General features: G+C 40.0%; 4 protein-coding genes across 10 annotated transcripts in view; 3 read left to right on the forward strand and 1 right to left on the reverse strand.

Annotated features, from left to right (window-relative positions):
- Positions 1-562: 562 nt before the first annotated feature.
- Positions 563-61,357, reverse strand: slc16a2 (solute carrier family 16 member 2). Of its 2 annotated transcripts, none has more exons than XM_062044167.1 (7): positions 60,434-61,357; positions 36,301-36,445; positions 30,273-30,759; positions 22,210-22,353; positions 6,258-6,486; positions 1,006-1,225; positions 563-934 (listed from the first exon to the last, which is right to left on the reverse strand). In XM_062044167.1, coding segments are annotated over exons 1-7 (1,650 nt in total). In that variant the 5' UTR covers positions 60,858-61,357; the 3' UTR covers positions 563-933. The 2 variants fall into 2 exon arrangements, with proteins under 2 accessions (XP_061900151.1, XP_061900152.1); XM_062044168.1 differs by having other exon boundaries at positions 60,438-60,775.
- A 39-nt stretch (positions 61,358-61,396) lies between these two features.
- On the forward strand, positions 61,397-93,696 carry si:ch1073-303k11.2 (LRRN4 C-terminal-like protein). 2 transcript variants are annotated; one of them, XM_062044171.1, is made up of 3 exons: positions 61,397-61,566; positions 61,719-61,858; positions 90,648-93,696. In XM_062044171.1, the coding sequence occupies exon 3, from the start codon at positions 90,650-90,652 to the stop codon at positions 91,406-91,408; it is 759 nt and encodes a 252-aa protein (XP_061900155.1). In that variant the 5' UTR covers positions 61,397-61,566; positions 61,719-61,858; positions 90,648-90,649; the 3' UTR covers positions 91,409-93,696. The 2 variants fall into 2 exon arrangements, with proteins under 2 accessions (XP_061900155.1, XP_061900153.1); XM_062044169.1 differs by lacking the exons at positions 61,397-61,566; positions 61,719-61,858 and adding an exon at positions 85,776-86,205.
- Positions 93,697-94,273: 577 nt separating this feature from the next.
- Positions 94,274-104,454, forward strand: tstd1 (thiosulfate sulfurtransferase like domain containing 1). Of its 2 annotated transcripts, XM_062043416.1 has the most exons (5): positions 94,366-94,393; positions 96,437-96,526; positions 101,379-101,507; positions 101,607-101,769; positions 104,037-104,454. In XM_062043416.1, the coding sequence occupies exons 1-5, from the start codon at positions 94,381-94,383 to the stop codon at positions 104,089-104,091; spliced, it is 450 nt and encodes a 149-aa protein (XP_061899400.1). In that variant the 5' UTR covers positions 94,366-94,380; the 3' UTR covers positions 104,092-104,454. The 2 variants fall into 2 exon arrangements, with proteins under 2 accessions (XP_061899401.1, XP_061899400.1); XM_062043417.1 differs by lacking the exon at positions 96,437-96,526 and having other exon boundaries at positions 94,274-94,393.
- Positions 104,455-110,179: 5,725 nt separating this feature from the next.
- The window catches only part of zgc:195212 (DUF4554 domain-containing protein), a 41,147-nt gene continuing 7,147 nt past the window's right edge, over positions 110,180-144,179 (forward strand). Inside the window, exons 1-9 of one of the 4 annotated variants that reach the window (XM_062044172.1) lie at positions 110,180-110,253; positions 116,005-116,101; positions 119,184-119,237; positions 120,207-120,319; positions 124,620-124,703; positions 124,772-124,827; positions 131,162-131,233; positions 134,901-135,093; positions 135,158-135,272. In XM_062044172.1, coding sequence (XP_061900156.1) covers positions 110,233-110,253; positions 116,005-116,101; positions 119,184-119,237; positions 120,207-120,319; positions 124,620-124,703; positions 124,772-124,827; positions 131,162-131,233; positions 134,901-135,093; positions 135,158-135,272 — 805 coding nt within the window. In that variant the 5' untranslated portion in view covers positions 110,180-110,232. The remainder of the gene's footprint in view (positions 110,254-116,004; positions 116,102-119,183; positions 119,238-120,206; positions 120,320-124,619; positions 124,704-124,771; positions 124,828-131,161; positions 131,234-134,900; positions 135,094-135,157; positions 135,273-144,179) is intronic. The other 3 variants (XM_062044173.1, XM_062044174.1, XM_062044175.1) reach the window with 3 other exon arrangements.

Raw genomic sequence — 144,179 nt, forward strand, 5'->3', positions numbered from 1 at the left:
GTGCTATAATTCAGTGGTCCCCAACCACCGGGCCGCGGACCGGTACCGGGCCGCGGACCGATTGGTACCGGGCCGCGCAAGAAATTAAAAAAAAAAAAATAAAATAATAAAAAAAAAATTAAAATAAAAATAAAATAATTTTTTTTTTTTTTTTTTTTTTTAAATTAAATCAACATTAACAACACAATATATACATATTGTGTATGTGTATGTCAATATAGATCAATACAGTCTGCAGGTATACAGTCCGTAAGCACACATGATTGTATTTCTTCATGAAAAAAAAAAAAAAAAAATCCTCTATTTCAGTGACACTCACACTCATGAGTGGATGCTAAAAATAAGATAGTAAGAAGTGCTATAATTCAGTGGTCCCCAACCACCGGGCCGCGGCCCGGTACCGGTCCGCGGACCGATTGGTACCGGGCCGCGCAAGAAATAAAAAAAAAAAAAAAAAAAAAAAAAAATTTAAATTAAAAAAAAAAATTTTTTTTTTTTTTTTTTTTAAATTAAATCAACATTAACAACACAATATATACATATTGTGTATGTGTATGTCAATATAGATCAATACAGTCTGCAGGTATACAGTCCGTAAGCACACATGATTGTATTTCTTTATGAAAAAAAAGAAATACAATCATGTGTGCCCCGTTCCGTGGGACAAATTATCAAGCGTTGACCGGTCCGCAGCTACAAAAAGGTTGGGGACCACTGCTATAATTGATATCTACAATGTTAAATGTGGATTTCCCAAACATGTCTAGGTTGTGAGATCTAAACTAGCAATGTAGTCTCTTCCTCTTGGAGGTCTTCCTGTGAGCTCTCTGGGGCTAGCATCATGTCTGACCTTCTCATGGTTATCAACCAGTGTCAAGGAGGTCAAAGGTCACGCAAAGTGATGGTCCCTCCAGTGTTTCCACACAGCTCCAGTCTGGAGAGGAGCAATGTGAAGATGAGAAAAGGCAGAAGGACGACAGAGAGTAGAGAAATAGTAGATAATACCAAATATGTGTTTCTAGGTCAGTGTAGCCAGGCAGCAGGTCTCCGTTGGAGCAGCTCTTGGGGGCGTCGGCCAACATGGGGGCGTCGGCCTCCCTTTCTGCCGTCTGCAGTGGGCGGTGTATGAGGGGCACAAAGAACAGCACCACCCCTCCCACCATGGGGGGCACGCCGGCCAGGGAGAAGGCCACCAAGTAGTTGCCAAAATAATCATGGAGGAGACCTGGAAGTGGAAATAGGAACAGTCAACAATGTTGCACAAGACAACGTCCTTTAAAACGGACTTTGAACCAAGCTTGCAGAATACTTGTATTTGTAAGTTGATGTCTAACGTTGGATCCACCTTGTTGGTTGGGAAATGACCACATTTCAATGTTAAATCAACGTCACAACCGGACGTTGATTAAACGTGGTCAAAAAGCATGTTGATTCAACGTTGTATTTGTGTTGTCATTACGTTTGAGGTGTAGAATATTGGTTGGAAAATGACCAAAATTCAATGGTCAACTTAATGTCTGGACCCAACATTGATTAAAGGTTGTCAAAAAGTATATTGTTCCAACGTTGTATTTGTGTCAGAACCCAACATTGATTAAACGTTGTCAAAAAGTATGTTGTTCCAACGTCGTATTTGTGTCAGAACCCAACATTGATTAAACGTTGGAACCAAAATAAGAGCGCTGACAGGAAATAAAACACAAACAGAGGAAAAACTCAAACATAACTAAACTGTCAGTGAGAATCCTGACACTCTTAATATTCAAGTGTTTATCGTTTATACTTCATATTGTCTGATGTGGGTGTTTGTTCAAGTGGAAGTAGTTGTTGAAGTGTTACTTTGTTACAGCACAAGTGATTGTTGTTACGTCACGACACTTTGCTACGAGTGACTGTCGTTACGTCACGACACTTTGCTACGAGTGCTTGTCGTTACGTCACGACACTTTGCTACGAGTGATTGTCGTTACGTCACGACACTTTGCTACGAGTGATTGTCGTTACGTCACGACACTTTGCTACGAGTGATTGTCGTTACGTCACGACACTTTGCTACGAGTGATTGTCGTTACGTCACGACACTTTGCTACGAGTGATTGTCGTTACGTCACGACACTTTGCTACGAGTGATTGTCGTTACGTCACGACACTTTGCTACGAGTGATTGTCATTACGTCACGACACTTTGCTACGAGTGATTGTCGTTACGTCACGACACTTTGCTACGAGTGATTGTCGTTACGTCACGACACTTTGCTACGAGTGATTGTTGTTACGTCACGACACTTTGCTACGAGTGATTGTCGTTACGTCACGACACTTTGCTACGAGTGATTGTCGTTACGTCACGACACTTTGCTACGAGTGATTGTCGTTACGTCACGACACTTTGCTACGAGTGATTGTCGTTACGTCACGACACTTTGCTACGAGTGCTTGTCGTTACGTCACGACACTTTGCTACGAGTGATTGTCGTTACGTCACGACACTTTGCTACGAGTGATTGTCGTTACGTCACGACACTTTGCTACGAGTGATTGTCGTTACGTCACGACACTTTGCTACGAGTGATTGTCGTTACGTCACGACACTTTGCTACGAGTGATTGTCGTTACGTCACGACACTTTGCTACGAGTGATTGTCGTTACGTCACGACACTTTGCTACGAGTGATTGTCGTTACGTCACGACACTTTGCTACGAGTGATTGTTGTTACGTCACGACACTTTGCTACGAGTGATTGTCGTTACGTCACGACACTTTGCTACGAGTGATTGTCGTTACATCACGACACTTTGCTACGAGTGATTGTCGTTACGTCACGACACTTTGCTACGAGTGATTGTTGTTACGTCACGACACTTTGCTACGAGTGATTGTCGTTACGTCACGACACTTTGCTACGAGTGATTGTCGTTACGTCACGACACTTTGCTACGAGTGATTGTTGTTACGTCACGACACTTTGCTACGAGTGATTGTCGTTACGTCACGACACTTTGCTACGAGTGATTGTCGTTACGTCACGACACTTTGCTACGAGTGATTGTCGTTACGTCACGACACTTTGCTACGAGTGATTGTCGTTACGTCACGACACTTTGCTACGAGTGATTGTCGTTACGTCACGACACTTTGCTACGAGTGATTGTTGTTACGTCACGACACTTTGCTACGAGTGATTGTCGTTACGTCACGACACTTTGCTACGAGTGATTGTTGTTACGTCACGACACTTTGCTACGAGTGATTGTTGTTACGTCACGACACTTTGCTACGAGTGATTGTTGTTACGTCACAACACTTTGCTACGAGTGATTGTCGTTACGTCACGACACTTTGCTACAAGTGATTGTTGTTACGTCACGACACTTTGCTAAGAGTGACTGTTGTTACGTCACAACACTTTGCTACGAGTGATTGTTGTTACGTCACGACACTTTACTACGAGTGCTTGTTGTTACGTCACGACACTTTGCTACGAGTGATTGTTGTTACGTCACAACACTTTGCTACGAGTGATTGTTGTTACGTCACGACACTTTACTACGAGTGCTTGTTGTTACGTCACGACACTTTGCTAAGAGTGACTGTTGTTACGTCACAACACTTTGCTACGAGTGATTGTTGTTACGTCACGACACTTTACTACGAGTGCTTGTTGTTACGTCACGACACTTTGCTACGAGTGATTGTTGTTACGTCACAACACTTTGCTACGAGTGATTGTTGTTACGTCACGACACTTTACTACGAGTGCTTGTTGTTACGTCACAACACTTTGCTACGAGTGACTGTTGTTACGTCACAACACTTTGCTACGAGTGCTTGTTGTTACGTCACAACACTTTGCTACGAGTGACTGTCGTTACGTCACAACACTTTGCTACTAGTGCTTGTTGTTACGTCACAAGACTTTGCTACGAGTGACTGTTGTTACGTCACGACACTTTGCCACGAGTGATTGTCGTTACGTCACGACACTTTGCTACGAGTGATTGTCGTTACGTCACGACACTTTGCTACGAGTGATTGTCGTTACGTCACGACACTTTGCTACGAGTGATTGTCGTTACGTCACGACACTTTGCTACGAGTGATTGTCGTTACGTCACGACACTTTGCTACGAGTGATTGTCGTTACGTCACGACACTTTGCTACGAGTGATTGTCGTTACGTCACGACACTTTGCTACGAGTGATTGTCGTTACGTCACGACACTTTGCTACGAGTGATTGTCGTTACGTCACGACACTTTGCTACGAGTGATTGTCGTTACGTCACGACACTTTGCTACGAGTGATTGTCGTTACGTCACGACACTTTGCTACGAGTGATTGTCGTTACGTCACGACACTTTGCTACGAGTGATTGTCGTTACATCACGACACTTTGCTACGAGTGATTGTCGTTACGTCACGACACTTTGCTACGAGTGATTGTTGTTACGTCACGACACTTTGCTACGAGTGATTGTCGTTACGTCACGACACTTTGCTACGAGTGATTGTCGTTACGTCACGACACTTTGCTACGAGTGATTGTTGTTACGTCACGACACTTTGCTACGAGTGATTGTCGTTACGTCACGACACTTTGCTACGAGTGATTGTCGTTACGTCACGACACTTTGCTACGAGTGATTGTCGTTACGTCACGACACTTTGCTACGAGTGATTGTCGTTACGTCACGACACTTTGCTACGAGTGATTGTCGTTACGTCACGACACTTTGCTACGAGTGATTGTTGTTACGTCACGACACTTTGCTACGAGTGATTGTCGTTACGTCACGACACTTTGCTACGAGTGATTGTTGTTACGTCACGACACTTTGCTACGAGTGATTGTTGTTACGTCACGACACTTTGCTACGAGTGATTGTTGTTACGTCACAACACTTTGCTACGAGTGATTGTCGTTACGTCACGACACTTTGCTACAAGTGATTGTTGTTACGTCACGACACTTTGCTAAGAGTGACTGTTGTTACGTCACAACACTTTGCTACGAGTGATTGTTGTTACGTCACGACACTTTACTACGAGTGCTTGTTGTTACGTCACGACACTTTGCTACGAGTGATTGTTGTTACGTCACAACACTTTGCTACGAGTGATTGTTGTTACGTCACGACACTTTACTACGAGTGCTTGTTGTTACGTCACGACACTTTGCTAAGAGTGACTGTTGTTACGTCACAACACTTTGCTACGAGTGATTGTTGTTACGTCACGACACTTTACTACGAGTGCTTGTTGTTACGTCACGACACTTTGCTACGAGTGATTGTTGTTACGTCACAACACTTTGCTACGAGTGATTGTTGTTACGTCACGACACTTTACTACGAGTGCTTGTTGTTACGTCACAACACTTTGCTACGAGTGACTGTTGTTACGTCACAACACTTTGCTACGAGTGCTTGTTGTTACGTCACAACACTTTGCTACGAGTGACTGTCGTTACGTCACAACACTTTGCTACTAGTGCTTGTTGTTACGTCACAAGACTTTGCTACGAGTGACTGTTGTTACGTCACGACACTTTGCCACGAGTGATTGTCGTTACGTCACGACACTTTGCTACGAGTGATTGTCGTTACGTCACGACACTTTGCTACGAGTGATTGTCGTTACGTCACGACACTTTGCTACGAGTGATTGTCGTTACGTCACGACACTTTGCTACGAGTGATTGTCGTTACGTCACGACACTTTGCTACGAGTGATTGTCGTTACGTCACGACACTTTGCTACGAGTGATTGTCGTTACGTCACGACACTTTGCTACGAGTGATTGTCGTTACGTCACGACACTTTGCTACGAGTGATTGTCGTTACGTCACGACACTTTGCTACGAGTGATTGTCGTTACGTCACGACACTTTGCTACGAGTGATTGTCGTTACGTCACGACACTTTGCTACGAGTGATTGTCGTTACGTCACGACACTTTGCTACGAGTGATTGTCGTTGCGTCACGACACTTTGCTACGAGTGACTGTTGTTACGCTACAGACATTGTTTGGAAACAATTAAGGTATGTAAATAAACATTGACAGAATCTTACGTGGCTTGTAGTCCCCTGCAGCTAATATATGAGAAAAGTCAGTTTTCCTTCTAAAAAGTAGTGGGTGTGGCTTATGTGAAGGTGTGCTCTACAGTCCAAAAAAGATGGTAATTAATTGGAAGTGACCATGTTTGGCTACTCTGCTAGGACCATGTTGCGCATAAGGTTGAGGTGTATCTCACCAGCGATGGGCGGCCCTGCGGTCATTGGCAGAGACATGAGGCCCAGCAGGTAACCTATGGCCTGCGAGGCCTGCATGGGCCCCACCAGCTCAAACGCTATGGGGGCCATCATGGTGAGGAAGCACCCGTCACACAGGCCCAGGAAAATGCACACCACCACCAGCCCCTCGAAGACGGCACATTGAGGGATCATCATAGACATCAGACCCAGGGCCATGAAGGACACCACCTGTGAAGGACAAGACATGGATTCACCTTATGTGTGCTATCATTAGTGCAGGTGTATAAAGACTAGGGTTGTTCGATAAGGAAAGAACCGATTCCATGGACTCGAATCCCATTTTGAGAACCGGTTCCCGTTATCGAGGCCACTATAGTAAAGAAAAAGAGTTGGTTCTTTATATTTGAATCCCTGGGAACGAATCCCGTCCCACAGGAAATGCCCTGTGGGACGTCACAGGGAATGACGTAGCTCAGTCATTAGGCGGCAGATACAGAAAGCAGCAAAAATAATGGACCGGAAAAAACTCCTCAAGGCATGGCTTCATTTTACAAAAAAATACGACGAGGAAACGGCAATATGCAATTATTGCCAGGCTTCGCTCTCATGTACAACAAGCATGTTGAAACACGTTCAGGCCGTACGTAACCTGAACGTTCGAGAACCGTGGCGTGTCTTTGACACGTGGAGAAGCAGCGACAGAGATGACAAAGCAAGCCCTACGGTGATTGTGGCGGTGAGTAACTAACGTTAACTGTTGCCGGTTAATTTCCATATTTGCTCACTTGTAGCCTTTAGGCTAAAATAAGGTTAGCTCTTATGTCAACCAGGACTGCAGTAATGTTAGCTAGACTAACGTTACCTAAGCATAGTCAGTGGCTAACGGTAACGTTAACGTTAGCCTTTTTGTACGTGTCTGATAACGTTAACGGTATCTTGTATACACCACTCCAGAGTTTGCAGGTCTGTCTAATAAACTAGTGCTTTCTTTCTTTCTTTAGTTTATTTCGTACATGAACACACTTACAGTGCAACACATCACAGTTTCATATCATTTCACTTTACATCATGTCCGAAAAGGAGTAGGAAGAAGTAAAGCTTATTTAGTCCTACCCCTTTCCCACTTCAGAGCGTTTACAAATATATACATCATTTACTGACCTTTTTATAATAAAATAACATCTGTGAATTAGTATACACAACAGTTTTGTAATATGTAATTAATTAATTCAGTCATTATTGATATACTGAGATGAAGAATATTTTATTTTCAATAAGGTTGAAAGTATTTCTCATAATTCTTCTTTGTAGTTTGTAAGCACTATTAATTTGAACAACCTCTTAAAGTGGATCATATCAGTACAATGTTTAACTTCTTTACTTAATCCATTCCATCATTTAATTCCACATACTTATATGCTAAAGACTTAATAACAGACACTCTAGTCTTCACATTCAGCTAACTTTCCCCCTAATTCTATGCTGTGTCTGTCCCTCATTTTCCCTCCAGGACAAGGACTGTAGTCATTCCTGGAGGAGGCCACACTGATGGACCCCAGAAGGATGTTCCAATAGCAGCAGAAGTGCACTTTTTGGAGAGCTGTATTATTTTCAGTTTTGTGCCCAAGGGACTGATTTTATTTACCACTATAGTATTATTTATACACCTATAGTGATCACAGAGACAGGTTGTTTTTGTGTTACTGTATATATTTGTTTTTCTGAAAAATCCCACTTAATATACTTTGGGTAACAACAGTCAATATTTATTTATTTATTTATTTATTTTTTAGGGGGGTAACAACAGTCAATATTTATTTATTTATTTATTTAATTTTATTTTTTTCTTATAAAATAAAAGTGAGCTTTTGTTAAACCAAATATTGTGGTTTTTTTTCCATATACAACAACCTATCTGGATTCGATAAGAGAATCGATAAGGAATCGGTTCGAAAAGAGGATTCGATAATGGGCTTGAACTCGATAATTTCTTATCAACCATCATCCCTAATAAAGACATTATCATTAGTGCAGGTGTATAACAGACATTATCATTAGTGCAGGTGTATAACAGACATTATCATTAGTGCAGGTGTTCATGGGTTCACTTAATGAATAAGTGACTTGTTCAAACATCCAAATGAAAAGGTTATATCAGACACTGCAATGACCAAAGGTGACGTCAGCAGGGAAGGTTCTATTCCTGGGCCATCTAAGCGCTACTCAAGTTTTCAAGACTTTTGTGTGTTCAAGCGTAAACATTGTTAATTTATGTTAAATAAGGAAATCTGTTTTTGTATAGAACATTTAAGACTGTGCTGTGTATAACTGTTGTTATATCTTCTTTACTTACAGTTAGGACTTTCATTTGTGCATGCAGGTGCAATTCCAAGACGTTAGATGGCAGGAAGTAGTCTTTGCCATTAAGCTGAATGTGTCACCTTATCTTATGATTTGAAACCTACAAAGTGTTTGTACTGTTAAGGCCTGATCCACTAAATGATAGCACACTAAACTTATACGCAGAGGATTGTATTTCTTAAAGGCCTACTGAAATTATTTTTTTGTATTCAAACGGGGATAGCAGATCCATTCTATGTGTCATACTTGATCATTTCGCGATATTGCCATATTTTTGCTGAAAGGATTTAGTATAGAACATCGACGATAAAGTTCGCAACTTTTGGTCTCTGATAAAAAAAAGCCTTGCCCCTACCGGAAGTAGCGTGACGTAGTCAGTTGATCGCCTCCTCATATTTTCCTATTGTTTTCAACGCAGTAGAGCGATTCGGACCGAGAAAGCAACGATTACCCCCTTAATTTGAGCGAGGATGAAAGATTTGTGGATGAGGAACGTTAGAGTGACGGACTAGAATGCAGTGCAAGACATATCTTTTTTCGCTCTGACCGTAACTTAGTTAAGAGCTGGCTCATTGGATTCCACACTCTCTCCTTTTTCTATTGTGGATCACAGATTTGTATTTTAAACCACCTCGGATACTATATCCTCTTGAAAATGAGAGTCGAGAACGCGAAATGGACATTCACAGTGACTTTTATCTCCACGACAACACATTGGCGAAGCTCTTTAGCTACTGAGCTAACGTGATAGCATCTGGCTCAAATGCAGATAGAAACAAAGTACATAAACCCCTGACTGGAAGGATAGACAGAAGATCAACAATACTATTAAACCATGTACATGTAACTACACAGTTAATAATTCTCAGCCTGGCAAAGCTTAACAATGCTGTTCGTAACGACGCCATTGAAGCTAACTTAGCAACCGGACCTCACAGAGCTATGATAAAAACATTAGCGCTCCACCTACGCCAGCCAGCCCTCATCTGCTCATCAACACCCGTGCTCACCTGCGTTCCAGCAATATAAAAGTATATTCAGCAATATCATTTTTGTTTATCATATAACTGCTGGATGACTTCACTGACTGATTAAAACAAACTCAACTGATGCCTTTTGGTGTCTGCTCCTGTTTTTTTTTGGACTGGCCTTTGTTTTTTCATTTAAGAAATGTATTATATTATATCTCCTTTATGAAACAATGTCTTGCAATATGCAATTTCTTGCATTTGGATGATTGTAGACGCATAAATGCACTCTTGTGTTGTCATGGTCTATATATGTGTGTATATACATATATATGTGTGTATATATATAGTATATACACCTGTATAAATACATGTGTGTGTATAAATGTGTGCGTGCGTACATATTGTATTAATAGGATGGATATATCCATCCATCCATCCATTTTCAAATTGGACATTAAGAGTATTTGAAAGTTTGACTCCTAGCTTATTTACTTCCATGAATACCTTCTTAAAGTTTTGTAATCAATCAAAAATATCAAGCAGTTAAAATGCTCCAAACATTGACAAGAGTGGAGAGAGTGTTTTGCATTTTTCCCATCATGCACGCTAATGGACTTAAAATGGGTGTATTTTGGAAATGTTTTATGGTGTTTGGACGTTTTTTTTTATAACATCCACAATGTTCAGTGAGCAGGTTGTGTTGACCTTTATGTTAGTTGCATTTTTTTTATATTTTATTTTTGCACCATGACTAGGGAAGGTTGTTTGGATTGTGTCATTTAAGTAAGTGCTGTGTTGTCATTTTAAAAGTATTTGTAAGGGTCATTCATCTAATTTACTCACATTGTCCACAACAGGGGTCACCAACTTTTTTGAAACCAAGAGCTACTTCTTGGGTGCTGATTAATGCGAAGGGCTACCTGTTTGATACTTAAATAAATTGTCAGAAATAGCCAATTTGCTCAATTTACCTTTAACTCTATGTTATTATTAATAATTAATGATATTTATCTTTGTGGAAACACTGATCATCTTAATGATTTCTCACATTAAATATATATAGAAACAGATAAATATCAATATGCGACACTTTATTTTCATATTTTCTCTAAGTGCACATTTTTCAAATTGAACATTTTCAAATGATCACTTCTAAGACAGTCTTGTGAAATCACAATATCCCATTTTAACTAGCTAGCCACTAACATTTTTTTTTAACAAAACATGAATTACTTCGCACCATGTTTGTACAAATAATAACTCATGTAAAATAAAATAAAAACAATTTAAAAATTTATGGAACATCATTAGTAATTTTTCCTGATTAAGATTAATTTTAGAATTTTTAAATTTTTAAAATCCAATCTGCACTTTGTTAGAATATATAAAAAATTGGACCAAGCTATATTTCTAACAAAGACAAATCATTATTTCTTCTAGATTTTCCAGAACAAAAATTTTAAAAGAAATTCAAAAGACTTTGAAATAAGATTTAAATTTGATCCGACAGATTTTCTAGATTTGCCAGAATATTTATTTTGAATTTTAATCATAATAAGTTTGAAGAAATATTTCACAAATACTCTTCGTCGAAAAAACAAAAGCTAAAATGAAGAATTCAATTAAAATGTATTTATTATTATTTACAATTAAAAAAAAGAAATTTACTTGAACATTGATTTAAATTGTCAGGAAAGAAGAGGAAGGAATTTAAAAGGTAAAAAGGTATATGTGTTTAAAAATCCTAAAATCATTTTTAAGGTTGTATTTTTTCTCTAAAATTGTCTTACTGAAAGTTATAAGAAGCAAAGTAAAAAAATTAATGAATTTATTTAAACAAGTGAAGACCAAGTCTTTAAAATATTTTCTTACATTTTCAAATTCTATTTGAGTTTTGTCTCTCTTAGAATTAAAAATGTCGAGCAAAGCGAGACCAGCTTGTTAGTAAATAAATACAATTTTAAAAATAGAGGCAGCTCACTAGTAAGTGCTGCTATTTGAGCTATTTTTAGAACAGGCCAGCGGGCTACTCATCTGGTCCTTACGGGCTACCTGGTGCCCGCGGGCACCGCGTTGGTGACCCCTGGTTTAGCGTGTGGTTTTTGGATCTTAGCTCAGGCCCTGAGTATTGTACTTATTATACACCAGCTGTTGGATTGTAACGTGCATTTAGATAGATAGATAGATAGATGGATAGATAGTACTTTATTGATTAGTCATAGTTTTGATTATATATATATATATATATATATTTGGGGGGGCGTTAAAATCGCCATGTAATATCGCTGATGCTAATCAGTAGGATGTATTTTGCACATCCAATGTCAATGAAATAATAGGCCGAGCAAAGCATTTTAGTTTGTCGTGATTGAATACAGTATCTCCACAATTTGCTTTAAAGTACTGTAATTATGTTAGATAGGAACTAATAGTCTAAATACCCAGTTACAGTCAAAACTGTTAGCTATCTAAGAACTTACACAAATAAACTGCTCAGTGTTTAGCATTCTTCATAGTGAACTAGTTTTCACTAATATGGCCTCATTTTGTTCTAAGGAATTTTCAAGATTTCTTTATGCAAGTTTTTCTGAAAAGTCACATGGTTCAAATGATTAGTCCCCATGAACTTTAAAAACACACCTGATCATTCAATTAAGTTTGAACCAGACCTGAATAGTCAGGGTTAGTATCACTTGATCAAAAGGGTCTTGGCCCAGAGTTGCTCCTCTATCTTAGTAGTATGTTTGAACCAGATCTGAATAGTCAGGGTTAGTATCACTTGATCAAAAGGGTCTTGGCCCAGAGTTGCTCCTCTATCTTAGTAGTAAGTTTGAACCAGACCTGAATAGTCAGGGTTAGTATCACTTGATCAAAAGGGTCTTGGCCCAGAGTTGCTCCTCTATCTTAGTAGTAAGTTTGAACCAGACCTGAATAAGCAGGGTTAGTATCACTTGATCAAAAGGGTCTTGGCCCAGAGTTGCTCCTCTATCTTAGTAGTAAGTTTGAACCAGACCTGAATAGTCAGGGTTAGTATCACTTGATCAAAAGGGTCTTGGCCCAGAGTTGCTCCTCTATCTTAGTAGTAAGTTTAAACCAGACCTGAATAGTCAGGGTTAGTATCACTTGATCAAAAGGGTCTTGGCCTAGAGTTGCTCCTCTATCTTAGTAGTAAGCAAATCAGACCCCACTCGTAGTACCCCACAAAGGCTCTAATCCAGAGTCCATTTTATGCAGACCGTCTTCAGACAACCAAACAAGTAGCATTAACCAACATCTGGGGAGACGAATGATGGCAAAGAAATGGCACACAGGCTCTTGAATGGCTGGACAGAAGAAAACTTTGTTGGTGGCCACGACCTTGGCAGGACTATCTGGAAGTCCCTAATAGACTGGAACTAGCTGTGGATAAGAGCCGACACCAGCCACGTGTACATGGGCAACATGTATTTCATCTGATTATAATTCAGATTAGAATGATCTTGTCTACATGGAACAAAATGATCTGAATATGAGGTTAATTTTAATGCATCACACCTTAAATTGGAATACCTTACTTTGACATGCGCAGCATCATACCATAAACAGAAATACGTGTTATTGCGTGTGCTATGGCGCCATCTTTTGGAAGAGTTTGCTCACTGCAGGTGCTGAAAAATCAGTGACTTCTGATGTAAACAAACATGGCGTTGTGCATTGATTGATTGATTGATTGATTGAAACTTTTATTAGTAGATTGCACAGTACAGTACATATTCCGTACAATTGACCACTAAATGGTAACGCCCCAATAAGTTTTTCAACTTGTTCAAGTCGGGGTCCACGTTAATCAATTCATGGTAAATTGTATGATATTGTCACGGTCAATTTTCCTTCTGTTCACTACTTTTGTTTTTGCTAGTCTCGTTTTCATAGAAACAAAGTCAACAGAATATAACACGACTTGAACGGAGAAAGACAATCGCTTCATCCCGAGAATATTTCATTTAGTTCCTGCTCTACCACCAAAGTGTAGACATGCGCACTAAGGATCATTTCAACCCACAAGATAATTTTCATGCGCTACAATCCCAATGGCATAAACCACACGTCTCGATCGGAATTACATTTTAATCCCAACCTGTGTGATCTGTTTACAATATTCCCAATGGTGTGTTTACATGAAGCATTTTTATTACGGTTAGGCTTTTAACCCGATGAAACGTGTCCATGTGCACATAGCTACTGTCACACCTACTGCCAGGGTGAAGACCTGGTAGAACTGTCACACCTACTGGAGACCTGGTAAAACCTGCCTCCTCAGCTGTAGCCTGTGCCCGATGACCACATTTCAGATTGCTACGGACTCAAAGAAGATTAGATTGAAGACTGGAGATTGTTATTTTAAGAGAATATAATGCCATTTCTCAAAGTCTCAAGAACAGCTCTGTTGCATCTTTGCAAAGCACAAAAAACCTGGACATGTTTAAAAAAATACAACATTTCCAAAACTTGTTGGAAATATGAAGAAGAAAAGAGGATTTCTTATGATCTTGACTCATGTTTGATGTCATATTGTTGTGAAGGCTCCTTCTTTATGGTGGTGAACTTCATGGCCACAAAAAGCCCATTGACCATCAAAGTTTGCCGGAGAGCATTGGAAACACGAGGTTGACTTTTGGCGGTCAGTTCTTTAAAGAAGGAAGCTGTTTGAGCGTACAGATGATGCACAAAGGAAGGCCTTCAACCCAAAAAGTACTGTGCTTACATGGCAGGAGCCCTAGGGGCTGTTTTGCTGCTTTAGGCACCGGAAACATTGTCCCAGTGAGAGCATGAGAGCAAAACAACATACAGTGGGGCAAAAAAGTATTTAGTCAGCCACCCATTGATTGTCAATGGGTGGCTGACTAAATACTTTTTTGCCCCACTGTATATGTTGGTATTTGAAAGAAGAACATGCTATCAGTCTGGGTTTGGGTCATTGTTGGAACTTCAGCTTATATCAAAGTTGGTCCAGAATGTGTGGTGGCCCACTGTCTGAATCCTAGTGAGAAACCTTGGTGCAGGTTCAACTCAATGCTCAGACCCACTCTCTGAATTCTAGTGAGAAACCTTGGTGCAGCTAGGTCTCAATGCTCAGACCCACTCTCTTAAACCTAGTGAGAAACCTTGGTGCAGGTTCAACTCAATGCTCAGACCCACTCTCTGAATCCTAGTGAGAAACCTTGGTGCAGGTTCATCTCAATGCTCAGACCCACTCTCTGAATCCTAGTGAGAAACCTTGGTACAGGTTGGTTTCAATGCTCAGACCCACTCTCTTAATCCTAGTGAGAAACCTTGGTGCAGGTTCATCTCAATGCTCAAACCCACTGTCTGAATCCTAGTGAGAAACCTTGGTGCAGGTTCATCTCATTGCTCAGACCCACTGTCTGAATCCTAGTGACAAACCTTGGTACAGGTTAGTCTCAATGCTCAGACCCACTGTCTGAATCCTAGTGACAAACCTTGGTACAGGTTAGTCTCAATGCTCAGACCCACTGTCTGAATCCTAGTGACAAACCTTGGTACAGGTTAATCTCAATGCTCAAACCCACTCTCTGAATCCTAGTGAGAAACTTTGGTGCAGGTTCATCTCAATGCTCAAACCCACTGTCTGAATCCTAGTGAGAAACCTTGGTGCAGGTTCATCTCATTGCTCAGACCCACTGTCTGAATCCTAGTGAGAAACCTTGGTGCAGGTTAGTCTCAATGCTCAGACCCACTGTATGAATCCTAGTGAAAAACCTTGGTACAGGTTAGTCTCAATGCTCAGACCCACTGTCTGAATCCTAGTGACAAACCTTGGTACAGGTTAATCTCAATGCTCAAACCCACTCTCTGAATCCTAGTGAGAAACTTTGGTGCAGGTTCATCTCAATGCTCAAACCCACTGTCTGATTCCTAGTGAGAAACCTTGGTGCAGGTTCATCTCAATGCTCAAACCCACTGTCTGAATCCTAGTGAGAAACCTTGGTACAGGTTGGTCTCAATGCTCAGACCCACTCTCTGAATCCTAGTGAGAAACCTTGGTGCAGGTAGGTCTCAATGCTCAGACCCACTCTCTTAAACCTAGTGAGAAACCTTGGTGCAGGTTCAACTCAATGCTCAGACCCACTCTCTGAATCCTAGTGAGAAACCTTGGTGCAGGTTCATCTCAATGCTCAGACCCACTCTCTGAATCCTAGTGAGAAACCTTGGTACAGGTTGGTTTCAATGCTCAGACCCACTCTCTTAATCCTAGTGAGAAACCTTGGTGCAGGTTCATCTCAATGCTCAAACCCACTGTCTGAATCCTAGTGAGAAACCTTGGTGCAGGTTCATCTCAATGCTCAGACCCACTCTCTGAATCCTAGTGAGAAACCTTGGTACAGGTTGGTTTCAATGCTCAGACCCACTCTCTTAATCCTAGTGAGAAACCTTGGTGCAGGTTCATCTCAATGCTCAAACCCACTGTCTGAATCCTAGTGAGAAACCTTGGTACAGGTTGGTCTCAATGCTCAGACCCACTCTCTTAATCCTAGTGACAAACCTTGGTACAAGTTAGTCTCAATGCTCAGACCCACTGTCTGAATCCTAGTGACAAACCTTGGTACAGGTTAGTCTCAATGCTCAGACCCACTGTCTGAATCCTAGTGACAAACCTTGGCACAGGTTAGTCTCAATGCTCAGACCCACTGTCTGAATCCTAGTGACAAACCTTGGCACAGGTTAGTCTCAATGCTCAGACCCACTGTCTGAATCCTAGTGACAAACCTTGGTACAGGTTAGTCTCAATGCTCAGACCCACTGTCTGAATCCTAGTGACAAACCTTGGCACAGGTTAGTCTCAATGCTCAAACCCACTGTCTGAATCCTAGTGAGAAACCTTGGTGCAGGTTAGTCTCAGCAGACAAGCAATTTGGATGATGTGCCATGGATGAATGCGTTAACGTCCCTCCACAGTGCCACCTGAATTAGAAACTGCGTGTGTTTGTCTTCATTTTAAAATCAAGTTGCCTGCAGATGGAGATAATCCCTTTGCATATTTACATGACAAATGAACATTAATGTGTTTTTCCTTTGAAGTCAACTAAATCTCTCAAATCTCAAACATTACTTTCTGTCTGATTTCAAGAAGAGGGCTCCTCATTTTCTATCAAAGAAAATGTGTTTTGTGTAGCAGGCCATACGGACTAGGATAAGAGGGACACGTCATTTGGAACTAAATGACTTTCTAAGGACCGAATCTCTTTTCTATTACCTAAGGACCTGTGCCAACATCCAGCAGGGTCATTCACTCGCCAACACAAAGGCTTATTTTCATTATTTTATTCTCTGTGGGTGCAAATCAGGACTTGAGGCATATTCATTTGGCGCCAACAATCCTGACTTTTGGTTCTGTGTTCCGAATATGTCCGTGGCCCTGGGGTGGGTTTACAAAACTGAAAGTGTAGATGTCACACAAAGTTAATAGTTAGTTCCAAGTCATCTATTAAATGCTAAGGATTGGACAATGTACTGTATATCTTCAAATAAATGCTTCCATTTAGGGACATCGTTGTGCCATCTTGCTACAAGAGTGACAAATAGAGAGAACAGTAAACGTGTGTAGTTGTAGAAGACCACAATGTCATGCAGTTTTAAGGTTTTGGATAATGTTTTATTGTACTGTAAGTCCACTAAATGATTACAAGCTCAAACATTAACATTGTGCACATATTTACTACACACTGCTACCATCTTCTTCTTGTAGGCCTGACATTCATTTCAATTCCATCAGCTGTGAGCCTTTTGACCTCAATCAAAGATGGCAGTAGGCAACAGTAGGCAAGCAACAACGCTTGGTATTGTCCTGCATCTATGGAGGTTCTTTTGTGTCTTTTTTTTTACAAAAGCTTGTCACTGAATGACACTGAATGTATGTAACTGATTTTTTTTTGCATTTGAATTTTGTGACCTAAACAAAAATTATGCTGACAATTTCATTGAAAAAAAATGCAGTGTTTTAAATTTCAGTCTATAAAAATTCAGTGGATAAAAATGCAGTGTAAAAGAAATCGCTGCCTCAAAAAGCAAGACTGACTTGTGGTAAATTAAGAGTGACGCAATCGATGCTGTCCAAGAAGCAGCCAATGAGGTGTCAAGTTTGAAGTCCCGTGACACGGGTCTTGCAAAACAGCATAAAAAAAACAGGTAACTGGGCTACACGGGCACAATGTAACATAATAAACATTTCAATGCGGCCCGCTGCATATTTTCAAAGTATAAAAAATGACTCCAATGGTTAAAATCTGCACTCATGCAGACAGCTTGTATACAGAGCAGCGAGTTAGAGTTCTACAGCAAAGTTCTACAGAACAGTGATCTCATATCCAATAGGTGGGTGTTTTTTTACCCTTGGCATTTAAGTTTTGCCCTGTTTGTTGCTCTGGCTCAATTATAAATGTCGATCAAGGAGGTGGTCTGCAGTAGAGGAGCAACGTTGACATATTGTCAATATTCAGGGATTTATTGTTCATATTGTAAACCCCACATTCTGTATTTTCATGTACAAACCCCGTTTCCAAATGAGTTGGGAAATTGTGTTAGATGTAAATATAAACGGAATAAAATGATTTGCAAATCCTTTTCAACCCATATTCAGTTGAATATGCTACAAAGACAACATATTTGATGTTCAAACTCATAAACTTTATTTTTATTGTGCAAATAATAATTAACTTAGAATTTCATGGCTGCAACACGTGCCAAAGTAGTTGGGAAAGGGCATGTTCACCACTGTGTTACATGGCCTTTCCTTTTAACAACACTCAGTAAACGTTTGGGAACTGAGGAGACACATTTTTGAAGCTTCTCAGGTGGAATTCTTTCCCATTCTTGCTTGATGTACAGCTTAAGTTGTTCAACAGTCCGGGGGTCTCCCTTGTGCTATTTTAGGCTTCATAATGCGCCACATATTTTCAATGGGAGACAGGTCTGGACTACAGGCAGGCCAGTCTAGTACCCGCACTCTTTTACTATGAAGCCACGTTGATGTAACACGTGGCTTGCTGAAATAAGCAGGGGCGTCCATGGTAACGTTTCTTGGATGGCAACATATGTTGCTCCAAAACTTGTATGTACCTTTCAGCATTAATGGTGCCTTCACAGATGTGTAAGTTACCCATGTCTTGGGCACTAATACACCCCCATACCATCACACATGCTGGCTTTTACACTTTGCGCCTATAACAATCCGGATGGTTCTTTTCCTCTTTGGTCCGGAGGACACGACGTCCACAGTTTCCAAAAACAATTTGAAATGTGGACTCGTCAGACCACAGAACACTTTTCCACTTTGTATGAGTCCATCTTAGATGAGCTCAGGCCCAGCGAAGCCGACGGCGTTCCTGGGTGTTTTCGCCTTGCATAGGAGATTTTTAACTTGCACTTACAGATGTAGCGACCAACTGTAGTTACTGACAGTGGGTTTCTGAAGTGTTCCTGAGCCCATGTGGTGATATCCTTTACACACTGATGTCGCTTGTTGATGCAGTACAGCCTGAGGGATGGAAGGTCACGGGCTTAGCTGCTTACGTGCAGTGATTTCTCCAGATTCTCTGAACCCTTTGATGATATTACGGAGCGTAGATGGTGAAATCCCTAAATTCCTTGCAATAGCTGGTTGAGAAAGTTTTTTCTTAAACTGTTCAACAATTTGCTCACGCATTTGTTGACAAAGTGGTGACCCTCGCCCCATCCTTGTTTGTGAATGACTGAGCATTTCATGGAATCTACTTTTATACCCAATCATGGCACCCACCTGTTCCCAATTTGCCTGTTCACCTGTAGGATGTTCCAAATAAGTGTTTGATGAGCATTCCTCAACTTTATCAGTATTTATTGCCACCTTTCCCAACTTCTTTGTCACATGTTGCTGGCATCAAATTCTAAAGTTAATGATTATTTGCACAAAAAAAAAATGTTTATCAGTTTGAACATCAAATATGTTGTCTTTGTAGCATATTCAACTGAATATGGGTTGAAAAGGATTTGCAAATCATTGTATTCCGTTCATATTTACATCTAACACAATTTCCCAACTCATATGGAAACGGGGTTTGTACATCCAGAGTGTATTTTCACACAAAAAACTGAAAAGACCATCTCAAAAACGGAATGAACTTTAGTTTTTTACTGAATTAAAAAATTATCTGTAATGTAGGATTTCCAATGATAACTATGAACAGTAAAACACTGAATATTGAAAATATATGAACGTTGTTCCTTTACTTCCCAGACCAGCTCCCTGATTGACACGTTTTTATAATGGAGCAAGAGCAACAAAGATGCAACAAACAGGGTGAAAAATAAAGGCAAAAGGGTAAAAAAACATCCACTTATGGACAACAAAGTTCTGCAGAACAGTGATATTACATAGCGGTCTCAGGCTTGCCACTGCCCCGCCCACTCTGCCCCGTCCTTCGTCTGCATGAAGCAGCGCTTCCAAGGGTTAACAGAGTGTTTGGGTAATCTGTTAACGACCAAACTTTGTCTTGTGAACCACAAGCTTACGCTCAAACATTTATTCCTCCCTCCATCCATGCATCCAAACATCTATATATATATATATATATATACTGTATATATATATCCATGAATCCATCCATCTTCCTCCGCTTATCCGAGGTCGGGTCGCGGGGGCAGCAGCCTAAGCAGGGAAACCCAGACTTCCCTCTCCCCAGCCACTTCGTCCAGCTCTTCCCGGGGGATCCTGAGAAGTTCCCAGGCCAGCCGGGAGACATAGTCTTCCCAACGTGTCCTGGGTCTTCCCCGTGGCCTCCTACCGGTTGGACGTGCCCTAAACACCTCCCTGGGGAGGCGTTCGGGTGGCATCCTGACCAGATGCCCGAACCACCTCATCTGGCTCCTCTCCATGTGGAGGAGCAGCGGCTTTACTTTGAGCTCCCCCCGGATGACAGAGCTTCTCACCCTATCTCTAAGGGAGAGACCCGCCACCCGGCGGAGGAAACTCATTTCGGCCGCTTGTACCCGTGATCTTGTCCTTTCGGTCATAACCCAAAGCTCATGACCATAGGTGAGGATGGGAACGTAGATCGACCGGTAAATTGAGAGCTTTGCCTTCCGGCTCAGCTCCTTCTTCACCACAACGGATCGATACAGCGTCTGCATTACTGAAGACGTCGCACCGATCCGCCTGTCGATCTCACGATCCACTCTTCCCTCACTCGTGAACAAGACTCCGAGGTACTTGAACTCCTCCACTTGGGGCAGGGTCTCCTCTCCAACCCGGAGATGGCACTCCACCCTTTTCCGGGCGAGAACCATGGACTCAGACTTGGAGGTGCTGATTCTCATCCCAGTCGCTTCAAATAATAAATAATAATAATAAAATCACTGATGTATACAAGTCATTAAAGAATACAAATATTAAATAATAATAAATAAATCACTGATGTTTATAAGTCATTAAAGAATACAAATAATAAATAAATCACTGATGTTTATAAGTCATTAAAGAATACAAATAATAATTTATTTGAAAGTATTGTTTAGTAAATGTTAACTTGAAATAAAAGTCTTATAGTATTCGGTACACCAAAGATACTTTGTTTGCTGCAGAATGTTTGTGATGACAACAAAAAAAACGTATTGTGTATACCCAACAAAGTGTACATAAACAGAAGTAAAACCAGGTGTGTGCCGTAGTGTGGGTCACCTGTACCTCTCCACCTCTAGTAAACAACAGTTAACATGTATTACCTCCATCAAACATGTACCTCTCCACCTCTAGTAAACAACAGTTAACATATATTACCTCCATCAAACATGTACCTCTCCACCTCTAGTAAACAATAGTTAACATATATTACCTCCATCAAACATGTACTTCTCCACCTCTAGTAAACAACAACACTTAACATATATTACCTCCATCAAACATGTACTTCTCCACCTCTAGTAAACAACAGTTAACATATATTACCTCCATCAAACATGTACCTCTCCACTAGGGATGATGTTCGAAACCGGTTCTCCCGGTTGTTCGATAAGAAAAGAACCGAATCCATGGACTCAAATTCCTTTTTGAGAATCGGTTCCCGTTATCGAGGCCACTATAGTAAAGAAAAAGAGTTGGTTCTTTATTCAAATCCCTGGGAACCAATCCCGTCCCACAGGGCATTTCCTGCGGGACCTCTAGTAAACAACAGTTAACATGTATTACCTCCATCAAACATGTACCTCTCCACCTCTAGTAAACAATAGTTAACATATATTACCTCCATCAAACATGGTGGACATGTTTATTACAACATACCACGGTAATAAATAGTAGAAATGCAACTCTAGTCTCTATAATCCTGCTGGGGACAATCCACTTTTAATTAAAAACAAAAATCATAATCATAATTGAGATTGGATGATATGCAAAAGGTAATGGTGATCATTATATCCCCCAGCCCTCCTATTGGGTCTTTCAGTTACACATCTTGTGTTGTTGCAAAGTACTAGACACAAATATAACCTCCATGTATCTTCACTTACTGTGTTGGTCTACATTCCAACAGATGATTCAGACCATGGACAAAGTCCACTCAATGGGCTAAGTCATTCATTTCCTGACCTGCATGTAGATCTTCTTCAGGCCAGGAATAAGGTCTCCGATCTTGCCAAAAGCGAGCCGTCCCACCCCTGAAGAAGCTCCGATGCACACCAGGAGCAGCCATTCTTTCTCCGTGCCCTTGAACTGCTCCTGTACAAAGTTCATCTGACACACAAAGACAAAGACAGACTTGGTTAGAAAGGGAACACATGTACAAGGCACATGCATTCAGGCCAGCCACACAACAGGAAGAGCCAGTGCATAAAGGTCAGTGATCAGTGCACATACCGCTGACCCTCATGACACCACCCTCTGAAGTCCTTCCTGAACCTGCTTTGAAGGGTTTGCTATGCATGAATGGCCATGGGGTGGTCATGTCTACAGGGGCCATACAGGTGAGGCTTCCTGCAGGGGTCAAGCCATTACAAAGACCGGGGCTGTGTTTACAGGACATCTGGGCCCAAGGCCTAGAACAACAACATATTTGGCAGAAGGAGCTGGAACATCTGACATCTGGACATAGGAAGGACTATTTCACAGCTCTGCACTTGAACTTTGTACTGCATCCTCATATTTGACTCAAATCAACACTTGGCAGCTTATTCTTCACTAAATAAGTTGCCACTTCTACTCCTGAACCTATGCATGCAGAATTGTGACCCTAAGGTGCACCAAGTCTGCACGGACCCATCTATTTACCACATGGCGGCACTCTTATTTAACCCCACCACTTACCTTTTATCACTTAAGATTCAAATGTTCCAAAAACTATAGCAAGGCTATTAATCTGGCGGCCTGGGAGCCAAATCCCTGGAGTGACCCCATACTGGCCCCCGAGTTCAGTTCAAAACTTGGGAAATTCCTAAAAGCACGAGTGTTCCTGTTGGGGAGGGTCTTGGACGTTGGCAGACTGACATTTTAACCCTGCAAGGCAAACATAGTACACTAGGCTCCAAACTTGTGATTTACAAGTGAGGCGTTCCTCAAGGCTCTCCTTTGTTTCCTCAAGGCTCCCCTTTGTTTCCTCAAGACTCCCCTTTGTTTCCTCAAGGCTCCCCTTTGTTTCCTCAAGGCTCCCCTTTGTTTCCTCAAGACTCCCCTTTGTTTCCTCAAGGCTCCCCTTTGAGTCCTCTCCTTCATGGCAGTTCCACATATTTTTCACAATGGGATTTATGTAACTAAGGTGTTGCTCTCACTTGTTTACTTCAAATGTAGTCAACTTCTTTAATACTAGTAGTGTTTCTCAAGGTTCCATCTTTCTTTTTATTGTTTCTGGTGGCCCGCGAGTTCAGTTTGTACATTCTTCTAGAAGATTCTTAAAAGACTAGAGTGCTGTCATAGAGATCTTTTTGCAGAAGGTTCTTAAAAACATCACACAAATAAACAGAGCATAATGAAATCTCTTCTTTGGAGGACTCTGCTTCTCTGGAATATACAAAATAACAATAATAGTGGAGGTACAAGTCCAGCCTTTTGTTCTTTGGCTTTCTGGAACACTAAACCGTTTAGTTCAGGGGTCGGCAACCCGCGGCTCCGGAGCCGCATGCGGCTCCTTGACCACTCTGATGCGGCTCAGCTACATACATGCCGACCCCCCCGATTTTCCCAGGAGATTTATGGATCTCAGTGTCTCTCATAGATTACTCCCAGGGAAAAAATAATCCTATTTACACTCTAATTACTAAATAAAGGGCGTGCCCTAATTGCACTGCAGTAATTGTCCTCTATAGCATTTACATACAGTGTGCCAGTCCAGCCACATGTTGCATGTTGTTATTACTTGCACACACAGGAGACAGCAAAGCATACTTACTCATCAGCCACACAGCTTACACTGACGGTAGCCGTATCAAACAACTTTAACATTGTTACGTTACAAATATGCGCCACACTGTGAACCCACACCAAAAAAGAATGAAAAACACATTTCTGGAGAACATCCCACCGTAACACAACATAAACACAACACAACCATTACCCAGAATCCCATGCAGCCCTAACTCTTCCGGTCTACATTATACACCCCCGCTACCACCAAATCCCCCCACACATCACCCCCCCCCCCCCCCCCTCTCTCCGTGCGTTGGTTGAGCGGAAGAGTTAGGGCTGCATGGGGTTCTGGGTATTGGTACCGTCAGTGTAAGATGTGTGGCTGCTGAGTTAGTACGCCTTGCTGTCACTTACGTGAGCAAGCTGAAATTGCATTCTACGTGTGGTCGAGCAGGTACACCGTTAGGGCAGACTGTAGAGGGCGCCAAATGCAGTGTCATCACGCTCTGATATTCGGGAGTCTCCCGGGAAAAATGAGAGGGTTGGCAAGCGTGACGCTATCAAGCGCCATTCATTCAAAACTCGCGGGCTGCACTAACATCAAATTTCCACATTAAAGTGCGTGCCGGTGCGTGTGTCGGAGACCCCTGGTTAACATAGCACAAAGCATTTAAGCTTTGTATGCAGTGTTTTTCATTTTAAATTTTTTTTTGTGGCTCCCATTACTTTCTTTAATTTGTTAAACTTGCCAAAATGGCTCTTTGAGTGGTAAAGGTTGCCGACCCCTGGTTTAGTTTCACCTGAGGGGTTTGGTGCAAACTGTTGTCTTCGCTTTTCACTTTGTATTCGGTAAGTACCTATTTTGAGTCTTAATTAAGCATTTCTACGTGCAAACTGTTACGCACAGGACTGTGAGAAAGGAGCGCTGCAAAGAGAATCCTAAGTCTGACGTGTCAACATATTTGGACTAGCACAAATTAAAATGATGGTCTATCCAGAAATATCATTTTATCATTTATGGATGATTAAAACTGTGTCTGGTGGCTTTTATGTTTATTTCGAAAATCCTCGAAACAATCTAACAATCTCTGTGAACCCTTTCAATCCGGTTTCAGGGCAGATCACTCTACGGAGACAGCCCTCGCAAAAATGACTAATGATCTATTGCTAACGATGGATCGTCATCTATGTTGCTGCTTCTTGATCTTAGCGCCGCTTTCGATACCGTCGATCATAATATTTTATTAGAGCGTATCAAAACACGTGTTGGTATGTCAGACTTAGCCTTGTCTTGGTTTAACTCTTATCTTACTGACAGGATGCAGTGTGTCTCCCATAACAATGTGACATCGGACTATATCAAGGTAACGTGCGGAGTTCCCCAGGGTTCGATTCTTGGCCCTGCACTCTTTAGTATCTACATGCTGCCGCTAGGCGACATCATACGTGTTAGCTTTCACTGTTATGCTGATGACACCCAACTCTACATGCCCCTAAACATGACCAACATGCCAGATTGTAGTCAGCTGGAGGCGTGTCTTAATGAAATTAAACAATGGATGTCCGCTAACTTTTTGCAACTCAACGCCAAGAAAATGGAAATGCTGATTATCTGTCCTGCTAGACACTGACACCTATTTGATAATACCACCTTAACATTTGACAACCAAACAATTACACAAGGCGACTCGGTAAAGAATCTGGGTATTATTTTCGACCCAACTCTCTCGTTTGAGTCACACATTAAGAGTGTTACTAAAACGGCCTTCTTTCATCTCCGTAATATCACTAAAATTCGTTCCATTTTGTCCACTAGCGATGCTGAGATCATTATTCATGCGTTCGTTACGTCTCGTCTCGATTACTGTAACGTATTATTTTCGGGTCTCCCTATGTCTAGCATTAAAAGATTACAGTTGGTACAAAATGCGGCTGCTAGACTTTTGACAAGAACAAGAAAGTTTGATCATATTATGCCTATATTGTATATACCTTTATATACATATATGCCTATATATATAAACCTATACTGGCTCACCTGCACTGGCTTTCTGTGCACTTAAGATGTGACTTTAAGGTTTTACTACTTAGGTATAAAATACTACACGGTCTAGCTCCATCCTATCTTGCCGATTGTATTGTACCATATGTCCCGGCAAGAAATCTGCGTTCAAAGAACTCCGGCTTATTAGTGATTCCCAGAGCCCAAAAAAAGTCTGCGGGCTATAGAGCGTTTTCTATTGGGGCTCCCGTACTCTGGAATGCCCTCCCGGTAAAAGTTAGAGATGCTACCTCAGTAGAAGCATTTAAGTCCCATCTTAACACTCATTTGTATACTCTAGCCTTTAAATAGACCCCCTTTTTAGACCAGTTGATCTGCCGTTTCTTTTCTTTTCTCTTCTGCCCCCTTCTCCCTTGTGGAGGGGGGCACAGGTTCGGTGGCCATGGATGAAGTGCTGGCTGTCCAGAGTCGGGACCCGCGGGGGGGACCGCTCGCCTGTGCATCGGTTGGGGACATCTCTGCGCTGCTGACCCGTCTCTTCTCGGGATGGTCTCCTGCTGGCCCCACTATGGACTGAACTCTCACTATTATGTTAGATCCACTATGGACTGGACTTTCACAATATTATGCTAGACCCACTCGACGTCCATTGCATCTGGTCTCCCCTAGAGGGGTGGGGGGTCACCCACATCTGTGGTCCTCTCCAAGGTTTTCTCATAGTCATTCACATTGACATCCCACTGGGTTGTGAGTTTTTCCTTGCCCTTATGTGGGCTCTGAACCGAGGATGTCGTTGTGGCTTGTGCAGCCCTTTGAGACACTTGTGATTCGGGGCTATATAAATAAACATTGATTGATTGATTGATTGAGCTTCTGTGCATTCAAAACGTGGACGTTGTGTCGTGTGTTTGACTGGCACAAGGCACTGTGGTGTGTGGTGTTGAAGGCCAATGTTCAATTATCAAACTTCTTGATGTTTCCCCATTCCTGGCAGGTGGCACAGCCCCATGTTGCATAACAAGGCTTTTTTTTTTTTACACGTCAAAAAACTAACAAGGAATCGCCGCAAACACCTAGCATTGACTCCAAGTTGGTAGCAGTCATGGCGCCCTGAGTGCCTTTTGACCAATCATTGAGGAGATGGCCTGAAACTGGGTTGTCTCTATACACCTCTCACTACAAAGGCATATTTACTTGGACTTCCAATGTGTGTCAAAAATAGCCTCTGGGTGTATTTGCCACAAATGACATGGACAAGAATGGTAGCAAACACTTCTCAGATTTTCTACAATAGTTGAATGTAGTTTTTCTTACTATGCTTTGCTTCGTAACGTCTAAGTTAAGGGATGTTAGGCCATAGACTTAATATAAAACTCCTGACCATGTCTGATCTTCATTGCTTGTTTGCATTCATTTCCCAAAGCCCTACAGAAAATGAAAATTATCCTTAAAACCAGGACATCAATGCTCCCATTGTCCATGTTTCCCAAGTTAGCTGTGAACATGGTGCAGTTTATTTTTCTTCTGTGATAAAGAGAAAGAAATTCCTTGACTTACGCACGGACATTCCACACTGCCGGATGTTAGGCTATGTATTGCTCCCCAGATTATGTTTAAAGGCCTACTGAAAGACACTACTACCGACCAAGCAGTCTGATAGTTTATACATCAATGATGAAATCTTAACATTGCAACACATGCCAATACGGCCGGGTTAACTTATAAAGTGCAATTTTAAATTTCCAGGGAAATATCCGTCTGAAAACGTCTCGGTATGATGACGTTTGCGCGTGACGTCACGGATTGTAGCGGACGTTTTGGAACAGCACGGTGGCCAGCTTAAGTTGTCTGTTTTCATCGCAAAATTCCACAGTATTCTGGACATCTGTGTTGGTGAATCTTTTGCAATTTGTTTAATAAACAATGGAGACTGCAAAGAAGAAAGTTGTAGGTGCGATCGGTGTATTAGCGGCTGGTTACAGCAACACAACCATGAGGACTTTGAGTTGGATAGCAGACGCGCTACCGTGAGTACAGCTTTGGCTTCCAAACATTTGATCGCTTGCCCGTACGTGCGTGCCGCTATGTGCATGTCACGTACGTAACTTTGGGGAAATATATGTGCTGTATGAACTTTACGAAAGCCACAACGCTGTCCGCCGCCGCGCCGCTGTCCTCACCGGTGTCTGGGTTGACTTCCTCCGTCTCCGGGCCGCCGACCGCACCGATGATTGTGGTGAAGTCCTCCGTCGCGCCGTCGATCGCTGGAACGCAGGTGAGCACGGGTGGTGATGAGCAGATGAAGGCTGGCGTAGGTGGAGAGCTAATGTTTTTAGCATAGCTCTGTCGAGGTCCCGTAGCTAAGTTAGCTTCAATGGCGTCGTTAGCAACAGCATTGCTAGGCTTTGCCAGGCGGGACAGCATTAACCGTGTGGTTACAGGTCCAGGGTTTGGTTCGGTGTCTCCTGATAGTAGAAGTAATAGTAGTATTGTTGATCTTCTGTCTATCCTTCCAGTCAAGGGCTTATTTCTTCTGTTTCTATCTGCAGTTAAGCACGATGCTATCACGTTAGCTCCGTAGCTAAAGTGTTTCGCCGATGTATTGTCGTGGAGATAAAAGTCACTGTGAATGTCCATTTCGCGTTCTCGACTCTCATTTTCAAGAGGATATAGTATCCGAGGTGGTTTAAAATACAAATCCATGATCCACAATAGAAAAAGGAGAAAGTGTGGAATCCAATGAGCCCTTGTACCTAAGTTACGGTCAGAGCGAAAAAAGATACATCCTGGCGTCCTGCACTGCACTCTAATCCTTCACTCTCACTTTTCTCATCCACAAATCTTTCATCCTCGCTCAAGTTAATGGGGTAATTGTCGCTTTCTCGGTCCGAATCGCTCTCGCTGCTGGTGGGAATGATTGTAAACAATGTGCAGATGTGAGGCGCTCCACAACCTGTGACGTCACGCTACTTCCGGTACAGGCAAGGCTTTTTTATCAGCGACCAAAAGTTTCGAACTTTATCGTCGATGTTACCTACCAGGGCCGGCCCGTGGCATAGGCCGTATAGGCAAATGCTAAGGGCGCCGTCCATCAGGGGACGCCACGCCAGTGCCACAAATGTTGGAGAAAAAAAAAGAAAAAAAAAGTTGGTACTATTATTTCTAAATACAAAAAATAATCCCACGTTAATTAAAATGCAAAGTAAAGCCTATTTAATAGAAATATTATTTGTTACAACATTACGCCCCCCCTCCCCCCGCACGGTGCGCCCCCTCCCTTCCAGTATCATGACTCTTTTTGGACCACCAAAAAATCAACACAAAATGTCAAAACGGCCAAAACTGTCAGGTGCCCAGGGAAGAAAAAAGAGAAAAGAAGAGGAGAAACGAGAAAAAGACAGAGGTAGCAGGTAGGTAACGTTAGCCTACATGAAATTATTTGTCTGTTACAGAATGTGATAGTAACCTGGCTTTTTAGCATTAAGCTACTGTTACATGATTCGGCAATTGCTATTCAATAAATAGCTAGTTCTGCTTTAACGTCGGGTTAATATTGTGGAGGGGGCTAAATTGTTATGGAAAATAATAATGTAACGTTAGGTAATTACAGTACTCCCACCTTACATTCCTCAGGGACATTTGTATTAGATCTTTTAAGCAGGTGTTTTTTGTTTACATTGTTATTACCTTCTGGTTAGCTAATGTTTGCCCTGCAGGTAATAGTCACTTTGCCACCCCTTTATATATTAGTTGTAAGCCTATTTGTTAAAGTGCACATCATTAATGTTAATTAAACAATATCACATGAGAGGGAATGCTGTTTTTTAATTTGAGCACTGCTGTGATTCGGTTAAAGATAATCATAACATAACATTCTCATATAATATGTTAATTTGCTTTCTTTAAGTAAAAAAAAGGTCAAAGACAAAGCTATTCGGTTTCTTGTGAGTATATACACTTCACTGCCGATGTGGGGGGGCGCCACCTAAAATCTTGCCTTGGGCGCCAGATTGGTTAGGGCCAGGCCTGTTCTCTACTAAATCCTTTCAGCAAAAATATGGCAATATCGCGAAATGATCAAGTATGACACATAGAATGGACCTGCTATCCCCGTTTAAATAAGAACATTTCATTTCAGTAGGCCTTTAAGTAGTACTAAAACAGAAGAAGAGTTGTGTCCTAATCATAAACACAATTGGAGTTGATTGACCCTTGCATATGACAGAGTGACCCCCCATGAATTTTAAAATTGTAATGGTATGGTATGGTAATTGTAATGGTATGAGTAAGAGCAAAATCATAATGTTCTTACCAGATGGATGTAAGGCACAAAGTAGCCCAATACAGCTGTAGCAACTCCAAATGCCCAAACACGGTAAGTGAGTATGCGGAAAACTCTCAGGTTAAAGTACTTTCTGACCCCCGCCGAGGCCTTATTCCACCACTTTGCGCTCTGAGCAGTGGTCCCTGGCTGTGTTGGAGACTCAGCGCTGCCTGGTGGTCCCATGCCATGTCCGGCCGGTAGCAATGGCTTAAATGTCAGTGCCAGAAAGGCTTGCACAAGCATGAAGAGGCTGAGGATCTGGAAGGTCCTGCTGAGTCCCAGCGGCTCCACCACCTTGTCCAGCAACACAGGGAGACCCATGGAGAAGAGGCTGGCACCCGCCGTCACCACACCGTTGGCCAAGCCAAGGCGCCGGCGAAAGTAGTGGCCCAGGATGACCAAAGAGGGCTGGAAGGCGAAGGAGGATCCACAGCCAAACAGGATGCCATAAGTGAAATAACGCAGGCTCAGGGAGCTGGAAGAGGAACACAGGCAATGAGGGCTAGCATGACATTTATACAACCACCAACCTTAAGGTAGACTGCTCAGTCCATTAACTCAAAACTTGACTAAAAAGTGAAGTCTTCAAAGGCTTTTAAAAGAGTGGAGATCACAGAGGGACTGGTGCGAGTCATTCCAGAGTCTTGGGGGGGGGCTACAGCCTGGAATGCCAGGTTTGAAAATAAATGTTTGGCCTGAAGACTGAAGGCTGCGCCCTGAAGTGTAGGGCCACAACTAATCAGCGATATACTGAGGGGCCCTCACCATGCAACGCATGGAAAGTCAGGACTAAAGTCTTCAACTCTATGCGGAATTTGACTGCAAAGCCAATAAAGACTGGCTAGAATGTGGACTGTTCTGGGTGCGTCTGGCAGCCACATTCTGTACAGTGTTTGTCATATACTAGCTTTCATATACAGTACTACTACATAATACTACCCTGTGTACTAAAAGGGTAAGTGATGTGTACATGTAAAACTAATAATCCACTGATCTACTAATATCCAAATACAAGGTGTGTGCCGTGTACCGTGGTTGTACGGTACACGGCACTAATAAAGTACCACAGTACTAATGAATTAAAAACGGTACTTTACTGCCAGTTGCTTTTTTTTCCCCGTGGTCACATTGCTGGTTTTACGAGCAGAGAAGCACACACACAGAGTACTTACAAGCAAACACAGTGTGGAGACAGAAAAGTGTTATGGACGCATTTTGGGTTGGGGTAATTATCAAAGAAGAGAAGAATAAGTGATTATTACATTTTAACAGAAGTGTAGATAGAACATGTTAAAACAGAAAATAAGCAGATATTAACAGTAAATGAACAACTAGATTAATAATCAATTTTTACAGTTTGTCCCTCATAATGTAGACAAAATAATAGGTGTATAAATGACACAATATGTTACTGCATACGTCAGCAGACTAATTAGGAGTCTTTGTTTGTTTACTTACTACTAAAAGACAAGTTATCTAGTATGTTCACTATTTTATTTAAATTACAATAATAAACATATGTTTCATGTACACTAAGATTTTTTGTTCAAATAAAAACAATAATGACATTTTCTGTGGTCCCCTTTATTTAGAAAAGTATCAAAATACATTTTGGTACCAATACCGGCACCAAACTATTGGTATGGGCACAATCTTAGCGTGTACTTTTGGTGGGCGTGTTGTGTGCTCTACTAACATTGCATATGCTAATCATAACTGAAGATCGCCTTATTTAAATAACGTTTGCTAGTCTGGAGGCATTGGATCATTCATGCTATCATGCTGCTACTTGTGTTGTTTTCAAACAAGCAGAAGACAAGTACCACTTTTTATGTGCATGATAAATAACCAGCGATCAGTGTTGTTAAATCAAACTGCACGTGCTGTGTAATATATTTGCATCTTCTCTTCTCAGCATATTTTCTGCATATTCATGAAGTCAGAGACGCTAAATGGATTGCGCTCCTTATTCTGCTCACTTAACAGAGACTGGAGTTATTCTGCTCACTTAACAGAGACACGAGTTATTCTGCTCACTTAACAGAGACACGAGTTATTCTGCTCACTTAACAGAGACTGGAGTTATTCTGCTCACTTAACAGAGACACAAGTTATTCTGCTCACTTAACAGAGACAGGAGTTATTCTGCTTACTTAACAGAGACAGGAGTTATTCTGCTTACTTAACAGAGACAGGAGTTATTCTGCTCACTTAACAGAGACAGGAGTTATTCTGCTCACTTAACAGAGACACAAGTTATTCTGCTCACTTAACAGAGACACAAGTTATTCTGCTCACTTAACAGAGACTGGAGTTATTCTGCTCACTTAACAGAGACAGGAGTTATTCTGCTCACTTAACAGAGACAGGAGTTATTCTGCTTACTTAACAGAGACAGGAGTTATTCTGCTTACTTAACAGAGACAGGAGTTATTCTGCTCACTTAACAGAGACACGAGTTATTCTGCTCACTTAACAGAGACAGGAGTTATTCTGCTTACTTAACAGAGACAGGAGTTATTCTGCTTACTTAACAGAGACAGGAGTTATTCTGCTCACTTAACAGAGACACGAGTTATTCTGCTCACTTAACAGAGACATGAGTCATTCTGCTTACTTAACAGAGACAGGAGTTATTCTGCTTACTTAACAGAGACAGGAGTTATTCTGCTCACTTAACAGAGACAGGAGTTATTCTGCTTACTTAACAGAGACAGGAGTTATTCTGCTCACTTAACAGAGACAGGAGTTATTCTGCTCACTTAAAAGAGACAGAAGTTATTCTGCTCACTTAACAGAGACAGGAGTTATTCTGCTCACTTAACAGAGACACGAGTTATTCTGCTCACTTAACAGAGACAGGAGTTATTCTGCTCATTTAACAGAGACACGAGTTATTCTGCTCACTTAACAGAGACAGGAGTTATTCTGCTCACTTAACAGAGACAGGAGTTATTCTGCTCACTTAACAGAGACAGGAGTTATTCTGCTCACTTAACAGAGACAGGAGTTATTCTGCTTACTTAACAGAGACGAGTTATTCTGCTCACTTAACAGAGACAGGAGTTATTCTGCTTACTTAACAGAGACAGGAGTTATTCTGCTCACTTAACAGAGACAGGAGTTATTCTGCTTACTTAAAAGAGACAGAAGTTATTCTGCTCACTTAAATGATAAATGGGTTGTACTTGTATAGCGCTTTTCTACCTTCAAGGTACTCAAAGCGCTTTGACAGTATTTCCACATTTACCCATTCACACACACATTCACACACTGATGGCGGGAGCTGCCATGCAAGGCGCTAACCAGCAGCCATCAGAGGCAAAGGGTGAAGTGTCTTGCCCAAGGACACAACGGACGTGACTAGGAAGGTAGAAGGTGGGAATTGAACCCCAGTAACCAGCAACACTCCGATTGCTGGCACAGCCACTCTACCAACTTCGCCACGCCGTCCCTAACAGAGACACGAGTTATTCTGCTCACTTAACAGAGACTGGAGTTATTCTGCTCACTTAACAGAGACACGAGTTATTCTGCTCACTTAACAGAGACACGAGTTATTCTGCTCACTTAACAGAGACACGAGTTATTCTGCTCATTTAACAGAGACATGAGTTATTCTGCTCACTTAACAGAGACACGAGTTATTCTGCTCACTTAACAGGGACACGAGTTATTCTGCTCATTTAACAGAGACAGGAGTTATTCTGCTCACTTAACAGAGACAGGAGTTATTCTGCTCACTTAACAGAGACACGAGTTATTCTGCTCATTCAACAGAGACACGAGTTATTCTGCTCATTCAACAGAGACACGAGTTATTCTGCTCACTTAAAAGAGACAAGTTATTCTGCTCACTTAACAGAGACACGAGTTATTCTGTTCACTTAACAGAGACACGAGTTATTCTGTTCACCTAACAGAGACTGGAGTTATTCTGTTCACTTAACAGAGACAGGAGTTATTCTGCTCACTTAACAGAGACTGGAGTTATTCTGCTCACTTAACAGAGACAGGAGTTATTCTACTCACTTAACAGAGACTGGAGTTATTCTACTCACTTAACAGAGACTGGAGTTATTCTGCTCACTTAACAGAGACAGGAGTTATTCTGCTCACTTAACAGAGACAGGAGTTATTCTGCTCACTTAACAGAGACACGAGTTATTCTGCTCACTTAACAGAGACAGGAGTTATTCTGCTCACTTAACAGAGACAGGAGTTATTCTGCTCACTTAACAGAGACATGAGTCATTCTGCTTACTTAACAGAGACAGGAGTTATTCTGCTTACTTAACAGAGACAGGAGTTATTCTGCTCACTTAACAGAGACAGGAGTTATTCTGCTTACTTAACAGAGACAGGAGTTATTCTGCTCACTTAACAGAGACAGGAGTTATTCTGCTCACTTAAAAGAGACAGAAGTTATTCTGCTCACTTAACAGAGACACGAGTTATTCTGCTCACTTAACAGAGACACGTTTTATTCTGCTCACTTAACTGAGACAGGAGTTATTCTGCTCATTTAACAGAGACACGAGTTATTCTGCTCACTTAACAGAGACAGGAGTTATTCTGCTTACTTAACAGAGACAGGAGTTATTCTGCTCACTTAACAGAGACAGGAGTTATTCTGCTTACTTAATCAATCAATCAATCAATCAATGTTTATTTATATAGCCCTAAATCACAAGTGTCTCAAAGGGCTGTACAAGCCACAACGACATCCTCGGTACAGAGCCCACATAACAGAGACAGGAGTTATTCTGCTCACATAACAGAGACAGGAGTTATTCTGCTCACTTAACAGAGACAGGAGTTATTCTGCTTACTTAACAGAGACGAGTTATTCTGCTCACTTAACAGAGACAGGAGTTATTCTGCTTACTTAACAGAGACAGGAGTTATTCTGCTCACTTAACAGAGACAGGAGTTATTCTGCTTACTTAAAAGAGACAGAAGTTATTCTGCTCACTTAACAGAGACACGAGTTATTCTGCTCACTTAACAGAGACTGGAGTTATTCTGCTCACTTAACAGAGACACGAGTTATTCTGCTCATTTAACAGAGACACGAGTTATTCTGCTCACTTAACAGAGACACGAGTTATTCTGCTCACTTAACAGGGACACGAGTTATTCTGCTCATTTAACAGAGACACGAGATATTCTGCTTACTTAACAGAGACAGAAGTTATTTTGCTCACTTAACAGAGACAGGAGTTATTCTGCTCACTTAACAGAGACACGAGTTATTCTGCTCATTCAACAGAGACACGAGTTATTCTGCTCACTTAAAAGAGACAAGTTATTCTGCTCACTTAACAGAGACACGAGTTATTCTGTTCACTTAACAGAGACACGAGTTATTCTGTTCACTTAACAGAGACTGGAGTTATTCTGTTCACTTAACAGAGACAGGAGTTATTCTGCTCACTTAACAGAGACTGGAGTTATTCTACTCACTTAACAGAGACTGGAGTTATTCTGCTCACTTAACAGAGACAGGAGTTATTCTGCTCACTTAACAGAGACAGGAGTTATTCTGCTCACTTAACAGAGACAGGAGTTATTCTGCTCACTTAACAGAGACAGGAGTTATTCTACTCACTTAACAGAGACAGGAGTTATTCTGCTCACTTAACAGAGACAGGAGTTATTCTGCTCACTTAACAGAGACAGGAGTTATTCTACTCACTTAACAGAGACTGGAGTTATTCTGCTCACTTAACAGAGACTGGAGTTATTCTGCTCACTTAACAGAGACAGGAGTTATTGTGCTCACTTAACAGAGACAGGAGTTATTCTGCTCACTTAACAGAGACCGGAGTTTCCTAGATCCGCTCTGCATGTTTTGCACCTGTTATAGTACACGCAAAGCTTTCGTAGCTTAGGCCCTGAGTGTCAAGTTGGGCCAGACTAGACCAAAGACTAATACTTGTGCTGAGCAGTGAGTTAAGAGATGAGTGTTGGAGATAAATGATGCATGAGCACTACTTTCATGATCACTGCTTACTTTGCAAAAGATGTACTCAGCAGTCCAATGAACGCCAGCACCGCCCCACTGACCGCCGTTGTCCGACAGCCAAAGTGGTCGGTGAACATGCTGACCACCGGTGAACAGAAGAAGATCATGCCCATGGCCAGAGCCCCGACCCAGGCTACAGAGAAGAGAAGAAGAGTTACAATGTTACAATAAGGTAGTGACGCAACAATGTTACACTAAGGTAGTGACGCAACAATGTTACACTAAGGTAGTGACACAACAATGTGTGACTTTGTGCGAACATTACAACAATGTTACACTAAGGTAGTGACGCAACAATGTTACACTAAGGTAGTGACGCAACAATGTTACACTAAGGTAGTGACACAACAATGTGTGACTTTGTGCGAACATTACAACAATGTTACACTAAGGTAGTGACACAACAATGTGTGACTTTGTGCGAACATTACAACAATGTTACACTAAGGTAGTGATGCAACAATGTTACACTAAGGTAGTGACACAACAATGTGTGACTTTGTGTGAACATTACAACAATGTTACACTAAGGTAGTGACACAACAAAGTGTGACTTTGTGTGAACATTACAACAATGTTACACTAAGGTAGTGATGCAACAATGTTACACTAAGGTAGTGACACAACAATGTGTGACTTTGTGTGAACATTACAACAATGTTACACTAAGGTAGTGACACAACAATGTGTGACTTTGTGCGAACATTACAACAATGTTACACTAAGGTAGTGACACAACAATGTGTGACTTTGTGTGAACATTACAACAATGTTACACTAAGGTAGTGACACAACAATGTGTGACTTTGTGTGAACATTACAACAATGTTACACTATGGTAGTGACACAACAATGTTACACTAAGGTAGTGACGCAACAATGTTACACTAAGGTAGTGACACAACAATGTGTGACTTTGTGTGAACATTACAACAATGTTACACTAAGGTAGTGACACAACAATGTGTGACTTTGTGTGAACATTACAACAATGTTACACTAAGGTAGTGACACAACAATGTGTGGCTTTGTGTGAACATTACAACAATGTTACACTAAGGTAGTGACACAACAATGTGTGGCTTTGTGTGAACATTACAACAATGTTACACTAAGGTAGTGACACAACAATGTGTGAGTTTGTGTGAACATTACAACAATGTTACACTAAGGTAGTGACACAACAATGTGTGGCTTTGTGTGAACATTACAACAATGTTACACTAAGGTAGTGACACAACAATGTGTGACTTTGTGCGAACATTACAACAATGTTACACTAAGGTAGTGACGCAACAATGTTACACTAAGGTAGTGACACAACAATGTGTGACTTTGTATGAACATTACAACAATGTTACACTAAGGTAGTGACACAACAATGTGTGACTTTGTGCGAACATTACAACAATGTTACACTAAGGTAGTGACGCAACAATGTTACACTAAGGTAGTGACACAACAATGTGTGACTTTGTATGAACATTACAACAATGTTACACTAAGGTAGTGACACAACAATGTGGGACTTTGTGTGAACATTACAACAATGTTACACTAAGGTAGTGATGCAACAATGTTACACTAAGGTAGTGACACAACAATGTGTGACTTTGTGCGAACATTACAACAATGTTACACTAAGGTAGTGACACAACAATGTGTGACTTTGTGCGAACATTACAACAATGTTACACTAAGGCAGTGATGCAACAATGTTACACTAAGGTAGTGACACAACAATGTGTGACTTTGTGTGAACATTACAACAATGTTACACTAAGGTAGTGACACAACAATGTGTGACTTTGTGTGAACATTACAACAATGTTACACTAAGGTAGTGATGCAACAATGTTACACTAAGGTAGTGACACAACAATGTGTGACTTTGTGCGAACATTACAACAATGTTACACTAAGGTAGTGACACAACAATGTGTGACTTTGTGCGAACATTACAACAATGTTACACTAAGGTAGTGATGCAACAATGTTACACTAAGGTAGTGACACAACAATGTGTGACTTTGTGTGAACATTACAACAATGTTACACTAAGGTAGTGACACAACAATGTGGGACTTTGTGTGAACATTACAACAATGTTACACTAAGGTAGTGACGCAACAATGTTACACTAAGGTAGTGACACAACAATGTGTGACTTTGTGCGAACATTACAACAATGTTACACTAAGGTAGTGACACAACAATGTGTGACTTTGTGTGAACATTACAACAATGTTACACTAAGGTAGTGACACAACAATGTGGGACTTTGTGTGAACATTACAACAATGTTACACTAAGGTAGTGACACAACAATGTGTGAGTTTGTGTGAACATTACAACAATGTTACACTAAGGTAGTGACACAACATTGTGTGACGTTGTGCGAACATTACAACAATGTTACACTAAGGTAGTGACACAACAATGTGTGAGTTTGTGTGAACATTACAACAATGTTACACTAAGGTAGTGATACAACATTGTGTGACGTTGTGCGAACATTACAACAATGTTACACTAAGGTAGTGACACAACAATGTGTGACTTTGTGTGAACATTACAACAATGTTACACTAAGGTAGTGACACAACAATGTGTGAGTTTGTGTGAACATTACAACAATGTTACACTAAGGTAGTGACACAACATTGTGTGATGTTGTGCGAACATTACAACAATGTTACACTAAGGTAGTGACACAACAATGTGTGACTTTGTGTGAACATTACAACAATGTTACACTAAGGTAGTGACACAACAATGTGGGACTTTGTGTGAACATTACAACAATGTTACACTAAGGTAGTGACGCAACAATGTTACACTAAGGTAGTGACACAACAATGTGTGACTTTGTGCGAACATTGCAACAATGTTACACTAAGGTAGTGACACAACAATGTTACACTAAGGTAGTGACACAACAATGTGTGACTTTGTGCGAACATTGCAACAATGTTACACTAAGGTAGTGACACAACAATGTTACACTAAGGTAGTGACACAACAATGTGTGGCTTTGTGTGAACATTACAACAATGTTACACTAAGGTAGTGACACAACAATGTGTGGCTTTGTGTGAACATTACAACAATGTTACACTAAGGTAGTGACACAACAATGTGTGACTTTGTGTGAACATTACAACAATGTTACACTAAGGTAGTGACACAACAATGTTACACTAAGGTAGTGACACAACAATGTGTGACTTTGTGCGAACATTGCAACAATGTTACACTAAGGTAGTGACACAACAATGTGTGACTTTGTGCGAACATTACAACAATGTTACACTAAGGTAGTGACGCAACAATGTTACACTAAGGTAGTGACACAACAACGTGTGACTTTGTGCGAACATTACAACAATGTTACACGAAGGTAGTGACACAACATTCTGTGACTTTGTGCGAACATTACAACAATGTTACACTAAGGTAGTGACACAACAATGTGTGACTTTGTGTGAACATTACAACAATGTTACACTAAGGTAGTGACACAACAATGTGTGACTTTGTGTGAACATTACAACAATGTTACACTAAGGTAGTGACGCAACAATGTTACACTAAGGTAGTGACACAACAATGTGTGACTTTGTGCGAACATTGCAACAATGTTACACTAAGGTAGTGACACAACAATGTGTGACTTTGTGCGAACATTACAACAATGTTACACTAAGGTAGTGACGCAACAATATGTGACTTTGTGCGAACATTACAACAATGTTACACTAAGGTAGTGACACAACAATGTGTGACTTTGTGCGAACATTACAACAATGTTACACTAAGGTAGTGACGCAACAATGTTACACTAAGGTAGTGACACAACAATGTGTGACTTTGTGCGAACATTACAACAATGTTACACTAAGGTAGTGACACAACAATGTGTGACTTTGTGCGAACATTACAACAATGTTACACTAAGGTAGTGACACAACAATGTGTGACTTTGTATGAACATTACAACAATGTTACACTAAGGTAGTGACACAACATTGTGTGACTTTGTGTGAACATTACAACAATGTTACACTAAGGTAGTGACACAACAATGTGTGACTTTGTGCGAACATTACAACAATGTTACACTAAGGTAGTGACGCAACAATGTTACACTAAGGTAGTGACACAACAATGTGTGACTTTGTATGAACATTACAACAATGTTACACTAAGGTAGTGACACAACATTGTGTGACTTTGTGCGAACATTACAACAATGTTACACTAAGGTAGTGACGCAACAATGTTACACTAAGGTAGTGACACAACAATGTGTGACTTTGTGCGAACATTACAACAATGTTACACTAAGGTAGTGACACAACAATGTGGGACTTTGTGTGAACATTACAACAATGTTACACTAAGGTAGTGACGCAACAATGTTACACTAAGGTAGTGACACAACAATGTGTGACTTTGTGCGAACATTACAACAATGTTACACTAAGGTAGTGATGCAACAATGTTACACTAAGGTAGTGACACAACAATGTGTGACTTTGTGTGAACATTACAACAATGTTACACTAAGGTAGTGACACAACCATGTGGGACTTTGTGTGAACATTACAACAATGTTACACTAAGGTAGTGACGCAACAATGTTACACTAAGGTAGTGACACAACAATGTGTGACTTTGTGTGAACATTACAACAATGTTACACTAAGGTAGTGACACAACAATGTGTGACTTTGTGCGAACATTACAACAATGTTACACTAAGGTAGTGACGCAACAATGTTACACTAAGGTAGTGACACAACAATGTGTGACTTTGTGTGAACATTACAACAATGTTACACTAAGGTAGTGACACAACAATGTGTGACTTTGTGTGAACATTACAACAATGTTACACTAAGGTAGTGACACAACAATGTGTGACTTTGTGTGAACATTACAACAATGTTACACTAAGGTAGTGACACAACATTGTGTGACTTTGTGTGAACATTACAACAATGTTACACTAAGGTAGTGACACAACAATGTGTGACTTTGTGTGAACATTACAACAATGTTACACTAAGGTAGTGACACAACAATGTGTGACTTTGTGTGAACATTACAACAATGTTACACTAAGGTAGTGACACAACATTGTGTGACTTTGTGTGAACATTACAACAATGTTACACTAAGGTAGTGACACAACAATGTGTGACTTTGTGTGAACATTACAACAATGTTACACTAAGGTAGTGACACAACAATGTGTGACTTTGTGTGAACATTACAACAATGTTACACTAAGGCAGTGACACAACAATGTGTGACTTTGTGTGAACATTACAACAATGTGGATACTTCCTTTATAAACACAATAGAGGTGGAATTAGGGAGTTGTACAAAAAACGGAGTCTTAGAATTGTGTTGTTTGTCTTCATGCATAAAGATGTGGAGCAGAGAGTTTCACAAAGTGGCAGAGTGAGTGGTAGTTACATGTTGTTTTCCTACTGAGATTTATGTAACTAAGGTGTTGATGTAGCTTGTTGGCGTACTTCAGATGCAGCTTTTTAGCTACGGTTCCATTTAAAGTCCTCTCTCTTTTTCATTATTTGGGCTTTTCAACCCGTGAGTTTAGTTCAAAAAAGGTGTGCTTTCATAAAAACACTAGAGTGATTTATAGGGAGGATTTTTGACTAGCTTTTTTGCACGCACAAGTCCATGTGTCCACTTACACAAGTCCATGTGTCCACTTACACAAGTCCATGTGTCCATTTACACAAGTCCATGTGTCCATTTACACAAGTCCATGTGTCCACTTACACAAGTCCATGTGTCCACTTACACAAGTCCATGTGTCCTCTTACACAAGTCCATGTGTCCATTTACACAAGTCCATGTGTCCATTTACACAAGTCCATGTGTCCACTTACACAAGTCCATGTGTCCTCTTACACAAGTCCATGTGTCCATTTACACAAGTCCATGTGTCCACTTACACAAGTCCATGTGTCCTCTTACACAAGTCCATGTGTCCATTTACACAAGTCCATGTGTCCATTTACACAAGTCCATGTGTCCACTTACACAAGTCCATGTGTCCATTTACACAAGTCCATGTGTCCACTTACACAAGTCCATGTGTCCACTTACACAAGTCCATGTGTCCACTTACACAAGTCCATGTGTCCATTTACACAAGTCCATGTGTCCATTTACACAAGTCCATGTGTCCACTTACACAAGTCCATGTGTCCACTTACACAAGTCCATGTGTCCATTTACACAAGTCCATGTGTCCATTTACACAAGTCCATGTGTCCACTTACACAAGTCCATGTGTCCACTTACACAAGTCCATGTGTCCATTTACACAAGTCCATGTGTCCATTTACACAAGTCCATGTGTCCACTTACACAAGTCCATGTGTCCATTTACACAAGTCCATGTGTCCACTTACACAAGTCCATGTGTCCACTTACACAAGTCCATGTGTCCACTTACACAAGTCCATGTGTCCACTTACACAAGTCCATGTGTCCATTTACACAAGTCCATGTGTCCACTTACACAAGTCCATGTGTCCATTTACACAAGTCCATGTGTCCATTTACACAAGTCCATGTGTCCATTTACACAAGTCCATGTGTCCACTTACACAAGTCCATGTGTCCACTTACACAAGTCCATGTGTCCATTTACTCAAGTCCATGTGTCCACTTACACAAGTCCATGTGTCCACTTACACAAGTCCATGTGTCCACTTACACAAGTCCATGTGTCCACTTACACAAGTCCACGTGTCCATTTACACCGCCTGCTGTTGGCGTTCTGCATTCCGGCGCTAAATATAGAAGGTCTGCGTATACAAATATAGAAGCTCTGCATATAAAAATATAGAAGGTCGGCATATAAAAATATATTTAAATTCGCAGACCTTCAATATTTTTATACGCAGACCTTCTATATTTTTATATGCAGAGCTTCTATATTTATGGGACGCCGCAACAAATGTGCTCAATTTAGCGTCTGCTTGGTGTTGGACAGGAAGTCATGCACAAACACAATGTCGATGATCTGATTTACTTTCAAAATAGAATACTCAGTTTTCAAGGAAGATGGTATTTTACACTTTGCAAAGGTCCGAAAGGGTGAGGATGGACATGAAGTCAACTTCAGGTAGAAAATGAAAGAATAATATACAGGCATGTCCTGGGCAGCTATATGGGGATATGGGGGCCTTTTTTAAATAGCAGCTGAGCAGGGGAGGGGTTGTTGCCATGCTGGCCAGGGATGATGTCATTGTTGCCATGCTGGCCAGGGATGATGTCATTGTTGCCATGCTGGCCAGGGATGATGTCATTGTTGCCATGCTGGCCAGGGATGATGTCATTGTTGCCATGCTGGCCAGGGATGATGTCATTGTTGACGTGCTGGCCAGTGATGATGTCATTGTTGCCATGCTGGCCAGGGATGATGTCATTGTTGACATGCTGGCCAGGGATGGTGTTATTGTTGCCATGCTGGCCAGGGATGATGTCATTGTTGCCATGCTGGCCAGGGATGATGTCATTGTTGACATGCTGGCCAGGGAAGATGTCATTGTTGACATGCTGGCCAGGGATTATGTCATTGTTGACGTGCTGGCCAGGGATGATGTCATTGTTGACGTGCTGGCCAGGGATGATGTCATTGTTGACGTGCTGGCCAGGGATGATGTCATTGTTGACATGCTGGCCAGGGATGATGTCATTGTTGACAATGCTGGCCAGGGATGATGTCATTGTTGACGTGCTGGCCAGGGATGCTGTCATTGTTGACATGCTGGCCAGGGATGATGTCATTGTTGACGTGCTGGCCAGGGATGATGTCATTGTTGACATGCTGGCCAAGGATGATGTCATTGTTGACATGCTGGCTAGGGATGATGTCATTGTTGACACGCTGGCCAGGGAAGATGTCATTGTTGACACGCTGGCCAGGGAAGATGTCATTGTTGACACGCTGGCCAGGGATGATGTCATTGTTGACACGCTGGCCAGGGATGATGTTATTGTGGACGTGCTGGCCAGGGATGATGTCATTGTTGACATGCTGGCCAAGGACGATGTCATTGTTGACATGCTGGCCAGGGACGATGTCATTGTTGACATGCTGGCCAGGGAAGATGTCATTGTTGACACGCTGGCCAGGGATGATGTCATTGTTGACACGCTGGCCAGGGATGATGTCATTGTTGACAAGCTGGCCAGGGATGATGTCATTGTTGACATGCTGGCCAGGGATGATGTCATTGTTGACATGCTGGCCAGGGATGATGTCATTGTTGACGTGCTGGCCAGTGATGATGTCATTGTTGACATGCTGGCCAGGGATGATGTCATTGTTGACATGCTGGCCAAGGATGATGCCATTGTTGCCATGCTGGCCAGGGATGATGTCATTGTTGACGTGCTGGCCAGGGATGCTGTCATTGTTGACATGCTGGCCAGGGATGATGTCATTGTTGACGTGCTGGCCAGGGATGATGTCATTGTTGACGTGCTGGCCAGGGATGCTGTCATTGTTGACATGCTGGCCAGGGATGATGTCATTGTTGACGTGCTGGCCAGGGATGATGTCATTGTTGACATGCTGGCCAGGGATGATGTCATTGTTGACGTGCTGGCCAGGGATGATGTCATTGTTGACATGCTGGCCAGGGATGATGTCATTGTTGACATGCTGGCCAGGGATGATGTCAATGTTGACATGCTGGCCAGGGATGATGTCAATGTTGACATGCTGGCCAAGGAAGATGTCATTGTTGACACACTGGCCAGGGATGATGTCATTGTTGACACGCTGGCCAGGGAAGATGTCATTGTTGACACGCTGGCCAGGGATGATGTCATTGTTGACACGCTGGCCAGGGATGATGTCATTGTTGACACGCTGGCCAGGGATGATGTCATTGTTGACGTGCTGGCCAGTGATGATGTCATTGTTGACACGCTGGCCAGGGATGATGTCATTGTTGACACGCTGGCCAAGGATGATGCCATTGTTGCCATGCTGGCCAGGGATGATGTCATTGTTGACATGCTGGCCAGGGATGATGTCATTGTTGCCATGCTGGCCAGGGATGATGTCATTGTTGTCATGCTGGCCAGGGAAGATGTCATTGTTGACATGCTGGCCAGGGATGATGTCATTGTTGTCATGCTGGCCAGGGAAGATGTCATTGTTGACATGCTGGCCAGGGATGATGTCATTGTTGACATGCTGGCCAGGGATGATGTCATTGTTGACATGCTGGCCAGGGATGATGTCATTGTTGATATGCTGGCCAGGGATGATGTCATTGTTGACGTGCTGGCCAGGGATGATGTCATTGTTGACATGCTGGCCAGGGATGATGTCATTGTTGACATGCTGGCCAAAGATGATGTCATTGTTGACATGCTGGCCAGGGATGATGTCATTGTTGACATGCTGGCCAGGGAAGATGTCATTGTTGACGTGCTGGCCAGGGAAGATGTCATTGTTGACAATGCTGGCCAGGGACAGAGAAGAGAGTGTAGTCATTATACTGTATACTATAGGACAGAGAAGAGAGTGTAGTCATTATACTGTATACTATAGGACAGAGAAGAGAGTGTAGTCATTATACTGTATACTATAGGACAGAGAAGAGAGTGTAGTCATTATACTGTATACTATAGGACAGAGAAGAGTGTAGTCATTATACTGTCAATGTAGCTGAGACGGGGAGTGTTTTCTGGTCTTTGGCCTATATAATGTAACCATGGTGATGGAATAATAACACCAACATTCCTGATGCTACTGTGTATTTCTACACATACTGGTCCGTGTCGTACATAAGTATTGTGTATTTCTACACATACTGGTCCGTGTCGTACATAAGTACTGTGTATTTCTACACATACTGGTCCGTGTCGTACATAAGTACTGTGTATTTCTACACATACTGGTCCGTGTCGTACATAAGTACTGTGTATTTCTACACATACTGGTCCGTGTCGTACATAAGTACTGTGTATTTCTACACATACTGTTACGGCGCACGCCCAGTCTGCTTCTCCCTCCTCAGCAGCAGCACTTAGAGGCTCTGCTGCAAGCACCGCAGGACACGCCCCCACACGCCTCCACAGCTGGAGGCAATCCTCAATCAACACACCTGGTCTTGACGAGAGGCAGCAGCATAAAGGCTCACTCCGCTGACTACTCCACGCCGGAACGTAGCTCTGATTCATACCTCCGTGTCTCCGCAGTGAGCTGTGCGCCTCACCTGCCGATCTTCCCCCTGGACTCTGACTGCCTTCCTCGACCTTCGACCCCTCGCTTGGATCACAAACCTCTTTTGCCTCGCCCATTCTGGACTTGTTTGCTGCCACAACCAACACGCACTTACAACAACCACTGGTAACTTATATTTGGTTAACTTCCACACATAGCCCTGCATACACACACATAGTAGCACACACACCCTACGTAATCATCAAGCTCAAATAAAACTCGTTGAGCTAGACCTCCTGTTGTCGTGCCGTCTCCTTCCCCTTGTCGTATGTAACAGTACGTTCCGGCCATGATGGAACCAGACGGCACGCGGAGATCTCAGGCCACCCCTCTGTCCCGAGCCCCCTTGACACCTGAGATGTCTGCCATGCTGACAGTACTCCAGCAACACCAAAACCGTTTCTCCAGATTGGAGGACCATCTGGACGTCGCCTTCTCTAGTCTGCTGGCTAGATTGAACACCCTCAGTCCAAGCCAGGTGACACCCCCCACGCCTGACCTGGGCACCCCAGCAACACCCTCCACAGGAGAACAGCCTCAACCTCGGGAACCCAAGATTGCCAGCCTTAAATCTTTCGAGGGGGATTTTGAACTTTGCAGAGGCTTCCTGGTGCAGTGTGAGTTCATCTTTCAACACCAACAGTCTCGTTATGCTACCGATGGTGCTAAGATAGCATTCATGTTTTCGCTGCTTTCGGGTCCAGCATTGAAGTGGGCCACGGCAGTTATTAATAAGACTTTGGGACTGAGCTCCGATTACGTTGCCTTTCGAACTGAGTTCCTAGCAGTCTTCGACCACCCAGCCGATGCGGGGGACGCTGCCGCTAGGCTGCACGGCATCTGGCAGGGCTCCCGCTCCGTGGCCGCTTACACGCTGGAGTTCCGCACTCTGGCAGTTGACAGCGAATGGGGAGACAAGGCACTACAGAGCGCTTACAGGAGAGGCCTTAGCGAGACCATAAAGGACGACATACTGCGGGACCGACCTTCCTCCTGCCGTGAGCTCATCGAACTGGCCCTGCTTTTCGACCAGAGACTTCTAGAACGTGCCGCAGAGAGAGATCTTACCTCCGCCAGCTTCACATCGACACCCCTACCCCGACCTGCCGACCGATGCTCCGCAGGACAGACATTTCCCCCGATTATGTCTCCTACTACCATCACGGAGCCGATGCAGATAGGCAGGTCTCGATTGTCAATCGAGGAACGGGAGAGAAGATTCCGGCAACGTCTCTGCCTCTACCGCGGCCTAGCGGACCACATTATCCGCCACTGTCCTTCACGACCGAAGGATCTGGCTCTCCAACCAAGGGGGATCCTGGTGAGCCATACCGCCGTACCCACCTTAGAAAGAAAACAAATTGATCCTGGCATACTTTTTCCCGCAACCTTGGCCTGGAACTCAAGGACATTATCAGTTGGGGCCTATTTGGACTCCGGGGCCGACGAGAGTTTAATCGACCTGGATTACGCCCGACAAGCCGGGGATCCCCATGGTTCCTCTCGATACCTTCATCTCTACTCAAGCCTTGGACGGACACCCTTTGGGCCCCATCAAACACCGCACTATACCCCTGTCGTTGACCCTCTCGGGCAACCATACTGAGACCATCAGCCTCTGGGTACTGGATTCCCCAGTAGCCCCCCTTGTCCTCGGCCGCTCCTGGCTTTGTCAACATGACCCCCACATATCCTGGTCATCTGGCAAGATACTGGCATGGAGCACCCCCTGTTACACGCACTGCCTCAGGTCGGCAGCATCTCCCCCTTGCAGACCCAAGCCCACTTCACCACCTCCCGATCTCTCCCGTGTTCCTTTGGCTTACCATGACCTGGCAGCTGTCTTCAGCAAGGAACAAGCTCTTTCTCTCCCGCCCCACAGACCCTACGACTGTGCGATCGACCTGATCCCCAACGCGGTCCTCCCATCCAGCCGCCTGTATAATCTGTCTCTCCCTGAAAAGCAAGCCATGAGGGACTACATCTCAGAGTCTCTCGCCTCCGGGATTATCACCCCATCCAAGTCTCCGGTGGCAGCGGGGTTTTTTTTTGTTAACAAGAAGGATGGTTCTTTAAGAGCCTGTATTGACTACCGACAACTCAATTGCATTACCGTTAAGAACAAGTACCCACTACCCCTCCTGAGCTCCTCTTTTGAGCCCCTTGCCCCTGCCACCATTTTCACAAAGTTGGATTTACGTAATGCCTACCACCTGGTGCGCATCAAGGAGGGTGATGAGTGGAAAACGGCATTCAATACGCATTTGGGCCACTTTGAGTACCGAGTCATGCCGTTCGGACTCACCAACGCACCTGCCGTCTTCCAAGCCCTTGTGAACGACGTTCTAAGAGACATGATCGATCGGTTTGTTGTCGTTTACTTAGATGACTTTCTAATTTTTTCTAAAGATCTACAGGAGCATCACCGACACGTCCGCCTCGTTCTTCAGCGACTCCTGGAGAACCGCCTTTTTGTGAAAGCCGAGAAATGTGAGTTTCACGCAACATCTGTTGACTTTCTGGGCTTTATCATTGAAAGAGGTCACATCAAGGCTGACCCCAAGAAGGTGGAGGCAGTGGTGGAGTGGCCCCAGCCTTCTATTCGGACGGAGCTGAGGCGCTTCCTGGGATTCGCGGGATTTTACCGACGATTCATTAAGGACTTCAGTAAGTTGGCTGCACCACTCCATGCTCTCACGTCTACCAACATTCCCTTTCAGTGGACCCGAGAGGCCGGGATGGCCTTTTGGAGCCTCAAGAGGAGTTTTGTCTCCGCCCCCATCCTTGTTCACCCTGACCCAGACTGTCCGTTTATTGTGGAGGTGGACGCCTCCGATTCCGGGATTGGGGCGGTGTTGTCTCAGCGCTCCAAGTTGGACAACAGCATCCATCCATGTGCTTATTTTTCCAGACGCCTTTCGTCCGCAGAACGTAACTATGATGCCGGTAACAGGGAGCTGCTGGCAGTCCACGATGCTTTAACGGAGTGGAGACACTGGCTTGAAGGGGAAAAACACCAATTTCAGGTCCTCACGGATCACCGCAACCTCCTGCATGTCCGGTCCGCTAGAAGGCTGAATGACCGGCAGGCCCGCTGGTCCCAATTCTTTTGCCGGTTTGACTACGTCCTCTCGTTCAGGCCGGGCTCTCGCAATACAAAGGCTGATGCCCTGTCCCGGAAATTCTCGGAGGAGCCCGCTTGCACCGTCTCAGAAGAACCCACCCTTCCTCCGGCCCGTATTATCGACATGGTCACCTGGGAAGTGGAGAACCAGGTCCAGGCTGCCCTGCGCTCCAATCCCGGACCTGGGGGCAGACCCCCCAACAAGCTCTTTGTTCCCCGAGAGCTACGTCCCAGAGTTCTGGACTGGGGGCATTCCAGCATCGTCTCCTGCCATCCGGGATTCCAGCGCACACTCTCCTTCATCCGCCGGCGGTTCTGGTGGCCATCAATGGCTATGGATACCCGTGAGTTTATCGCAGCATGCAGTACCTGTTCTCGCAACAAGTCTTCCCACAGACCGCCGGCGGGCCTACTGTGCCCCCTTCCTGTCCCCGGTCGTCCCTGGTCACACATCGCGCTGGATTTCATCACTGGATTTCCCCCATCCCGAGGTAACACCACCATTCTTACCATCGTTGATCGCTTCTCCAAAGCCGCGCACTTTGTTCCGCTGCCTAAACTTCCTTCTTCTTCCGAGACGGCCGACCTCCTTACCACTCATGTGGTTAAGCAGCATGGCATACCCATGGACATTGTGTCTGACCGTGGCCCCCAGTTCACTTCCCGGGTGTGGCAGGCATTTTGTAAGGGGATTGGGGCTACGGTCAGTCTTGCATCAGGATACCACCCACAGAGTAACGGGCAAGCGGAGAGGACAAACCAATGTGTGGAGAACATGCTACGCTGTGTGGCCGCCCGCCAACCTGCCTCTTGGAGCAAGTTCTTACCCTGGGTCGAGTTTGCCTACAATTCTATGAAGAGCTCGGCCACCGGTTTGCCACCATTCGAGTGCTCCCTCGGTTATCAACCCCGATGTTTCCCCAACAGGAGGCAGAAGCGGCCGTCCCTTCTTCTCGCAGGCACATCAAGAGATGCCGTCAGATTTGGAAGACCGCCCGTGCTGCCCTGTTGAGGGCCTCCGAGAGAATGTGCCGTAGTGCCAACCGGCGGCGCATTCCGGCTCCATCCTACACTCCTGGACAACAAGTCCTGTTACGGGCCAAGGACCTCCACCTACAGGTACCATCCCGTAAACTGGCACCCCGTTTTGTTGGACCATATACGGTGGAGGCCATCATCAATCCAGCATCTGTTAGAGTGTCTCTTCCCCCCTCTGTGAAGCGACATCCGGTGGTCCATGTATCCCAGATTAAGCCTGTCTCCAGTTCTCCACTCTCTTCCCCTGACCCTGGTCTGTGTCGTACATAAGTACTGTGTATTTCTACACATACTGGTCCGTGTTGTACATAAGTACTGTGTATTTCTACACATACTGGTCTGTGTCGTACATAAGTACTGTGTATTTGTACACATACTGGTCCGTGTCATACATAAGTACATACCATAATTGGAACCGGTTGTACATGTGAGCTGTTGGCATGGTTCCAACAGCTGTTCTAATACATGACAGTCCCATGACAAAACGAAATCCTGCCCTTCAATTTGAGGCCTCTGATCATTCTTTACATGGAGGAGGACACTGGTTGCAATATTAATAGTATGAATTGACTTGAGTTTTAAAAAACTTTTCTTGAAACCCAAGGCACTTTACACGTACAAACCATTATTCACTCATGACCGTTTCCCATCATGTAAACTGTGGGTATTACATTGAGATGTCAAAAGAAAACTCATTTAAGGACTTGACTTACTGTGGGATTGACAAACTTCTTTAAACAAAAGCAAACAACTCCAGAAACTGCAGACCTAGCCCTGAAGCTAGCACAAAGTTTCTTGTGTAAACACAATAGGTGTGCTCTGTAGAACTTGCACCTGGCTCGCTGACAACAAGCTATCCATACACTTGGGTAAAACAGAATCCATCCTGTTTGGGTCCCACATCAACCTTAAGAAAGTCAATGACTTCACCATAAAAGTGGGTGACATTGTTATCACCAGGAAAGATGAGGTCGCCTACCTAGGTTCCATTCTAGAGGCTAACCTTTCCTGTGATAAAATGGCAACCAAGGTAATCAAAAAGGTTAACCAACGAACGAGATTTCTCTACAGAATCTCCTCTCTGGTCAACAAAAGCACCTTGAGGATTCTGGCGGGAACTATCGTTCAACCCTTTTTCAATTACGCATGCACCTCCTGGTACCCCAGCACCTCCAAAACCCTCAAATCTAAACTCCAAACATCTCAGGACAAGCTAGTCAGGTTACTTCTAGACTTCCACCCCAGATCCCACCTCACTCCTACCCACTTCTCTAAAGTGGGCTGGCTCAAGGTGGAGGACAGAGTTAAACAACTTGCACTGAGCCTAGTCTATAAAATCCACTACACCTCCCTGATACCGAAGTACATGTCAAACTACTTCCTTAACATAAATGACCGCCATAACCACAACACCAGGGGGAGCTCCACTAACCACGTTAAACCCAGATTCCGAACTAACAAAGGTCTTAACTCATTCTCTTTTTATGCCACATCAATGTGGAATGCGCTCCCAACAGGTATAAAAGAAAGGGCATCTCTATCCTCCTTCAAAACCGCAATAAAAGTTCACCTCCAGGCAGCTACAACCCTAAACTAACACCCTCCCCGGATTGCTAATAATCAAATGTAAACAATCAAATGCAGATACTTTTTCTTATGCCTTCTGATCTCTCTCTCTCTCTCTCTCTCTCTCTCTCTCTCTCTCTCTCTCTCTCTCTCTCTCTCTCTCTCTCTCTCTCTCTCTCTCTCTGTGTCCACTACTTGCTGTCCATATCCTACCCCCCCCCACTCCCCTCCACACCCCTGATTGTAAATAATGTAAATAATTAAATGTGATTATCTTGTGTGATGACTGTATTATGATGATAGTATGTATGATAGTATATATCTGTATCATGAATCAATTTAAGTGGACCCCGACTTAAACAAGTTGAAAAACTTATTGGGGTGTTACCATTTAGTGGTCAATTGTACGGAATATGTACTTCACTGTGCAACCTACTAATAAAAGTCTCAATCAATCAATCAATCAATGTGTCATGCCATTTTGAAAAGAAACTATTGCATTACTACAAAAAAAAAACAGGGCTATGCCGAACTCTGGCGACTTTAGTCAAATATTGTAACATCCCGAGCTATAAATACAGATCCAAATAGCATAAGGGACAATGCAGGGTCAACCTCAGCTGTCAATAATGCAAGGCAACATGAGGAGAGGATAAATACTTGAAATATTGCTCATCATTGGCAATCCTGCACCACAGATTATATTCACAACATTTAAGATATACACATATTTTGATGGTGGATACCATTTAACATTGCAAATGTGATATTACAGCAAAATACAATCCCTTCAGCCAACAAGTCTTATGCAGAGTTACTGTCGTCGTGACGATAGTCAAGCATTTGTTTTTAAAGTTATAGCTTGAGGTGAAAGACAAAAGACTTGGTAAGGAAGCACATTCCATTGAGATCACATGAGCTGGCGTTCACAGGTCCTAGGCAGGGCAGCTGGCTGCTACTTTTCAGCCTAAACACAACTTTACAAATTCAAATAACATCAATATTTCAAACAGGTCCTAGGCAGGGCAGCTGGCTGCTACTTTTCAGCCTAAACACAACTTTACAAATACAAATAACATAAATATTTCAAACAGGTCCTAGGCAGGGCAGCTGGCTGCTACTTTTCAGCCTAAACACAACTTTACAAATACAAATAACAAATATTTCAAACAGGTCCTAGGCAGGGCAGCTGGCTGCTACTTTTCAGCCTAAACACAACTTTACAAATACAAATAACATAAATATTTCAAACAGGTCCTAGGTAGGGCAGCTGGCTGCTACTTTTCAGCCTAAACACAACTTTACAAATTCAAATAACATCAATATTTCAAACAGCAATAAATGCATTGTGAGACTTTTACTTAAGGAACTTCACAGGAGAGTGTGAATTATCAACATCATTTTGGATCCACCCTAGTGGATTGATTGATGGATTGAGACTTTTATTAGTAGGTTGCACAGTGAAGTACATATTCCGTACAATTGACCACTAAATGGTAACACCCGAATAAGTTTTTCAACTTGTTTAAGTCGGGGTCCACTTAAATTGATTCATGATACAGATATATACTATCAGATATACTATCATCATAATACAGTCATCACACAAGATAATCACATTGAATTATTTACATTATTTACAATCAGGGGTGTGGAGGGGGGGGGGGGGTATGGACAGCAAGTAGTGGACATAGAGAGAGAGAGAGAGAGAGAGAGAGAGAGAGAGAGAGAGAGAGAGAGAGAGAGAGAGAGAGAGAGAGAGAGAGAGAGAGAGAGAGAGAGAGAGAGAGAGAGAGAGATCAGAAGGCATAAGAAAAAGTATCTGCATTTGATTGTTTACATTTGATTATTAGCAATCCGGGGAGGGTGTTAGTTAAGGGTTGTAGCTGCCTGGAAGTGAACTTTTATTGCGGTTTTGAAGGAGGATAGAGATGCCCTTTCCTTTACACCTGTTGGGAGCGCATTCCACATTGATGTGGCATAGAAAGAGAATGAGTTAAGACCTTTGTTAGTTCGGAATCTGGGTTTAACGTGGTTAGTGGAGCTCCCCCTGGTGTTGTGGTTATAGCGGTCATTAAGGAAGTAGTTTGACATGTACTTCGGTATCAGGGAGGTGTAGTGGATTTTATAGACTAGGCTCAGTGCAAGTTGTTTAACTCTGTCCTCCACCCTGAGCCAGCCCACTTTGGAGAAGTGGGTAGGAGTGAGGTGGGATCTGGGGTGGAGGTCTAGAAGTAACCTGACTAGCTTGTTCTGGGATGTTTGGAGTTTAGATTTGAGGGTTTTGGAGGTGCTAGGGTACCAGGAGGTGCATGCGTAATCGAAAAAGGGTTGAACGAGAGTTCCCGCCAGAATCCTCAAGGTGCTTTTGTTGACCAGAGAGCAGATTCTGTAGAGAAATCTCGTTCGTTGGTTAACCTTTTTGATTAACTTGGTTGCCATTTTATCACAGGAAAGCTTAGCCTCTAGAATGGAACCTAGGTAGGTGACCTCATCTTTCCTGGTGATAACAATGTCACCCACTTTTATGGTGAAGTCATTGACTTTCTTAAGGTTGATGTGGGACCCAAACAGGATGGATTCTGTTTTACCCAAGTGTATGGATAGCTTGTTGTCAGCGAGCCAGGTGCAAGTTCTACAGAGCTCAGCACTGAGGATTTTCTCCACCTGTGACTTGTTCTTGTCGGATACCAGCAGGGCAGAGTCATCCGCAAACAAAAACAATTCACAGTGGCATGCCGATGACATGTCGTTTATGTATATTAGGAACAGTAAAGGTCCCAATATACTGCCTTGGGGGACTCCACAGCTCACCGAGAGGGGGGGGGGGGGGCACGGTGCCGTTCACCTCTACCACCTGCTCCCTCCCCTCCAAGTAAGATTGCATCCAGCTCCATGAGTTTTTGTTAAATGTCAATGATCAAAGTTAAGATAAGGACTTTTTAGAGTGTTTTGCCTCCTTTTACGCTGTTAAAATAGTCATAATTTGTGGGGAATGTGAAGACAAAACAACAACTTGTGCACTTTCATGGGAATTGAGAATTTGACTATGACGAACAATAGTTAGTGTAGGTGTGCACCACCAGCAGGTCTTTCTGAAGAACTCAGTTTGTTAATGAGGCCGTAAATGTAATGTGTTGTTGTAGTTGTGAGGTTGCCAAGGCAGGATTGTGATGAGTCCTTCACATGTGAACGCTGGCAGACAACAAATTATATAAGGGTACTTGAAAGACCACATCGCCGGCCCGGTTTTTCCAGACCGATTATGAGGAATCTCTGGATTTTGAATGGAAAGGAAGAACAGGTTGGCCTTGTGGACTTGACAGAGATGCCATTAAAGACATGTCTCTCAGACCCCAGCTTTCACTTGCAACTATGTTCACTCTCTCATGGGGGTGGGCTGCAATTGCTCCAGGGGGTACAGCCTAAGAACAATAATCCCTTGAGAAGAAAGACCCTCATGTGACAACTCTTCTTGTAATAACTCAAGAGTCTTTTCACCGGGATACTCCAATATGCATCAGCTGTTTGATTGCTGAGATTAAAAGGTTTTAAGAGCAGAGCTAGGATTATGCAGTGTAATACCAGCATGCCTGTAAAATCTTATGGCTATAATAGCATGATGAATTTGTCACATGATTTCACACTAACAGGCCTCAGTTGACTATAATCATGACTACAATGAGCATAAAAATGATCATCATTATTTTTTACAAAGCAGCTCAAAGAGTCCTTCCTATGTTGTCAAAACTCATTATTGGCTAACATTTGTTTTCAAAGTTCTCTAGAACAGTGGTCCCCAACCACTGGGCCGCGCAAAAAAAAATTTTTTTAATTTTTTTTTTTTTTTTAATTAAATCAACATAAAAAACACAATATATACATATTGTGTATGTGTATGTCAATATAGATCAATACAGTCTGCAGGGATACAGTCCGTAAGCACACATGATTGTATTTCTTTATGAAAAAAAAAATGAAAAAAAATCCCCCCCCCCCCCCCCTCACACTCCCCCACCGGTCCGTGGGACAAATTTTCAAGCGTTGACCGGTCCCCAGCTACAAAAAGGTTGGGGACCACTACTCTAGAATTATCGTAAGCATTCCGCTACACCAGAGGTGTCAAACCCTTTTAGCTCAGAGGCCGCATGGAGGAAAATCTATTTGAACTCACGGCATAATAACTTAAAAATAAAGACAACTTCTAAATCGTTTTCTTTGTCTTATTTTGGCAAAAAAATAGGACAAAGCACATTCTGAAAATGTAGACATTACAAATAATCCTCTTGGAAAAACACTTCAAGTTAGTTGAAAATTCTGAAAAATTGTTGCAATTCCAAAAGCAACATGAAGAACACAATGAACTTGGACTTTGTCTCAGTGTGTTTATAAAACCATTGAAATGTAAGCAAGCACTTGTTGTTTAGTACTTTGACGTTGGCAGTTCACCATTAAAGACGTGTTCTCAAGTTGACACCCACAACTGCCACAACACATTCATTTATCACCATTCAAATATAAAATATTCTAATATAAACAAATCAGAATGGTCTAAATCAAGGTAATTAACTACACAATTAACCAATGTGAACATAGTAGACTTAAGGATCAAATAAACTAGAACAAACACAACAAATGTAGAAAGACATGTTTACAATGGAGTTCAGGGTGCGTGTTATGCATTCAACCAGTTGTAAGCACTGCATGGAACTCTAGCAAGAAGATGACGGTCATGTTGGCTTAAGTCTTTGCATCTTACCGTTTTGTTCTTTTATTTTTTGAATGGATCATTTACAATGAAAGAAGGTATTGTGTGTCGCTACACCAGGAGCAGCTGATTGCGTGCACCTGCACTGGTTGGAGTAGTAGCAGCCAATCCAGAGGGTGCTTAAAGTCAGCTGACACGTCATCTTTAAACAGTGTCTTGTGTAATGTGAGTTACACTTGAATTGCTATTGCCACATCCAGTCGGCACATTTAGAACAGCAGTTTCTTTCATTAAAAAAATGCAGCTCATTTTTATATGTAGCAAACAGATCTCACGCGCCGTGGGCCGGAATAAACCTGATCGGCCCGCGGGCCGTACATTTGTGCAAAAGGGGGTGAACAATGGTCTTATTCTGGTAAAAGGTGGAGATACTGTAGCCCCTTTGGTAGCAAGTTTTATAAAGAACTAAAATCGGCCGAAGTCCATCCATCTATTTTCAGTCAATCATAGGGAACATTGTATATAAATATAATCATTCACACCTACGGATCATTTATAGTCTCCAATGAACCTAACGTGCATGTTACGGGGAAGACATATTACCCGGAAAAACACAAATGGCCAAGCAGAGATTCAGCCAAAACACATTCCTGGAAATCTAATTATTGTTTTTATAGCAGTTATTTCCTGCACGGAGAAGCCATGTCCTGCCAAGTCTGGCCTTTGTTATAGTACCTTCTGCATTGGAGAAATGTGAGGAAAAAACAGGAGAAGTACTCATCACTCAGGTCCAGTCTCCCCACTGTAGCATCCAAACAAAGGCTCGTTTGATTCCACACTTTCTCCTTTTTCTACTGTGGATCACGGATTTGTATTTTAAACCACCACGGACACTATACCCTCTAACATAACATAACATAGTGTTGATTGTAGCAGACCTGCAGCAGGACTTAACACTAACATAGTGTTGATTATAGCAGACCTGCAGCAGGACTTAACACTAACATAGTGTTGATTATAGCAGACCTGCAGCAGGACTTAAAACTAACATAGTGTTGATTATAGCAGACCTGCAGCAGGACTTAACACTAACATAGTGTTGATTGTAGCAGACCTGCAGCAGGACTTAACACTAACATAGTGTTGATTATAGCAGACCTGCAGCAGGACTTAACACTAACATAGTGTTGATTATAGCAGACTTGCAGCGGGATTTAACACTAACATAGTGTTGATTATAGCAGACCTGCAGCGGGACTGAACACTAACATAGTGTTGATTATAGCAGACCTGCAGCAGGACTTAAAACTAACATAGTGTTGATTATAGCAGACCTGCAGCAGGACTTAACACTAACATAGTGTTGATTGTAGCAGACCTGCAGCAGGACTTAACACTAACATAGTGTTGATTATAGCAGACCTGCAGCAGGACTTAACACTAACATAGTGTTGATTATAGCAGACTTGCAGCGGGATTTAACACTAACATAGTGTTGATTATAGCAGACCTGCAGCGGGACTGAACACTAACATAGTGTTGATTATAGCAGACCTGCAGCAGGACTTAACACTAACATAGTGTTGATTATAGCAGACCTGCAGCAGGACTTAAAACTAACATAGTGTTGATTATAGCAGACCTGCAGCAGGACTTAACACTAACATAGTGTTGATTGTAGCAGACCTGCAGCAGGACTTAACACTAACATAGTGTTGATTATAGCAGACCTGCAGCAGGACTTAACACTAACATAGTGTTGATTATAGCAGACTTGCAGCGGGATTTAACACTAACATAGTGTTGATTATAGCAGACCTGCAGCGGGACTGAACACTAACATAGTGTTGATTATAGCAGACCTGCAGCAGGACTTAACACTAACATAGTGTTGATTATAGCAGACCTGCAGCAGGACTTAACACTAACATAGTGTTGATTACAGCAGACCTGCAGCAGGACTTAACACTAACATAGTGTTGATTATAGCAGACCTGCAGCAGGACTTAACACTAACATACTGTTGATTATAGCAGACCTGCAGCAGCACTTAACACTAACATCGTGTTGATTATAGCAGACCTGCAGCAGGACTTAACACTAACATAGTGTTGATTGTAGCAGACCTGCAGCAGGACTTAACACTAACATAGTGTTGATTATAGCAGACCTGCAGCAGGACTTAACACTAACATAGTGTTGATTGTAGCAGACCTGCAGCAGGACTTAACACTAACATAGTGTTGATTATAGCAGACTTGCAGCGGGATTTAACACTAACATAGTGTTGATTATAGCAGACCTGCAGCGGGACTGAACACTAACATAGTGTTGATTATAGCAGACCTGCAGCAGGACTTAACACTAACATAGTGTTGATTATAGCAGACCTGCAGCAGGACTTAACACTAACATAGTGTTGATTATAGCAGACCTGCAGCAGGACTTAACACTAACATAGTGTTGATTATAGCAGACCTGCAGCGGGACTTAACACTAACATCGTGTTGATTATAGCAGACCTGCAGCGGGACTTAACACTAACATAGTGTTGATTATAGCAGACCTGCAGCGGGACTTAACACTAACATAGTGTTGATTATAGCAGACCTGCAGCAGGACTCAACACTAACATAGTGTTGATTGTAGCAGACCTGCAGCAGGACTTAACACTAACATAGTGTTGATTATAGCAGACCTGCAGCAGGACTCAACACTAACATAGTGTTGATTGTAGCAGACCTGCAGCAGGACTTAACACTAACATCGTGTTGATTATAGCAGACCTGCAGCAGGACTCAACACTAACATAGTGTTGATTGTAGCAGACCTGCAGCAGGACTTAACACTAACATAGTGTTGATTATAGCAGACCTGCAGCAGGACTTAACACTAACATAGTGTTGATTATAGCAGACCTGCAGCAGGACTTAACACTAACATACTGTTGATTATAGCAGACCTGCAGCAGGACTTAACACTAACATAGTGTTGATTATAGCAGACCTGCAGCAGGACTCAACACTAACATAGTGTTGATTGTAGCAGACCTGCAGCAGGACATAACAGTAACATAATTATAGCAGACCTGCAGCAGGACTTAACACTAACATAGTGTTGATTATAGCAGACCTGCAGCAGGACTTAACACTAACATAGTGTTGATTATAGCAGACCTGCAGCAGGACTTAACACTAACATAGTGTTGATTATAGCAGACCTGCAGCAGGACTTAACACTATCATAGTGTTGATTATAGCAGACCTGCAGCAGGACTTAAAACTAACATAGTGTTGATTATAGCAGACCTGCAGCAGGCACGACCCAGGAACTGAACCGCAGCTTGTCTAGACGGATGCTTTCATGCACACTGCATAGATGGATGTATCCTACATACCCACTTTGAACTGGGACGTCTGGTCGTCCGGGTCCGCATGCTCCTTCACCAGCATCAAGTGCAGGATGCCAAAAGAGTTCTGAATTCCAAAGATGGACCCATTGCACCAGGTTGCTGCCAGAACCACCAGCCAGCCAAAACCTCCTTCGGGGGGCACGAATCCTGCGCCGTGCCTGTCCACTGGAACCGCCGGGTCCGCTTCGAGACCCGGGCATGAGATGGGCTCGCAGTCGGTGTCGATCAGCTGGACGCTGCTGTCCTCCTGCGGGACTTTGCTGTCCTCCTGCGGGACTTTGCCGTCCTCCTGCGGGACTTTGCCCTCGCTGCCAGCTGCTGGCTCATCTTTCCTCGGACCCACTTCTAGACTAGCATCGTCTTCAGTCTCGGACTCTCCGCTTGGCGGCAGCACCTGATCCTTGCCCATGTCTAGCGCCGAGGAGACTGTGGGCTCTGGTCTAGCGCCGAGGAGACTGCGGGCTCTTGGCGCACAGACATGAGATGTAGGTCACTGACATAAGCCTGTATTTGAATAGCAAACGTGATTGGCCCTCATTCAAAACCTGGACAACACGTCGATGCACTCAGTCCAGCATGTGTCATGCCAACGGAATTATTGCGATCTTTAAAAAGTCCTGAAAAGATGTTTACTTTTCTGTCTTGCTCGCTCCTGGGCCCATCAACCCGCGACAACACAACACCGCCCTCGCGTTCCGACCAAGGCCGTCCTCACGTCAATTGTTGAAACAACATGCGCCGCCAGGATAGTAAATGTTCCACAGGCTGTCCTGTCCCGTCCACGCCGTCCGCAGCGCCGCCTGTCCGCCAGTCATTCAGCGGCTAACTCACGCCCTCCTTCCTGGCACACTGACGGTTAGGAGGCGGAGCAATGGCGGCGCTGGCTCTTCGGCTCTTTCCGGATAATTGACGAAGATGCACGAGCTAACTCAACAGCTAAGTCACGCCCTCCTTCCTGTCACACTGACGGCTACGAGTCGGGCCAAAGGCGGCGCTGGTTCTTCGGCTCTTTCCGGATAATTGACGAAGATGCACGAACGTGTCGCGGCAGACTGCACTCTTAGCTTCTTAGCTAACAAAACATTTAGAACAATTTAGACACTCGGTAGTAGGCTCATGTTAGTATTAAAGCCTATTTATTGCTCATTTACACAAATGTTGTCGTTGACGCTAATTTATTTAAAAATAACTTCATCCAAACTGGGACTGTGATAACTTCCTCTCAATTTTACTTAATCGCCTTCCTTTCTTTCTTTGTGTGTTTGTGCAGCCAGCGGAGGACAAAGCTGTTATGTCAGCCTTGAAATGGGCTGATTATTTCTCTTCTCTGGAAACTCACAAAACTGGGTCAACTGTCCAATTTGTAAACAAAGAACGGCCTCCTTTCTTCCACCATACTTTACCATGTTGGTATGTTCCCTTCCTTTCCCTCTTAACAGTGTATTTTCAACATATATACACTTTTCACATCATCACATATTTGACATCATTTCATGTCCGAAAAGTAGTAGGCCTTTTTAATCCTGCTCATTTTCTACTCACAGTAATAACAATTACTAACACATTTCTGCTCTCAATTTCTTCACAATTTACATCAATTCATTGTAAATACAACAGTTATCTTTATATGAAGTGAAGGCAGTTATGAGTCACTTAATAAGAGGAATACAATCTTATTTTCAATACATTGAAGACAATTATCATGCTTCTTCTTTTTTGTACTTTGTAAATAATGGTTGTCTCTTTGTACAAACCCTGTTTCCATATGAGTTGGGAAATTGTGTTAGATGTAAATATAAACGGAATACAATGATTTGCAAATCATTTTCAACCCATATTCAATTGAATGCACTACAAAGACAAGGTATTTGATGTTCAAACTCAAACTTTATTTTCTTTTTTGCAAATAATAATATGTTCACCACTGTGTTACATGGCCTTTCTTTACAGGCCAGTCTAGTACCCGCACTCTTTTACTATGAAGCCACGTTGATGTAACTCGTGGCTTGGCATTCTCTTGCTGAAATAAGCAGGGGCATCCATGGTAACGTTGCTTGGATGGCAACATATGTTGCTCCAAAACCTGTATGTACCTTTCAGCATTAATGGCGCCTTCACAGATGTGTAAGTTACCCATGTCTTGGGCACTAATACACCCCCATACCATCACACATGCTGGCTTTTCAACTTTGCGCCTATAACAATCCGGATGGTTCTGTTCCTCTTTGGTCCGGAGGACACGACGTCCACAGTTTCCAAAAACAATTTGAAATGTGGACTCGTCAGACCACAGAACACTTTTCCACTTTGTATCAGTCCATCTTAGATGAGCTCAGGCCCAGCAAAGCCGACGGCGTTTCTGGGTGTTGTTGATAAATGGTTTTCGCCTTGCATAGGAGAGTTTTAACTTGCACTTACAGATGTAGCGACCAACTGTAGTTACTGACAGTGGGTTTCTGAAGTGTTCCTGAGCCCATGTGGTGATATCCTTTACACACTGATGTTGCTTGTTGATGCAGTACAGCCTGAGGGATGGAAGGTCACGGGCTTAGCTGCTTACGTGCAGTGATTTCTCCAGATTCTCTGAACCCTTTGATGATATTACGGAGCGTAGATGGTGAAATCCCTAAATTCCTTGCAATAGCTGGTTGAGAAAGGTTTTTCTTAAACTGTTCAACAATTTGCTCAGGCATTTGTTGACAAAGTGGTGACCCTCGCCCCATCCTTGTTTGTGAATGACTGAGCATTTCATGGAATCTACTTTTATACCCAATCATGGCACCCACCTGTTCCCAATTTGCCTGTTCACCTGTGGGATGTTCCAAATAAGTGTTTGATGAGCATTCCTGAACTTTATCAGTATTTTTTGCCACCTTTCCCATTTTTTTTTTTATCAGTTTGAACATCAAATATGTTGTCTTTGTAGCATATTCAACTGAATATGGGTTAAAAATGATTTGCAAATCATTGTATTCCGTTTATATTTACATCTAACACAATTTCCCAACTCATATGGAAACTGGGTTTGTAAATAATTGTAGTTTGAACCGTTGTTTGACCTAGTTCCATCATTTATTCCACATACTGATACACTAATGATTTAAATTGCATACAGTGTTTTAAGTTATGTTATATTCCTCCTCTTTTGTTTGCATGAAAATGTCCTGCATAATCTGTACAATATCATCAGCAAATACACTTATTCATGAATGAAGTTCATTGTTCAGTCGTGGTTTCTCATGAGTTGCTGTGTGCAATGTTTTAATCATATATTACAAAACCATGCAATGTTGTAATCATATATTACAAAACCACGCAATGTTGTAATCATATATTACAAAACCATGCAATGTTGTAATCATATATTACAAAACCATGCAATGTTGTTATCATACATTACAAAACCATGCAATGTTGTGCAGCACGGTGGACCAGGGGTTAGTGCATGTGCCCCACAATAAGAAGGTCCTGAGTTCAATCCCGGGCTCGGGATCTTTCCGTGTGGAGTTTGCATGTTCTCCCCGTGACTGCGTGGGTTCCCTCCGGGTACTTCGGCTTCCTCCCACCTCCAAAGACATGCACTTGGGATAGGTTGATTGGCAACACTAAATTGGCCCTAGTGTGTGAATGTGAGTGTGAATGTTGTCTATCTGTGTTGGCCCAGTGATGAGGTGGTGACTTGTCCAGGGTGTACCCTGCCTTCCACCCGAATGTAGCTGAGATAGGCTCCAGCACCCCCCGCGACCCCGAAAGGGACAAGCGGTAGAAAATGGATGGAGGGATGCAATGTTGTAATCATATATTACAAAACCAATGCACTTATCTGTTCTGTAAAGTTCAAATTTGAATGACAATACAAAGGAAGTCTAAGTCTAAGGTCAGTAGAAAAGTTAGGTAGTTACATACATTGTTGCTTTCAGTAAGGTGCAAGGTCACTAACAGTGTGCACCACTAGGGGGTGCTGTAAGACTTCATGAAGACATCCATGAACCAGATCGTGTTTCATTGCAATTCTCAATAAACAGCACACATTTGTGGGCCTGCTGAGGTATTTTCACTGAAAAACGGTGTGAAGGACAAGTTGCAATGTGTTGTATTTATATTTTACAACATAAATGTATGCCATTACTTGTGGTTTGACAGACCCTCGTCAACACTTCACTGGCATTGCTTCTAGGACCCTCATCAAAAACATCAAATGTGTCTGAATTATTAGGCCTTTGGGAGCTTCCTTAATGCACAGCAACATACTGTACTGTACCATATTTTTACACAATAACTGGTAACAGGAAAGATGAGGTCACCTACCTACAGTAGGTTCCATTCTAGAGGCTAATCTTTCCTGTGATAAAATGGCAACCAAGGTAATCAAAAAGGTCAACCAACGAACGAGATTTCTTTATAGAATCTCCTCTCTGGTCAACAAAAGCACCATGAGGATTCTAGCGGGAACTCTCGTTCAACCCTTTTTCCATTACGCATGCACCTCCTGGTAACCTAGCACCTCCAAAACCCTCAAATATAAACTCCAAACTTCCCAGAACAAGCTAGTCAGATTACTTCTAGACCTCCACCCCAGATCACACCTCACTCCTACCCACTTTTTGAAAGTGGGCTGGCTCAGGGTGGAGGACAGAGTAAAACAACTTGCACTGAGCCTAGTCTATAAAATCCACTACACCTCCCTGATACCGAAGTACATGTCAAACTACTTCCTTAACATAAATGACCGCCATAACCACAACACCAGGGGGAGCTCCACTAACCACGTTAAACCCAGATTCCGAACTAACAAAGGTCTTAACTCATTCTCTGTCTATGCCACATCAATATGGAATGCACTCCCAACAGGTGTAAAAAAAAAAGGGCATCTGTATCCTCCTTCAAAACCGCACTAAAAGTACACTTCCAGGCAACTTCAACCCTAAACTAACACCCTCCCTGGATTGTTAAATGTGAATAATAAAATGTAGATACTTTGTCTTATGCTTTCTGATCTCTCTCTCTATGTCCACTACTTGCTGTACATATCCTACCAAGTCAGACCTACACTGTTTCAATGTCCATTTCTCTGTTCTCAATTGTTGATGACTGAAGTGATGATAACAACCAAACCTAATACCCCCCCCCCCCCCCACATCCCACACCCCGGATTGTAAATAATATAAATAATTCAATGTATATACCCTGATGATTATCTTGTGTGATGACTGATAGTATATATCTGTATCATGAATCAATTTAAATGGACCCCGACTTAAACAAGTTGAAAAACTTATTCGGGTGTTACCATTTAGTGGTCAATTGTACGGAATTTGTACTTAACTGTGCAACCTACTAATAAAAGTCTCAATCAATCAATCAATCAAACTAGTGAGTAATAGAGAATATGGAGTGACTTTTTTTGTCCAGTACATATTTTTGCTTCACTCATTATTGATGTGTTTCTTGCCACCTTACACTATATATTTTATATGAGATTTCCAGTTCATTTGATCATCTATTGTTACACCCAAAAATGTGATTTCATTTACTCTTTTAATGTCTACTCCGTCTATTTGTATTTGTGTTTGACTTTGGTTACTGCTGTTATGAAATAGCATTATTTTAGTTTTACTAAGACGGGATGGGACGGACTTTATTCATCCCACAATATCAAGAATAGTCTGTTTTTGTCAAACCTTATTATTGTTATTATTTGTATTAGCGTCTTTGTGTTCTCACTTGAACAAAACGCAGTAGTACCGTCTACAAATAAGACTAATTTTAAGTCTTTTGTAACTTTTCAAATGTCAATTATATTATATAAAGATCTATCCCTGGGGTACGCCTCAGGATATATTTAGACGTGTGCTTGCCTTGCTTCACGTATTGCTTCGAAACATTACAAATGTAAGTATTTGTGTGTGTTTAATGCAGAGGCTAATTCTACTTCGAACACAACACATTACAGTCCTTTTTCCATGTTTTCCTGTCATATAGCGAGAATATACCTACTGCACAAATAGAAACTTCATATAAAAAGTCACTTTAAATCAGAATTGACAATGTTATGAATCATTTTGTGACTGACATGTGACTGTTATTTCAAATAAGACTGTGTTCAGACTGTGATTAACATGAATTTAATGCATCCGATTGTGAAAATGTTCCTCCTTGATTTCTGAGATTCTTTAGTTTGTGCCAGACTAAACGTCACTGTCTGAATGAGTCATTAGATGGTTATAATCGACATTACCACTGGGTCACATGTTACCAATTTAGAAAGAGCTATGGCATTGTCCATCATTAGGCCTAAAATAGGACTTCACACAACTTCACACAACTACCATGGGAATTCACCATAGTGTAACAGGGTGTAAGAGGGGATCGGCCACGGCCAATAGCAGAGCTTCCTGTAAAATGGGAATAGTTGAACTCCTTAGAGATGTGTGTGTAGGAAGGGAATGACTATGAAGAGGCCCACACATTTCTCAGACATGATAAAGTCCTGTGATGAACACAGACAACCAGAATGGATTGGTCTCAACTTGCACAATGGCTGTAGGTTAGTGTAATAAATGGTGACTTGTACAGCGTAATGACTTGTTTTCCATGAGTTAGGCAATGTTGTGACACCACCTTCAGTGGTTTTGGAGGGCAAACGTGCACAAACACGCTGCAATGGTGGGAGAGGAATTCTGCACTGGCAAGCCACTTTTATTTGGAGTAGTGTGACTCACTCTGTATTCCACAGGGGCCTTATAGCACCACAGCTTGTACAAAACATCAACAAGTCCAATGATACAAACCGCACAGTTATAAACACTCTGTATTCAAACTATGTCGACTTTTTAGAATATCAGCAAAGATCCAATCCGAGCTCAGTTATGTTTTTAGTCATAGATGAGATATGACATCGGTGAAGACTAAACAACCATATCCATGGGGGAATCTAGATGGTGTGCGCTACCTGTATTGTGCAACTTAGAGGGCGACTAGACTTCAGACAGGGTGGGTACAACATTCCCTTGATTACTCCAAACAAGGCTGTGGCACTAAAAAGTAAGATGAACAAAAGTGTTAAGGGACAAAGGAACCCTTTTAAGGACTAGTTGCTCCCTTTTGTAGTAAAATGTAAGCCCTCTAGCATAGATGTGTGAAAGGTATATGTTGTTTAAGGACTGTTGAAATGACCAAATATGATATGGGATGTCCCTCAGTAGAACATAGCCCTCCACCAACCTCTTTGGTACACTACTCACAACATAGACCTCCACCAACCTCTTTGGTACACTACTCACAACAAGAGGTACTACTCACAACATAGACCTCCACCAACCTCTTTGGCACACTACTCACAACATAGACCTCCACCAACCTCTTTGGCACACTACTCCCAACATAGACCTCCACCGACTTCTTTGGTACACTACTCACAACATAGACCTTCACCAACCTCTTTGGCACACTACTCACAACATAGACCTCCACCAACCTCTTTGGTACACTACTCACAACATAGACCTCCACCAACCTCTTTGGCACACTACTCACAACATAGACCTCCACCAACCTCTTTGGTACACTACTCACAGCATAGACCTCCACCAACCTCTTTGGTACACTACTCACAACATAGACCTCCACCAACCTCTTCGGTACACTACTCACAACATAGACCTCCACCAACTTCTTTGGTACACTACTCACAACATAGACCTCCACCAACCTCTTTGGTACACTACTCACAACATAGACCTCCACCAACCTCTTTGGTACACTACTCACAACATAGACCTCCACCAACCTCTTTGGTACACTACTCACAACAAGAGGTACTACTCACAACATAGACCTCCACCAACCTCTTTGGTACACTACTCACAACATAGACCTTCACCAACCTCTTTGGTACACTACTCACAACATAGACCTCCACCGACCTCTTTGGTACACTACTCACAACATAGACCTCCACCAACCTCTTTGGTACACTACTCACAACATAGACCTCCACCAACCTCTTTGGTACACTACTCACAACATAGGCCTCCACCATTCTCTTTGGTACACTAGTCACAACATAGACCTTCACCGACCTCTTTGGCACACTACTCACGGCATAGACCTCCATCTACCTCTTTGGTACACTACTCACAACATAGACCTCCACCAACCTCTTTGGTACACTACTCACAACATAGACCTCCACCGACCTCTTTGGTACACTAGTCACAACATAGACCTCCACCAACCTCTTTGGTACACTACTCACAACATAGACCTCCACCAACCTCTTTGGTACACTACTCAAAACATAGACCTCCACCGACCTCTTTGGTACACTAGTCACAACATAGACCTCCACCGACCTCTTTGGTACACTACTCACAACATAGACCTCCACCAACCTCTTTGGTACACTAGTCACAACATAGACCTCCACCGACCTCTTTGGTACACTACTCACAACATAGACCTCCACCTACCTCTTTGGTACACTACAAAGAGTGTTAATCTAAGTTATGTAGTTTTTCCCCAGGCACCTTCATTTTAGTCTTAAGACTTGGACCAATTTGCTTATTTTAAGTAATTCAATATGTACAACATGTAAAAATCATAACGAGGAAGTTGACAATATTACCACACATGTCGACATATACAGAACTAGCCACAGAATTAGAATTTCAGAAGTGGGGGGCAGAGGGATTAAATGAAGAGATTAAAGGCAAGTTTTGGAGTCGTATGAATGGGAAACAAATTGTTCAGTAATTATTTTTTGTATGAAATAACACAATCAACTCTGTTTTTTGTAGATTGCATTATGATTTTTTTGTTTACCTTTTATGTCCTGGCTAGGAATCGAACCATGTCTACAAAGAACCCAAACATGAATGACAAACTACTCGTTCTTATTCCCTCAGCGCAAGTTTTACTCAACAACATAACTATCTTTGAGTGGAGCGCTAGACTCCTCCTGTGTGGATTGTGTTATCCATCTTACTTCTTTGTGATTCACATTGCTGTGCGGAGGCCAGTTTGCTCCTATTTTGCATCTGAAAGCAGATTGGTCAGCTGCTGCGTGCTGTCAATCATTGTTACGTTGGCAGGGCAGACCCCCAAAATCTAATCAATGAGCTTGAGGGCGGTCTAAAACGACAAGTTCGAATGGCTGTTTTCCACCTGGCACAAGTGTTTGACTTGTCTCCTTTCAATAGTGTAAAACATTTTTGGGACATAAAAAATGGTCAAGGGGAAAAAGTTGCTTATTGAAAAAGTGCATGTTTGTAAGCAAACAAGTTTCATAGAAATCACCCCTTTGGCCATTTCTTAGTAATAATATGAACTAGAAAAGCATTGATGGATTGAGACTTTTATTAGTAGGTTGCACAGTGAAGTACATATTCCGTACAATTGACCACTAAATGGTAACACCCGAATAAGTTTTTCAACTTGTTTAAGTCGGGGTCCACTTAAATTGATTCATGATACAGATGTATACTATCAGATATATACTATCATCATAATACAGTCATCACACAAGATAATCACATTGAATTATTTACAATCAGGGGTGTGTGTGTGGGGGGGGGGGGGGGGGTAGGATATGGACAGCAAGTAGTGGACATAGAGAGAGAGAGAGAGAGAGATCAGAAGGCATAAGAAAAAGTATCTGCATTTGGTTGTTTACATTTGATTATTAGCAATCCGGGGAGTGGTGTTAGTTTAGGGTTGTAGCTGCCTGGAGGTGAACTTTTATTGCGGTTTTGAAGGAGGATAGAGATGCCCTTTCTTTTATACCTGTTGGGAGCGCATTCCACATTGATGTGGCATAGAAAGAGAATGAGTTAAGACCTTTGTTAGTTCGGAATCTGGGTTTAACGTGGTTAGTGGAGCTCCCCCTGGTGTTGTGGTTATGGCGGTCATTTACGTTAAGGAAGTAGTTTGACATGTACTTCGGTATCAGGGAGGTGTAGTGGATTTTATAGACTAGGCTCAGTGCAAGTTGTTTAACTCTGTCCTCCACCTTGAGCCAGCCCACTTTGGAAAAGTGGGTAGGAGTGAGGTGGGATCTGGGGTGGAGGTCTAGAAGTAACCTGACTAGCTTGTTCTGGGATGTTTGGAGTTTAGATTTGAGGGTTTTGGAGGTGCTAGGGTACCAGGAGGTGCATGCGTAATCGAAAAAGGGTTGAACGAGAGTTCCCGCCAGAATCCTCATGGTGCTTTTGTTGACCAGAGAGGAGATTCTGTAGAGAAATCTCGTTCGTTGGTTAACCTTTTTGATTACCTTGGTTGCCATTTTATCACAGGAAAGTGGAACCTAGGTAGGTGACCTCGGACAGCGTAGCCCCTCACCAGGCCCTATCTCCAAAAAGTCAAAACTTCCTGAATCCGAAATGCCGTTTTGTTCCTTATCCCAATTCTGACATGTCTGACATCTGAAAGGTAGATGAAAATCCGCTGATAACCTTCGAGCTATCTGTAATGCACTGAAAGAAACTCTCTGCAGGCTGCCAGCATACACACACACACACACACACACACACACACACACACACAGAAGCATAAACGTAAGGTAACACATCAATCAATCAATCAATCAATGTTTATTTATATAGCCCTAAATCACAAGTGTCTCAAAGGGCTGTACAAGCCACAACGACATCCTCGGTACAGAGCCCACATACGGGCAAGGAAAAACTCACCCCAGTGGGACGTCGGTGAATGACTATGAGAAACCTTGGAGAGGACCGCATATGTGGGTAACCCCCCCCCTCTAGGGGAGACCGAAAGCAACGGATGTCGAGTACATGACATGTAAAGGTGGTTCCTTGAGGAAACATTTGCATAGATTCATTTTTACATACTATTTTCAAGTTACTTTTTTGCTCCCTTTCAAAAAAGCTCATTTTGAGAAGCAAAATCTTGACTTGGTATCATGCCGATAATACCAAGTCTAACATTCTAATGCTAGATCCTGGATGCATGTTGTGTATATGTCTATATCATGTAAATAACTCCGCTGCATAACTGCTTTGAGTAGTTAACAATAGAGGTTCAGGGCTAAAAGGTACGCTACGAGCTACAAAAGCCAAAAGCAGTGAAGTTGTCACGTTGTGTAAATGGTAAATAAAAAGAGAATACAGCAAATCCTTTTCAACTTATATTCAATTAAATAGACTGCAAAGACAAGATATTTCATGCTCACACTGAGAAACTTTGTTATATTTTGCAAATAATCATGAACTTAGAATTTAATGACAGCAACACATTGCAAAAAAGGCATTTTTACCAGTGTGTTACATGGCCTTTCCTTTTAAAGGCCTACTGAAACCCACTACTACCGACCACGCAGTCTGATAGTTTATATATCAATGATGAAATCTTAACATTAAAACACATGCCAATACGGCCGGGTTAACTTATAAAGTGCAATTTTAAATTTCCTGCCACACTTCCGGTTGAAAAACTCCTTTGGATATGATTTATGCGCGTGACGTCACAAAATGCACGGAAGTGTTTGGGCCCTATTGGACACAATACACAAAGCTCTGTTTTCTTCGACAAAATTCCACAGTATTCTGGACATCTGTGTTGGTGAATCTTTTGCAATTTTTTTAATGAACAATGGAGGCTGCAAAGAAGAACGTTGTAGGTGGGATCGATCGGTGTCTTAGCGGCTAAGTACAATACTTACAGCAACACAACAAGGACTACTTACCCTGATAGAAGACGCCTAGCCGATGCTTGCCGCCAAACCCACGGATGAAGTCCTTCGTCGCGCCGTTGATCGCTGGAACGCAGGTGAGCACGGCTGTTGATGGGAAGATGAGGGCTGGCTGGTGTAGGTGGAGCGCTAATGTTTTTATCATAGTTCTGTGAGGTCCGGTTGCTAAGTTGCTAAATTAGCCTTAGCGTCGTTAGCAACAGCATTGTTAAGCCTTACCAGGCTGAGAATTTTTAACCGTGTAGTTACATGTCCATGGTTTAATAGTATTGTTGATCTTCTGTCTATCCTTCCAGTCAGGGGTTTATTTATTTTGTTTCTATCTTCATTTGAGAACGATGCTATAACGTTAGCTCAGTAGCTAAGTGTGTCACCGATGTATTGTCTTGGAGATAAAAGTCACTTTAAATGTCCATTTCGCGTGCTGGACTCTCATTTTCAAGAGGATATAGTATCCGAGGTGGTTTAAAATACAAATCCGTGATACACAATAGAAAAAGGAGAGAGTACATAGTTCTGTGAGGTCCGGTTGCTAAGTTGCTAAATTAGCCTTAGCGTCGTTAGCAACAGCATTGTTAAGCCTTACCAGGCTGAGAATTTTTAACCGTGTAGTTACATGTACATGGTTTAATAGTATTTTTGCTCTTCTGTCTATCCTTCCAGTCAGGGGTTTATTTATTTTGTTTCTATCTTCATTTGAGAACGATGCTATCACGTTAGCTCAGTAGCTAAGTGTGTCACCGATGTATTGTCTTGGAGATAAAAGTCACTTTAAATGTCCATTTCGCGTGCTCGACTCTCATTTTCAAGAGGATATAGTATCCGAGGTGGTTTAAAATACAAATCCGTGATTCACATTAGAAAAAGGAGAGAGTGTGGAATCCAATGAGCCAGCTTGTACCTAAGTTACGGTCAGAGCGAAAAAAGATACGTCCATCACTGCCTCTCAAGTCCTTCACTGTAACGTTCCTCATCTACGAATCTTTCATCCTCGCTCAAATTAATGGGGTAATCGTCGCTTTGTCGCTCCGAATCTCTCTCGCTCCATTGTAAACAAAGGAAAATTGTGAGGAATATTACCTCCTGTGACGTCACGCTACTTCCGGTACAGGCAAGGCTTTTTTTTAATCAGCGAGCAAAAGTTGCGAACTTTATCATCGATTTTCTCTACTAAATCCTTTCAGCAAAAATATGGCAATATCGCGAAATGATCAAGTATGACACATAGAATGGATCTGCTATTCCCGTTTAAATAAATAAAAATCATTTCAGTAGGCCTTTAACAATACTCAGTAAAGGTTTGGGAATTGAGGAGACACATTTTTGAAGTGGAATTCTTTCCCATTCTTGCTTGATGTACAGCTTAAGTTGTTCAACAGTCTCCATTCTCCTATTTTAGCCTTCATATTGCACCACACATTTTCAATGTCTGGACTACAGGCAGGCCAGTCTAGTACCCGCACTCTTTTACTATGAAGCCACGCTGTTGTAACACGCGGCTTGGCATTGTCTTGCTGAAATAAGCAGGGGCATCCATGCTTGGATGGCAACATATGTTGCTCCAAAAGCTGTATGTACCTTTCAGCATTAATGGTGCCTTTACAGATGTGGAAGTTACCCATGCCTTGGCCACTAATACACCCCCATACCATCACACATGCTGGCTTTTACACTTTGACCCTAGAACAGTCCGGATGGTTCTTTTCCTCTTTGGTCCACAGTTTCTAAAAACAATTTGCAATGTGGACTTGTCAGACCACAAAACACTATTCCACTTTGCATCAGTCCATCTTAGATGAGCTCAGGCACAGCGAAGCGTTTCTGGGTGTTGTTGATAAATGGCTTTGGCTTTGCATAGTAGAATTTTAACTTGCACTTACAGATGTAGCGACCAACTGTAGTTACTGACAGTGGTTTTCCGAAGTGTCCCTGAGCCCATGTGGTGATATCCTTTAAACACTGATGTGGCTTTTTGATGCAGTACCGCCTGAGGGATCCAAGGTCATGGGCATTCAATGTTGGTTTTCAGTCTTGCTGCTTACGTGCAGTGATTTCTCCAGATTCTCTGAACCTTTTGATGATATTACGGAGCGTAGATGGTGAAATCCCTAAATTCCTTGCAATATCTGGTTGAGAAATGTTGTTCTTAAACTGTTCAACAATTTGCTCACGCATTTGTTGACAAAGTGGTGACCCTCGCCCCATTCCTTGTTTGGGAATGACTGAGCATTTCATGGAAGCTGCATTTAGACCCAATCGTGACACCCACCTGTTCCCTATTAGCCTGTTCACCTGTGGGATGTTCCAAATAATTCCTCAACTTTCTCAGTCTTTTTTGCTACTTATCTGCAAAATATAACGTTTTCCAGTTCAAACATGAAATATATTATATCTAATCAATTGAATATGAGGGCAGCACGGTGGGAGAGGGGTTAGTGCGTCTGCCGCACAATACGAAGGTCCTGAGTAGTCGTGAGTTCAATCCCGGCCTCTGGATCTTTCTGTGTGGAGTTTGCATGTCCTCCCCGTGACTGCGTGGGTTCCCTGCGGGTACTCCGGCTTCCTCCCACCTCCAAAGACATGCACCTGGGGATAGGTTGATTGGCAACACTAAATTGGCCCTAATGTGTGAATGTGAGTGTGAATGTTGTCTGTCTATCTGTGTTGGCCCTGCGATGAGGTGGCGACTTGTCCAGGGTGTACCCCGCCTTCTGCCCGATTGTAGCTGAAATAGGCTCCAGCGCCCCCCGCGACCCCGAAGGGAATAAGCGGTAGAAAATGGATGGATGGAATTGAATATAAGTTGAAAAGGATTTGCAAATCATTGTATTCTCTTTTTATTTACCATTTACACAACGTGACAACTTCACTGCTTTTGGGGTTTACATCGTGAACGTAATAACGGATTGCGGTATATAACTTACTTGTCCAAAGACAGTAGACACTGATCCAAGTAAAAGTAGTTTTTTTGGAAAATTTTCTTTAATTTGCCCGGTGATGGTGACACTATGGTCTTACAGTAGAAGGCTAAGCTAGCTACACAACACCTCAAGCTGACATTGCTAACACACATTTCTAACCTACTGTTTCATTGTCTCCTCCATTGGTATAGAGAGTAGTCACCGAGCCCGCCATTAAAAGTTGTTTTTAGGAAAATCCATCTTTTTGTGAAAGTTTGTGGGTGACGCAGGACTATTCTTTGCACAAGTGACTTCTTCACAATTGGAGGTGCATTGCCGCAAAACAAAAATGTGAGCTCGGCACTTCTTACTTCTTCATATGAGACTGGAGGTTTGAATCCAGTTCTGAGTTGGCTAATACAACCAATAACAGCATTTTCCTTGCCCTGATGTGGGATCTGAGCCCAGGATGTCCTTGTGGCTTGTGCAGCCCTTTGAGACACTCGTGATTTAGGGCTATATAAGTAAACTTTGATTGATTGATTGATTGATTTTCCTTTTTCAAGTCAAATCTTGGTCATTTTGTCGTCTAAACTACAGACGCGCACGCTTACACTAAAAATGGCGGACTGGATAGATTTATACCATATAAGTATAATCCCCTGGCCATGTTCCCATGTGGTGACGTCACTAAATGTGCACATTCCAAACAGACCGTTTGGAGGAAGTCGATTGGGAGGCAGTATTGTTTTATAAATATCTCTGCAATGCACAACAGCAGGCACCAATAGGTACGACAACTTGGTTGGGTCCCTTTAAAAAATTAGCTCTTTTCCCCTCAAGTCTGGGTTAATACTCTTCCTTAGATTGACACTTGGTGCAGTGTGGTTAGAAAGCTGCTTCCTGGTTCACTGGTCACCAGGGGCAGCGTGGCTCGGATGGTACAGCGGCCGGTTCCATTGCAGCTTCCGCCATCCTAGTCTCTGCCGCTGTGTCCTTGGGCCATACTTGCCAACCTTGAGACCTCCGATACCGGGAGGTGGGGGGTGGGGGGTTGGGGGGGCGTGGTTAAGAGGGGAATATATTTAAGCTAGAATTCACCAACTCAAGTATTTCATATATATATATATATATATATATATATATATATATATATATATATATATATATATATATATATATATATATATATATATATATATATGTGTGTGTGTATGTATGAAATACTTGACTTTCAGTTAATTCTAGCTATATATATATATATATATATATTTATTTTATTATACATATAAATAAAAGAAATACTTGAATTTCAGTGTTCTGGAGGCTATCCAGTAGATGGCAGTATTGTCCTGTTTAAGAGTGTCACAACATTGCTGTTTACGGCAGACGAACTGCTTTACGGTAGACTAAACGTGACTGCTGTTGTTGTGTGTTGTTACCGCGCTGGGAGGACGTTAATGAAACTGCCTAACAATAAACCCACATAAGGAGCCAAGAACTCGCCCTCGATCATTCTACAGTTATGACGTCATTGGGCAGGCAAGCTGTTTATATTGTGGGAAAGCGGGCGTGAGAACAGGCTGTCTCCACTCAGGTCCGCATTGAGCTGGAGGGGGCGTGGCCTCCAGCTCCGGCTGAATACCGGGAGTTTGTCGGGAGAAAATTTCTGCCGGGAGGTTATCGGGAGAGGCGCTGAATACCGGGAGTATCCCGGTAAAAACGGGAGGGTTGGCAAGTATGCCTTGGGCAAGACACTTTACCCACCTTCCTCCCAATGCCACCCACACTAGTTTAAACCTAGCTTAAAAGAGTGTGGATAATGGGTTTCGCAATGTAAAGACTACAATAATATAATTAATTTCCCTTCACCTGCAATCTGATGAGTTATCTATTTCAAAACAGTACTGGTTCCGTCAGCACGGGCAACTGCAAAACCCACGCTGCCTTGAACGCATCAGTGGTAATGAGAAATGCCGTGAAGGAGAACAAACAGCACAATCATACACACTGCATTGGTTTTACCATTTACACTTAAAAAATGTTGCCCTAAGGGCGGTTAAAAGTGCAAGCAAACTGTGACCTCTCTCCTACGGATAAGCTGACATGACGTTTCTTTACGTGCTTGCGCAAAGCTTTATTGACCACAAAGTCATTTCTTAAGAGCAACAATGGGTGTGCGTGTATATTCCTAATAGGAAACAGAGGGAAAGAAATGTTGTATACATCCATAAATGTGCAAAGGGATTGGACTGTGTGTAAATAGTGATGACACACTTGAGAGACTTCCCAGGGACGTAGTGTTCAGAAAAGTCTGATAAGTTGCACAGAAACCTGCACCGTCCTGTCCCAGGTTGGTGCAACTTATCAGTGCCCGCCTTTGTGGGGATGGCTCATGGGGGCTGGGGGAGGTGGTTGTCATGCGGGCAAAACTACCAGAAAAAGACTTCTTTCAAATGATTGGTACACAGATAACGCATACAAGCTGTGACCTCTCTCTGTTTCTTTGAAAGACTTGGGCCTCGTTCACACTGCTAGTCAATTCCCATTTTGTTCGTCCGTATGCGACTAGTATCAGATTTTTTCATGTCAAGGTCACCAATACAATGCAGAGTTTTTGTATGTGGATATAAATCAAATATGTATCCGATGTCTGAATGATCTGGTCACGTTCATCCGACAAATACGTCATCAAAAAGCCATAAGGGTCAAAATTATTTGCCAAAATAGACGGTCGCAAAATTGTAAGTTGACAAATGTGTGTGTGTGTGTGTCGTTCTCGCCATTACTGGATCAAAATTGGCTGTCAAAGTGTACCAACTTGTCAGAGTACGTCCTCAGACTTCTTCTGTCCAGGTGAGTTGCTTGATTTATGATCCAGGGAGCAAGGAAACACCTCGCCAGTGCGATCTTGTCAAAATTGTACACAGGCTTGTGATCACAGCGGCGCTATAAATAGTTTGTCTGCGTTAGCACTTATAATAACAATATCACTAATACTTGTTAATATTTATAATAACAACATCACTACTACTTGTTAATATTTATAATAACAATATCACTACTACTTGTTAATATTTATAATAACAATATCACTACTACTTGTTAATATTTATAATAACAACATCACTACTACTTGTTAATATTTATAATAACAATATCACTAACACTTGTTAATATGTATAATAACAATATCACTAATACTTGTTCATATTTATAATAACAATATCACTACTACTTGTTAATATGTATAATAACAATATCACTACTACTTGTTAATATTTATAATAACAACATCACTACTACTTGTTAATATGTATAATAACAATATCACTAATACTTGTTAATATTTATAATAACAATATCACTACTACTTGTTAATATTTATAATAACAACATCACTACTACTTGTTAATATTTATAATAACAATATCACTAACACTTGTTAATATGTATAATAACAATATCACTAATACTTGTTCATATTTATAATAACAATATCACTACTACTTGTTAATATTTATAATAACAACATCACTACTACTTGTCAATATTTATAATTACAATATCACTAATACTTGTTAATATTTATAATAACAATATCACTACTACTTGTTAATATTTATAATAACAATATCACTAATACTTGTTAATATTTATAATAACAATATCACTAACACTTGTTAATATGTATAATAACAATATCACTAATACTTGTTCATATTTATAATAACAATATCACTACTACTTGTTCATATTTATAATAACAATATCACTACTACTTGTTAATATTTATAATAACAATATCACTAATACTTGTTAATATTTATAATAACAACATCACTACTACTTGTTAATATTTATAATAACAATATCACTAATACTTGTTAATATTTATAATAACAACATCACTACTACTTGTTAATATTTATAATAACAATATCACTACTACTTGTTAATATTTATAATAACAATATCACTAACACTTGTTAATATGTATAATAACAATATCACTAATACTTGTTCATATTTATAATAACAATATCACTACTACTTGTTCATATTTATAATAACAATATCACTACTACTTGTTAATATTTATAATAACAATATCACTAACACTTGTTAATATGTATAATAACAATATCACTAATACTTGTTCATATTTATAATAACAATATCACTACTACTTGTTCATATTTATAATAACAATATCACTACTACTTGTTAATATTTATAACAACAATATCACTAACACTTGTTAATATTTATAATAACAATATCACTAATACTCAGTGTTGGGACTAACGCGTTACAAAGTAACGCGTTACTGTAACGCCGTTAGTTTCAGCGGTAACTAGTAATCTAACGCGTTATTTTTTATATTCAGTAACTCAGTTACCGTTACTACATGATGCGTTACTGCGTTATTTTACGTTACTTTTTATGTAGTATTGGCTAGAAACAGAAGATCTGAGTGTGTTTTATTGCAGCGCTACGGTGTCGTTCTTCTGAATCTCTTGTGTTACACGGAGGAGCCGCCGCCGCGCTGTGTGTGTGTCTGAGTGCGGGAAGAAGAGGGAGGGAGGGGTGCGCGCAGCAGCATTCGTGAGGGAGGGGCGGAGACAGAGAGAGCGAGAGAGTTGTTAACACGCATGCGTCGCCAGGCTCAGCTTTTTATCGATAGATTTATCAGATTTAATTTTTAATTATCTATAGCAGGGGTGTCAAAAGTGTGCCCCGGAGGCCATTTGCGGCCCACAGCTAATGTTTTAAAGGCCTACTGAAAGCCACTACTACCGACTACGCAGTCTGATAGTTTATATATCAATGATGAAATCTTAACATTATAACACATGCCAATACGGCCGGGTTAACTTATAAAGTGACATTTTAAATTTGCCGCTAAACTTCCAGTTCGAAACGCCTCTGAGGATGACGTATGCGCGTGACGTAGCCCGGCGAACACGGGTATGCCTTCCACATTGAAGCCAATACGAAAAAGCTCTGTTTTCATTTCATAATTCCACAGTATTCTGGACATCTGTGTTCGTGAATCTGTTGCAATCATGTTCATTGCATTATGGAGAAGGAAGCTGAGCAAGCAGAGAAGAAAGTTGTCGGTGCGAAATGGACGTATTTTTCGAACGTAGTCAGCAACAACAGTACACAGCCGGCGCTTCTTTGTTTACATTCCCGAAAGATGCAGTCAAGATGGAAGAACTCGGATAACAGAGACTCTAACCAGGAGGACTTTTGACTTGGATACACAGACGCCTGTAGAGAACTGGGACAACACAGACTCTTACCAGGATTACTTTGATTTGGATGACAAAGACGCAGACGTGCTACTGTGAGTATGCAGCTTTGGCTTCTAAACATTTGATCGCTTGACCGTATGTGCGCAACTTTTTTTTGCTTATGTACGTAACTTTTTTAAAATATATAAGCTTTATGAACCTTGGGTTAGGTGAACGGTCTTTTGGGCTGAGTGATTGTGTGTGTTGATCAGGTGTTTGAATTGTATTGGCGTGTTCTATGGAGCTAGGAGCTAGCATAGGAGCTAGGAGCTAGCATAACAAACACGCAGGTGTTTTTATGCAGGATTAATTTGTGGCATATTAAATATAAGCCTGGTTGTGTTGTGGCTAATAGAGTATATATATGTCTTGTGTTTATTTACTGTTGTAGTCATTCCCAGCTGAATATCAGGTACCGTGAGTATGCAGCCTTGGCTGCTAAACATTTGATAGCTTGACCGTATGTGCGCGTCATGTACGTAACTTTTTAAAAATATATAAGCTTTATGAACCTTGGGTTAGGTGAACGGTCTTTTGGGCTGAGTGATTGTGTGTGTTGATCATGTGTTTGAATTGTATTGGCGTGTTCTATGGAGCTAGGAGCTAGCAGAGGAGCTAGGAGCTAGCGTAACAAACACGCAGGTGTTTTTATGCAGGATTAATTTGTGGCATATTAAATATAAGCCTGGTTGTGTTGTGGCTAATAGAGTATATATATGTCTTGTGTTTATTTACTGTTGTAGTCATTCCCAGCTGAATATCAGGTCACCCCCGGCTCTCACAGCATCTTCCCTATCTGAATAGCTTCAACTCCCCACTAGTCCTTCACTTGCACTTTACTCATCCACAAATCTTTCATCCTCGCTCAAATTAATGGGGAAATTGTCACTTTCTCGGTCCGAATCTCTCTCACTTCATGCGGCCATCATTGTAAACAATAGGGAACTTTGCGTATATGTTCAACTGACTACGTCACGCTACTTCCGGTAGGGGCAAGCCTTTTTTTTATCAGATACCAAAAGTTGCAATCTTTATCGTCGTTGTTCTATACTAAATCCTTTCAGCAAAAATATGGCAATATCGCGAAATGATCAAGTATGACACATAGAATAGATCTGCTATCCCCGTTTAAATAAAAAAAATTCATTTCAGTAGGCCTTTAAAGGCCCACAGCACATTCTAAAAATACTATTAAAATAAACAAAAACATAACAAAAGTGAAATAAAAAAGCTTAAAGGTGAAATGTAATTTAGAAAACGTTGCAATGCTGACTAATAAAACAAAGCTGTTTTTTTTTCTTTCAAACTGTCATTGCTCAAAACATAATATTGAATCAAAATCAATGTTATTATGAATTATAGTACACACACTCTGTCAATTCTCTTATATACTCTTTATTTCTAGACTACTAGAGTGTTTGATTATCACATCACTCTAAATGTATAAAAAACAAAGTTCACAAACATAAAAAGGGATCCTAGTGGGCCAGGCCAATATTTCCTTATCCTTATTAGAGTGTTCTGGGCTTCAGACATGATTTTATTTCAGAATTCCTTGAGAGAAAAAACGCCTGGTTTGGCTTTGGTATGTAAAAATAAAGTTAAAGTACGTATTTGGTTTACAGCTATGTTGTTATTATGCTGTTTGTTACTTATGTATGTTGTGTTGCAGCTATTTAAAATAGTTTTGTCAATTTGTTCTGGCCTGAAATAAGTTGGCCCTTTGAAACATATCTTTGTTTTTGTGTGTTGTATGTAGACCACATTGTTTGTGTGTTGTATGTAGACCACATTGCTTAGCAGAGTTCAGTGATGCAAATGCATGTCAAGTTGATCAACAGATTGTATTATTCTCCAGTGCAATAACAGTACTGAAATGAAGGCTAAAAGGGCATTAATGGGAGCTTTAAAAAAAGAAGTAACTAAATAGTTACTTTTCACAGTAACGCATTACTTTTTGGTGTAAGTAACTGAGTTAGTAACTGAGTTACTTTTGAAATAAAGTAACTAGTAACTGTAACTAGTTACTGGTTTTCAGTAACTAACCCAACACTGCTAACACTTGTTAATATTTATAATAACAATATATCTACTACTTGTTAATATATTTATTTATTTATTTATTTATTTATTTATTTTTTTAATAATGTCCTGCCCAGCTTCTCGGGCAAATCATATAGCTGATGTAGATGCCCATATCGGCTGTTCAGATTTACTTTACAAAAGAGAAGTGTAGGATACTTCTCTTGTTGCCTTATTTGTATTTTGACTTTATTAAATGTATTTATATTATCATTTGGTGCAGCCGGGCCGGAGCAGGAGGGGATAGAAAGAGAAAAAAAGGAAGACAGAGGGGGGAATTGTGGGGACAAGAGGGGGATTAGACAGAGAGACAAAAACAACAACAGCAAACACAACAACAACAACAACTACTTGTTAATATTTATAACAACAATATCACTAACACTTGTTAATATTTATAATAACAATATCACTAATACTTGTTAATATTTATAACAACAATATCACTAACACTTGTTAATATTTATAATAACAATATCACTAACACTTGTTAATATTTATAATAACAATATCACTAATACTTGTTAATATTTATAATAACAATATCACTACTACTTGTTAATATTTATAACAGCAATATCACTAACACTTGTTAATATTTATAATAACAATATCACTAATACTTGTTAATATTTATAATAACAATAACACTAACACTTGTTAATATTTATAATAACAATATCTCTACTACTTGTTAATATTTATAACAACAATATCACTAATACTTGTTAATATTTATAATAACAATATCACTAATACTTGTTAATATTTATAATAACAATATCACTAATACTTGTTCATATTTATAACAACAATATCACTAATACTTGTTCATATTTATAATAACAATATCACTACTACTTGTTAATATTTATAATAACAATATCACTAACACTTGTTAATATTTACAATAACAATATCACTACTGCTTGTTAATATTTATAATAACCATATCACTAATACTTGTTAATATTTATAACAACAATATCACTAACACTTGTTAATATTTATAATAACAATATCACTAATACTTGTTAATATTTATAATAACAATAACACTAACACTTGTTAATATTTATAATAACAATATCACTAATACTTGTTAATATTTATAATAACAATATCACTAATACTTGTTAATATTTATAATAACAATATCACTAATACTTGTTCATATTTATAACAACAATATCACTAATACTTGTTCATATTTATAATAACAATATCACTACTACTTGTTAATATTTATAATAACAATATCACTAACACTTGTTAATATTTATAATAACAATATCACTACTGCTTGTTAATATTTATAATAACAATATCACTAACACTTGTTAATATTTATAATAACAATATCACTACTGCTTGTTAATATTTATAATAACAATATCACTAATACTTGTTAATATTTATAACAACAATATCACTAACACTTGTTAATATTTATAATAACAATATCACTAATACTTGTTAATATTTATAATAACAATATCACCAACACTTGTTAATATTTATAATAACAATATCACTACTACTTGTTAATATTTATAATAACAATATCACTAATACTTGTTCATATTTATAATAACAATAACACTAACACTTGTTAATATTTATAATAACAATATCACTACTACTTGTTAATATTTATAACAACAATATCACTAACACTTGTTAATATTTATAATAACAATATCACTAATACTTGTTAATATTTATAATAACAATAACACTAACACTTGTTAATATTTATAATAACAATATCTCTACTACTTGTTAATATTTATAACAACAATATCACTACTACTTGTTAATATTTATAATAACAATATCACTAACACTTGTTAATATTTATTATAACAATATCACTAATACTTGTTAATATTTATAATAACAATAACACTAACACTTGTTAATATTTATAATAACAATATCTCTACTACTTGTTAATATTTATAACAACAATATCACTAATACTTGTTAATATTTATAATAACAATATCACTAATACTTGTTCATATATATAACAACAATATCACTAATACTTGTTCATATTTATAATAACAATATCACTACTACTTGTTAATATTTATAATAACAATATCACTAACACTTGTTAATATTTATAATAACAATATCACTAGTGCTTGTTAATATTTATAATAACAATATCACTAACACTTGTTAATATTTATAATAACAATATCACTACTGCTTGTTAATATTTATAATAACAATATCACTAATACTTGTTAATATTCAAGTCACCACATGTAAATGGAGTATTGTTGGCGTTTTTTGAATGTTATTTATTGGATTTTATGGGCAAAATCGTGGATCTCCAATTGGCTCTGCTGTGAGCAGACTTGTATTTACGTTTATTTACAAGTTAGAATGCATAAAAAAACTCGTAATTTTTCATAATGATTGTGAACGCAAAATTCCAAAGAAGTGCAGTTCCCTTTTTACAGTGTAATTAGGGTTTTTACAAGTGTTTTAAAAAGCTGGTTTTAAGCAATTGAAGTCCATTTTTAGTGCATGTAAACATACCAGGTGTGTGTGGGGCCGCGATGTGGGGTTTAGGGTGGGATGGGAGGGTTGCCCTTTAGTAGTCAGAGGACCCAGAATTTGGTGCTACAGCCCCTGCAAGTTGACATTTGACACACATTCTCTCCATCCGCGACATCTGGACAATACACCCACAACATGCAGGCAAATGTAAACGCCACATTTGTGGGTGTGGCTTCGGCTTTGTGTGCATTTGCAGCCATTTGGCCGCACTGTACAAAGAGTGCTTTAATATTCCAGCGATGTTTGTGTTGTCGCCACACGTCCCTCTCTTTGTGTCAACGTGGTTAGTGCCACACTTTTCATACAGGCCCACTTTGTTTCCACGTGCATTGTTTTCCTTTATAACATCGTTTATTGGAAGGAAAAAGTGCTGCAAGTTGAGAGATGGATTGAAGAAAAAGGCTGCTTCCCTGCAATCATTGCCAGCTTTACCCCTCCGAGGGATTAGCATTTAGCGTCACGCTCCATGGGGAGGGGGACTAATAAATACACATGTGTGCATTCCTCACCCCCTACTCTCTAAACACGCAGTGACGCTGACCTAATGTTCTTGTCATGGGGCACCTGGAAGTTTTTACCATGGCTTTAATACCAAACAAAACAAGCAACTTCTCTCTTCATATGGCAAGCAGCAGATGGTAACACTACACACCCCAAACACATAAATTCCTTTTTTTAAAAGCATATAAAAGTGTGATGGTGGCTTGAAGCATGTAGAGAAAGGGAGCAGAGGGAATAAATAGTGCTCAGCGCCATGTGGAATAGAAAAGGGGAGGGAGAGGCACCAAGGGGAGAACAAGAGGGGATGTTGAGGAGAGTCTTTGCATAGTCAGAACACAAGACCAGGCAACGGCAAGAGAATGTGAACACAAGACCAGGCAACGGCAAGAGAATGTGAACACAAGACCAGGCAACGGCAAGAGAACCAGAACACAAGACCAGGCAACGGCAAGAGAACCTGAACACAACACCAGGCAACGGCAAGAGCACCAGAACACAAGACCAGGCAACGCCAAGAGAACGTGAACACAAGACTAGACAACGCCAAGAGAACCAGAACACAAGACCTGGCAACGCCAAGAGATGGTGAACACAAGACCAGGCAACAGCAAGAGAACCTGAACACAACACCAGGCAACGGCAAGAGAACTTGTGAAAAAGAGTGGAAAGTGGAACCCTTCATCACAGGTACAGGAAACCCATTTTCTTTGCTGTGGCCTGAATACAGAACAACTTAGTGCTTCATTCTTGGCGACGCAGTCATTATTTACTGTATGCTTGGTTCAAGTTCCCACAGAAACCATTGAGCTTTTACCGCTAATGTGGCAAGACTCCAGGACTTGACTCAAGTCTAGAAAGCCATCAATCCAGTGTTGGCGTCTTATTGATTTTGTAGGACAGAAGAAATGTGAAGATAAATGTTTGTATTTGTACCGTCAAAGATGATTGGAACAGGGACCAAAACGTCTATTCTTCTGTTCTTTAGTACATATTTAGTTCCATGGATGACAATGTGGTTACTTCTATGTCTGTGGGCTGAATTATGCAAATGTTCTATTCCAAATAGGAACTAAAGAAGCCACTTTCACTCTGCAAGATTGGCCATTGTTGGGATATTTTCTTATTTAATCAGGGATCTCCAAACAGGAGCTTGATAGCTCACCAAAGAGATATTTGCTAGAACTCTCTGTATTTGTGTAGGTGTTCAAAATGGCTCCGAGTTCATTCGGCCGCACTGCTTCCTAATGAACCGTGACGATTTAAAACCCTTCCTTGTGGTCAAGATAAAATGTGTTAGATATTCTTTAGTGTCCATTTTGCTCCAAAGTCACTTTTACAACCCCTCTGTCTCCAAGATGTTGGATTCTGGGGGAGTTCCTGGCATATTGCACATGAAACCACCCTCTCTTAAAGTACCATCATGTATCTTTTTGATTTATTTAAATATAAATCTCAAAGTTGTCACCACTATTATTTTTACCAGACACAGTCGAAAGTAAAGTTCTGTCACACGGTCACAACATTAGGTACACTTGCCGATCCATTCAGACTGCATAAAAAAATAGTTATATATAGTGTTATTGTGCGCATGCCAAGATTAGAGGGAAGTACAATTTTACATTACCTTTTTTTGTGTTTCCTCACAGCCTGAAGCGGCTGAGAGCTTGACTTAATGTCCGAATAAGTACGTCCGCTTCACTGTGACATCACAACGTAGCCAGACTGCAATATCCTGCGAAAAGAGGCATCCAAAACTGCGTGGAAGATCTCACTAAAATGTATGAACCTCATCTTTTGAGGCCTCAACATGGATTATCATACAAACCCCGTTTCCATATGAGTTGGGAAATTGTGTATGTTGTAAATATAAACGGAATACAATGATTTGCAAATCCTTTTCAACCCATATTCATTTGAATGCACTACAAAGACAACATATTTGATGTTCAAACTCATAAACTTTATTTATTTTTTGCGAATAATAATTAACTTATTAATGGCTGCAACACATGCCAAAGTAGTTGGGAAAGGGCATGTTCGCCACTGTGTTACATGGCCTTTCCTTTTAACAACACTCAGTAAACGTTTGGGAACTGAGGAGACACATTTTTGAAGCTTCTCAGGTGGAATTCTTTCCCATTCTTGCTTGATGTACAGCTTAAGTTGTTCAACAGTCCGGGGGTCTTCGTTGTGGTATTTTAGGCTTCATAATGCGCCACACATTTTCAATGGGAGACAGGTCTGGACTACAGGCAGGCCAGTCTAGTACCCGCACTCTTTTACTATGAAGATACGTTGATGTAACACGTGGCTTGGCATTGTCTTGCTGAAATAAGCAGGGGCGTCCATGGTAACGTTGCTTGGATGGCAACATATGTTGCTCCAAAACCTGTATGTACCTTTCAGCATTAATGGTGCCTTCACAGATGTGTAAGTTACCCATGTCTTGGCCACTAATACACCCCCATACCATCACACATGCTGGCTTTTACACTTTGCGCCTATAACAATCTGGATGGTTCTTTTCCTCTTTGGTCCGGAGGACTTGACGTCCACAGTTTCCAAAAACAATTTGAAATGTGGACTCGTCAGACCACAGAACACTTTTCCACTTTGTATCAGTCCATCTTAGATGAGTTCAGGCCCAGCGAAGCCGACTGCGTTTCTGGGTGTTGTTGATAAGCGGTTTTCGCCTTGCATAGGAGAGTTTTAACTTGCACTTACAGATGTAGCGACCAACTGTAGTTACTGACAGTGGGTTTCTCAAGTGTTCCTGAGCCCATGTGGTGATATCCTTTACACACTGATGTCGCTTGTTGATGCAGTACAGCCTGAGGGATGGAAGGTCACGGGCTTAGCTGCTTACGTGCAGTGATTTCTCCAGATTCTCTGAACCCTTTGATGATATTACGGAGCGTAGATGGTGAAATCCCTAAATTCCTTGCAATAGCTGGTTGAGAAAGGTCTTTCTTAAACTGTTCAACAATTTGCTCACGCATTTGTTGACAAAGTGGTGACCCTCGCCCCATCCTTGTTTGTGAATGACTGAGCATTTCATGGAATCTACTTTTATACCCAATCATGGCACCCACCTGTTCCCAATTTACCTGTTCACCTGTGGGATGTTCCAAATAAGTGTTTGATGAGCATTCCTCAACTTTATCAGTATTTATTGCCACCTTTCCCAACTTCTTTGTCACGTGTTGCTGGCATCAAATTCTAAAGTTAATGATTATTTGCAAAAAAAAAAAACGTTTATCAGTTTGAACATCAAATATGTTGTCTTTGTAGCATATTCAACTGAATATGGGTTGAAAATTATTTGCAAATCATTGTATTCCGTTTATATTTACATCCAACACAATTTCCCAGCTCATATGGAAACGGGGTTTGTAGATACCTAACATTGTAACAACATTTATAAGTCACAAAATGCATCCTAGGTCCCCTCATGAGTACAGTTTAGGGATGGGAATCTTACAACAATTTCACGATTTGACTCAAAAGGGATAATTGCCATACGTTATCGGGTATAGTTGGGTTACATATGACGTCTTGGTCAAGCAGCTTGAGCGTAGCGCTAAGACAAGTGAGAGTGAGTTTGAGCAGAAAAAGGAAAAAATCCCCTTTGTGTGGGTTGAAATAAGCAATGGAAATAACGAGTTAGAAAAAGCTCATTCAGTACACAAGCCCTGGAGGTCATTTCCTAATGATCATGTCAGCAGAGCCAAATGGAAGTCTTTACCAGGTGTACCTAATATATGATGCAGGAACCTCATTATCATTACCAGGTGTACCTAATATATGGACCTCATAAAAACACATAACACCAAAAAAAACTTGTATTTTCTCACGCCTCTGTGGGGCCTTAGAATCAGCTCCCACCATAGTATTGATACCATATATTATCATTGTCATGTCCCTATGGTATTTATACCCTGTATGATGATGGTCATGTCCCTATGGTATTTATACCCCGTATGATGATGGTCATGTCCCTATGGTATTTATACCCCGTATGATGATGGTCATGTCCCTATGGTATTTATACCCTGTATGATCATCAGGGCCGGCCCGTGGCATAGGCCGTATAGGCAAATGCTAAGGGCGCCGTCCATCAGGGGGCGCCACGCCAGTGCCACAAATGTTGGAGAAAAAAAAGAAAGAAAAAAAAGTTGGTACTATTATTTGTAAATACAAAAAATAATCACACATTAATTAAAATGCAAAGTAAAGCCTATTTAATAGAAATATTATTTGTTACAACATTACGCCCCCCTCCCAATCCCCCCGCACGGTGCGCCCCCTCCCTTCCCGTATCATGACTCTTACCACATCAAAAAATCAACACAAGATGTCAAAACGGCCAAAACTGTCAGGTGCCCGGGTTAGATAAAATAGAAAAGAAGAGGAGGAGAAACGAGAAAAAGACAGAGGTAGCAGGTAGGTAACGTTAGCCTACATGAAATTATTTGTCTGTTACAGAATGTGATAGTAACCTGGCTTTTTAGCATTAAGCTAATGTTACATGATTCAGCAATTGCTAATCAATAAATAGCTAGTCCTGTTTTAACGTCGGGTTAATATTGTGGAGGGGGCTAAATTGTTATGGAAAATAATAATGTAACGTTAGGTAATTACAGTACTCCCACCTTACATTCCTCAGGGACATTTGTATTAGATCTTTTAAGCAGGTGTTTTTGTTTACATTGTTATTGCCTTCTGGTTAGCTAATGTTTGCCCTGCAGGTAATAGTCACTTTTCCACCCCTTTATATATTAGGTATAGTTGTAAGCCTAGTTGTTAAAGTGCACATCATTAATGTTAATTAAGCAATATCACATGAGGGAATGCTGTTTTTTTAATTTGAGCACTGCTGTGATTCGGTTAAAGATAATCATAACATAACATTCTCATATAATATGTTGATTTGCTTTCTTTAAGTAAAAAAAAAGGTCAAAGACAAAGCTTTTCGGTTTCTTGTGAGTATATGCACTTCACTGCCGATGTGTTTGTGGGGGGGGGGCGCCACCTAAAATCTTGCCGAGGGCGCCAGATTGGTTAGGGCCAGGCCTGATGATGATGGTCATGTCCCTATGGTATTTATACCCTGATATGTCCCTCCACAGACATGACATCACTACATGTGCTTCTCCTTGTTCTGATGAGCTGGCCTCGCCTCCACGCCGACGCTGCTTCCACTTTTCCTCCCATCACGCGTCCACGGATCACATTCATCACGGACTTGGGTTCGGACGATTACGAGGACTATTACGATGAGGACGAGCAGGCCAGCCGGGCTCCGCCCGTGGTTCTGGCTACCACCAGGACTCACTTCCTTCAGCGCGAGCTCTGCCCGTTCAACCCCTGCTTGGAGCAGCAGGTGCCCTGTGCCCAGCTGGCGGACATCAGGGGTTGTCTCTGTCCTGGCATCAGCGGGCCTGACACGCCCCCGCATGCGCCGCGAGTCCAAGCCCTGGTGCCAATCAGGGAGGGGGACAACCGGGGCAAGGTGGAGGTGCAGTGGTGTTCTCCTTATTCTGTGGTGACTCAGTACAAGGTGGTGGTGGAAGGAACAGACGGACAAGTTCTGGAATTTGGCAACGCTTCCCGACAAAGTCCTGTGGGGTTTCTGGAAGCAGGAACAAAGGTGTGTGTGGAGGCGGTGAACAAAGCAGGACACAGCACACCCTCACAGTTCTCCTGCCAGCGGTTTGATCCTCCGTCTTCAGACTTCAACATGTTGGCAGCCATCATTTGTGGAGGAATCGCCCTTCTGCTCCTCATCTCGGCCATCATCTTCTGGAGATGTTGGAAGAGCAAAAAGGCAAAGAGAGACTCGGCCGATGGACTTGGTAACCCTTCATACAGCAAGGAAGAGACTCTGTGAGATACACCAGTAGATGGACTTGGTAACCCTTCATACAGCAAGGAAGAGACTCTGTGAGATACACCAGTAGATGGACTTGGTAACCCTTCTTACAGCAAGGAAGAGACTCTGTGAGATACACCAGTAGATGGACTTGGTAACCCTTCATACAGCAAGGAAGAGACTCTGTGAGATACACCAGTAGATGGACTTGGTAACCCTTCATACAGCAAGGAAGAGACTCTGTGAGATACACCAGTAGAAGGACTTGGTAACCCTTCATAAAGCAAGGAAGAGACTCTGTGAGATACACCATTAGACGTTATTTACCATAGAGAGGTGTCAAGAACTAGACTATCTTATAGGGCTACAACTACATGTTTTTTGCGGGCAAATTGACTAATGTAGATTCCTAGAAGTTTTTGGGAAATATTTTGTGATATAAAACTTTGATAATAAAATGAACCTATTTGGATCAATAAAAGTGGGTACAGTTTGTTCTATCTATAGATTTATTTCCCATAGTAAAGTCATCTCAGGGCATTCAATCATCACAACTGGACTGCTTGGTTGGTCTTGGAAGATGTTTCACCTCTCATCTGACTATACTACATCACTTGATGATCATAGACTTAGAATAGTCAGATCTAGTCCAGTGGCTGGTGCCAAAACTCCAAACATGTATACTCCAAAACCAGGAGGGTGTGCCTGGCCATGGGTTCACCCTATGGTAGTGAGAAACACAACTAGATGTGACCAATCTAAGTCTTGGACTAGATGTGACCAATCTTAAGTCTAAGAATAGATGTGACCAATCTAAGTCCAAGACTAGATGTAACAATCTAAGTCTAAGACTAGATGTAACAATCTAAGTCTAAGACTAGATGTAACAATCTAAGCCTAAGACTAAATGTGACCAATCTAAATCTAAGACTAGATGTGACCAATCTAAATCCAAGACTCGATTTAACAATCTAAGTCTATGACTTGATGTGACCAATCTAAGTCTAAGACTAGATGTGACCAATCTAAATCTAAGACTAGATGTGACCAATCTAAGTCTAAGACTCGATGTAACAATCTATGTCTAAGACTAAATGTGTCCAATCTAAGTCTAAGACTAGATGTGACCAATCTAAGTCCAAGACTAGATGTGACCAATCTAAATCTAAGACTAGATGTGACCAATCTAAGTCTAAGACTAGATGTAACAATCTAAGTCTAAGACAAAATGTGACCAATCTAAGTCAAAGTCTAGATATAACAATCTAAGTCTAAGACTAGATGTGACCAATCTAAGTCTAAGTATTGATGTAACAATCTAAGTCTAACACTAGATGTGACCAATCTAAGTCTAAGACTAGATGTGATCAATCTAAATATAAGACTCGATGTAACAATCTAAGTCTAAGACAAAATGTGACCAATCTAAGTCAAAGTCTAGATATAACAATCTAAGTCTAAGACTAGATGTGACCAATCTAAGTCTAAGTATTGATGTAACAATCTAAGTCTAACACTAGATGTGACCAATCTAAGTCTAAGACTAGATGTGATCAATCTAAATATAAGACTCGATGTAACAATCTAGGTCTAACACTAGATGTGACCAATCTAAGTCTAAATCTAGATGTAACAATCTAAGTCTAACACTAGATGTGACAATCTAAGTCTAAGACTAGATGTAACAATCTACAGTATACCATAATCCATACACACATATACCATAATCCATACACACACATACCATAATCCATACACACCAATACCATAATCCATACACACATATACCATAATCCATACACACATATACCATAATCCATAAACTCATATACCATAATCCATACACACATATACCATAATCCATGTACTCATATACCATAATCCATACACACATATACCATAATCCATACACACATATACCATAATCCATACACACATATACCATAATCCATAAACTCATATACCATAATCCATACACACATATACCATAATCCATACACACACATACCATAATCCATACACACCAATACCATAATCCATACACACATATACCATAATCCATACACACATATACCATAATCCATACACACATATACCATAATCCAGTGGTCCCCAACCTTCTTGTAACTGCGGACCGGTCAACACTTGAAAATTTGTCCCACGGATCGGGGGGGGGGGGTATGGTATTATTTATTTTTTAATTTTTATTTTTAATTTTTTTATTTTTTGTCATAAGAAAATTAAATCATGTGTGCAGACTGTATTGATCTATATTGGTATATAATGATTGATATATAATGTAGGAACCAGAAAACCAGAAATATTAATAACAGAAAGAAACAACCCTTTTGTGCGAATGTAAATGTAAATGGGGGAGGGAGTTTTTTTTCTTTATTATTGTAAGTGTATCTTGTGTTTTTTATGTTGATTTAACAAAATAAAATTAAAAATTAAAAAAATATATTATTTTTTTTATTTTTTTATTTCTTGTGCGGCCCGGTACCAATCGATCCACGGACCGGTACCGGGCCACGGCCCGGTGGTTGGGGACCACTGCATACACATGAACATTTTAATATATATTGAGGTAAATCCTGGCTGTGCCATGTCTAACATCATTGAACATATTTATATATAGTGAGGTAAGTCCTGGCTGTACAGTTTTAGTGTTTTCCATTCCAGTTATATGAATTATAAAAGACTAAAACACACACCGACTATATTCGCACTTTCTAGCTTTGCTGCGACTCACTCATCCTTCCTTTGGCTTCTATTTTGAAGTCAATGTGCACCATTTCCTTTGGCTTTTATTTTGAAGTCAATGCGCCGCTGTCGGAACGTTGATGTGATTGGCTGTGAGCACTATAAGCCACGCCTTCTCTAGGTGTATGCTCCAATGATATTCCAGCATCAGCGCGGTCATGAGGAAGTGACACTCATTGATTTGATGCTAGAAGAAGACAAAAGTAGACTTCACAATATTCACCAGCATGGCGGCTTCAAGTGAGTAAAGTTACACCTCCCTTTCATTCTTACCATTTACGAATGTTGACAAACGCCTTCTCTCATAACAGAGCAAAAAATCTTACATGAACAGATTGGGATTAGTGTAAATAGCTTTGGGCTAATATTATATTTCCGGTCCCACGAATTGTTTATTTATTTGTCGGTTGAAAGAGCATCATGACTCGGCAAAATGTAAAAACTGTTTATTTATTTGTCGATTGAAGGAGCGTCATGACTGCAAAATATAAAAACTTTATTTATTTGTTGATTGAAGGAGCGTCATGACTGCAAAATGTAAAAACTTTATTTATTTGTCGATTGAAGGAGTGTCATGACTGCAAAATATAAAAACTTTATTTATTTGTTGATTGAAGGAGCGTCATGACTGCAAAATGTAAAAACTTTATTTATTTGTCGATTGAAGGAGTGTCATGACTCTGCAAAATGTAAAAACGTTATTTATTTGTCCATTGAAGGAGCGTCATGACTCTGCAAAATGTAAAAACTTTATTTATTTGTCGATTGAAGGAGCGTCATGACTCTGCAAAATGTAAAAACTTTATTTATTTGTCGATTGAAGGAGCGTCATGACTCTGCAAAATGTAAAAACTTTATTTATTTGTCCATTGAAGGAGCGTCATGACTCTGCAAAATGTAAAAACTTTATTTATTTGTCCATTGAAGGAGCGTCATGACTCTGCAAAATGTAAAAGTGTGCAATTTCTCGCGATAGCAAACCCTGAAGTCCGAAGTGTCATCAAGCAGCAACATGATCAATGTTATTACTTTTTATGATAAACCCAGTGTTTCCCACACATTCATTTATTTGTGGCGGCCCGCCACCAAAGAATTACGTCCGCCACAAATAAAAAATAAAAAAAATAAAAAGTTTTTTTTTTTTTTTGTCCTGTCCAGCTTCTCAGGCAAATCATATAGTTGATGTAGATGCCCATATAGGCTGTTCAGATTTACTTTACAAAAGAGAAGTGTAGGATACTTCTTTTGTTGCCTTATTTGTATTTGACCACTACTGTTTTCTGTTTATTTGTTACTGACTGTGGCAGGTTACCTCTGCCTCTGTTTCACTTTATGTTGCTGGTAAATAATATGGTTGTAGTAGTAGGCTAAAGTTAAATTATTTAGTATGCACTAATTAAAGGGGCAGAGCTTTAAGAGACATTTTAGCTTTTATATTTTATAAGATATATTTTTTGTAAGAACCACAATTAATAAATATATTTCAGTGAATAATTTATTGTTCAAATCTGTATATAAATATGTACATAAAGTGTTGTAATTATATTGTAAAATGGATGGATGGATGGACGTTTAAAACAAAACTGTTATTATTAATTAGTAAGTATACATTTTTTGAGCCTTTTTAGAGAAAATCATATCATTGTAGTAAATTATGCAAATTACTCGATGATGTCATGGTGACCACGCCCATAGCCACACCCCCACCGCCACAGGTATCTTGGCAGTTTATGGGAAACACTGTAAACCTTCAAGTTAATAGAAATGATTAGCATGAGCGTCGTTACTCTAGACCAGGGCTGCTCATTACGTCGATCGCCAGCTACCGGTCGATCGCGGAGGGTGTGTCAGTCGATCGCCAGCCAGGCATTAAAAAAATAGTCCTAAAAATGAGCGATCATAAATCTTCACTATGACGTCACCTTGGTCACTTGATTGACATTCAAGACACCCGAGGGTCCTCTGAGATGACGCTGGCTGCTGCCAGCTCATTATTAAGAAAAAATTACCGACAGGAAGGCGAGAAACAGTTTTTATTTCAACAGACTCTGGCGCCGTACCTGTCGTCAAAACTCCAAAGACAGACTGCACAGTTGCACAATAAAAGCGCTGCTTCATCCTGCCTGCGCTAACAAAATAAGAGTCTCAGAAAGCTGGCGTGCACAAGCTAGCAAGCTACGGAGTTTGCCGCCAATGTATTTCTTGTAAAGTGTACAAAAAGTAGTATGGAAGCTGGACAAATAAGATGCCAAAAACCAAACACTTTTATGTGGTATTGGACAGAAAGGAGGACTTTTTTTCTCCTCCATTCGAAAATGCGGACGTTATCAGCACCACTGTTTGATTCCTATCAATGCAAGTCATCACAATCAGGTAATACACCAACTTATATTCTTGTCTTCATGAAAGAAAGGAATCTATATGTGTTAAACATGCTTGCATTATCTTTAAACGCCTTTTAACTTGTTAACAATATTACCTATATGTGTTAAACATGCTTGTATTATCTTTAAACACCTTTAACTTGTTAACAATATTAACTATATGTGTTAAACATGCTTGCATTATCATTAAACACCTTTAACTTGTTAACAATATTAACTATATGTGTTAAACATGCTTGCATTATCTTTAAACGCCTTTTAACTTGTTAACAATATTAACTATATGTGTTAAACATGCTTGCATTATCTTTAAACGCCTTTTAACTTGTTAACAATATTAACTATATGTGTTAAACATGCTTGCATTATCTTTAAACGCCTTTTAACTTGTTAACAATATTAACTATATGTGTTAAACATGCTTGTATTATCTTTAAACACCTTTAACTTGTTAACAATATTAACTATATGTGTTGAACATGCTTGCATTATCATTAAACACCTTTAACTTGTTAACAAAAACATATATTTCATAAATAAGTAAATATAAATTATATATATGAATGAGGTAGATCCCCACGACTTGATCAATTGAAAAGTAGCTCGCCTGCAGAAAAAGTGTGTGCACCCCTGATCTTGATTGTAAATACACTTTGACACACATACAAACCCCGTTTCCATATGAGTTGGGAAATTGTGTTAGATGTAAATATAAACGGAATACAATGATTTGCAAATAATTTTCAACCCATATTCAGTTGAATGCACTACAAAAGACAAGATATTTGATGTTCAAACTCATAAACATTTTTTTTTTGCAAATAATCATTAACTTTAGAATTTGATGCCAGCAACACGTGACAAAGAAGTTGGGAAAGGTGGCAATAAATACTGATAAAGTTGAGGAATGCTCATCAAACACTTATTTGGAACATCCCACAGGTGAACAGGCAAATTGGGAACAGGTGGGTGCCATGATTGGGTATAAAAGTAGATTCCATGAAATGCTCAGTCATTCACAAACAAGGATGGGGCGAGGGTCACCACTTTGTCAACAAATGCGTGAGCAAATTGTTGAACAGTTTAAGAAAAACCTTTCTCAACCAGCTATTGCAAGGAATTTAGGGATTTCACCTTCTATGCTCCGTAATATCATCAAAGGGTTCAGAGAATCTGGAGAAATCACTGCACGTAAGCAGCTAAGCTCGTGATCTTCCATCCCTCAGGCTGTACTGCATCAACAAGCGACTTCAGTGTGTAAAGGATATCACCACATGGGCTCAGGAACACTTGAGAAACCCACTGTCAGTAACTACAGTTGGTCGCTACATTTGTAAGTGCAAGTTAAAACTCTCCTATGCGAGGCGAAAACCGTTTATCAACAACACCCAGGAACGCCGTCGGCTTCGCTGGGCCTGAGCTCATCTAAGATGGACTGATACAAAGTGGAAAAGTGTTCTGTGGTCTGACGAGTCCACATTTCAAATTGTTTTTGGAAACTGTGGACGTCGTGTCCTCCGGACTAAAGAGGAAAAGAACCATCCGGATTGTTATAGGCTTAAAGTGTAAAAGCCAGCATGTGTGATGGTATGGGGGTGTATTAGTGCCCAAGACATGGGTAACTTACACATCTGTGAAGGCGCCATTAATGCTGAAAGGTACATACAGCTTTTGGAGCAACATATGTTGCCATCCAAGCAACGTTACCATGGACGCCCCTGCTTATTTCAGCAAGACAATGCCAAGCCACGTGTTACATCAACATGGCTTCATAGTAAAAGAGTGCGGGTACTAGACTGGCCTGCCTGTAGTCCAGACCTGTCTCCCATTGAAAATGTGTGGCGCATTATGAAGCCTAAAATAGCACAAGGGAGACCCCCGGACTGTTGAACAACTTAAGCTGTACATCAAGCAAGAATGGGAAAGAATTCCACCTGAGAAGCTTCAAAAATGTGTCTCCTCAGTTCCCAAACCTTTACTGAGTGTTGTTAAAAGGAAAGGCCATGTAACACAGTGGTGAACATGCCCTTTCCCAACTACTTTGGCACGTGTTGCAGCCATGAAATACTAAGTTCATTATTATTTGCAAAAAAAAAATAAAGTTTATGAGTTTGAACATCAAATATCTTGTCTTTGTAGTGCATTCAATTGAATATGGGTTGAAAAGCTTGTCGGAGCCACTGCGTCAAACCTGTTAAAGAACTGGTTTAGCTCATTGGCCCTCTCTTTGTCTCCGTCCACCCGCCTACCCGCCGACGTTTTGAGGTGTGCCCATGCAAAACACACATTTAAGGAATCTGAGTGAGCGTACCTGACTTTCTCAACTTGTTTACATATGTCAACACACAACCGTAATGACATCATTAAATACAGTAGTGTAGTAGACCTAAGTATTCATTAAGTACCACCATAATGACAACATTAAATACAGTAGTGTAGTAGACCTAAGTATTCATTAAGTACCACCATAATGACAACATTAAATACAGTAGTATAGTAGACCTAAGTATTCATTAAGTACCACCATAATGACATCATTAAATACAGTAGTGTAGTAGACCTAAGTATTCATTAAGTACCACCATAATGACATCATTAAATACAGTAGTGTAGTAGACCTAAGTATTCATTAAGTACCACCATAATGACAACATTAAATACAGTAGTGTAGTAGACCTAAGTATTCATTAAGTACCACCATAATGACAACATTAAATACAGTAGTGTAGTAGACCTAAGTATTCATTAAGTACCACCATAATGACAACATTAAATACAGTAGTGTAGTAGACCTAAGTATTCATTAAGTACCACCATAATGACATCATTAAATACAGTAGTGTAGTAGACCTAAGTATTCATTAAGTACCACCATAATGACAACATTAAATACAGTAGTGTAGTAGACCTAAGTATTCATTAAGTACCACCATAATGACATCATTAAATACAGTAGTGTAGTAGACCTAAGTATTCATTAAGTACCACCATAATGACATCATTAAATACAGTAGTGTAGTAGACCTAAGTATTCATTAAGTATCACCATAATGACATCATTAAATACAGTAGTGTAGTAGACCTAAGTATTCATTAAGTACCATCATAATGACATCATTAAATACAGTAGTGTAGTAGACCTAAGTATTCATTAAGTACCACCATAATGACAACATTAAATACAGTAGTGTAGTAGACCCAAGTATTCATTAAGTACCACCATAATGACAACATTAAATACAGTAGTGTAGTAGACCTAAGTATTCATTAAGTACCACCATAATGACAACATTAAATACAGTAGTGTAGTAGGCCTAAGTATTCATTAAGTACCACCATAATGACAACATTAAATACAGTAGTGTAGTAGACCTAAGTATTCATTAAGTACCACCATAATGACAACATTAAAATACAGTAGTGTAGTAGACCTAAGTATTCATTAAGTACCACCATAATGACAACATTAAATACAGTAGTGTAGTAGACCTAAGTATTCATTAAGTACCACCATAATGACAACATTAAATACAGTAGTGTAGTAGACCTAAGTATTCATTAAGTACCACCATGATGACAACATTAAATACAGTAGTGTAGTAGACCTAAGTATTCATTAAGTACCACCATAATGACAACATTAAATACAGTAGTGTAGTAGACCTAAGTATTCATAAAGTACCACCATAATGACAACATTAAATACAGTAGTGTAGTAGACCTAAGTATTCATTAAGTACCACCATAATGACAACATTAAATACAGTAGTGTAGTAGACCTAAGTATTCATTAAGTACCACCATAATGACAACATTAAAATACAGTAGTGTAGTAGACCTAAGTATTCATTAAGTACCACCATAATGACATCATTAAATACAGTAGTGTAGTAGACCTAAGTATTCATTAAGTACCACCATAATGACATCATTAAATACAGTAGTGTAGTAGACCTAAGTATTCATTAAGTATCACCATAATAACATTAAATACAGTAGTGTAGTAGACCTAAGTATTCATTAAGTACCACCATAATGACAACATTAAATACAGTAGTGTAGTAGACCTAAGTATTCATTAAGTATCACCATAATAACATTAAATACAGTAGTGTAGTAGACCTAAGTATTCATTAAGTACCACCATAATGACAACATTAAATACAGTAGTGTAGTAGGCCTAAGTATTCATTAAGTACCACCATAATGACAACATTAAAATACAGTAGTGTAGTAGACCTAAGTATTCATTAAGTATTACCATAATGACAACATTAAATACAGTAGTGTACTAGACCTAAGTATTCATTAAGTACCACCATAATGACAACATTAAATACAGTAGTGTAGTAGACCTAAGTATTCATTAAGTACCACCATAATGACATCATTAAATACAGTAGTGTAGTAGACCTAAGTATTCATTAAGTACCACCATAATGACATCATTAAATACAGTAGTGTAGTAGACCTAAGTATTCATTAAGTATTACCATAATGACAACATTAAATACAGTAGTGTAGTAGACCTAAGTATTCATTAAGTACCACCATAATGACAACATTAAATACAGTAGTGTAGTAGACCTAAGTAGTCATTAAGTACCACCATAATGACAACATTAAATACAGTAGTGTAGTAGACCTAAATATTCATTAAGTACCACCATAATGACAACATTAAATACAGTAGTGTAGTAGACCTAAGTATTCATTAAGTACCACCATAATGACAACATTAAAATACAGTAGTGTAGTAGACCTAAATATTCATTAAGTACCACTATAATGACATCATTAAATTCAGGCCTCCATGAGAGTCATGACTTATTTCCATGCAGCTACAAGTGACATCACATATGATGACCTCAGAGCACTTTTGGACAAAAGGCCAAGCTTACTTCTGGTTGATGTCCGTACAAAGGAGGAAGTGGATAAGGGACACATACCTGGATCACTTCATATCCCAGGTAAGGTGCCCTTTCCTCTCATACGTGGAGGGTGTGGAAACTTGCATTGAACGCTGAGTTGCAAGTTGAACATTTGAATTGTTCTCCTATGTGGAACAGTCAACACGGTAGGAGAAGCCTTCACCATGGATGCAGAAGCCTTCAAGAGTAAATATGGAGTCAGCAAGCCGGCGTTGGACTCTTCAGAGCTGATCTTTCACTGCCAGATGGGCAAGCGAGGCTCAACGGCCACAAGCAAAGCCGTGGAACTTGGCTACGTTAAGTAAGTCACTTACTACTTTCATAGCAAACTGTGAGAAAACATAATACAGTACCTACTACTTCACAAAAAGCAGAATAGATTGTTGGTACTCATTCTCTATTGCATTGAAACATCTACCATCTTTGCAACACTTTAAAGGCCTACTGAAAGCCACTACTAGCGACCACGCAGTCTGATAGTTTATATATCAATGATGAAATCTTAACATTATAACACATGCCAATACAGCCAGGTTAACTTATAAAGTGACATTTTAAATTTGCCGCTAAACTTCCGGTTCGAAACGCCTCTGAGGATGACGTATGCGTGTGACGTAGACCGGCGAACACGGTTATGCCTTCCACATTGAAGCCAATACGAAAAAGCTCTGTTTTCATTTCATAATTCCACAGTATTCTGGACATCTGTGTTCGTGAATCTGTTTCAATCATGTTCATTGCATTATGGAGAAGGAAGCTGAGCAAGCAAAGAAGAAAGTTGTCGGTGCGAAATGGACGTATTTTTCGAACGTAGTCAGCCACAACAGTACACAGCCGGCGCTTCTTTGTTTACATTCCCGAAAGATGCAGTCAAGATGGAAGAACTCGGATAACAGAGACTCTAACCAGGAGGACTTTTGACTTCGATACACAGACGCCTGTAGAGAACTGGGACAACACAGACTCTTACCCGGATTACTTTGATTTGGATGACAAAGACGCAGACGTGCTACTGTGAGTATGCAGCTTTGGCTTCTAAACATTTGATCGCTTGACCGTATGTGCGCAACTTTTTTTTGCGTATGTACGTAACTTTTTAAAAATATATAAGCTTTATGAACCTTGGGTTAGGTGAACGGTCTTTTGGGCTGAGTGATTGTGTGTGTTGATCAGGTGTTTGAATTGTATTGGCGTGTTCTATGTAGCTAGGAGCTAGCAGAGGAGCTAGGAGCTAGCATAACACGTACCGTACCGTACGTGCGCGTCACGTACGTAACTTTTTAAAAATATATAAGCTTTATTAACCTTGGGTTAGGTGAACGGTCTTTTGGGCTGAGTGATTGTGTGTGTTGATCAGGTGTTTGAATTGTATTGGCGTGTTCTATGTAGCTAGGAGCTAGCAGAGGAGCTAGGAGCTAGCATAACACGTACCGTACCGTACGTGCGCGTCACGTACGTAACTTTTTAAAAATATATAAGCTTTATTAACCTTGGGTTAGGTGAACGGTCTTTTGGGCTGAGTGATTGTGTGTGTTGATCAGGTGTTTGAATTGTATTGGCGTGTTCTATGGAGCTAGGAGCTAGCATAGGAGCTAGGAGCTAGCATAACACGTACCGTACCGTACGTGCGCGTCACGTACGTAACTTTTTAAAAATATATAAGCTTTATGAACCTTGGGTTAGGTGAACGGTCTTTTGGGCTGAGTGATTGTGTGTGTTGATCAGGTGTTTGAATTGTATTGGCGTGTTCTATGGAGCTAGGAGCTAGCAGAGGAGCTAGGAGCTAGCGTAACAAACACGCAGGTGTTTTTATGCAGGATTAATTTGTGGCATGTTAAATATAAGCCTGGTTGTGTTGTGGCTAATAGAGTATATATATGTCTTGTGTTTATTTACTGTTGTAGTCATTCCCAGCTGAATATCAGGTCACCCCCGGCTCTCACAGCATCTTCCCTATCTGAATAGCTTCAACTCCCCACTAGTCCTTCACTTGCACTTTACTCATCCACAAATCTTTCATCCTCGCTCAAATTAATGGGGAAATTGTCGCTTTCTCGGTCCGAATCTCTCTCACTTCATGCGGCCATCATTGTAAACAATAGGGAACTTTGCGTATATGTTCAACTGACCACGTCACGCTACTTCCGGTAGGGGCAAGCCTTTTTTTTTATCAGATACCAAAAGTTGCAATCTTTATCGTCGTTGTTCTATACTAAATCCTTTCAGCAAAAATATGGCAATATCGCGAAATGATCAAGTATGACACAGAATAGATCTGCTATCCCCGTTTAAATAAAAAAAATTCATTTCAGTAGGCCTTTAAAGGCCTACTGAAAGCCACTACTAGCGACCACGCAGTCTGATAGTTTATATATCAATGATGAAATCTTAACATTGCAACACATGCCAATACGGCCGGGTTAACTTATAAAGTGACATTTTAAATTTCCCGCTAAACTTCCGGTTGAAAACGCCTTTGGATGATGACGTATGCGCGTGACGTAGCCAGTGAAACAGGAGTATAGTTTTCAGCCCTGTGATCCTAACTGTTGTGTTTCTGTGTTTCAGTGCACGTAATTACGCTGGCGGATACAAGGAGTGGTCCCAGAAAGCAGGGCAGTGACTTATATATAAGCATATATATAAGAACTTATATATAAGTCACTTATATATAAGTACTTATATATACAGTGCATACATACATTCAATGATTGCTAGTGTTATATATACACATTCCATGATTGCTAGTGTTATATATACACATTCAATGATTGCTAGTGTTATGTATACACATTCAATGATTGCTAGTGTTATATATACGTAAGTCACTTATATATAAGTGCTTATATATAAGTCACCTTTCTAAAAGCATTTGAATGCTACATTCAAGGGAAAATATTTATTTGATTTTCTTTTATTCCATCCTGTTTTTCAGCTCCACTTCCTGTTGTAATTAAATAAATAAAATGTGGTGTTTCCCTGCTTGTATTTGTTCATCTTTGTTGAGTCTTAATATGTAAAGCAGTGGTTCTTAACCTGGGTTCGATGGAACCCTAGGGGTCGTTCGGTGAGTCGGCCTCAAGGGTTCGGCGGAGCCTCCGCCACGGAGGTAAAGACACATCCGACTTATCGTGTAAGTAAAAACTTCTCCCTATCAGCGTATTATGGATACCTCCAAACAATGTTCCCTCTAATTTTCCATCTGATTTGCAGGTTTTTTGATTGATCGATTGAAACTTTTACTAGTAGATTGCCAAGGAAGAGAATACATTATATGAAACAGTACAGTACATATTCCGTACCATTGACCACTAAATGGTAACACCCCAATACGTTTTTCAACTTTTTAAAATTATTTTTTTATTATTAAATCAACATAAAAAAACACAAGATACACTTTCAACCAGTGCATCAACCCAAAAAACCTCCACACCCACTCACACAAAAGGTTTCTTTCTGCTACCAATATTCTGGTTGCCACAACATGGACAGTACAGTCTGCAAGGGACACATGATTGTATGTGCCGCTGGTCCACTAACATTTTCATTAATTACTATTTTTTACATAATTGTTTTTATATTGTTTTACTTTCTTTTTTTTATCCAAGAAAATGTTTTTTATTTATTTATCTTATTTTATTTGATCTTCACCAGACCAGGTTGTCAATGAAATTGGATTTATTTAAAGCAGGGGTCCCCAAACTTTTTGACTCGGGGGCCGCATTGGGTTAAAACAATTTGGCCGGGTGCCGGGCTGTATATATATATAGATCAAATATATATATATATATATATATATATATATATATATATATATATATATATATATATATATATATATATATATATATATATATATATATATATATCTGGCCATTTTGAGTGTTTAATTGACCCCACAAATGTGATGCTCCAGAAACTCAATCTGCTCAAAGGAAGGTCCGTTTTGTAGCTTCTGTATCGAGCTAAACTGTTTTCAGATGTGTGAACATGATTGCACAGGGTTTTCTAATCATCAATTAGCCTTCTGAGCCAATGAGCAAACACATTGTACCATTAGAACACTGGAGTGATAGTTGCTGGAAATGGGCCTCTATACACCTATGTAGATATTGCACCAAAAACCAGACATTTGCAGCTAGAATAGTCATTTACCACATTAGCAATGTATAGAGTGTATTTCTTTAAAGTTAAGACTAGTTTAAAGTTATCTTCATTGAAAAGTACAGTGCTTTTCCTTAAAAAAATAAGGACATTTCAATGTGACCCCAAACTTTTGAACGGTAGTGTATATATTTGATATATATATATATATATATGTATATATATATATATATATATTTGATATATATATATATATATATATATATATATATATATATATATATATATATATATATATATATATATTTTATATATATATATACATACATACATATATATATATATATATATATATATATATATATATATATATATATTTTATATATATATATACATACATACATACATATATATATATATATATATATATATATATATATATATATATATATTTGATATATATATATACATACATATATATATACATATATATATATACATATATATATATATATATATATATATATAGCGCACTTTCCGCGCGCGCGATGATGTCATGTTATCGATGAGAAAATGCATTTTTAGACAATATGATTTGCCTGAGCAGCTAGGAGACACCGTGAGTAGCAAGCAGTACAAAGTGGATAAGAAAAGACAGAAATAAAAAATAAAAAAATCGGACCCGATTTTGGACGCTGGCGGGCCGTATCCGGCCCGCGGGCCGTAGTCTGGGGACCACTGGTTTAAAGGGTTTTTAAAACCAGGTCCAGTCCAGATAATGTCCAAGTCGGGCTCAGCAACACACACCTTCATCCAAGTACATTGAAAAATTCGGAAACACAACAGATTGCATATAATTTAAAAACAAAATTACATTTTCAAAATAAATATTTATATATTCGGTAATACACACCTTCATTTTTGTACACTTAAAATTTGGGAACACAACAACAGATAGCATATATGTTGTTGTTGTTGCATTTCTATAAACATAATAACAATTTTCAAAATAAGCATTTGAGGACTACCCATCTTTTTTTAATGTTTTTTAAGCATCATTTTCGTTTTCAACCATATAGCTTTCTAAAGTTAATACTGAATAAATGTTTTAAAGAAAGTAATACTAAGTGAATATCTGTTTTTTGGCCTTAAAAATAAACCTTTTACCGAGTACTATAATGAAATGGACTAAATCATGACTGTCAATGAACTCTCCTAAAATAACACAAACCACATCAAGCTTCATAAACAAAGCAATCCTTAAACATATTTTTTCAACTTCCACCCAAAAGGAAGACACAATATGACAATACCAAAACAAATGCAGGGTGGATTCAGACTCCTGACAGCAAAATCGGCAATAATCTGACTCTGTCATATTCCATCATTTTAACATTTTCCCCGTGGGTAAGAAATTATAAATAATTTTAATTTGAAAATAACGATTTTGCACATCGATAGTAGTTTTTCAACTTGTTTAAGTCCGGGTCCACGTTAATCAATTCATGGTAATGTGTGTAAGGTGTGTCATTTGTTGTGAGTTCATGCACTGTGTTGGTTTTGTTCTTTGAACAAGGTGATGTTCATGCACGGTTCATTTTGTGCACCAGTAAAAAAAAACATACGTTTTCTTGAGTTTGAAAAAAAAACAAACATTTTATTTGTCACTAAAGAAGGGTTCGGTGAATGTGCATATATGAAACTGCTGGGGTTCGGTACCTCCAACAAGGTTAACAACCACTGATCTAGAAGATTTTCCAAATTAGGAATAACCCTGACCAGAAAAGACTACCAATTAGTTTTAGCCTTTGATCTCGGGTGTCCAAACTTTTTCCACTGAGGGCCGCACACGGAAAAATTAAAGCATTTGGGGGCCATTTTGATATTTTTCATTTTCAAACTATAACAAAATATATGCATTTTTTATTTATTTTACCTTTAGGGGTCCCGGGGATCATAAAGGGTCTCAGTCATTAAAATGTTAAAAATAAGTCAGATTATTATTTTTTTTTAATTATTTAACGCTTACAGTAAATCTCTATATCAACTTCAAGTTGATATAAAGTAATACAAATTAGAAAAAATTAGGGATGTCCGATAATGGCTTTTTGCCGATATCCGATATTCCGATATTGTCCAACTCTTTAATTACCGATACCGATATCAACCGATATATGCAGTCGTGGAATTAACACATTATTATGCCTAATTTGGACAACCAGGTATGGTGAAGATAAGGTACTTTTTTTAAAAAATTAGTAAAATAAGATAAATAAATTAAAAACATTTTCTTGAATAAAAAAGAAAGTACAACAATATAAAAACAGTTACATTGAAACTAGTAATGAATGAAAATTAGTAAAATTAACTGTTGAAGGTTAGTACTATTAGTGGAGCAGCAGCACGCACAATCATGTGTGCTTACGGACTGTATCCCTTGCAGACTGTATTGATATATATTGATATATAATGTAGGAACCAGAATATTAATAACAGGGGGAGGGAGGTTTTTTGGGTTGGTGCACTAATTGTAAGTGTATCTTGTGTTTTTTTATGTTGATTTAATTTAAAAAAAACAACAAAAAACGATACCGATAATAAAAAAAAACGATACCGATAATTTCCAATATTACATTTTAACGCATATATCGGCCGATAATATCGGCAGGCCGATATTATCGGACATCTCTAGAAAAAATGTTTTATGGCTTTTCTGTCAAAAAAAACTTAGTTTTTTTTGTAGTAAAACTGAAATATGCAGTATTTAGTAATCAGAGCCCTAAAAGATCAATAATGCAGGACACCATTGATTTTAATGATGTCATATTTTTGAGTAATCACAGTGAAAAGATAAATAAAAATTCACTAAATATATTTGGGATCCAAAAGGTGACCCACTCATAAAGTGATACGTTTTTATTAGGTTTTTCTTTTACTTTCAACACTTAAGTTACGAGATCAACTTCAGATATTTTATGCTGGAACTATTATTTCATAATTTTGTTATTTATTTATTTATTATTATTATTTTATTTTATTATATTATTATGCTGGAACTATTATTTAGTTTGTTTTAATGCGCTTTTGTCAAAGAAAACTTTGATGTTTTTATATGGCTACTACGCAATATATGCAATATTTACCACATAAAACATTTTAAAGTGAAATATTTGAAGTAATTGGAGCCCTGAAAATAATTCATTATGACATGGATATTTTGTTATTTATTTATTTATTATTATTTTATTTTATTATATTATTATGCTGGAACTATTATTTTGTTTGTTTTAATGCGCTTTTGTCAAAGAAAACTTTGATGTTTTTATATGGCTACTACGCAATATATGCAATATTTACCACATAAAACATTTTAAAGTGAAATATTTGAAGTAATTGGAGCCCTGAAAATAATTCATTATGACATGGATATTTTGTTATTTATTTATTTATTATTATTATTTTATTTTATTATATTATTATGCTGGAACTATTATTTTGTTTGTTTTAATGCGCTTTTGTCAAAGAAAACTTTGATGTTTTTATATGGCTACTACGCAATATATGCAATATTTGCCACATAAAACATTTTTAAAGTGAAATATTTGAAGTAATTGGAGCCCTGAAAATAATTCATTATGACATGGATATTTTGTTATTTATTTATTTATTATTATTATTTTATTTTATTATATTATTATGCTGGAACTATTATTTTGTTTGTTTTAATGCGCTTTTGTCAAAGAAAACTTTGATGTTTTTATATGGCTACTACGCAATATATGCAATATTTGCCACATAAAACATTTTTAAAGTGAAATATTTGAAGTAATTGGAGCCCTGAAAATAATTCATTATGACATGGATATTTTGTTATTTATTTATTTATTATTATTATTTTATTTTATTATATTATTATGCTGGAACTATTATTTTGTTTGTTTTAATGCGCTTTTGTCAAAGAAAACTTTGATGTTTTTATATGGCTACTACGCAATATATGCAATATTTGCCACATAAAACATTTTTAAAGTGAAATATTTGAAGTAATTGGAGCCCTGAAAATAATTCATTATGACATGGATTTTTTGTCTTTTTTTTTTTTTTTTTGAGCAATGGCAAAAAAAAGAAAAATTAAGACAAAAGAAAGAAAAAAAAACAGCCTGCATGGCAGCTTTTGTGTCAATATTGCAACTTTTTCTCCTTAGATATCACCTCATTCCACTTTTTTTAATGTTCTTTTTTATTTTTACAATAGTATTTCCAGAATGTGTGGCGGGCCGGTAAACAATTAGCTGCGGGCCGCAGATGGCCCCCCGAGCCGCACTTTGGACACCCCTGCCTTTGAAGAATAAAACAAAAAAACGTTCTTTTTTTTTAAGGTGGGTTGCTGCAATACAATACATTTGTATGTTTAAGTATTATTGATTTAAAAAAAAAATCATGTTATAGTAATTAGTAATTATAGTAAGAAGTCTAGTATTGATTATAAAATGATTTCAATTCAAAAATACTTTTTTTAACCTTTTACATTAATGGATAAATGAAATACTGATAATATGCCACCTTAAACATCTTACATGATCATATTATTGTGGTGTGTATTAAGGATTGTAATTAGCACTCAGTCAATCCCAGTTGTGGAACACAAGCAGCCACCAAGATGCAGGAACTAATCAAACAGGTGAGTAATGTTTGTTTACCAAACACAGAACACATATTTTACACAGCAAGTAGTCCACATGGATGCTATTTGAGTGGAAGAGTGAGGTGATAGTCCACATGGATGCTATTTGAGTGGAAGAGTGAGGTGAACATACACATCTTTAAATTAGCATAGCCACATGTAGCATGTGGTACGTTAGCATGTAGCATGTGGTTTGGATGGATTGTTTGAGACTTTTATTAGTAGGTTGCACAGTACAGTACATATTCCGTACAATTGACCACTGAATGGTAACACCCCAATAAGTTGTTCAACTTGTTTAAGTCCACATTAATCAATTCATGGTACAGTAGCATGTAGCATAGCATAACTACATGTAACATGTGGTACATTAGCATAGCCTCATGTAGCATGTGGTACATTAGCATAGCCACATGTAGCATGTGGTACGTTAGCATGTAGCATGTGGTTTGGATGGATTGTTTTGAGACTTTTCTTAGTAGGTTGCACAGTACAGTACATATTCCGTACAATTGACCACTAAATGGCAACACCCCAATAAGTTGTTCAACTTGTTTAAGTCCACATTAATCAATTCATGGTACAGTTGCATGTAGCATAGCATAACTACATGTAACATGTGGTACATTAGCATAGCCACATGTAGCATGTGGTACGTTAGCATTTAGCATGTGGTTTGGATGGATTGTTTGAGACTTTTATTAGTAGGTTACACAGTACAGTACATATTCCGTACAATTGACCACTGAATGGTAACACCCCAATAAGTTGTTCAACTTGTTTAAGTCCACATTAATCAATTCATGGTACAGTAGCATGTAGCATAGCATAACTACATGTAACATGTGGTACATTAGCATAGCCACATGTAGCATGTGGTAAGTTAGCATTTAGCATGTGGTTTGGATGGATTGTTTGAGACTTTTATTAGTAGGTTGCACAGTACAGTACATATTCCGTACAATTGACCACTGAATGGCAACACCCCAATAAGTTGTTCAACTTGTTTAAGTCCACATTAATCAATTCATGGTACAGTAGCATGTAGCATAGCATAACTACATGTAACATGTGGTACATTAGCATAGCCACATGTAGCATGTGGTATGTTAGCATGTAGCATGTGGTTTGGATTGATTGATTGAGACCTTTATTAGTAGACTGCACAGTACAGTACATATTCCGTACAATTGACCACTAAATGGCAACACCCCAATAAGTTGTTCAACTTGTTTAAGTCCACATCAATCAATTCATGGTACAGTAGCATGTAGCATAGCATAACTGCATGTAACATGTGGTACATTAGCATAGCCACATGTAGTATGTGGTACATTAGCATGTAGCATGTGGTACAATAGCATAGCCACATGTAGCATGTGGTAAATTAGCATGTAGCATATTGTACATTAGTATGTAGCATAGCATAGCCACATGTAGCACGTGGTACACTAGTATGTAGCATGTGGTAAATTAGCATGTAGCATGTGGTACATTAGCATGTGGTAAATTAGCATAGCCACATGTAGCATGTCATACATTAGCATAGCCACATGTAGCATGTCGTATATTAGTTTAGCCACATGTAGCATGTCCTACATTAGCATAGCCACATGTAGCATGTGGTAAATTAGCATAGCCACTTGTAGCATGTGGTACATTAGCATGTGGTACATTAGTAGGTAGCATGTGGTACATTAGCATAGCCACATGTAGCATGTGGTACATTAGTATGTAGCATGTGGTACATTAGTATGTAGCATGTGGTAAATTAGCATGTAGCATGTGGTACATTAGCATGTAGCATGTGGAACATTAGCATGTGGTACATTAGTATGTGGTAAATTAGCATAGCCACATGTAGCATGTGGTACATTAGCATGTGGTAAATTAGCATGTAGCATGTGATACATTAGCATAGCCACATGTAGCATGTGGTACATTATTATGTAGCATGTGTAAATTAGCATGTAGCATGTGGTACATTAGCATGTGGTAAATTAGCATAGCCACATGTAGCAGGACGTACATTAGTATGTAGCATGTGGTAAATTAGCATGTAACATATGGTACATTAGCATGTGGTAAATTAGCATGTAGAATGTGGTACATTAGTATGTAGCATGTGGTAAATTAGCATGTAGCATGTGGTACATTAGCATGTGGTAAATTAGTGTAGCCACATGATGTGGTACATTAGTATATAGCATGTGGTAAATTAACAAGTGGTAAATTAGCATGTAGCATGTGGTACATTAGCATGTGGTAAACTAGCATGTAGAATGTGGTACATTAGCATGTGGTAAATTAGCATAGCCACATGTAGCATGTGGTACATTAGTATAAATAAATAAATGATAAATGGGTTATACTTGTATAGCGCTTTTCTACCTTCAAGGTACTCAAAGCGCTTTGACAGTATTTCCACATTCAGCATGTAGCATGTGGTAAATTAGCATAGCCACATGTAGCATGTCGTACATTAGCATAGCCACATGTAGCATGTCGTACATTAGCTTAGCCACATGTAGCATGTGGTACATTAGCATAGCCACATGTAGCATGTGGTACATTAGTATGTAGCATGTGGTACATTAGCATAGCCACATGTAGCATGTGGTACATTAGCATAGCCACATGTAGCATGTGGTACTATAGCATAGCCACATGTAGCATGTGGTACATTAGTATGTAGCATGTGGTACATTAGCATGTAGTACATTAGCATAGCCACATGTAGCATGTGGTACATTAGTATGTAGCATGTGGTACATTAGCATAGCCACATGTAGCATGTGGTACATTAGTATGTAGCATGTGGTACATTAGCATAGCCACATGTAACATGTGGTACATTAGTATGTAGCATGTGGTACATGAGTATAGCCACATGTAGCATGTGGTACATTATCATAGCCACATGTAGCATGTGGTACATTAGCATAGCCACATGTAGCATGTGGTACATTAGTATGTAGCATGTGGTACATTAGCATAGCCACATGTAGCATGTGGTACATTAGTACGTAGCATGTGGTACATTAGCATAGCCACATGTAGCATGTGGTACATTAGCATGTAGCATGTGGTTTGGATTGATTGATTGAGACTTTTGTAAGTAGACTGCACAGTACAGTACATATTCCGTACAATTGACCACTAAATGATAACACCCCAATAAGTTTTTCAACTTGTTTAAGTCCACATTAATCAATTCATGGTACAGTAGCATGTAGCATAGAATAACTACATGTAACATGTGGCACATTAGCATGTAGCATGTGGTACATTAGCATAGCCACATGTAGCATGTGGTATATTAGCATGTAGCATGTGGTACATTAGTATGTAGCATGTGGTACATTAGCATAGCCACATGTAGCATGTGGTACATTAGTATGTAGCATGTGGTACATTAGCATAGCCACATGTAGCATGTGGTACATTAGCATGTAGCATGTGGTTTGGATTGATTGATTGAGACTTTTATTAGTAGATTGCACAGTACAGTACATATTCCGTACAATTGACCACTAAATGGCAACACCCCAATAAGTTTTTCAACTTGTTTAAGTCCACATTAATCAATTCATGGTACAGTAGCATGTAGCATAGCATAACTACATGTAACATGTGGTACATTAGCATGTAGCATGTGGTACATTAGTATAGCCACATGTAGCATGTGGTATACTAGCATGTAGCATGTGGTACATTAATATGTAGCATGTGGTACATTAGCATAGCCACATTTAGCATGTGGTACATTAGTATGTAGCATGTGGTACATTAGCATAGCCACATGTAGCATGTGGTACATTAGCATAGCCACATGTAGCATGTGGTACATTAGTATGTAACATGTGGTACATTAGCATAGCCACATGTAGCATGTGGTACATTAGCATGTGGTACATTAGCATAGCCACATGTAGCATGTGGTACATTAGCATGTGGTACATTAGTATGTAGCATGTAGTACATTAGCATGTAGCATGTGGTACATTAGCATAGCCACATGTAGCATGTGGTACATAGCATGTAGCATGTGGTACATTAGCATAGCCACTTGTAGCATGTGGTACATTAGAATGTGGCACATTAGTATGTAGCATGTGGTACATTAGCATGTAGCATGTGGTAAATTAGCATGTAGTATGTGTACATTAGCATGTTGTACATTAGTATGTAGAATGTGGTACATTAGCATGTGGTACATTAGTATGTAGCATGCGGTATATTAGCATGTAGTATGTGGTACATTAGCATGTGGTAAATTAGCATAGCCACATGTAGCATGTCGTCCATTAGCATATTCACATGTAGCATGTCGTACATTAGCAAAGCCACATGTAGCATGTGGTACATTAGCATAGCCACATGTAGCATGATGTACATTAGCATGTAGCATGTGGTACATTAGCATGTAGCATAGCATAGCCACATGTAGCATGACTTACATTAGCATGTAGCATGTGGTACATTAGCATGTAGCATAGCATAGCCACATGTAGCATGATGTACATTAGCATGTAGCATATGGTACATTAACATGCAGCATAGCATAGCCACATGTAGCATGTGGTATATTAGCATAGCCACATGTAGCATGTGGTACATTAGCATGTAGCATGTGGTACATTAACATGTAGCATAGCATAGCCACATGTAGCATGATATACATTAGCATGTACCATGTGGTACACTAGCATAGCCACATGTAGCATGTGGTACATTAGCATAGCCACATGTAGCATGTTGTACATTAGCATGTAGCATTCGCATAGCCACATGTAGCATGACGTACAATAGCACGTAGCATAGCCTCATGTAGCATGTGGTACATTAGCATAGCCACATGTAGCATGTGGTACATTAGCATAGCCACATGTAGCATGTGGTACATTAGAATGTAGCATGTGGTACATTAGCATGTAGCATAGCATAGCCACATGTAGCATGATGTACATTAGCATGTACCATGTGGTACATTAGCATGTGGTACATTAGCATAGCCACATGTAGCATGTGGTACATTAGCATAGCCACATGTAACATGTCGTACATTAGCATGTAGCATAGCATAGCCTCATGTAGCATGTGGTACATTATCATGGCCTCATGTAGCATGTCGTACATTAGCATGTAGCATTAGCATAGCCACATGTAGCATGACGTACATTAGCATGTAGCATAGCATAGCCTCATATAGCATGACGTATATTATCATGTAGTATTAGCATAGCCACATGTAGCATGACGTACATTAGCACGTAGCATAGCCTCATGTAGCATGTGGTACATTAGCATAGCCACATGTAGCATGTGGTACATTAGCATTGCCACATGTAGCATGTGGTACATTAGAATGTAGCATGTGGAACATTAGCATGTAGCATAGCATAGCCACATGTAGCATGATGTACATTAGCATGTACCATGTGGTACATTAGCATGTGGTACATTAGCATAGCCACATGTAGCATGTGGTACATTAGCATAGCCACATGTAGCATGTCGTACATTAGCATGTAGCATAGCATAGCCTCATGTAGCATGTGGTACATTATCATGGCCTCATGTAGCATGTCGTACATTAGCATGTAGCATTAGCATAGCCACATGTAGCATGACGTACACTAGCATGTAGCATAGCATAGCCTCATGTAGCATGACGTATATTATCATGTAGCATTAGCATAGCCACATGCAGCATGTGATGCTAGTGGTTGTTTTCTTGGCCCGCAGGCCCTGCGCTTGTTTGTACTTCTAGGAAAACAAAATCAAAGTCATGGCGGGATTTTTGTTCTTCTTTGGACGGAATCTGGAGCAGCAAACTGTACTGGTGAGTATTATTTATAATATTCTGCTTTACACTTTATTTACAAACCCCGTTTCCATATGAGTTGGGAAATTGTGTTAGATGTAAATATAAACGGAATACAATGATTTGCAAATCCTTTTCAACCCATATTCAGTTGAATATGCTACAAAGACAACATATTTGATGTTCTAACTGATAAAAAACATTTTTTTTGCAAATAATCATTAACTTTAGAATTTGATGCCAGCAACACGTGACAAAGAAGTTGGGAAAGGTGGCAATAAATACTGATAAAGTTAGGAATGCTCATCAAACACTTATTTGGAACATCCCACAGGTGAACAGGTAAATTGGGAACAGGTGGGTGCCATGATTGGGTATAAAAGTAGATTCCATGAAATGCGCAGTCATTCACAAACAAGGATGGGGCGAGGGTCACCACTTTGTCAACAAATGCCTGAGCAAATTGTTGAACAGTTTAAGAAAAACCTTTCTCAACCAGCTATTGCAAGGAATTTAGGGATTTCACCATCTACGCTCCGTAATATCATCAAAGGGTTCAGAGAATCTGGAGAAATCACTGCACGTAAGCAGCTAAGCCCGTGACCTTCCATCCCTCAGGCTGTACTGCATTAACAAGCCACATCAGTGTGTAAAGAATATCACTACATGGGCACTTCAGAAACCCACTGTCAGTAACTACAGTTGGTAACTACATCTGTAAGTGCAAGTTAAAACTCTCCTATACAAGGCAAAAACAGTTTATCAACAACACCCAGAAACGCCGTCGGCTTCGCTGGGCCTGAGCTCATCTAAGATGGACTGATACAAAGTGGAAAAGTGTTCTGTGGTCTGACGAGTCCACATTTCAAATTGTTTTTGGAAACTGTGGACGTTGTGTCCTCCGGACCAAAGAGGAAAAGAACCATCCGGATTGTTATAGGCGCAAAGTGTAAAAGGCAGCATGTGTGATGGTATGGGGGTGTATTAGTGCCCAAGACATGGGTATCTTACACTTCTGTGAAGGCGCCATTACTGCTGAAAGGTACATACCGGTTTTGGAGCAACATATGTTGCCATCCAAGCAACGTTACCATGGACGCCCCTGCTTATTTCAGCAAGACAATGCCAAACCACGTGTTACATCAACATAGCTTCATAGTAAAAGAGTGCGGGTACTAGACTGGCCTGCCTGTAGTCCAGACCTGTCTCCCATTGAAAATGTGTGGCGCATTATGAAGCCTAAAATAGCACAACGGAGACCCCCGGACTGTTGAACACTGAGTGTTGTTAAAAGGAAAGGCCATGTAACACAGTGGTGAACATGCCCTTTCCCAACTACTTTGGCACGTGTTGCAGCCATGAAATTCTAAAGTTAATTATTATTTGCAAAAAAAAAAAGAAAGTTTATGAGTTTGAACATCAAATATGTTGTCTTTGTAGTGCATTCAACTGAATATGGCTTGAAAAGGATTTGCAAATCATTGTATTCCGTTTATATTTACATCTAACACAATTTCCCAACTCATATGGAAACGGGGTTTGTACATGTCAACATAGGAAGTAGTAAGTATTATTTATAATATTCTGCTTTACACTTCATTTACATGTCATCACAGGAAGTAGAGGGCATGTTACTATCGCCAAACAACTCATCTTTCTTCATCACCATTCAGTCTTCTAGTCATGGAAAAGTGCTCATGTTGGTTTAGTTTGTTCTCAAACATTTAGCAAATTCCATTCAGAGTGGAGAGAAGACTCATGACAGAATCACATATCTAGTTTTAGGACTGTCTTTGTGTGACACAAACTACAACAAAATGTTGTGTGACACAAACTACAACAGTGTGTTGTGTGACACAAACTACAACAATGTGTTGTGTGACACAAACTACAACAATATGTTGTGTGACACAAGCTACAACAATATGTTGTGTGACACAAACTACAACAATATGTTGTGTGACACAAACTACAACAATGTGTTGTGTGACACAAACTACAACAATGTGTTGTGTGACACAAACTACAACAATATGTTGTGTGACACAAGCTACAACAATATGTTGTGTGACACAAACTACAACAATGTGTTGTGTGACACAAGCTACAACAATGTGTTGTGTGACACAAACTACAACAATATGTTGTGTGACACAAACTACAACAATGTGTTGTGTGACACAAACTACAACAATGTGTTGTGTGACACAAACTACAACAATATGTTGTGTGACACAAGCTACAACAATATGTTGTGTGACACAAACTACAACAATGTGTTGTGTGACACAAACTACAACAATGTGTTGTGTGACACAAACTACAACAATATGTTGTGTGACACAAACTACAACAATATGTTGTGTGACACAAACTACAACAATGTGTTGTGTGACACAAGCTACAACAATGTGTTGTGTGACACAAACTACAACAATATGTTGTGTGACACAAACTACAACAATGTGTTGTGTGACACAAACTACAACAATGTGTTGTGTGACACAAACTACAACAATATGTTGTGTGACACAAGCTACAACAATATGTTGTGTGACACAAACTACAACAATGTGTTGTGTGACACAAACTACAACAATGTGTTGTGTGACACAAACTACAACAATGTGTTGTGTGACACAAACTACAACAATATGTTGTGTGACACAAACTACAACAATGTGTTGTGTGACACAAACTACAACAATGTGTTGTGTGACACAAACTACAACAATATGTTGTGTGACACAAGCTACAACAATATGTTGTGTGACACAAACTACAACAATGTGTTGTGTGACACAAGCTACAACAATGTGTTGTGTGACACAAACTACAACAATATGTTGTGTGACACAAACTACAACAATGTGTTGTGTGACACAAACTACAACAATGTGTTGTGTGACACAAACTACAACAATATGTTGTGTGACACAAGCTACAACAATATGTTGTGTGACACAAACTACAACAATGTGTTGTGTGACACAAACTACAACAATGTGTTGTGTGACACAAACTACAACAATATGTTGTGTGACACAAACTACAACAATATGTTGTGTGACACAAAGTGCAACAAACATATGTTGTTCAGTGGCAGCTGCTGGTCCCAAGTGGAAAGGCGTGAGAATGGAGGCACTCCAAAGTGGTATGTACAGTACACAGTTCACAGTGGTATTTACAGTACACAGTTCACAGTGGTATGTACATGTACAGTACACAATTAACAGTGGTATGTACATGTACAGTACAAAGTTCACAGTGGTATGTACATGTACAGTACACAGTGGTATGTACATGTACAGTACACAGTGGTATGTACATGTACAGTACACAGTTCACAGTGGTATGTACATGTACAGTACACAGTTCACAGTGGTATGTACAGTACACAGTTCACAGTGGTATGTACATGTACAGTTCACAGTGGTATGTACATGTACAGTACACAGTGGTATGTACATGTACAGTACACAGTTCACAGTGGTATGTACATGTACAGTACACAGTGGTATGTACATGTACAGTACACAGTTCACAGTTCACAGTGGTATGTACATGTACAGTACACAGTGGTATGTACATGTACAGTACACAGTTCACAGTGGTATGTTCATGTACAGTTCACAGTACATGTACAGTTCACAGTGGTATGTACATGTACAGTACACAGTTGTATGTACATGTACAGTACACAGTGGTTTGTACATGTACAGTACACAGTTCACAGTGGTATGTACATGTACAGTACACAGTGGTATGTACATGTACAGTACACAGTGGTATGTACATGTACAGTACACAGTTCACAGTGGTATGTACATGTACAGTACACAGTTCACAGTGGTATGTACATGTACAGTACACAGTGGTATGTACATGTACAGTACACAGTGGTATGTACATGTACAGTTCACAGTGGTATGTACATGTACAGTACACAGTGGTATGTACATGTACAGTACACAGTGGTATGTACATGTACAGTTCACAGTGGTATGTACATGTACAGTACACAGTGGTATGTACATGTACAGTACACAGTGGTATGTACATGTACAGTACACAGTTCTCATATAACTAAAGATGTGCAAATGGCTTCTTACGACTGTATTAGTCCTCACAGATTTGGGGTTTCTCTCTTCGGGACCTTCTGCTGATCCTGACCCAGAAGAACTTTGTGCTTTCACTGAGCTGCACGGCTCCCTGAGATTACTGCTGTCCTTTCAGGTACATCGTCTGGAAGTATGTGCCATACCAATGAAGGCTGTACCATAATGTCTGTCATTGTTAGCAAATACTGGAAACCTTCAAAGTCAATGTACATTTCTCTCTCAGGAAATAATAGACAGAAGATCTTCTTGACTATTTGTCACTCTAGTCTACATAATTCATGTGTGTCTGCTACTTCAACTTTACTATTTGGCATTTGTCACTCTAGTCTACATAACTCATGTGTGTCTGCTACTTCAACTTTACTATTTGGCATTTGTCACTCTAGTCTACATAACTCATGTGTGTCTGCTACTTCAACTTTACTATTTGGCATTTGTCACTCTAGTCTACATACCTCATGTGTGTCTGCTACTTCAACTTTACTATTTGGCATTTGTCACTCTAGTCTACATAACTCATGTGTGTCTGCTACTTCAACTTTACTATTTGGCATTTGTCACTCTAGTCTACATAACTCATGTGTGTCTGCTACTTCAACTTTACTATTTGGCATTTGTCACTCTAGTCTACATAACTCATGTGTGTCTGCTACTTCAACTTTACTATTTGGCATTTGTCACTCTAGTCTACATAACTCATGTGTGTCTGCTACTTTAACTTTACTATTTGGCATTTGTCACTCTAGTCTACATAACTCATGTGTGTCTGCTACTTCAACTTTACTATTTGGCATTTGTCACTCTAGTCTACATAACTCATGTGTGTCTGCTACTTCAACTTTACTATTTGGCATTTGTCACTCTAGTCTACATAATTCATGTGTGTCTGCTACTTCAACTTTACTATTTGGCATTTGTCACTCTAGTCTACATAACTCATGTGTGTCTGCTACTTCAACTTTACTATTTGGCATTTGTCACTCTAGTCTACATAACTCATGTGTGTCTGTTACTTCAACTTTAACTTCATTTATTTTCTCTACTGGAAATACAATAACTTCAATAACTTCAAGGGACAGATATTTATTTTCTTCTTTTGTGACTTATAAATATTGTTACAATGTTGGATGCTGGTGTTACAAGGTTATAAATATTGTTACAATGTTGGATGCTGGTGTTACAAGGTTATAAATATTGTTACAATGTTGGATGCTGGTGTTAAGGTGTCACAAGGTTATAAATATTGTTACAATGTTGGATGCTGGTGTTACAAGGTTATACATATTGTTACAATGTTGGATGCTGGTGTTAAGGTGTTACAAGGTTATACATATTGTTATAATGTTGGATGCTGGTGTTACAAGGTTATAAATATTGTTACAATGTTGGATGCTGATGTCACAAGGTTATAAATATTGTTACAATGTTGGATGCTGGTGTCACAAGGTTATAAATATTGTTACAATGTTGGATGCTGGTGTCACAAGGTTATACATATTGTTACAATGTTGGATGCTGGTGTCACAAGGTTATAAATATTGTTACAATGTTGGATGCTGGTGTCACAAGGTTATACATATTGTTACAATGTTGGATGCTGGTGTTAAGGTGTCACAAGGTTATAAATATTGTTATAATGTTGGATGCTGATGTCACAAGGTTATAAATATTGTTACAATGTTGGATGCTGGTGTCACAAGGTTATACATATTGTTACAATGTTGGATGCTGGTGTTAAGGTGTCACAAGGTTATAAATATTGTTACAATGTTGGATGCTGGTCTCACAAGGTTATACATATTGTTACAATGTTGGATGCTGGTGTTAAGGTGTCACAATGTTATAAATATTGTTACTATGTTGGATGCTGGCGTCACAAGGTTATAAATATTGTTACAATGTTGGATGCTGATGTCACAAGGTTATAAATATTGTTACAATGTTGGATGCTGGTGTCACAAGGTTATACATATTGTTACAATGTTGGATGCTGGTGTCACAAGGTTATACATATTGTTACAATGTTGGATGCTGGTGTTAAGGTGTCACAAGGTTATACATATTGTTACAATGTTGGATGCTGGTGTCACAAGGTTATAAATATTGTTACAATGTTGGATGCTGGTGTCACAAGGTTATACATATTGTTACAATGTTGGATGCTGGTGTTAAGGTGTCACAAGGTTATAAATAGTGTTACAATGTTGGATGCTGGTGTTAAGGTGTCACAAGGTTATAAATAGTGTTACAATGTTGGATGCTGGTGTTAAGGTGTCACAAGGTTATAAATAGTGTTACAATGTTGGATGCTGGTGTTAAGGTGTCACAAGGTTATAAATAGTGTTACAATGTTGGATGCTGGTGTTAAGGTGTCACAAGGTTATAAATAGTGTTACAATGTTGGATGCTGGTGTTAAGGTGTCACAAGGTTATAAATAGTGTTACAATGTTGGATGCTGGTGTTAAGGTGTCACAAGGTTATAAATAGTGTTACAATGTTGGATGCTGGTGTTAAGGTGTCACAAGGTTATAAATAGTGTTACAATGTTGGATGCTGGTGTTAAGGTGTCACAAGGTTATAAATAGTGTTACAATGTTGGATGCTGGTGTTAAGGTGTTACAAGGTTATAAATAGTGTTACAATGTTGGATGCTGCTGTTAAGGTGTTACAAGGTTATAAATAGTGTTACAATGTTGGATGCTGGTGTTAAGGTGTCACAAGGTTATAAATAGTGTTACAATGTTGGATGCTGGTGTTAAGGTGTCACAAGGTTATAAATAGTGTTACAATGTTGGATGCTGGTGTTAAGGTGTCACAAGGTTATAAATAGTGTTACAATGTTGGATGCTGGTGTTAAGGTGTTACAAGGTTATAAATAGTGTTACAATGTTGGATGCTGGTGTTAAGGTGTTACAAGGTTATAAATATTGTTACAATGTTGGATGCTGGTGTTAAGGTGTCACAAGGTTATACATATTGTTACAATGTTGGATGCTGGTGTTACAAGTTTATAAATATTCATGCATGCAGATTTCCAAGCCTCATTGTATTCCGTTTATATTTACATCTAACACAATTTCCCAACTCATATGGAAACGGGGTTTGTATATTTCCAAAAGGTAAATGTTTATAATTTGATGGTTTCAAAGGCAAAGTGGGAAGTTCTCCACAAACAAACATCTTGCAGACAGACTCAAAAGACGTGTTATTAATGTGACTGTGCAGCAACATTCATTTAAATCAGGGGCGTCCAAACTTTTTCCACTGAGGGCCGCACACGGAAACATTTAAGCATGCGGGGGCCATTTTGATATTTTTCATTTTCAAACCTTAACAAAATATATGATTTTTTTTTTTTAACCTTTAGGGCTCCCGGGGACTATAAAGGGTCTCAGTCATTAAACTGTTAAAAATAAGTCAAATTATTTTTATTATTATTATTATTTATTTAACGCTTACAGTAAATCTCTATATCAACTTGAGGTTGATACAGTATAAAGTAAAAAAAAAAAGGTTTTCTGTCAAAGACAACTTTGTTTTTTATAGTAAAACTGAAATATGCAGTATTTAGTAATTAGAGCCCTAAAAGATCAATAATGCAGGACACCATTGATTTTAAGTCTTTAATATTTTTGAGTAATCACAGTGAAAAGTTAATTAAAATCCTACGAAATATATTTGGGATCCAAAAGGTCCCCCACTCATAAAGTGATACATTTTTATTAGTTTTTTTTAAAACTTTTAACACTTAAATTACGAGATCAACTTCAGATATATTCTGTCGATTTTACGTTTTAACTATTATTTTGTTTGTTTTATGGTCTTTTGTCAAATAAAACTTTGATGTTTATATATGGCAACCACACAATATATGCAATATTTTTTCCACACAAAACATTTTAAAGTGATATTTGTAAAGTAATAATTCATTATAACATAGATTTTTAGTCTTTTTTTTTTTTTTAGCAATGGCAAAAAAAAAGAAAGATAAACAAAGACAAAAGAAAAAAAAAACAGCCTGCATGGCAGCTTTGTGTCAACATTGCAACTTTTTCTTGTTAGATTTCACCTCATTCCACTTTTTTAAAATGTTTTTAAAAAAAAAAAAGTGCAATATTATCAATTTTGAAATTTTTGCAGAATGTGTGGCGGGCCGCACTTTGGACACCCCTGATTTAAATCAACACCAAAACATATCCAATAAATATTTCCACCACACGGAAGTCTTTTAAGTCTACATTAGAATCATCAAAATAATCAAGTGGTCTGATGGCACTATCCGCAGGGGGAAATGTGCTGCAGCTATGAACCCAGCAGAGGGATCTCACTCTCACTCCAGATTTTGAAACATGAAGACGCTTTTACAAGAATTGCCCAGCTGAAGTTGCACTTTAGGTGTCTTTGTGCTGCGCAGGTCAAAGATGCAAGACTCTTCACTCCTGACTGGCTCTCTGGAATCCAAGCTTTCCTGCACACATTTAGCCAGGCCAACGCACAGGTAGGCCATCTTCTTTCTGCTGGCTGGTGTTGAAGCAGTGGGAGGAAATGCTATGTGTGCTCTCACAGACCACAGTGCACCTGACATGCAGAGTCCCTCAGCTGACCATGCAGCAGCAATTCAGGTAGGTGTGAAGTATCTGAAGCTGATGGAGCTGCGAGCACGCAGCCTTTCCTCCCACAAAAAGGCAGATAAAATATCACTTTTGAAGGTCAACTTTCAATGGAACTCTATAGAGCACTGACCTCTACAAAGAATCTTGTTTAATAGCTGTATAACAATGATGGATCCCATCACCCATTCACTCTACACTGGTGGCAGTAAGCAGGTATACCTTGGATAGGTAACTCACCTTCATTGATGCTTACTACCTACAAACCCCGTTTCCATATGAGTTGGGAAATTGTGTTAGATGTAAATATAAACGGAATACAATGATTTGCAAATCATTTTCAACCCATATTCAGTTGAATGCACTACAAAGACAACATATTTGATGTTCAAACTCAAAAACCTTTTTTCTTTTTTGCAAATAATAATTAACCTAGAATTTCATGGCTGCAACACGTGCCAAAGTAGTTGGGAAAGGGCATGTTCACCACTGTGTTACATGGCCTTTCCTTTTAACAACACTCAGTAAACATTTGGGAACTGAGGAGACACATTTTTGAAGCTTCTCAGGTGGAATTCTTTCCCATTCTTGCTTGATGTACAGCTTAAGTTGTTCAACAGTCCGGGGGTCTCCCTTGTGCTATTTTAGGCTTCATAATGCACCACACATTTTCAATGGGAGACAGGTCTGGACTACAGGCAGGCCAGTCTAGTACCCGCACTCTTTTACTATGAAGCCGCGTTGATGTAACATGGGGCTTGGCATTGTCTTGCTGAAATAAGCAGGGGCGTCCATGGTAACGTTGCTTGGATGGCAACATATGTTGCTCCAAAACCTGTATGTACCTTTCAGCATTAATGGCGCCTTCACAGATGTGTAAGTTACCCATGTCTTGGCCACTAATACACCCCCATACCATCACACATGCTGGCTTTTACACTTTGCGCCTATAACAATCCGGATGGTTCTTTTCCTCTTTGGTCCGGAGGACACGACGTCCACAGTTTCCAAAAACAATTTGAAATGTGGACTCGTCAGACCACAGAACACTTTTCCACTTTGTATCAGTCCATCTTAGATGAGCTCAGGCCCAGCGAAGCCGACGGCGTTTCTGGGTGTTGTTGATAAACGGTTTTCGCCTTGCATAGGAGAGTTTTAACTTGCACTTACAGATGTAGCAACTAACTGTAGTTACTGACAGTGGGTTTCTGAAGTGTTCCTGAGCCCATGTGGTGATATCCTTTACACACCGATGTCGCTTGTTGATGCAGTACAGCCTGAGGGATGGAAGGTCACGGGCTTAGCTGCTTACGTGCAGTGATTTCTCCAGATTCTCTGAACCCTTTGATGATATTACGGAGCGTAGATGGTGAAATCCCTAAATTCCTTGCAATAGCCGGTTGAGAAAGGTTTTTCTTAAACTGTTCAACAATTTGCTCACGCATTTGTTGACAAAGTGGTGACCCTCGCCCCATCCTTGTTTGTGAATGACTGAGCATTTCATGGAATCTACTTTTATACCCAATCATGGCACCCACCTGTTCCCAATTTGCCTGTTCACCTGTGGGATGTTCCAAATAAGTGTTTGATGAGCATTCCTCAACTTTATCAGTATTTATTGCCACCTTTCCCAACTTCTTTGTCACGTGTTGCTGCCATCAAATTCTAAAGTTAATGATTATTTGCCAAAAAAAAAAAAGTTGATCAGTTTAAACATGAAATATGTTGTCTTTGTAGCATATTCAACTGAATATGGGTTGAAAAGGATTTGCAAATCATTGTATTCCGTTTATATTTACATCTAACACAATTTCCCAACTCATATGGAAACGGGGTTTGTATTAGTCTCTGTTAGGGACCAGTACCCAATGTGCTACTTTTACAGGCACCAATCAAATTCCATCGCTACTATTTGGAATCAATTAAAGTGAAATCCAACAGTGGCATATTTGGATACATGTGATACAATCTCTCACACCCGCTGGATTACACACCTTCTCTATTTCCTTCAGTTTGAGAAAATGAGGTTGACATTGAACGGTTGTTCTGTGAAGTCGCAGGAAGTGTGGGCTGGTTTCCTAAAAGAGACTTACCGTATTTATAGGACTATAAGTCGCTCCGGAATATAAGTCGCACCGGCCGAAAATGCATAATAAAGAAGGAAAAAAACATATATAAGTCGCACTGGAGTATAAGTCGCATTTTTTGGGGAAATGTATTTGATAAAAGCCAACACCAAGAATAGACATTTGAAAGGCAATTTAGAATAAATAAAGAATAGTGAACAACAGGCTGAATAAGTGTACGTTATATGAGGCATAAATAACCAACTGAGAACGTGCCTGGTATGTTAACGTAACATATTATGGTAAGAGTCATTCAAATAACTATAACATATAGAACATGCTATACGTTTACCAAACAGTCTGTCACTCCTAATCGCTAAATCCCATGAAATCTTATACGTCTAGTCCAGTGGTTCTTAACCGGGGTTCGATCGAACCCTAGGGGTTCGGTGAGTCGGTCTCAGGGGTTCGGCAGAGCTTCCGCCGCGGAGGGCAAGACACACCCAACTCATCGTGTCAATTGTGATGGCCATCACTGGCTGCGGATGATGATGTAGCGGCTGGCTACGGGGTGTTAGCCAATGGCTTTGGTTGGGGGGCGGGACTTCCGGGGAAGTTAGGTTAGTGACATTGTTGATAGGAAGTAGGGGTTCGAGTTTTGCCGGCAAAGAGGAGAGACGCACATTGGAGCTGTTGTGTGGTTAAATTGCATCTTGTACAATAAAGACAAGACAAATAAAGAAGACGTATGAGCCTACATTCCTGGGATTATTACAATACATTGCTTGGCCAATCAGGAATTTAGTACACTCCGTAGTCAACATGTGACTGTCGTGGTAGTACGTCGTGTGATTTCTTTCTTGATATTTTAATCCATACTAACTATGTCGAGCAAAAAGAGAAAGTGGTCGGACGAATATGTACAACATGTATCACGGAACGTGATGGGACCCAGTGTCCTATCTGCATGATTTGCAATGTCAAGTTGAGCAACTCTAGTCTCGCACCGGGAAAACTAAAGGAACACTTCATGAAGCTGCATGAAGATGGGGAATACATGAACACAACGCTTGCTGAATTCAAGTTGAAGAGAGCCAGATTCGATGAAAAAGCCACTCTGCCTGCTTTTGGATTTGTACCAATTAACAAACCGTTCCTCACAGCATCGTACGAAGTTGCTTACCTGATCGCAAAGCAAGGCAAGCCACACACCATTGGTGAAACACTCATAAATTTGAAAAAAATCATATTTTATTTTTCACTAAAGAAAGGTTCGGTGAATGCGCATATGAAACTGGTGGGGTTTGGTACCTCCAACAAGGTTAAGAACCACTGGTCTAGTCTCTTACGTGAATGAGCTAAATAATATTATTTGATATTTTACGCTAATGTGTTAATCATTTCACACATAAGTCGCTCCTGAGTATAAGTCGCACCCCCGGCCAAACTATGAAAAAACCGCGACTTATAGTCCGAAAAATACGGTATCTCAAATATAACCACAATTGAAAGGTGGATAATTGATGAGCCTTTTGTCGGCTTTTGTGTATTGCTGCATTGTGTTGTGGATACTCAAGAGTGGCTTCTGTGCTAATTTGACCGATATATGTTTTGTTTTTGCTTTTTTTAATTTTATTTGATGTATAAATTGGGGGGGGAATAACATTTGACATGTGTTTCTGGACTGTCGAACATTCATTAGCAATCACACAAGCAGCACTCAGGGTGGACTCAGCCACACTTCCTCTAAGTTATGTTGCAATTTTCAACACTAACAAAGCAAGTGTGCTTGGTAGAAAACATTTAAATGTACAGTAAGGCTCCGCTCTTTCGAAATGCGCTAGCATGATGCTAATTTACTTTGGATTTGCCACAGACAGGCAACTTAGCATTATCAATTTCATCACCTTCAAATGTGGTCATGAAAACTACAACTTAGATGTGTGTTCCAATCCAACAGCTGCTGTGTAATAAGCTCGCTACTTACAGTATAGACACCTTGTAGGGCGCAGCTTCATGGAAAGAGCTACTTCCTAGTTGGACAACATAACATAGATAACCTATACCAAGGGTCTGCAGCCTTTACCATCAAAAAAGACATTTTGTTGCCTCTTCCACTGAAGAAAAACAGTACAGAGCCGCAAAATGTCATTCAGCTTAGAAAACTTCTTTTATTTTACAGAAAAACTATTTTTCCCCATGATATTTGTATTTGTGGTTATCTTACCCAAGGGGTTGCACACTCGAGAAGCTAAACTGAACACTCAGGCTTCCAGCCTTGTTTTACTTGACCTTCCTCAGGACTCATTCACGGCCTCACAGACAGTCGGAAATGATGGAAGTCTTTTTAAAACAGAAAACTTTTCTTCCTCTGGCGTTAAAAGCAATCTGAGTGTGGCTCGCCATCAAAGTCTTGGCAGTTGAGACTCAAATGTAATAAAACAAGACAACACAGTGATCATAATCAGCTCATTTTTAAATGTTACTTTAGAAAATAAAATGTTGTGATCAAAGAGTTGACATTTCTATCGAAAATTGGTACCTTTGAGTATTGATTCCCAGGTAGCGGGAATTGGTTCCGTATGGGTTCAAATTTGAAAAATGACCACAAAGCATTTTTTTGCCATATCCTAACAAAGATTTCAAATGAAATTTGATAACACAAAAACCTTTCTTCCACTCATGCTTAATGGTTGTGTGCAGCTATTTATTGGCAAACAACTGTGTTTACTCTTTTTAAATCAAAATGACAAAAGAAAGTACCCAAATGACCCGGATCAAAAGTTGACATACCCCAGTGACTTTGATCTGATAACATGCACAAAAGTTGACACAAACAGGTTTGAATGGCTAATCAAGGTTCCAATCCTCACCTGTGACATGTTTGTTTGTAATGAATGTGTGTGTATAAAAGGTCAGTGAGTTTCTGGGCTTCTGACAGACCATTGCATCTTTCATCCAGTGCTGCACAGATGCTTCTGGATTCTGAGTCATGGGGAAGGCAAAATAATTGTCAAAGGATCTGCGAGAAAAGGTAATTGAACTGCATAAAACAGGAAAGGGGTATAAAAAGGTATCCAAGGAATTGAGAATGCCAATCAGCAGTGTTCAAACGCTGATTAAGAAGTGGAAAATGAGGGATTCAGGTAGACCAGCAAAGATTTCAGCCACAACTGCCAGGAAAATTGTTCGAGATGCAAAGAAAAATCCACAAATAACTTCAGCTGAAATACAGGACTCTCTGCAAAATTGTGGTGTGGCTGTTTCAAGATGCACAATAAGGAGGCACTTGAAGAAAAATGGGCTGCATGGTCGAGTCGCCAGAAGAAAGCCATTCCTGCGCAAATGTCACAAAGTATCCCGCTTGCATTACGCCAAACAGCACAGAGACAAGCCTCAAAACTTCTGGAACAAAGTGGAGTGATGGCTTTCTTCTGGCGACGCGACCATGCAGCCCATTTTTCTTCAAGTGCCTCCTTACTGTGCATCTTGAAACAGCCACACCAGAATTTTTCAGAGAGTCCTGTATTTCAGCTGAAGTTATTTGTGGATTTTTCTTTGCATCTCGAACAATTTTCCTGGCAGTTGTGGCTGAAATCTTTGCTGGTCGACCTGAATCCCTCATTTTCCACTTCTTAATCAGCGTTTGAACACTGCTGATTGGCATTCTCAATTCCTTGGATATCTTTTTATACCCCTTTCCTGTTTTACGCAGTTCAATTACCTTTTCTCGCAGATCCTTTGACAATTATTTTGCCTTCCCCATGACTCAGAATCCAGAAGCATCTGTGCAGCACTGGATGAAAGATGCAATGGTCTGTCAGAAGCCCAGAAACTCACTGACCTTTTATACACACACATTCATTACAAACAAACATGTCACAGGTGAGGATTGGAACCTTGATTAGCCATTCAAACCTGTTTGTGTCAACTTTTGTGCATGTTATCAGATCAAAGTCACTGGGGTATGTCAACTTTTGATCAGGGTCATTTGGGTACTTTCTTTTGTCATTTTGATTTAAAAAGAGTAAACACAGTTGTTTGCCAATAAATAGCTTCACACAACCATTAAGCATGAGTGGAAGAATGTTTTTTTTGTTATCATTCATATTCTCTAAAGAATGGCCAAGAAATCATCAATTCTCCCAGGGTATGTACACTTATGAGCACAACTGTAGGTGTGTGTACATACCTTCAACATTTCATATACTTTGCAAACCAAATCCTATAAGTTATTTAGAATTGAAGCGTGGCGATGACGTTGTATTTTCTTTTTGCAGAGCGACCTTTACGAGGAAAGTGAAAGTGGGAGAGCAGCTGTCGCTGACCTTGGATGTCACCTGCAGTTCACCGTCAGTAACATCACTTTTTTAGCCACATTCAGGGATCCAAATCAAACATCAACACAAGCACAGTTTGAATTGAGATGTATTTATTGAACAAAGTTGTATTATTGTGCATCATACTGAGACCTGGTTGTTATATTTGCTAAATAACTTGAATGAATGAAAATTAGCTTTATTGTGGCAGGTTATCCTCTAATGCAGTGGTTCTTAACCTTGTTGGAGGTACCGAACCCCACCAGTTTCATATGCACTTTCACCGAACCCTTCTTTAGTGAAAAATAAAATGTATTTTTTTCCAAATTTAAGACAAAGTTATATGTTTTTTGTTAACACTTTAGTATGGGGAACATATTCTAAGTAACAAAGACTTAATTTAGAGTTTTTTGGACACTAGGGGAACATATTCTAAGTAACAAAGACTTAAAGGCCTACTGAAAGCCACTACTACCGACCACGCAGTCTGATAGTTTATATATCAATGATGAAATCTTAACATTGCAACACATGCCTATACGGCCGGGTTAACTTATAAAGTGCAATTTTAAATTTCCCGCCACACTTCCGGTTGAAAACGTCTAGATATGATGACGTATGCGCATGACGTAAACGATTGATACAATATTGAATACAATACAAAAAAGCTCTGTTTTCATTTTAAAATTCCACAGTATTCTAGACATCTGTGTTGGTGAATCTTTTGCAATTTGTTTAATGAACAATGGAGACTGCAAAGAAGAAAGTTGTAGGTGGGATCGGTGTATTAGCGGCGGACTACAGCAACACAACCAGGAAGACAGAGATGGATAGCAGACACGCTAGCCGCCGAACTCACCTTAACTTCCTCCGTCTCGCCGACCTCATCTGTGATCGGGTGAAGTCCTTCGTCGCACCGTCGATCGCAGGAACGCAGGTGAGCACGGGTGTTGATGAGCAGAAGAGGGCTGGCTGGCGTAGGTGGATAGCTAATTTTTTTAGCATAGCTCTGTGAGGTCCCGTTGCTAAGTTAGCTTCAATGGCGTCGATAGCAACAGCATTGTTAACCTTCGCCAGGCTGGAAAGCATTAACTGTGTATTTACATGTCCATGGTTTAATAGTATTGTTGATCTTCTGTCTATCCTTCCAGTCAGGGATTTATTTATTTTGTTTCTATATGCAGTAAAGCCCGATCCTATCACGTTAGCTCAGTAGCTAGAGAGCTTCGCCGATGTATTGTCGTGGAGATAAAAGTCACTGTGAATGTCCATTTCGCGTTCTCGACTCTCATTTTCAAGAGGATATAGTATCCGAGGTGGTTTAAAATACAAATCCGTGATCCACAATAGAAAAAGGAGAGAGTGTGGAATCCAATGAGCCAGCTTGTACCTAAGTTACGGTCAGAGCGAAAAAAGATATGTCTTGCACTGCATTCTAGTCCTTCACTCTAACGTTCCTCATCCACGAATCTTTCATCCTCGCTCAAATTAATGGGGTAATCGTCGCTTTCTCGGTCCGAATCGCTCTAGCTGCTGGTGTAAACAATAGGAAAATGTGAGGAGCCTTTCAACTGACTACGTCACGCTACTTCCGGTAGGGGCAAGGCTTTTTTTTATCAGATACTAAAAGTTGCGATCTTTATCGTCGATGTTCTCTACTAAATCCTTTCAGCAAAAATATGTCAATATCGCGAAATGATCAAGTATGACACATAGAATGGATCTGCTATCCCCGTTTAAATAAAAAAAAATCATTTCAGTAGGCCTTTAATTTAGAGTTATTTGGTTAGGGTTAGGGTTAGAGGGTTAGGGTTATAATAAGGCCATGCCGAATAAGGCATTAATAAGTACTTAATAATAGTTAATGACTAGTTAAGAGTAGGGATGATGTTTGATAAGAAATTATCGAGTTCGAGCCTATTATCGAATCCTCTTATCGAACCGATTCCTTATCGATTCTCTTATGGAGTCCAGATAGGTTGTTGTATATGGAAAAAAACACACAATATTTGGTTTAACAAATCACTTCACATTCTCTACTGCTCGCTACTATAGTGTTATCATATCTGAGTTATTGTGCAGAAATGTGGGGAAATAATTACAAATGTGCGCTACATTCGTTAACCGTGTTACAAAAAAGATCAATTAGACTGATACATAATATTGGATATAGAGAACATACAAACACTTTATTTATTGAGTCAAAAATATTAAAGTTCGATGATTTGGTAAAATTGCAAACAGCTAAAATGATGTGGAATTAAATGATGGAATGGATGAAGTAAAGAAGTTAAACATTGTACTGATATGATCCAGTTTAAGAGGTTGTTCAAATGAATAGTGCTTACAAAGTACAAAGAAGAAGAATTATGAGAAATACTTTCAACCTTATTGAAAATAAGATATTCTTCATCTCAGTATATTAATAATGACTGAATTAATTAATTACATATTACAAAACTGTTGTATATACTAATTCACAGATATTTTATTATAAAAAGGTCAGTAAATGATGTATATATTTGTAAACGCTATGAAGTGGGAAAGGGGTAGGATTAAATAAGCTTTGCTTCTTCCTACTCCTGTAAAGTGAAATGATATGAAACTGTGATGTATTATGATGTGGTCGGATCATGTTTTGTTTAGTTATGTTCTGTTAGTTTTGGACTTCCTTAGTTGTTTTGTGCACTTCGGGGGTTTGTTTTAGTCACCATGGTTACTTATGATTTTCACCTGCCTTGTACGCGCACCTGTTGCTCATCAGAGACTCTATTTAAGCCTGCCTTTTCCGGTCACTCGTCGTGGCTTCATTGTTTGCATTTGCAACAGTTACGTTGGCGTTCTGGTTTTCCAGCGCACGATTCCTGTGCTAAAGTTACCTTAGCTTCTAGTATTCCTGTGCTAGGTAAGTTTTTGCTTTAGCTTCTCGTGCGAACGGCACGCTTTCCTTTTGTTTCGTTCCTGTGTGTTGTAATGTGTATGATTTATGAGAAATAAATCATCTCCTACCTGCACGCTTTCGTCCGGAGTCATCAGTTTTGCGTCCCGGGAGAAGGAACCGCAGCACGCTGCACCCCACCGTGACAAATGACTGAGCTACGTGACGTCATTTCTTGTGATGTCCCACGGGGCATTTCTTGTCAGGACGGGATTCGTTCCCAGGGATTCGAGTAAAGAACCAACTCTTTTTCTTTACTATAGTGGTCTCGATAACGGGTACTGGTTCTCAAAAAGGGATTGGAGTCCGAGGGCTCGGTTCTTTTCTTATCGAACAACCGGGAAAACCGGGTTCGAGCATCCTCCCTAGTTAAGAGCCAATATGTTACTAATTTGCATGTTAATTAATTAATGGTGAATATGTTCCCCATACTAAAGTGTTACCATGTTTTTTTACTGGTGCACAAAATGAAGCGTGCATGAACATCACCTTGTTCAAACAACAAAACCAACACAGTGCATAAACTCACAACAAATGACACACCTGCAAATCAGTCTGCTGTTGCCGTATCCGTAATACGCCGATAGGGAGAAGTTTGTATTTACACGATGAGTCGGGTGTGTTTTGACCTCCGCCGAACCCCTGAGCCCGACTCACCGAACCCCTAGGGTTCCATCGAACCCAGGTTAAGAACCACTGCTCTAATGGATCTCCTTTCATGTTGTCTCTTCATTGAATCAAGCTGATAAATGTTTGTTGAAGTGTGGACAAGCAGGTGAAGGAGGTCTGGTGTCATGGCGGCCACCCCGTCCTGGGCAGCATGTTGGCACTCAGCATTCCTCCTGACGCCATGGACCACGGCCTGTGCGGCCAGCTCGGCATGCGTGTTGTGACTCTGCTCAGTCCTTGTCTGCTGCAGTACCCCAACCTCCGGGCCACGCTCACACATCTTCAAATATCCTTCTGATTGGGACGGCATCATCTGACACAGCCAGCAGGGCTCCTTGACTTGTGGTCAGGTGTTGGCGTACAGCCCGGCCAATCTTCCCATCACGTTGCCAGTACCCTTCCTCCAGAACCTTCCGGCTGGTCTGGACTGCCAGGAAGTGAGCCTCAGCAGCCCCTCCTACGCAGGTGAAGTCTTTCATGAAACAGCACTTCCCCGTAAAGCAGGGGTCACAAACCTTTTTGAAACCAAGAGCTACTTCTTGGGTACTGATTAATGCGAAGGGCTACCAGTTTGATACACACTTAAATAAATTGCCAGAAATAGCCAATTTGCTCAATTTACCTTTAACTCTATGTTATTATTAATAATTAATGATATTTACACTTAATTGAACGGTTCAAAAGTGGAGAAAACACGAAAAAAATGACAATTACATTTTGAAACATAGTTTATCTTCAATTTCGACTCTTTAAAATTCAAAATTCAACCGAAAAAAAGAAGAGAAAAAGTAGCTAATTCGAATCTTTTTGAAAAAATTAAAAAAACAATTTATGGAACATCATTAGTAATTTTTCCTGATTAAGATTAATTTCAGAATTTTGATGACAAGTTTTAAATAGGTTAAAATCCAATCTACACTTTGTTAGAATATATAACAAATTGGACCACGCTATATTTCTAACAAATACAAATCATTATTTCTTTTAGATTTTCCAGAGCAAAAATTTTAAAAGAAATTCAAAAGACTTTGAAATAAGATTTAAATTTGATTCTACAGATTTTTCTAGATTTGACAGAATAATTTTTTTGAATTTTAATCATAACAAGTTTGAAGAAATATTTCACAAATATTCTTCGTCGAAAAAACAGAAGCTAAAATGAAGAATTAAATTAAAATGTATTTATTATTCTTTACAATAAAAACAATACATTTACTTGAACATTGATTTAAATTGTCAGGAAAGAAGAGGAAGGAATTTAAAAGGTAAAAAGGTATATGTGTTTAAAAATCCTAAAATCATTTTTAAGGTTGTATTTTTTCTCTAAAATTGTCTTTCTGAAAGTTTTAAGAAGCAAAGTGAAAAAATTTATGAATTTATTTAAACAAGTGAAGACCAAGTCTTTAAAATATTTTCTTGGATTTTCACATTCTGTTTGAGTTTTGTCTCTCTTAGAATTAAAAATGTCGGGCAAAGCGAGACCAGCTTGCTAGTAAATAAATACAATTTAAAAAATAGAGGCAGCTCACTGGTAAGTGCTGCTATTTGAGCTAATTTTAGAACAGGCCAGCGGGCTACTCATCTGGTCCTTACGGGCTACCTGGTGCCCGCGGGCACCGCGTTGGTGACCCCTGCCGTAAAGGATGACTCCCAGTATACAATGTGCATCATTTCCCCAACTTTTTAAAAGGGACTTTTTGGAAGGCTCGTAACTTTGTTGGACCTTGACGTCTGAGTTTAACGACTGACGAGCCTCGTGTTTACCAGACAGAGTGCACTGAGTTGCTTGTCAAAGACATTATTTCCATGAAAAGAGCAGGACTCAACAAGATAGAAGGAAAGGCTTATCCATACAATTTAAAAGATATCATTTTAAAGTCACGTATGCATGACTAAAAAAGAGACAAAACCTCCATTATTCATTCACTCATCTCAGTTAGAAAGGCTGTGTTTATCTTAGCTAAACAAAAGAACTGTTCCAGATGGTTTTTACAAGGCTCTTTGTTTGCTGCATCAAATGACTTCCAGATTTTAGAGCTGCTCTCCAGCAGTTATAAGAATCCACTCCCTGTCTCACTTACTTGATATACCCAACACTCATCAAGTCCCGGTGGACGAACTCCCCGTCTCACTTACTTGATATACCCAACACTCATCAAGTCCCGGTGGACGAACTCCCCGTCTCACTTACTTGATATACCCAACACTCATCAAGTTCCGGTGGATGAACTCCCTGTCTCACTTACTTGATATACCCAACTCTCATCAAGTCCCGGTGGATGAACTCCCCGTCTCACTTACTTGATATACCCAACGCTCATCAAGTCCCAGTGGATGAACTCCCCGTCTCACTTACTTGATATACCCAACACTCATCAAGTCCCAGTGAACGAACTCCCCGTCTCACTTACTTGATATACCCAACACTCATCAAGTCCCGGTGGATGAACTCCCTGTCTCACTTACTTGATATACCCAACACTCATCAAGTCCCAGTGGACGAACTCCCCGTCTCACTTACTTGATATACCCAACACTCATCAAGTCCCAGTGAACGAACTCCCCGTCTCACTTACTTGATATACCCAACACTCATCAAGTCCCAGTGAACGAACTCCCCGTCTCACTTACCCGGTGGAAGAACTCCCCGTCTCACTTACTTGATATACCCAACACTCATCAAGTCCCGGTGGATGGACTCCCCGTCTCACTTACTTGATGAACCCAACACTCATCAAGTCCCGGTGGATGAACTCCCCGTCTCACTTACTTGATATACCCAACACTCATCAAGTCCCAGTGAACGAACTCCCCGTCTCACTTACTTGATATACCCAACACTCATCAAGTCCCAGTGAACGAACTCCCCGTCTCACTTACCCGGTGGAAGAACTCCCCGTCTCACTTACTTGATATACCCAACACTCATCAAGTCCCAGTGGATGAACTCCCTGTCTCACTTACTTGAGATACCCAACACCCATCAAGTCCCAGTGGATGAACTCCCTGTCTCACTTACTTGAGATACCCAACACCCATCAAGTCCCAGTGGATGAACTCCCTGTCTCACTTACTTGAGATACCCAACACTCATCAAGTCCCAGTGGATGAACTCCCTGTCTCGCTTACTTGATGTACCCAACACTAATCAAGTCCCGGTGGAAGAACTCCCCGTCTCACTTACTTGATATACCCAACACTCATCAAGTCCCAGTGAACGAACTCCCCGTCTCACTTACTTGATATACCCAACACCCATCAAGTCCCAGTGGATGAACTCCCCGTCTCACTTACTTGATGAACCCAACACTCTTCAAGTCCCAGTGGACGAACTCCCCGTCTCACTTACTTGATATACCCAACACTCATCAAGTCCCAGTGAACGAACTCCCCGTCTCACTTACTTGATATACCCAACACCCATCAAGTCCCAGTGGATGAACTCCCCGTCTCACTTACTCGATATACCCAACACTCATCAAGTCCCATTGGATGAACTCCCTGTCTCACTTACTTGATATACCCAACACTCATCAAGTCCCGGTGGATGAACTCCCCGTCTCACTTACTTGATATACCCAACACTCATCAAGTCCCGGTGGATGAACTCCCCGTCTCACTTACTTGATATACCCAACACTCATCAAGTCCCGGTGGATGAACTCCCCGTCTCACTTACTTGATATACCCAACACTCATCAAGTCCCAGTGGACGAACTCCCCGTCTCACTTACTTGATATACCCAACACTCATCAAGTCCCAGTGAACGAACTCCCCGTCTCACTTACTTGATATACCCAACACTCATCAAGTCCCAGTGAACGAACTCCCCGTCTCACTTACTTGATATACCCAACACTCATCAAGTCCCAGTGGATGAACTCCCCGTCTCACTTACTTGATATACCCAACACTCATCAAGTCCCAGTGGATGAACTCCCCGTCTCACTTACTTGATATACCCAACACTCATCAAGTGCCAGTGGATGAACTCCCCGTCTCACTTACTTGATATACCCAACACTCATCAAGTCCCAGTGGATGAACTCCCCGTCTCACTTACTTGATATACCCAACACTCATCAAGTCCCAGTGGATGAACTCCCCGTCTCACTTACTTGATATACCCAACACTCATCAAGTCCCAGTGGATGAACTCCCCGTCTCACTTACTTGATATACCCAACACTCATCAAGTCCCAGTGGATGAACTCCCCGTCTCACTTACTTGATATACCCAACACTCATCAAGTCCCAGTGGATGAACTCCCCGTCTCACTTACTTGATATACCCAACACTCATCAAGTCCCAGTGGATGAACTCCCCGTCTCACTTACTTGATATACCCAACACTCATCAAGTCCCGGTGGATGAACTCCCTGTCTCACTTACTTGATATACACAACACTCATCAAGTCCCGGTGGATGAACTCCCCGTCTCACTTACTTGATATACCCAACACTCATCAAGTCCCGGTGGATGAACTCCCTGTCTCACTTACTTGATATACCCAACACTCATCAAGTCCCAGTGGATGAACTCCCCGTCTCACTTACTTGATATACCCAACACTCATCAAGTCCCAGTGGATGAACTCCCCGTCTCACTTACTTGATATACCCAACACTCATCAAGTCCCAGTGGATGAACTCCCCGTCTCACTTACTTGATATACCCAACACTCATCAAGTCCCAGTGGATGAACTCCCCGTCTCACTTACTTGATATACCCAACACTCATCAAGTCCCGGTGGATGAACTCCCTGTCTCACTTACTTGATATACCCAACACTCATCAAGTCCCGGTGGATGAACTCCCCGTCTCACTTACTTGATATACCCAACACTCATCAAGTCCCGGTGGATGAACTCCCTGTCTCACTTACTTGATATACCCAACACTCATCAAGTCATCCACTCATCAAGTCCCAGTGGATGAACTCCCCGTCTCACTTACTTGATATACCCAACACTCATCAAGTCCCAGTGGATGAACTCCCTGTCTCACTTACTTGATATACACAACACTCATCAAGTCCCGGTGGATGAACTCCCCGTCTCACTTACTTGATATACCCAACACTCATCAAGTCCCGGTGGATGAACTCCCCGTCTCACTTACTTGATATACCCAACACTCATGTGCACAGCTGGCATGAAACACCACTTTAGATCAAGAAAATAATAATTGTACTTGTGTTGTTTTGTCCTCTAGAAGTATCTTTTAAAAGTGGTCTTTTAGGACTGCACTAGTTTCATAACTTTTTGATGTGTAAAAAGTTTTTATATTATTTTGTGATTGATTGATTGAGAAGTTTATTGACATCTTAAATAATTGAATCCATGTCATGCTTTAAAAAGGCAAATGGATGGCACAAAAAGCCAATTATCATTATTAACTTTGTCCCGATTTATTAAGTTCAATCGCCATGCAACTCTTTCGGACTTATTTTACTGGAGTGCTGTGTGCATTCTTATTATGTGACCTTCCTTTTGTATGCTGTGTCATATAAATATAGTGTTATATAAATATAGTGTCATATAAATATAGTGTTATATAAATAGAGTGTCATATAAATATAGTGTTATATAAATATGTGTCATATAAATATAGTGTCATATAACTATAGTGTCATATAAACATACTGTCATATAAATATAGTGTCATATAAACATAGTGTCATATAAATATAGTGTCATACAAATATAGTGTCATATAAACATAGTGTCATATAAATATAGTGTCATATAAACATAGTGTCATATAAATATGTGTCATATAAATATAGTGTCATATAAATATGTGTCATATAAATATAGTGTCATATAAACATGTGTCATATAAATATGTGTCATATAAATATAGTGTCATATAAACATAGTGTCATATAAATATAGTGTCATATAAACATAGTGTCATATAAATATGTGTCATATAAATATAGTGTCATATAAATATAGTGTCATATAAATATGTGTCATATAAATATAGTGTCATATAAACATAGTGTCATATAAATATAGTGTCATATAAACATAGTGTCATATAAATATGTGTCATATAAATATAGTGTCATATAAATATAGTGTCATATAAATATGTGTCATATAAATATAGTGTCATATAAACATAGTGTCATATAAATATGTGTCATATAAATATAGTGTCAAATAAATATAGTGTCATATAAATATGTGTCATAAATATAGTGTCATATAAATATAGTGCCATATAAACATAGTGTCATATAAATATGTGTCATATAAATATAGTGTCATATAAACATAGTGTCATATAAATATAGTGTCATATAAACATAGTGTCGTATAAATATGTGTCATATAAATATAGTGTCATATAACTATAGTGTCATATAAATATAGTGTCATATAAATATAGTGTCATATAAACATAGTGTCATATAAATATAGTGTCATATAAACATAGTGTCATATAAATATGTGTCATATAAATATAGTTACATAAATATAGTGTCATATAAACATAGTGTCATATAAATATAGTGTCATATAAACATAGTGTCATATAAATATGTGTCATATAAATATAGTGTTAATTAAATACAGTGTCATATAAATATGTGTCATATAAATGTGTCATTTCAGTCATAGGCCATGTCCAGCTACAAGTCTTCACTCCTTACATAAACACAGATGAAGTTGAACAATTGACATCAGTTAATAAATGTCATTGCAAGCTGCAAAATAAAGCTGTTGTATAAACTTCAATTAACAAATAGTTGTGCAACAAAGCATCGTATGAAAGTAATAATAAGTAATAATGACTTCACTTGTGTCATTAATCACAACATGAATCATGTTTATATGCAGTTTAATTTCACCTTACCTTGACCACTAATGTTTTTACTTTACCTTGATCACTGATGTTTTCACCTTACCTTGACCACTGATGTTTTTACCTTACCTTGACCACTGATGTTTTTACCTTACCTTGACCACTGATGTTTTTGACCACTGATGTTTTTACCTTACCTTGACCACTGATGTTTTTACCTTACCTTGACCACTAATGTTTTTGACCACTGATGTTTTTACCTTACCTTGACCACTGATGTTTTTACCTTACCTTGACCACTGATGTTTTTGACCACTGATGTTTTTACCTTACCTTGACCACTGATGTTTTTACCTTACCTTGACCACTAATGTTTTTGACCACTGATGTTTTTACCTTACCTTGACCACTGATGTTTTTACCTTACCTTGACCACTGATGTTTTTACCTTACCTTGACCACTGATGTTTTTACCTTATCTTGACCACTGATGTTTTTACCTTACCTTGACCACTAATGTTTTTGACCACTGATGTTTTCACCTTACCTTGACCACTGATGTTTTTACCTTTCCTTGACCACTGATGTTTTCACCTTACCATGACCACTGATGTTTTTACCTTACCTTGACCACTGATGTTTTCACCTTACCTTGACCACTGATGTTTTTACCTTACCTTGACCACTGATGTGTTTACCTTACTTTAACCACTGATGTTTTTACCTTACCTTGACCACTGATGTTTTTGACCACTGATGTTTTTACCTTACCTTGACCACTGATGTTTTTACCTTACCTTGACCACTGATGTTTTTACCTTACCTTGACCACTGATGTTTTTGACCACTGATGTTTTTACCTGACCTTGACCACTGATGTTTTCACCTTACCTTGACCACTGATGTTTTTACCTTACCTTGACAACTGATGTTTTTACCTTACTTTGACCACTGATGTTTTTACCTTACTTTAACCACTGATGTTTTTACCTTACCTTGACCACTGATGTTTTTGACCACTGATGTTTTTACCTTACCTTGACCACTGATGTTTTCACCTTACCTTGACCACTGATGTTTTTGACCACTGATGTTTTCACCTTACCTTGACCACTGATGTTTTCACCTTACCTTGACCACTGATGTTTTTACCTTACCTTGACCACTGATGTTTTCACCTTACCTTGACCACTGATGTTTTTGACCACTGATGTTTTTACCTTACCTTGACCACTGATTTTTTTGACCACTGATGTTTTTACCTTACCTTGACCACTGATGTTTTCACCTTACCTTGACCACTGATGTTTTCACCTTACCTTGACCACTGATGTTTTTACCTTACCTTGACCACTGATGTTTTTGACCACTGATGTTTTTACCTTACCTTGACCACTGATGTTTTCACCTTACCTTGACCACTGATGTTTTTGACCACTGATGTTTTCACCTTACCTTCACCACTGATGTTTTCACCTTACGTTGACCACTGATGTTTTTACCTTACCTTGACCACTGATGTTTTTGACCAATGATGTTTTTACCTTACCTTGACCACTGATGTTTTCACCTTACCTTGACCACTGATGTTTTTACCTTACCTTGACCACTGATGTTTTTGACCACTGATGTTTTTACCTTACCTTGACCACTGATATTTTTTACCTTACCTTGACCACTGATGTTTTTGACCACTGATGTTTTTACCTTACCTTGACCACTGATGTTTTCACCTTACCTTGACCACTGATGTTTTTGACCACTGACGTTTTCACCTTACCTTCACCACTGATGTTTTCACCTTACGTTGACCACTGATGTTTTTACCTTACCTTGACCACTGATGTTTTTGACCAATGATGTTTTTACCTTACCTTGACCACTGATGTTTTCACCTTACCTTGACCACTGATGTTTTTTCCTTACCTTGACCACTGATGTTTTTACCTTACCTTGACCACTGATATTTTTTTTACCTTACCTTGACCACTGATGTTTTTGACCAATGATGTTTTTACCTTACTTTGACCACTGATGTTTTCACCTTACCTTGACCACTGATGTTTTTACCTTACCTTGACGACTGATGTTTTTGACCACTGATGTTTTTACCTTACCTTGACCACTGATGTTTTTGACCACTGATGTTTTCACCTTACCTTGACCACTGATGTTTTCACCTTACCTTGACCACTGATGTTTTTACCTTACCTTGACCACTGATGTTTTTACCTTACCTTGACCACTGATATTTTTTTACCTTACCTTGACCACTGATGTTTTTGACCAATGATGTTTTTACCTTACTTTGACCACTGATGTTTTCACCTTACCTTGACCACTGATGTTTTTACCTTACCTTGACGACTGATGTTTTTGACCACTGATGTTTTTACCTTACCTTGACCACTGATGTTTTTGACCACTGATGTTTTCACCTTACCTTGACCACTGATGTTTTGAGCTGCAAGTTGGAGCTGCTTGTTATACGGTTGCTCATGAGCTCAATGCAAAGATTAGTGATCAGAATCTGACGGTGATTAATTTAAATA

The sequence above is a fragment of the Entelurus aequoreus genome, linkage group LG04, assembly GCF_033978785.1.
Source record: "Entelurus aequoreus isolate RoL-2023_Sb linkage group LG04, RoL_Eaeq_v1.1, whole genome shotgun sequence".
NCBI lineage: Eukaryota > Metazoa > Chordata > Actinopteri > Syngnathiformes > Syngnathidae > Entelurus > Entelurus aequoreus.

What these genes read in the sequence shown, in the direction of transcription:
- slc16a2 (XM_062044167.1), bottom strand. Translation starts at nt 60,857, where the DNA reads ATGGGCAAGGATCAGGTGCTGCCGCCAAGCGGAGAGTCCGAGACTGAA. An exon ending in GACGTCCCAGTTCAAAGTGG is followed by an intron (nt 36,446 to 60,433) that starts GTATGTAGGATA and finishes TCTTCTCTGTAG; the next exon opens with CCTGGGTCGGGGCTCTGGCC. An exon ending in TTGTGCCTTACATCCATCTG is followed by an intron (nt 22,354 to 30,272) that starts GTAAGAACATTA and finishes TTTGTGTGTCAG; the next exon opens with ATGAACTTTGTACAGGAGCA.
- si:ch1073-303k11.2 (XM_062044171.1), top strand. Translation starts at nt 90,650, where the DNA reads ATGACATCACTACATGTGCTTCTCCTTGTTCTGATGAGCTGGCCTCGC.
- tstd1 (XM_062043416.1), top strand. An exon ending in ATGCAAGTCATCACAATCAG is followed by an intron (nt 96,527 to 101,378) that starts GTAATACACCAA and finishes ATTTCCATGCAG; the next exon opens with CTACAAGTGACATCACATAT. An exon ending in TGGATCACTTCATATCCCAG is followed by an intron (nt 101,508 to 101,606) that starts GTAAGGTGCCCT and finishes TATGTGGAACAG; the next exon opens with TCAACACGGTAGGAGAAGCC.